The 110,218-nt window shown below is 35.4% G+C and overlaps 1 protein-coding gene across 2 annotated transcripts; it reads right to left on the reverse strand.

The window, feature by feature from the left end:
• Positions 1-8,601: 8,601 nt before the first annotated feature.
• LOC136032652 (pancreatic triacylglycerol lipase-like) lies at positions 8,602-81,738 on the reverse strand. Of its 2 annotated transcripts, none has more exons than XM_065712937.1 (11): positions 81,533-81,738; positions 78,418-78,607; positions 55,119-55,321; positions 48,846-48,965; positions 43,900-44,046; positions 43,049-43,274; positions 38,209-38,447; positions 31,972-32,104; positions 25,270-25,396; positions 18,925-19,128; positions 8,602-8,863 (listed from the first exon to the last, which is right to left on the reverse strand). In XM_065712937.1, exons 1-11 carry the CDS (start codon positions 81,602-81,604, stop codon positions 8,755-8,757), a joined length of 1,770 nt encoding a protein of 589 aa, XP_065569009.1. In that variant the 5' UTR covers positions 81,605-81,738; the 3' UTR covers positions 8,602-8,754. The 2 variants fall into 2 exon arrangements, with proteins under 2 accessions (XP_065569009.1, XP_065569008.1); XM_065712936.1 differs by having other exon boundaries at positions 38,209-38,468.
• Between the last annotated feature and the right edge of the window lie 28,480 nt (positions 81,739-110,218).

Consider the following 110,218-nt stretch of genomic DNA (forward strand, 5'->3'; position numbering starts at 1 on the left):
GCACCAAAACAGAAAAATAATTGCTTGATTTGGTTTAATAGATATGCCTTCTTGGATTCGGTCTTCCAGTGATGATTTATGTAAAAAGACTGTCTACTTTATTCACGTTTACGACCCTCTGCAGCCTTTTTTTTCATATTGATACTGTTTAATTAGTCCATGTTGTCTTTAGTCAGTTTGAATTTTTTTTTCTTGCTGTTTATCATTTTTGTTTTTGTTTATTTATAATACTCCGTACTTGGTGTTTCATTCATTCATTCATTTTGCAGTTTGACCAGCTGTATGTAATCCGTATGGGCTTGCTGCAGGCCCGTGATTTTATAATATATGTTTGTGGGGAGTTTACCCACCATCTGAATTGACTACACAGCATGCGGCTTGCTTGAGTGAAAACCAGCCAAAGAATATAAATGCCATACATTTCCATAGCTTGTCTGAAATTTAACTTGAAAACTTGAGGTAGTTTCCATGTCACCAAAATGTGAATGAAGACTTCATTTTCATACTCTTCTTTTCTTTCAGTACGCTAAGAGCCAGCGACCTTCAGCTAGCTGCCAAAAGTGGGAATTTTTGCTGCTCCTTTTTATTGAACTTTGATTTCTCTTATTAAAAAAGTCTGCAACTGACTCACTTGGCTCTTTACTTGGTTTTTACTTATTGAATCAGAGAATGAACTGCTTTATTACCTTTTATCTGTTTTAAAACCAATCCAAAGTTTATTTTTCTATTTTCAATTTTTTCCACCATTCCGACATGTTCCAGAATAACCCTTTTTTTCAAACTTGCCAGATTCGACTGAATACTAATCGCCAGAAATTCAACTCTATGTGCACTGTATTAATCCTGTCATGTGATCTGTCTGATCCAATCAGAAGTGTTTTGACTGCACTTAATTGTTTTGATAGTCTTCTTCTTTCAAGCCGTTGTGTTGAAAATTGGTTGAGATTATTTCTTGGACTTCGTTGGGTGTCTACCAGCCAAACAAGAGAAAAAAAAATATTTTCAATATTTTTTTTTTATCATTTCCACATGATTCAGAATAACTGTGTATTTTTTCAAACGTGCCAGATTTGACTGAACACTAATCACCAGAAGTACAACTCTACGTGCACTGTGTTAATCCTGTCATGTGATCTGTCTGATCCAATCAGGATTTTTTTGACTGCACTTAATTGTTTTGAAAATCTTTCGCTTTCAAGCCGAAGTGTTGAAAATTGGTTCAGATTATTTTTTGGACTTCATTGGGTGTGTACCAGCCAAACAATGGAAAACAATACTTTCAATATTTTTTCCATCATTCCCACATATTTCAGAATAACCAGATTTGATTGAATACTAATCACCAAAAGTTCAGCTCTACGTGCACTTTGTTAATCCTGTCATGTGGTATGTCTGATCCAATCAAGAGTTTTTTGACTGCACTTAATTGTTTTGATAGTCTTTTCCTTTCAAACTGTTGTGTTGAAAATTGGTTAAGATTATTTTCCTGGACTTAATTTTGTGTGTACCAGCCGAACAAGGGAAACGGTTAAAAACGATAAAACGGAAATTCTGGTTCTTGATTAAGATTTCCAAGAAAGGAATGGCATTTTATAGGCGAGGGAAGGGGCTAAGAAGCCTTCAGAATGGCTTTAAAAAAGGTAGCATTGGCTACCTTTACTACCTTTAGTAGTACTTGAAGTAATACTTAAGCACAATTTTGGCAAGTACTTGATATTTGATACTTAAGTAAGAATTTGGAAAGTACTTATTACTTGATATTTAAGTAAAAAAACAATGAGTACTTAATACTTGACACTTAAGTAAAAATTTGGAGTACTTGTTGCAGCACTGCCTAGGGCTTATTTGGAAAATTTGTTGACAAACTCGATGGCTGGAAAGTGAATCCGGATGATTCCTTGTTCATCAGCAAGGGAGAGTTTTGTTCAAAGAGGATTTTACTGATAAAAATCGTCCTCGGACCCATCATAGCAAAACACACTGACTGAATGGGTTTTAATTGCAACGATAGCTTGTTTGGGTCTACAAATAAGACAAATTATCTGCTGTCTAAAATTTGTGTCACAAACTTGAATTTTCAGGTGAAGAAACAATAAACAGAAAAAAAAACATTAAATGAAACAGGTTAATTTTTATTTAAAAACGGGTAAAACTAGTTACAAACAATTAATTTAATTTAATTAATAAAATAGATTTTAAGTTTAAACGCAGGTTTTGGTTATAAGATAGCTAAAAAGTTGAAAGTTTTTATTTTTTCCAAAATACAATTCATTTCCTTTTCAGTAATTCTAAAGTGGTTATAGTTTGGATCTCTCAGCATTAAAATTACGTTTGCCTCATTTTAAAGGCCGTATAAAAGGCATGTAAAAACAATAGTTTGCCAATAGCAATAAAAAAGGAAATAGGACACATTCCCAGTTTTATGCAAACAATTGAATGCAAACAAATGCTAAATACCCTAAATTTACATAAAAAAATCATTAGCTTGAAAAAAATGAATAGTCATAGATGTAGAAGTATGTCAAAACAACCTGAGTTTCATTAGAAAATGTAACAAACTGTCGAAGCACCATTGGCAGAATTGAGATAAAACTGAAGCTGCAAGACTTCGATTTTCAGACAAAACTGAAGCTGCAAGACTTCGATTTTCAGACAGCTGAAGCTGCAAGACTTCGATTTTCAGACAAAACTGAAGCTGCAAGACTTCGATTTTCAGACAAAACTGAAGCTGCAAGACTTCGATTTTCAGACAAACTGAAGCTGCAAGACTTCGATTTTCAGACAAAACTGAAGCTGCAAGACTTCGATTTTTAGACAAACTGAAGCTGCAAGACTTCGATTTTCAGACAAACTGAAGCTGCAAGATTTCGATTTTCAGACAAAACTGAAGCTGCAAGACTTCGATTTTCAGACAAACTGAAGCTGCAAGACTTCGATTTTCAGACAAAACTGAAGCTGCAAGACTTCGATTTTCAGACAAACTGAAGCTACCAGACTTCGATTTCCGTAATAGAAGAAAAAAAAATGCAGCAACATTACTAACCCAAGGAAAAAACAACCAAAGTTCGAGTAGATTGTTTTGTTTTGTTTTTTTCTGATTCTCAGTTAGTTAACAGCCTGAAACTTTCTTTAATAGATTAAGTTTCTGTCGCTTTTACAGCTTGAATCTTTGAACTGATCAGGCACATACAAACTTTATTCCCAATTCCGGGCCTGATACTTACTGATCCCCCCCCCACACAGACCCACAATCAACCAAGCACCATTCTACCCATTATAAAACGTGTGTGATAAAGATTAAACAATTCGTATGATTTTGTCCCTCTGGCCCTAGGGAATAGGGTATAATATATTAAATTCCTCAAGATGTACATAAGGACTTTTATTATTTAACTTTCCATTATTTAACTCACAACGAGCAAAAATTACATGAGTAGGGCTGACAATCTCATGTCTTTTCAAGACCAGAATGTAATTTGCACTTTACAGAAAAAAAATGACCGTGGATCATGAGTCTACATATACTGATACTTATTCATTAAAGTTATAGAAAAAATGCTTTAGTAAAGTCAAGAAAGTGAAATCCTTTAAAATGTATTTTGTTTTCAGTAAAGTGCAGATTAAATTCTGGTCTTGAGAAGGGTTGTCAGCCTTACTCGTGTAATTTTACTTGTTTTGAGTTAGACTCGGTCATTTATTGTAATTTCCGTTCGTTTTAGGATGCTTTTATTTATTGTTGTTTTATTGTTCGTTTTAGGATGCTTTTGTCATGTTGGGGGTGGACTGCAAAAACATGAACATTAGATTTACTGCGTGATTTTTAACAAGATAATATCAGGAAAATGTCTCAGGAATAATTAGGTGTGGTAGAAGGAGCCAAAAAGGCTAGTCGTAGTATGGCACAGTGATCTGAATTGAGACGGTGCATCACGGAGGGCTGGCTTGTGAAAATATGAACCATGGGATTTAAATCATATTTTTAACGATAAAATATCTAGACAATGTCTTAAGAATGACGAGGGGGGTGTTAAAGGGCGCTATGTGGACAGTAATAGTGTTGCATGGTTTTGAGAATTAACCTGGTATATCACTGAGTGTTTTATTGCAACAACATGAACAATTGGATCTAATGCATGATTTTTAACGAGAAAATACTTAGAAGATGCCTTAGGGAGGTGTCAGAGGCTGCCAAATGGTCAACCATAGTGTGACACGATGGTGGGAATTGAGATGGTGTATCACGGAGGGTCGGCTTGTGAAAACATGAACCATCGGGCTTAATGCATGATGTATTATGAAAATTTCTGGTATAAATGTCTTGGGAATGATGATATGTATCACGGGGGTACCATAGGGCAGCTATATATTGCCATGGGGGCGTGAATTGCATGGACTTACACTTTGCAGAGCTTACTGTTGTGCTGGGAAATGTTAAATGAAATTTCTCGACTGAGGGGGAGTGAAGTGTAACACTCAGTAATAAAACGAGGTATTTCCCTTAGGACCTCTCGGAAATGCCTCTCAATATTACTCTCAATATTGCTCTAATAGCAAGTCTCCCCCTTTAGAATTGCATACTAGGATTGGCTAGCCACATATTGTCACGGTGGCCTCAATTGCCAGGAGTCATCACAAGAAACGCCATTAGGGATTTTTCATTAAGTTTAAACGATTAATTTAAGTATAATCGAATATTTTTGCAAGAAAATGTCTGAAAAATGCCGATAATGTGTGATAATGTGTGCTAGATGGTGTCGTAAGGCATTTGTAGTTTGCCACAGTGGCGTGAATTATCATGGGAACATCCTGTTTGGGGACGGATTGCTAAAACATTAAACATTGAATTTAATACTTGATTTTTGACCAGGAAGTATCACGAAAATGTCTGAAGAATCATGAGAGGGTTGTCAGAGGGTGCCAGATGGTCAATCATAGTGGAACATGGTGGCAGGAATTGAGATGGTGTATCATGGAGGGTCGGTTTACGAAAGAATGAACTATTGGGCTCAATGCATGATTTTATCATGAAAATTTTGGTAAAAATGCTTTCAGAGTGATAATATGTATCACAGGTGCCATAGTGGCGTGGATCGCTTGGGCTACCACTATCTAGAGTTTAAAGTTAAGCTGGAGGTGTTAAATCAGTATTTTGACTGTTTGGAAGTGAAGTTTAACACTCAGTCAAAGAAATGAGGTATTTGCATAAGGACCTCTCAAAAATCTGTATAACAGGGATGCCGTGGGGCAGTCATATATTGCCATGGTGGCGTGAATTGCTTGGACTAGCACTTTCTAGAGCTTAAAGTTGAGCTGGAAGAGTTAAATGAATTTTCTCGACTGAGTGGGAGTGAAGTCTAACGCTCAGTCAAAAGACCTCTCGGAAACACCTCTTAATATTGCTTAAAATTATCTCTAATAACAAACCTCCCCCCTAGAATTCCTTGCCAGGATGAGCTAGCCACATATTGTCATGGTGGCGTGAGTATGCATAATCTTGGTTCAAAGAAACGCGGCATTTTCATTCAAAGCTTTCAGAAATAGCTCTTAACAGGACTTAAAGTTACCTCTAATAACTTCTCCCCTTCCTCTGGAATTGGTCGCAAGGACCCACCCCCATGTATTTCTTTCTCTTAACCCTTGTTTTTCCTAATTTTTAATTTTATATCAAATTTTTTCACATTTGTTTTTTTCGTTTGTTGAGTTTTAAGTACTTTTTCTATGTATTAATAATACTTTGTAATTTGTTTTTATTTATAACATTTGTATATACAAAAAGTCCTCTCCCCTTAGTATTGCTAGCTAGGGGGTGGGCCTGCTACATATGATCATAGTGGCGTGAATATGCATAGTCCTGGTTATAAGGAGCGCGGTACTTTTTATTCAGTACCACATAACCTCCCCCCCTCTGGAATTGCTTACTCGGACTCCCCGTCTTTTTTCTCCGTTTAATTCACGTTTGTTTCTGCTTATAGTTTATCGTATGTCAGGTTTTTTCCACGCTTTTTTTCGTTTGTTGAGTTTTAACTACTTTTGCTGTGTTTTAATAATGCTTTATAAATTGTTTTATTTTCTAAATTTGTATGTACAAAAGTTTGTATCCTTTAGATTTATTGATCCTGGATTAAACTTCAGTGTGTTTCACTGGTGCACTTTAAGCCTCTTGTAGCCTATGCACATATAGGTATGGCCATTCAAGAATACCCTTAGTATAAGTGTAAAATTCTGTGTAGTAAAGAGGAATAGTAAATACTTTTGATCATGTATGAAAGTGTGGCATATTCTAACCATAATGGTACTCTCGATTTTATTTCATTTTCGATAGCAATATTATTTGATAATACCCTCAATGCCATTACTGAACAAGAAGGTGCACATCAAAGAGTAATTTCTTGTAAACGATTTTCCTCCTGCATGTCAGTTATTGCAGCCATATGGGAACATGTAATCAACAGCTTACTCATACTAGTAACCAAAATGAGGGAATTCTCCGCGTGTGGAATAGATTATGTCGTAGAATCTATCTCCCAAATCAAACATTAGAATGATTTTCATAGTCCAGTTGTCTAGGGCGCAGTCCCATTTCACGGAAATGGCTCTTTTGAATCCTAATGTGGGCGTAAAATCTTTAGAATGTAAAGGCTCCCATGAGAAAAATGCATTGAAAGAAAATGCAATTAATTAAAGTATTCTGTAACATCCCTTGTGTATTACATCATTACGTAGCACCCAAATTTGGCCTCCTCAGTTACAAGCAGGGACTTCCCCACGGACACTCTGAAGTCTAGCATGTCATGGGTGAATGGTTCATCCTTAAAGCAAGTAAACATTCCCCTATTACGTAACAACTAATTAAATCTTGAAACACCTCGAAGAAAAAATTTCTTAAAAAACGTCCTGGGATGTGTTGTAACGCCTTGAAATTTTCTTGAAGAAAGATGTCCTAGAAAACGTCTTGAAATGTCTTGAAACGTCTTATACCGTCTTGAAGTGAAATTTCTTAAAAATTTCTTGTGATTTGAAAAATCTTTAAAAAATGTCTTGAAGAAAAACGAAATTTAAAAAAGAGAAAGCAACGCCTTAAAAGAATAAGATATCCTGAAGAAAAACGTCATGAATGGGGAAAAACGCATTGAAAGAAAAGAAATCCTGAAGAAAAAATCTCTTAAAGTATTATGTAACCCCGATATGTATACCGTCATTACGTAACATCCCACGTGTGCCCTGTCATTACGTTGGCCCACGTGTGCACTGTAATTACGTAGCACCCATCTGTACCCCCGGTCATGACGTAACACCCTCGTGTAAGATTACGTCACATCCCCTGTATGCACCGTCACTACATAACACCCGTGTATGCAACGCCATTACGTAACACCCACGTGTGTGCCCTCCGCAATTGCATGCGGGGATTTACCGCATAGGCCTCTCAACATTTTTCTAATGATTGCCCTTGAGCCTTGTTGATGGTGATTGCTAATCGAATATTCCCTGTGTCCCTGTCGTCATTTATATATCCCACCTGTGCCCTTCTGGTGTCCCCGTTCTAGTCGTATCCCGCTCGTCGGTCTGTAATTTCTCTTTGAGTGTCTCGGTCGTCATTTATATTCCCTGTGTCCCGGTCGTCATTTGTGTCCCCGTCTGTAATTTCTCTTTGAGTGTCCCGGTCGTCATTTATATTCCTTGTTTCCTGGTGTCTCGGTCGTCATTTGTTTCCCGGTGTCCCAGTCTTCTGTAACGTCATAAAGTCTTCAATGACTCTGGTGGTGCGGCCAGTTTAACCTTTCCTGAGGTGCAACACATTCCCATTGTTTCACCATTAAATTTCAAGGCCTTGCAATAGGGACAAATTTTAGACATAGTCCCGATTTGAACACATCTACTCAAGTGATAATCATCGACTGGGCTGTACCTGAATGCCAGGCAAAAATTTTCAGGTAGCTCTTGTGATTCCTCCGCACGCTTTCTTTTGGTGATTTCTCTTTGAGACGCAAGCCTGTTTTCACGCTGTTGTTGTGATTACTCGGCACGCTTTCTTTTCATACTTTCTTTGTTAGCTGCAAGCCCGTTTTCACGCTGTTGTTGTGATTCCTCGGCACGCTTTCTTTTCTTACTTTCTGTATTAGCCGCAAGCCTTTTGGCATGAACTCTTTGAGCAGCTTCCTTGGCTGTTTCTTCTGCCATTGTAGGTTCTTCTCTCTTTTGGGCGCGAAGCCTGTTTTCACGCTGTTGTTGTGATTCTTCAGCACGCTTTCTTTTCATACTTTCTTTATTAGCCTTAAGGCTGTTTTCACGCTGTTGTTGTGATTCCTCGGCACTCTTTCTTTTCTTACTTTCTCTATTAGCCGCAAGCCTTTTGACATGAACTCTTTGAGCAGGTTCCTTGGCTGTTTCTTCTGCCATTGTAGGTTCTTCTGTCATTTTAAGATGACAAACATGACGTCAGTCGACAAACAACTTCATGACGACATAATGCTCAATCCTTATAATGACGTCAGTCGACAAACATGACGTCAGTCGACACACAGACACGACGTCAGTCAACAAACAAACAACTTATTTATATATATATATATAGATGATAGATACAGAGCGGGTTATAAATTTCCTTTAAGTTAGATGGCAGCTTTAATGAAAGTCCAGATACAAAAAATAAGACCATTTAAAAAAAATCACAACACAAAAAAAATAAAAAAGACTAGATAGTAAATTCACTGGGTTTTCTGAATTACCACGCATGGTAGGCAAAAGTCATCTTTATCTAGCAGGGCACCCAGTTACGTAGAATGCACCAGTAGACTTATCTCCAATGTTTAAGTAAGGTCTATCCACTGGACAAGATTGAAAAGTATTTTCCAGTCTCTCACTAAAAAGAAAAATCATATATGGGTTTACATACTTCTACGGGCATTTAAATATGTGTCACTAATAGTCGTCTGAGTGCCCTGAGTCGTCTGAGTCGTCTGAGGCATGTCGGTACGGGTAAGGCACAGACAGGGCCGTTGATACTCAATAATTTACACTCGAAACAAATTTTTTTCCTGCCCTGTCTCTTCCTACTGTTTTGTACCGATATGGCACAAATGCAGATGAATAATCTAGGTACAAACCCCCCTTCTCAAATGTATTCACAGCAGATCCCTTTCAGTTTTCATTTTGATGGAAAAATGGAATCATAACACTTATAAAATACAGACTATAAGGAAGTAAGTAAGCTTTATTGCGCTAAGAGCGATAGGGCCATGACAATACAAAGCAAAAAATAAAATTTACTTTTAAATAATTGATGCAACACAATATAATTTAAACATTACATAACACAAACCAAAAAAAAAAACATTCATCCCTCATTATATTCACCAGCCACATCTCATCAAGCCTATACTTTCAATATACTTCAATTCTCAACTCAATCAATTCTTCAAACTCTTACATTACTCGACCAAAACTCTAATCCATACTTCCACGCGTCGGGCAAAAGTAAGGAACATTTTGTCCTTGCCTTATCCCTAAATACCCCCTTGTTCCAAGTGGTAAACTATTCTCCCTTTATTCAATTTAATACTTCAATTCATCCTTTTTTAGATCTATTTGAAACAAAACCTCTTCACCCATGCCTCCTTCACTGACGCGTAGAGGCACAGGGATTTAGAAAGTATTCTTTCATACTGTCAAACCCGTACCTCTTGATCTCATAAAATATTACCTATCATCTTTGCAACTTCTTTATCTACACCTAATCCATTATTCAACATTTCCACCGCTCCACCATCTTGTAAAATCCTTCTTACCTGGTATGGCCATGCACTTGGAGATTTATCTCTAAGAGCTTCTAAATGAGCAGATTTAAGTAGCCGTATTCGTGGCATCTTTACTATGCGCCTGCAGTACTTAAGCATATCCACCAGTCTACATCTCTTTAACGAAATAATCCCTAAAGTTCTTCTCTAACTACTAAATTATTCATATTTCCATATACACCTAATTATCTCTTATAATATCCCAGTTGCATTTTTTTGTAATCCCCTGACTTGCGACAGATAAAGGATCACGGCTACCACCTTTTCCTAAAAGCTTTTTCTATATTCTAAAATTTTTTATATCCCTTATCTGGCTGCTTAAAATTAAATTCGAAAACCTCCTACTCATTTTCTCATTCCATCTTGTGAACCAACTAAATAATTTACTGTAGGCCTTAAACGCTACCCTTAAATATTTCCATTCATCCTTAGCTTAGAACTCTTTACCTCCAGAAGTAGGTGTATATTTCTTACTAAATCAACAACCTTTTCTAAATATTACAACTACTGTTTTCAAATATTCAATTCAAGTTTCTTGCTAAATAAAAGTTTTTGTCATAAATTCAACAGCTTCTGTAACTTCTGACCTAAACTAAACTTAAAACTAAACTAAACTACTTAACTAAACTAAACTTAAACAAAACGCTTACCATCCAACTAAAACTTTATCATCTGGAAGGAAGAGCTTGCATAACCTTGACACATCCAATGTCAACATTATAGCTCCCTTCTCATCCATACATTTTCTAGGCTGTTTATATAAATACTAAATAACTTAGACGATACGGTACATCCCTGATTTGCTCCTGTCTTATATTGTGCTATCGTAGACAAATTCCTAAGAACCCTAACCACTAATCTGAATGCCCTATAAATTTCTACCTAAATAGGTACAAAAACTATTGGAAGACCTGCTTTAAATAGACTCTCCGTAAGTAGCACTATACCTTAATTTTCGAACGCACCTTTCAAGTTCACAAATGCTGCCCACAAATGAGATTTCCTGGTTTCCTATTGATTTACTGTTCCGTTGTGCGTGTAACTGAACCACCGTATAACCAAACTCTGAGCAACTGAGCCTCTTTGACTGAATCACCGTGCAACTGAACTACCGTGCAACTGAACCTTCGTGTAACTGAACAACAGTGCAGCTGAGCCCCATTTAACTGAACCCTCGTGCATCTGAATCGCCGTGCAACTCAACCCCATTGAACTGAACCCCCTGTGTGGCTAAACCCCCTTGTAAAAGAGTCCCGTGTAACTGAACACCCAGTGTAACTAAACCCCCGTATAACTGAGACCCCGTGCAACTATTCCCCGTGTAACTGAACCACCATGCAATTGAACCCCACACAACAGAACCACCATGTAGCTGAAGCCTCTTACAACTTAACCCTCGTATAACTGAACCCTCGTGCAATTGAACCACCGAACTCAGTTTTTCAGTATTCTAAAAATATGTGGCAATATCATTGGGTAAAACGCAAGTTTGAATATTTACATGTTCAACCTTGTTCCAATTTTTTGTTTTTGACAGTCATGATATAAACAACTGTCAAGATCATTAATAAAAAAGGTCTGTTTTATTTTCACAAAAAAAAGATGTCACAAACCATTGAAGCAGATTTATTTCTCTTTTTTTCAGATGAATCAGACCTTTCTGAATGATGAGCAATAAACTTATGCGCTGAAAATATTTGAACTTTTTGAATCTATAGATGGATTTGGGGAGATTACAACTAAAAAGGAGATGGAAAGGGGACTAGCTGCACTTCAGCCTTTTTTCGACATACCCTCAACATGCCCTGAAAGTTTAAAATTCATACCCTCAGGTTTATACCCTCAGCTGTTCTTGATACATTGCAGATACGTCTTCTTGAAAAACTGGATACACATAATTCCTTTTGATTTAGTCGAAGACGCTTCTCAACATTTCCCGAACAATATGACGACCAATACCATCTGCCATTGTAGATATTGCTGGTATTTCCTTTTTGCAGCACATAAAGGCGAAATGTTTTTTGATTGTGTTTGGCTTTTTTCTTGACATTTCGTGAAAGTTTAACCTTAGTATTCCATGTTTTTTTTATTCCTAGGTTCAAACTTGCCATTTTTTGTTGAAAAAAAATTATATGTTAACAATAGGCAACTTGCTTAACTTACAGCCCTTGCACCAGGGGCTGAGGGCTGTGAAACCTCGAGGCTTAGCTATTTAACCTTTGAACTGGTTTAAATAAAATGGCTATCTCAAAATTTAGACCGGGATACATTTGGCGAAAAACAAAGGTAGGCTGGAAGCCCTCTGATCATTTTTGACCATTAAAAAGTGCACTGGAACTTTTTATTTCGAATCGAAAGAGCCCCCTCCAAAGTTCACACAAAAATATTTCCCCTAAAAACCTTATGCCGTAACAATGAGTACTAGCTCAACTTGCAGCCCATTCCCTGGGAGCTGCTGGTGGTGTTTTCAAACAGTTCGTGGTAACGAACTGTAGTAAGGAGCGACCCGGCTCAATAGTAAACAAAACTCTAAAAATCAGAATTTTGATGCTAAAAGATACATCAAAAGAATCAAATTTTCATGCTGATTTTAAAAACATAAGTTTCATCAAATTCAATCTTTGTCATCAAAAGCTACGAGCCTGAGAAAATTTAACTTATTTTAGAAAATAGGGGAAACACTCCCTAAACGTCATAGACTCTTAACGAAAATCCCACCATCGCAATCAGCGTATAAGAGAACCCTATAGCAAAAATTTAAAGCTCCTATCTACAAAAATGTGGAAATTCATATTTTTTGCCAGAAGACAGATCACGGGTGCGTGTTTATTGGTTTTTTTTTGTTTTTTTTTCCAGGGGTCATCGTATCGACCAAGTGGTCCTAGAATGTCGCAAGAGGGCTCATTCTAATGGAAATGAAAAGTTCTAGTGCCCTTTTTAAGTGACCAAAAAATTGGAGGGCACCTAGGCCCCCTTCCACGCTCTTTTTTCCTATAGTCAACGGATCAAAATTTTGAGATAGCCATTTTGTTCCGCATAGTCGAAAACTATAGTAACTATGTCTGTGGGGATGACTTACTCCCCCACAGTCCCTGGGGGAGGGGCTGCAAGTTACAAACTTTGACCAGTGTTTACATACAGTAATGGTTATTGGGAAGTGTACAGACGTTTCCAGGAGGATTCTTTTGGTTTGGGGAGTTTGGTTGAGGGGATGGGGCTATGTGGAAGTATCTTTCCTTGGAGGAATATGTCATGGGGGAAGAGAAACTCAATGAAAAGGGCGATGATTTTCTAGCATTACTATAAAAAAACAATGAAAAAATAAACATGAAAAAGTTTTTTCAACTGAAAGTAAGGAGTAGCATTAAAACTTACAACGAACAGAGATTATTAAGCAAATGAGGGGTTCTAAAAATACTTTAGCATAAAGAGCGAGGTATTTAGGAGGAGATAAATACATCACTCTTTATGCTAAAGTATTTTTAGTTATTTCAACTACTTATTCTACGGCCTTTCTGATTCAGGGGTCATTCTTAAAGAACTGGGACAAAACTTATTAACGATGCATGTGGGAAAACTACTTATTCCCCGGCCTTTCTGATTCAGGGGTCATTCTTAAAGAATTGGGACAAAACTTTAGATTTAGTATAAAGAGCGAGGTATTAACGAGCGTAAAGAGCGGGGGATTGCGGAGGGGAAAACCCATTTCATATACGGAGTAATTTCTGTTCGTTTTAAGTTCTAATGTCGCTCCTTACTTTCAGTTAAAAACTAGTTTTTTTTAATTAATTAATCCCAGAGGCCTGGTTATTTGACCTTCGACTATGTTGAACAAAATGATTTTCTTTTAATTTAGGATCGGATGCAAGTGGGAAAACTACTTATTCTACGGCCTTTCTGATTCAGGGGTCATTCTTAAAGAATTGGGACAAAACTTAAGATTTAGTATAAAGAGCGAGGTATTAACGAGGGGACAAACCCCATCATATACATAATAATAATATAAGAATATAAAAGTTTTTTACATAAGTTAATTCTTAAGTTACGTATATTTTTTATTAATAAAAACGTTCGTTAAAAATTAAAAGTTCTAGTTGCATTTTTAAGTAACCGAAAAATTGGAGGGCAACTACGCCTCCTTCCCCACTCCTTATTTCTCAAAATCGTCTGATCAAAATTAAGAGAAAGCCATTTAGCCAAAAAGAGAATTAGTATGCAAATTTCATTTTCATAATTTATGTGTGGAGAGCCAAAATCAAACATGCATTAAATAAAAAACGTTCAGAAATTAAATAAAAAAAACTAGTTTTTTTTAACTGCAAGTAAGGAGCGACATTAACACTTAAAACGAACAGAAATTACACCGTATATGAAATGGGTTTTCCCCTCCGCAATCCCTTGCTCTTTACGCTAAATTTTGACTCTTTGCCACAATTCTAATTTTTAAAACGATTAAAAACTTTAGCGTAAAGAGCGAGGGATTGCGGAGGGGAAACCCATTTCATATACGGAGTAATTTCTGTTCGTTTTAAATTTTAATGTCGCTCCTTACTTTCAGTTAAAAACTATTTTTTTTATTAATTAATCCCAGAGACCTGGTTATTTAGCCTTAGACTATGTTGAACAAAATGATTTTCTTTTAATTTAGGATCGGATGCATGTGGGAAAAAATGGCAGTTAAAAAGAGAAGGCTGATTGTCCTTTACTTTTACCTTTAATTTTTTTTACCTTTTACTTACTTTTGATTCTTCAAAATTGAACATTCGATTTCCAATCGAATGAGCCTCCTCCAAAGTTTGTATGACCATCCCTTTTGTAAGAGCCTTATGGTTCTTACAGAAGTTTAACAATGGTTTGAAAGTTTTGATGTCAATTTTAAGAGCCAAAGAAGGTTGGAGGGCAACTAGCCCCCCCCCATCATTTCCCCAAATGCATGCAATAAAAATATTTAAGATGACCATTTTGTTCAGCATTGTTGAAAGGTCCAGTAATTATGTCTTTAGAAATGCCCAGCTCTCCAAGCCCTTTGGGTAATAGCCATAAGTTAGGCAATGGTCCACTATTTACACATGTTATTGAGCATGTTTGACCTGTACTTTTGAAAAAGACGAAGGGTAAGACGACGGTGAGTTTTTTAGAGAATGTTGAGAGGACTGTTGAACTAAATTGAAACACGAATGTCTGATGCCAGAGCAACTAGAAATTCAAACGCTGTTCATAAAATCAGTCTGAAATCGCGAGACCTTTTTGTTACCTAAATTTTCAAAGATTTCATGTTCAAAAATTTTCAACACAGGTTTTATTGCTCATCGTCCAAGAAAGGTCTGATTCATCTAAGAAAAAAAAAAATCAAACCAAAAGTTTCCAAGCACAAAGCGAACATAGCTTTTGTCTGGGATCTCCACCAAAGTAGGAACGATAACCAACTAGGAACGGAAAAAACAATACAAAATGAAAATAACAAAACAACCAAAGGAACCAAAAAAAAACTATTACAGTGTGTGGACAGTGGAAGTCGGCGTTTACCCCCCCCCCCCACGGAAAACACCCCTGAGGAAAATACCCCCAACATAAGTATACCCCGCCCCCTGTTAAAAATACCCCCCCCCCGAAAAATAACTGTTGCAGTTGGTTGGTCTCCAATCACTTTCGACTTACAAAAAAAGACTAGAACTGCCTGGGGATTTCTACCTCAATCCTCCTCTCGCGATAAATGGAGTTCTGTTGCCTGGTGGTTCTGTTCCACGGTGGTTCAGTTACTTGGGTTCTGTTGCTTGGGGTTCAGTCACATGGTAGCTCACTTGCAATATAACCTACAGTTCCATATCCTTCCTTTAAACCTCCTTAAAATTTACTAAGCACCTCTTTCCAACACAACCATTCATTCAACCTAGTATTTACTACCTTACAAAATAATTTTGCTAAACTATTACTTATGTGGATACCTCTGTATTTACCATGGTCACCCTTATCTCCTTTCTTATATAATGGAACCACCACCGACCTAGTCCTCTTCTGCGACCAATTTCATAGGCCGTAAGTAAAAAAATGTGAAGAATAATGATGCGATTTGAAGCAAATATGCTCTTCCCTGTTTCCACATTAATGGTGGTATACCATCAGGACCACGTGCCAATTTTCCTTTCATCTTGTTCAATAAAGTCCATACTTTCTTTGGATTCACTGAGTGTATTAAGCCATAAGCCGCTTCTTGCAAGAGCAGACTAATTTTACTGCTAAGTTGGTCTGAATATTGTTCTAGCTGTCTACTCCGCCTCTCCTTCTTTTCTAAATATTGTGGCCGCGGAGCTGCTGGAGGGCAAAACACCTCTTAATACGGCCGTATTACTCCCTTATTTCCCTGCGAAAATAATTTCTTATCCTTAAATGTAAACTGCTTTAGCATTTCTAAATTGTTTTCATCTCTTTTTCCATTTTCTTCGTCTTCACCAACTTGTATATTCTTTACGAGGTCTACGGTATACTAACCATCGATCTCCATTAGGGAACGATTGTTGTTGAATATTCCATGCTACAATTACTTTCCTTCTTTCAGTATTAGATCCATGATATTAAAAAATTCATAGTTCTTTTTCTGTCTTTTACCATTTCTATTTTTACCATTTTATTGTACCATTTTTTATTTTACCATTTGCTGGCTTACCATTTCTAAATTATTCTCTTATCTTTTTCCACTTTCTTCGTCTTCACCAACTTGTCTATTCTTTACGAGGTCTATGGTATACTAACCACCGATCTCCATCAGGGAACGATTGTTGTTGAACATTCTATGATGCAACAATTACTTTCCTTCTTTTAGTGTTAGATTCCTGATATTAAAACGATTCTTAGTTCTTTTTCTGTCTTTTTATCCATGCTCTTTAGGGTAACCTTCTTCAGTACTGCGCATATATAATATATACGTTTATCAATTTTACCCTTCTGTCTATTTCATTACATTTCTCCAACTCCTCTTATATCCTTTTTACACTAATAAATGTTAGATATCTCTTTTCTTCTACATCCCGTACTATTAACCAAGACAAAATCCCTAAGCTTTCATCTTCATTATTTATTGTAACTCCTTTTTTACTATTTCTAAATTTCCTATATACTATTATTTTTAACTTGAGTTAAATGAAATACCTTGAAATTCTAACGTAAATATTTTGAAAAAACAAAATGGCACTGGTTAGTTTAGAGGCTCAGAACCATAGATTTTTTTTCTCAGTTGTTCAATTCAGAGGAGAGCTGTCTACCCAGTGCCAAAGAAAGGCCCTTTTTTGCTGTAATACTGCATTATCTTTTTTTAAGGTTTTGGTTCTACAGCCTGGTCTTAAAGCTTGATCAAATGCATAAATTAGCATCTTCATAATCATTAAATGTATCTATTTTTTATATTTAGAGCTTTAATTCTAGACCATAAGACGATTTTATTATAGCTTCAAGTGCATGCCACGTGGCTGTAATTATTGAAGCAGTTATGTATTCCCTATCTACACCAGACAAAACCCAAACAAGTGTGGTTATTGAATCTTTAGTAACTGTAGATTATCCCTTATGACCCACCCTACTCATTGAAATATCCTTACCTTCTTTAATCATTGCTTTAGGCCTAGACCCCCTAGTAAAGAGGAAGTGTCTGATCCCAAGCTATATCCAATCGTTTAACGACATGGAAGAACGGGCAAAGTTTTGTTCCTGCTTCTTTGCAGGAACAAAATTTACGCATATCGTTTATTGTTTAATAAAGTCAAGTCAAGAAAAAAAAACTTTGAATTTCCGTTCAAGTCAGCCCTCTCTCGATGTTCTAGAATAATTGGCTCGAACGATCACCCATGTGGGAAAAAAGAAATAAACACGCATTCGTGACCTTTCTTCTGGCAAAAAAAAATACTAAGCTCCATATTCTTGCAGATATCAGCTTGAAACTTCTGCAATACGGTGCCTGATACAATACGGTGATACAATACGGTGCCTGATACAATAAGGTCCCTGATACGCTGAATTTGATGCTGGGATTCTCGTTAAGATTTTTTGACTTTTAAGCTGTGTTTCCTCCCTTTTTCGAACATCTGGCAAGTTTTCTCAGACTCGTCGCCTTTGATGGGGAATAGTAAGCTGAACGAATCTTTTATATTTAGAATTAGCATAATAAGCCAATTTTGTTGAATAATCTATTGAAATCAAAATTCCATTTTTAGAGTTTTTGTTACTAATGAGCCCAGTCACTCTTTACTTACAGTTAGTTATTATGAACTATTTAATTATAATTCTGAAGTACTAGCATAGTTACTTCAGATATTTTTTTTCTAACTTGCTTCATTTTTCATATCGAATTGACCTTATGCATTTTTACTTAGTACCATTTTTTACTCTTTCTATATTTGAGCTTTATGACTGGGGAAAAGACAAACTAAGGCATGTCGCCGGTTCAGTAAGAGTTTTTTGTAATAAAATGGATTGGAATATCGATTAGATGCGTGAATAAATTAAATAAAAAAAACTGATTTTTTTAAAAATGAAAGTAGGGAGCAACATTAAAACATAAAACGAACAGAAATTATTCCGTGTATGAAAGGGGCTTTTCCTCCTCAACGCCTAGCTCTTTACGCTAAAGTTTGACTCTTTCTCTTAACTCCACTTTTTAAAACAGTAAGAAACTTTAGCGTAAAGAGCGGGGCGTTGAGGAGGAAAAGCCCCTTTTATATAAGGAATAATGTTTTTTTATTATATTTTTTTTATCTTAATGCTTATAGTTTTTTTTGCAGATATTTACCAATGAGAATAATAATTAATTGAGCTCATCACCTATTTTTTTTTTTTTTTTTTTTTTTTTGCAGGATGAAATGTTTGATCCTAAAAGTTTTTTCTTGCCAGAGAAAATGTTTCAGGATAAAAAGCGAGCTTTAAAAATAATTTTTTTAGGGGGAAATTTAACTTTTAGGTTATTTTTTTTCCTTTTGCAGAACCATACGTTTGATGGCCGATTAATGGCCTCAAAAGTTTTTTTGAAGTTCACCTGTTTGGATAATAGTAGATTTAAAAAAATAACTTTTTCGGTATAGCCATGGGCTTCAGGCTGATAATAAACCGCCGAAAAGATTCTTTTAACCCAGAAACTTACCTTTCAGGATAATAATCAAGCTCGGAAACAGTGACACTTTCTATAAATAGCTCTTTGTTGCAAAAAAGCGTACAAATGGTTCCAGGCTTAAAAAAATCGGCGTCATAATTCCAGTAAACCTCAACTCTTTGAATTTTACCAACATCAATCGTGGAAGTTAACAAAAACGTCCGAGTATCAGTATGATAAAATTTTTCACTTCCACTGAAAAAAAGAAAATAATATATCAGAATGAAATTAAGAAACTTTTTTAAAACCAATAGGACACAGCCGATTTTATGCCAAAAAATCATATATTATTTAAACTACTGTTTCAGTAAAGATTTTCACTCAAAACCCTTAAGATGTCATTTCTCAACCCTTTCAGCATCATAACTTCCTCCCCAAAAGAGGTCAAAAGTGGAGTCAAATGTACCTCAACCCTCTTATGCTAAATGAGAATCTAAATTTAAAAAGGAGCTTTACTAGAGTAAGAGATAAGCTAGCCCGTTCTGTAACGTTTTCGACGGGTTTTATCCGTTTTATTGACCCCCATTGACGTCATTTTCATTGACGTCCCAACCGTGCTAAAATCTCATAACTCCCTTTCTTTTTAGTTTACTATTAAGAGCCTTTGGAATTTTTTAAACCACGTTGTCATCACTTTTACCCATGCTGCTTTAAATTAACTACCATATATGAAGTAATACGTGTGTTACACGTAATACATGCAGGGCCGGATCCAGGAATTTTTCCGGGGTGTGTTTTACACCAGGTCTTTTATTCGGGGGCGGAAGATATACACAAAAACTCATAAAATTTGTTTATATCCATTTTTGTTACGTTTTTACGAGTAAGACAAACATTTCGGTGAGGGGGGTTTCAATCCCCCTAGCTCCCTTACAGCCTTGAATACCTGCATCATCGTACATATGGAGATGCAGTTTTTAAAAAAATCTATTTTATTTTTAATGGTATGTTTTGGTAGGCAAAACAAGTATACAGATATAGCAATTAACTTTCAAATAGGCCCCTAAAAATTTATCTTGGGTATTTCAGCGCCCCCTATCGGTTACAGAAAAGAATGGAAAGAATTAGAAAGGGAGACAAGTCACTGCCTCCCATGTGATATAGTTGTTTTCATTCTTGGTTAAGAAAGGGGATTAGAATATCCCTATTTAGAGGTTTCCGCTGTATAATTTCAATGATGCATATTTCATTCGGATCCGCAACTATTTTTGTAGGGTCTTAGGAATTTTTTTTGAAAGTCTCATAAACCTATTTTTTATACCAACCAATTTCAATAAGTCCAGGCCTAATCAAAAGAATTATTGTCATTTCTGAATCAGGTTCGAACGGTGACCGTTCTTAACTTGACAATTGTTTTCAAAACGCGCTTTAATTACTTTTTTTTTACTCCTTATTTCGATTACTGTGGGTTATGATTCGTTTTTCACTAGGTTGCCCCTGAAAAGGCAACCACAAGGCCGTATCCAGGAGGGATGTTTGGGGGTTTGAGTCCTCAACGCGAAATGTTTGTCTGACTCGCAAAAACGTAACAAAAAGGAATATAAACAAATTTTTGATGCATTTTAAAAGAATTTTTGTACCCCCCCCCGCCAAAAAAATGGATATAACCCTGGTCAACCGTAATATAATTAATAAATAAAGCGTTTTGTCTTTTCTGACCATCTGCAATTTTTACGGGGGTCAAGATGTCATGACTGTTCGCTAGAGAAAAGATAGTATGTAAAGAATGCTGCTTACAACAAGACAATCGTTCTGATGATCTTGACGGATTTTCAATATTATGAATACCTTTAATCTTTATCCTTTTCACCCACAATTGAATAGCCAGTGTCTAATTCCATTATTATCAAACAGTTCGTGGTAACGAACTGTAGTAAGGAGCGACCCGGCTCTGTAGTAACCAAAACTCTAAAAAATGGAATTTTGATACCAATACCTACATCAAAAGAATCACATTTTAATGCTGATTTTAAATATATAAGTTTAATCAAGTTTAGTCTTACCCATCAAAAGTTACGAGCCTGAGAAAATTTGCGTTATTTTAGAAAATAGGGGGAAACGCCCCCTAGAAGTCTTAGAATCTTAACGAAAATCACACCATCAGATTCCGCGTATCAGAGAACCCTACTGTAGAAGTTTCAAGCTTCTATCTACAAAAATGTGGAATTTTGTATTTTTTGCCAGAAGGCAGATCACGGATGCGTGTTTATTTGTTTTTTTGTTTTTTTTTTTTGTTTTTTTTTTCTTTTTCCCAGGGGTGATCGTATCGACCCAGTTGTCCTAGAATGTTGCAAGAGGGCTCATTCTAACGGAAATGAAAAGTTCTAGTGCCCTTTTTAAGTGACCAAAAAAATTGGAGGGCACCTAGGCCCCCTCCCACGCTAATTATTTTACCGAAGTCAACGGATCGAAATTCTGAGATAGCCATTTTATTCAGCGTAGTCGAAAAACCTTATAACTATGTCTTTGGGGACGACTTACTCCCCCACAGTCCCCATGGGAGGGGCAACAAGTTACACCAATGCTTACATATAGTAATGGTTATTGGGAAGTGTACAGGCGTTTTCAGGAGGATTTTTTTGGTTGGGGGAGGGGTTGAGAAGAGGGGGATATGCTGGGGGAACTTTCCATCGATAATTTGTCATGGGGGAAGAAAATCTCCATGAAGGGAGCGCAGGATTTAATAGCATTATTTAAAAACACAATGAAAAAATAAATATGAAAAAGTTCTTTGAGCTGGAAGTAAGGAACAGCATTAAAACTTAAAACAAACAGAAACTATTACCCATTTGAGGGGCTCATCTCCTCCTAATACCTCGCTCTTTACGTTAAAGTATTTTTAGTAATTTCAACTATTTATTCTACGGCTTTTGTGATTCTGGGGTCATTCTTAATGAATTGGGACAAAATTTAAGCTTTAGTGTAAAGAGCGAGGATCTGACAAGGGGGCGAACCCCCTCATATATGTAATAAAAATATGAGAATACAAAAGTTCTTTACGTAAGGTAATTTATAAGTTACGTAAATCTTTTACTAATAAAAATATTCGTAAAAAATTAAAAGTTCTAGTTGCCTTTTTAATTGACCAAAAAATCGGAGGGCAACTAGGCTTCCTCCCCCGCTCTTTTTTTCTCAAAATCATTCGATCAAAATTATGAGAAAGCTATTTAGCCAAAAAAAAAAAATAAAATTCAAATTTCGTTTTAATTATTCCTCTGCGGAGAGCCAAAATCAAAACATGCATTGATTCAAAAACGTTCAGAAATTAAATAGAAAAAAACAAGTTTTTTTAACTGAAAGTAAGGAGCGACATTAAAACTTAAAACGAACAGAAATTACTTCGTATATGAAAGAGGCTGCTTCCTCATCAACGCCCCGCTCTTTACGCTAAAGTTTTTTACTGTTTTAAAAAGAAGAATTGAGAGACAGAGTCAAACTTTAGCGTAAAGAGCGGGGCGTTGATGAGGAAGCAGCCTCTTTCATATACGAAGTAATTTCTGTTCGTGTTTTAATGTCGCTCCTTACTTTCAGTTAAAAAAACTTGTTTTTTTTTATTTAATTTTTATATGGAATTATTTATGTTCTAATAAACTTTCTCGCAATATTTTGTGATGACTAATCTGAAGTTAGAGCTCCTTGAAAAAAAAGTATAAACCAACTTCTGACCAAATTTGTTCGAAAAAATATACAAATTTTGCATTTAGGCATGTAGAAGTTCCTCAAACTTCTGGTATTGGGTCTTGAACCGAATGGGTTTACTTTGAGAACAGACTGTGTAGTGTGAATCAATTAAGCGCCACTTTTTATGTGTGTTCTGCTTCTTCTTTCAGTTTTTCTCTACAGTGATCTTTTAGAAACATCGCGTAAATTTTTTTTGCAAATATCATGGCTAATAAGCTAAAGGTGATATCTGACGTTTTCAGACATCTTGGTTAATTGCCAATAAAACTACTTGCTAAGCTGTCCTCAAAGGGGGGCACCAGAATAGCGTTGATAAGAAGGATAAAAGTTTGTTTAAAAATATATTGCCCTGCTGTTCCTCCCATTGCCACTGCTGGAATTTACCTTTTCATGATTTTGGCGAAGAAATTTTGTATATTGAGTTCAATTTTATCAGATGCAGCCCAAAACAAACTTGTTGCAAGTTTCGCCACGACACGCATGATGCGTCCAAATAGGACAAAAGTAATCTTAATGCCTATAGAGATATTTTCACTATGCCAGTATAAAAAGCTAAAAGATCTACTAGAAATAGTTGCGTTGACACTCATTTGAACATTTTATAAAAAAAAACTTCAGTCTGTAATAAAAAAATAATAATAATAAAGGGGGAACAAGTTCCAGCTGCGCAGATTCAAAGAAATGTAAAGGTTGGAAATAATTTCGTTTGTTTTTTAAATGAAGATAGAAATAAAAGAACTTTTCAAAGATACTATTGCAGTTTTGTCTATTCTTTTGATTGTTTCTAAAAAACCGAAAAAAGATTTGCCTTATTATTGGCTAGTCAGGCAGACACAAAGGAAAAATTTAGGCAAGTGGCCCCCACCAAGTTTAGTTTGTGTAATTTCCTCTCCAGTATCTACTGTTTTCTGTATAATTAGCCTTTTTTTGAAGTTATCCACAGGGACATTTCCAAGGGGAGATCCTATATTAATAAATTTTTGCCAAATTTCCTGGGTGCCAAGAAAAGCTTTTTTTATTATTCCCCCCGTCCCTGACAAAAATTCGCTGTTTGTGCGTAGTTGTGTTTCATTGAAGATTTAAATTTTGTTTCATTTGTATTAAAAAAAGCATAAAGTTGGGTTAGTATATATTAGAAAATATTAAAGGCCTCCAATTCAGCGGTAAGGGTACAGTTGTTCTATAGATTTTGAAAAATACTCTTTTAGGTAAAAAAGAACTTTTTTAGTATTTTCACCAGATTTTTCTAAATAATAGTGTTCCCTTTCCCGTTAAATTTGAAAAAATACCGTTGTTGAAAGCTTATGCATGACGTGACTGATATTTGCGTTCTTCCAGAAAAAAACGTTAAACCAAAGGATGAATAATGAACATACAAGGCGAATGATCTCCACAATTTCAAAATTAAGTTTTACTCACACAAATCTACAAGATTTTCAGACAGTCCTTCTATGTTTAATTGATTTTATTAGATATTAATCCAACAAAAGCATGCGGGCTTAGATTCTCATATAGGGACTTGAAACTGCGAAGGTATCAACTTTAATTGTATTTTAATGTGATCGAATACTTTGATTATTGGAAATTTAATGAGTTCTTTAATATTTTAATTTAATAAGCATCAATTGCCAAAGAGTTTTAAGTGTGATTTTCAATCAGAAAGATACCCCCTTATCCCTCCAGATGCCAACATATGCGTATGAATTTCCAATTTATCTTATGGTAAATTCGACTCCAAAAAGTAGATAGGTCTATGCTGGAAGTGAGCTGTGAAAGTGAGAGTGGTTAAAAGATGAAGCTAAAAGATATATAAAATAGCAACAAAATAAAAACTATTAGAAGATCTAATGAGGGTTTTAAGTAGCTCCTCTCTGCACCCATGGTTTGGATCTACTACCCCTCTCCAGTTCCTTGGATACAACCAATTCAAACAAAAATCTGAGGTTGAAAATATTTTGAACAAATATAATACTTCTAAAATAAAAGCCTCAATTGCAGTAACATAACATTGCCAGGCAGAATGTTCTAGTGTATTCCAAAGTCTAATCCTCCCCCTGTTTATCTTTAATATTAAATTTTGGATTGATCTCTACTGAGGGATCAATATTTTCCACTAACAAGGGGGGGGTAAATTATATGCTTTGGTTTTTCTTTATTATAAAGAGACAAAACTCTTCGAAGCATTTAGATTCAATTTCAAAATTCCTTAACTGTCTTCGCCTTTTCTGAACCTTACCAATGGGTGAAGATCTTTTGTCTATCCTTGGGGTTTCCCAGGGAGAACTGCACAACATTCTCAAAATAAAGAAATGCAGAAAGGAAGGTTAGGAGGGCAAATAAGTCGAAATTTTCCATGTTTTCATGCCGTTAGCCAATTCTTGACGACTATGAACAATTTAAGCCAATTCAAAATTGGGCTAATTTGTCCCCAAAAAAGCTTGCCTTTGGTGCCAACACTGCTTATCTTTTGAAAAGGCATCCCTAGCTTTGGTGTTCTTTATTCAATTTTTTCTCTGGCACTGTTTACCTCCTTCTCTTTATCTGTCTTCTTTTCCTTATTTCTCTCTCTCTCTCTCTCTCTCTCTCTCTCTCTCTCTCTATGTAGCATTAGGAAAAAATCCACCCCTTTAGAACCAAAGATAATTAAATATTTACCCAGGGGTAAGGTTAATGTCTCTGATTTGGTTGTATGTTCCAAATATTGATATTTTGAGCTTTCCATATACCCATTCTTCTGCGTCGTCGGTTTTTGTTAATTTCATGCTGATATGGTAATGACGCTCTGCAAGGAAATTATCTTAAGAATATTAACTACAAAAGTTGGAGTATCTGCGGATAACCGTATCCTGGTGAAAAAAAAGTTGTGAAGATGTTGTGAAAAGTTGTGAAATTACCTTAAGAATATTAACTACGAAAGTTGGAGTATCTGCGGATAACCGTATCCTGGTGAAAAAAAAGTTGAAAAAAATAGTAAAAAAATTGTTTATGAGCTAAATAAGTTTTCAACTGTCAAAGCCCAATGAATCTTGTTCATTGTGGGTTGTCTTCGACTGGTTTACCTCCCATGAATATTTAAGTGAAAGCAAGTGTTCCTCTTGTCAGTGTTTTGGGATCTGCACTCTTCCTTATTGACATAAATGACATGGAAGACAATTTTGCAACTCCTCTGCATCAGTTCGCTGACGATGCCACGATATATTCAGCCATCCCAAAGCACGAAGACCCAACACAAGCCTCCCTTTCCCTTCAGATAGATCTTTAGAAAATCGAAAAGGGAACTGATACATGGATGATCAACTTTAATGCATCGGAAACAAAGGAACTTCTTATTACACAATCAAAGGTGCCACGTGAATACCTCAAATTTATTTTTTTCGAAAATTAAACTGTAAAGAGAGTCGACGAGCTCCGTCTACGGGGGACCCATCTCCACCCACCTTTCTCTACCCATCTCTCTTGGAATAACCACCTTGATTGGGTGAGAAGCTCCTGCACAAGTAAGGTCATAGCTACTCTTCACTGCAAAAACTTCTTCCATCTAGCTTGATTATCCCACTTTACAAGTCCTGTGTAAGAATCAAAGCTGAATGTGGATGCGCGCTATATGCTGGTGCCCCAAAAACGCTGTTAGTACCACTTCAAAAGATCCAGAGGGGAAAAAGGGCGGGTTGCGCCTCTAATCACACGAGCATTCCATTCTTTTATTTTATTTCTTTTGATGAATTAAATGTCTCTATAGTCTATAAGTTTTGTTCGTATGGTCCCTCCTTTTATATTCAGCTATCACGTATTCAATGCAACCACCCGGGGTAAAAAAAATGATAGACTTAGAAAAGCTCCGATTATTTTAAAGAAAAAAAAGCATTCCATTCTTTTATTTCTAGTTAATCTCTTTTGATGAATTAAACGTCCTTACAGTTTATAATTTTCGTTCGGATCATCGCAACCGGGATAAAAAAAAATGATAGAATAAAAAATCTCCGATTATTCAAAAAAATGCGAGCATCATATTTTAGAAAATCCAAACCATTATGTTCCATTTGACGAAATAATTCTAATTAGCAATGACAGGAATCAAATAAACTGTCTGCGAGGCAATCGAAATAAAAGGAAACATAAATAATAATACATCCCTAAATAGAGACTTGGGTGAATACACACTCAACCCTAAGTGCACTAAATTAATTATAGAAAATAATCTACTTCAAAATAAAATAAAACAGGAACCAATAAAAATAAGCCCAGTCCCAAAAGAACTACAAGATCAGCTGCAGAGAAGGCAAACATCACAATAAGAAATTATTCCAACTTTTAATAAATACAGTTAGTGAAATGAATGAACCTTTTTAGCTTGTAAAATGTTAGCTTTTATCACACTGTCTTGGCTGAACTTTTCGTTAAGAAGTAAGAATGCCAAGGCAATTTAAAAAAAAACGGATTTTTAACCAAGAACTTTTATTCTAAGAGTTTTTTGTGTTATATTTTTTATTATTTTCTTTGCTGAAGACGGCCCTTAGATATAGGGCCAATATGTATATATATATATATATATATATATATATATATATATATATATATATTTATATATAATTTTTTATTAACCGAGCAATAATTATGTATGAATTTATTTTTTCTAAGAAATGACTCCTATTTTTCGTTGAAAAATTTCTGGCCTAAAAAAAATTTAGTTAGGTCACAAGCTTGAGTGAAATCGATAAGAGCCTTAATTTCGAAAAAAAAATTTATGAGGATTTGTCATATTTATGAGCACTTTTACGAGTAGAAATGGGTCGTTTTTGAATCATGAGTGGTTGTTACTGCTTTATTTACTTCTTGTAATTTGATTGGATCTTGAAATTTTGCCTCACCTTCTTTCTTGTCATTATGAAATACACATTGCCGAAAGGTGATTTTTTTTCAAAACTATGGTAAACATTGATGACCTCATCGATAAAAAAATTCCAAACCCAATCATCATCGGTATAATTTTGAAATGTGTCATTTCTTTCTTCTTCATTTTGTATTTTCAATACTTTCAACAATTTTTCATTACCTTTTGCTTTAGCTGCTCTGATTGGTGTAGTTTTATTTGATGGTCCAGGTTATTCATTTTAAGCCGCTGTAAATTTAAGTTGTTTGGGTTGTTCATTTCGTCTTATCACGTTTAATTGTTCAGGTGGCTGGACAAAAATTTCTTCTTGTTTCAACGAATTATTATTTATAACAATTAAACATTTTAGTTTCCTGGGTCTTCCTCAAGGCATTTTCTTAGAGTTATAAAACTGCTTGGAAATCTTTTCAGTAAAGCTCTTCCTCAAGTACTCGGTTCTTGGCGTGTCCTCTTTTAGATAATTGGGCCGAGCTGTGTGCTTTTGCGTCTGCATTGTCGGTTGGACAAAGGGGAATTATTGCAAGAGAAATCGTTTGAGGGAGGTGAATATTTTTTACCCTGGGTGGTGGCGTTGAATAAGTAATTGCTGAATATAAAAATAGGGACCATCCGAAAGAAACTTATAAGCTATAGAGACGTTTAATTCGTCAAAAGAGATTAACTAAAAGTAAAAGAATGGAATACTCCTGTTTTTTTAAGAAATTTGAAATTTTAATTGTATCCTTTTTTTATACTGGGTGGTTGCGTTGAATGAGTGATTGCTGTACATAAGAAGAGGGAGCATCCAAAATAAACTTATAATCTATAGAGGCATTTAATTCATCAAAAGAGATTAACTAAAGGTAGAAGAATGGAATGTTTTTTTTTAATAATTGGAATTTTTTATTTCTATCATTTTGTTGTTTTTTTATACCCTGGGTTTTTGCGTTGAACAAATGATTGCTGAATATCAAAAGAGGGCGCATCTGAACAAAACTTATAAACTATAGAGACATTTAATTTGTCAGATATGATTAACTAAAAATAAAGAATGGAATGCTCGTGTGTTTTTTAATGATTGGAATTTTTAATTCTATCATTTTTCTTCACCCTGGGTGTTTAATTTGAATAAGCGATTACTGAATATAGAAAGAGGGACCATATGAGCGAAACTTATAAACTATAGAGACATTTAATTCATCAAGGGAGATTAACTAAAAATACAACAATGGAATGCTCTTGTTTTTTTTATATAATTAGAATTTTTAATTCTATCATTTTGTTGTTGTTTTTTCTTTACCCTGGGTGTTTGCGTCGAACAAATGATTGCTGAATATAAAAAAAGGGACCATACGAACGAAACTTATAAACTAAAGATACATTTAATTTGTCAAAAATGATTGACTATAAATAAAGAATGAAAAGCTCGTGTGTTTTTTGATGATTGAAATTTTTAATTCTATGTTTTTGTTGTTGTTTTTTTTACCCTGGGTGGTTGCTTTGAATAAGTGATTGCTGAATTTAAAAAGAGGAACCATCTGAACGGAACTTTTAAACTATAAAGGCATTTAATTCACCAAAAGATATTAAATAAAAATAAAAGGATGCAATTCTTGTGTTTTTTTTTACAATAGGATTTTTTTAATTTTATCATTTTGTTTTTTTCGCCCTGGGTGGTTGTGTTGAATAAGTGATTGATGAATATAAAAAAGTAACATCCAAACGAAACTTATGAACTATAGAGACATTTAATTCATCAAAAAAGATTAACTAAAAAATAAAACAATGGAATACTTGTTTTTTTAAATAGTTGAAAAATTTCAATTATAATTTTTTTTTACTCTGTGTGTTTGCGTTGAATGAGGGATTGCTAAATGTAAAACGAGATAAAATCCAAACAAACCTTATAAACTATACAGACATTTAATTCATCAAAAGAACTAACTAAAAATAAAATAATGGAACGCTCGTGCTTTTTTTAAATAGTTGGAATTATTTAATTCTATCATTTTATTTTGTTTTTTCTACTCATTTCCTTTTTCGTTTTCTCTACCCTGGGTTAACAAAAATATTTTTTTTTATTTTTTTTTACCATCCATTGGACCATCCAAACAAAACTTGTAACCTATAGAGACATTTAGTTCATCAAAAGAGATTAACTAAAAATAAAAGAATAGAATGCTCCTGTTTTTTCAAATAATATGAATTTTTAATTGTATCATTTTGTTTTTTGTTTTTTTTTTACACTGGGTGGTTGCGTTGAATATGTGATTGCTGAATATAAGAAGAGAATATATTTGAACGAAACATATGAACTATAGAGACATTTAATTCATCAAAAGAGATTAACTAAAAATAAAAGAATGGAATGCTCCTGTTTTCTTTAAACGGTTTAAATTTTTAATTGTATCATTTTGTTTTTGTTTTTTTTTTACACTGGGTGGTTGCGTTGAATAAGTGATTGCTGTTCATAAAAAGAAGAAGAACCCTAGTGAAACTTATAATATATAAAGACATTTAATTCATCGAAAGAGATTAACTAAAAATAAAATAGTGGAATACTAGTGTTTTTCTAAATAACTGGAATTTTTTACTTCTATCATTTTTTTTTTTACCCTGGGTGGCTACGTTGAATAAGTGATTGCTGAATATAAAAAGAGGGACCAAATGAGCGAAACTTATAAACTATAAAGATAATTAATGAAAAGAGATTAATTAAAAATAAAATAATGGAATGCTCGTGTTTTTCTAAATAATTGTAATTTTTTATTTCTATCGTTATGTTTTGTTTTTTTTATCATTTTTTTTTTTTTACCCTGGGTGGCTACGTTGAATAAGTGATGGCTGAATATAAGAGGAGAGACCATCTGAGCGAAACGTATAAACTATAGAGACATTTAATAAAAAGAAATTAAATTAAAAATTAAAGAATGGAATGCTCGCGATTTTCTAAATAATTGGAACTTTTTACTTCTATCATATTTTTTTTCTATTTTTTTACCCTGGGTGGCTACGTTGAATAAGTGATTACTGAATACAAAAAGAGATATCTGAGCGAAACTTGTAAACTATAAAGATGATTAATGAAAAGAGATTAATTAAAAATAAAATAATGGAATGCTCGTGTTTTTCTAAATAATTGTAACTTTTTATTTCTATCATTATGTTTTGTTTTTTTTTTCATTTTTTTTACCCTGGGTGGCTACGTTGAATAAGTGATGGCTGAATATAAGAGGAGAGACCATCTGAGCGAAACTTATAAACTATAGAGCCATTTAATAAAAAGAAGTTAATTAAAAATTAAAGAATGGAATGCTCGTGATTTTCTAAATAATTGGAACTTTTTACTTCTATCATATTTTTTTTCTATTTTTTTACCCTGGGTGGCTACGTTGAATAAGTGATTACTGAATACAAAAAGAGATATCTGGGCGAAACTTATAAACTATAAAGATGATTAATGAAAAGAGATTAATTAAAAATAAAATAATGGAATGCTCGTGTTTTTCTAAATAATTGTAAATTTTTATTTCTATCATTATGTTTTGTTTTTTTTATCATTTTTTTTTACCCTGGGTGGCTACGTTGAATAAGTGATGGCTGAATATAAGAGGAGAGACCATCTGAGCGAAACTTATAAACGATAGAGACATTTAATAAAAAGAAATTAATTAAAAATTAAAGAATGGAATGCTCGTGATTTTCTAAATAATTGGAATTTTTTACTTCTATCATATTTTTTTTCTATTTTTTTACCCTGGGTGGCTACGTTGAATAAGTGATTACTGAATACAAAAAGAGATATCTGAGCGAAACTTATAAACTATAGAGACATTTAATTAAAAGCGATTGATTAAAAACAAAAGAATGGAATGCTCGTGTTTTTCTAAATAATTGGAATTTTTTACTTATATCATTTTATTTTTTTTTTTACCCCGGGTGGCTACGTTGAATAATTGATTGCTGAATATAAAAAGAGGGGCGATTTGAACGAAACTTATTGAGACATTTAATTCATCAAAAGAGACTAACTACAAATAACAGAATGGAATGCTCGTATTTTTTAAATAATTGGAATTTTTAATTCTATCATTTTTGTTTGTTTTTTCTTACACTGGGTGGTTGTGTTGTATAAGTGATTGCTGAATGTAAAAAGAGGGACCATCCGAGCGAAAGTTATAAGTTATAGAGACAATTAATTCATCAAAAGAGATTAATCAAAGACAAAAGGAACCAAAATTTTACGATTATCAATAATTTTGGAAACAGCAAGCAGCTATTTTTGCCCTGCCTGTGGCCATATTACTATGTGGTTGCCCTTTTATCACCAAGCCTTTTCGGAATGTACACAACATAATTAGTTACTTTAAATTGTCTGTACAGGGATCATATCTCAAATACACATTTGCAGAGGTTAATAGTAATAATTAGAGGATAAGTTACTACCTCTTTTTGTGCTATTCTACTATTTATTTCAAGATACTTACTGCAAAATGGTTTATCTCTGTCAGTAGTAAAGTAAAACTGAACATTTTTCCTGTTTTTGATTGGATAGTCCACAGCATCCATGCCTAACTTGGCACAATTTAAATCATCTGGTCCACACGATGAGCAAAGTCCCTACAAGAAAATATCGATTTTTGATAAATTAGTATTGGTGATTGAAAATGCGCTATTTAACATATTTTGAAGAGCTTAGACTTATATTTAAGTACCTTGAAATAAGTACTTTATAAAGAAAAGGGGGAAAAGGCTAACTTCAACAGATAACACACGCAAACAGCTATTATAAAAAGACGAATAAAAAAAAATATCAATGGCATACAAAAAAGAAAAGAACAAAAGAAGCTCCCATCTGGTAAAAATCGTTTTGTGCTAAATCACCATATCATTCACATCGAAATTGTTTAAAAATAACCATTGTATTTTTCCAGATGTGATTTTTTTTACATTCTTATATAGTGTTAGTGTTTTTTCTCAACTTTTTACGTTATTTTCTAATAATTGCTAATTCTATAATCTAATCTCTTGTTTTTTTTTTTTTTTTTTTCCGTTGATAAGGATTCCAGAATTAAAAGCCAATATACGTTGAATATTATTAGCATATGTATGCTTCTTTTTTTTCAACACCATCCATCTTTATTAAAACTTTTACCTTATATTATATTATGTTCAATTTTAATTATAAAAGGAAAGCTAGAATGTCTTAAAAGCATTTATTAAACCTATAATTCCGTAGCTATAATTCACATAATATTTTTAGACATGCGCATATTTTGCATAATTTACCTAGATATGGAACGCATATTTATAAAACTTCAAATAAATATTTAAACTTAAATAAAATATTTATGAAACTTCATAAAAGTTTTTATAAAGCACTTCAGATATTTTGGTCTTAATATTTCTGATTTTTGTGTCAGTTAAAATGGAATTCAATAGTTGTGTTCTATCATCGCAACCCTTCAAGTTTGAATAGTCCCGCCAAATGAACCAAGATGAAAAATCAGTTTCACTATCAGTTTAGTTTAGTGGATCTCAATCCTTTTTATTTTTTACTAATCGCTTTTTTTTAATCTTTTTCATCCTGAACTCCTGCATACTTGTTTTTTCATGTACTTTAAAGTGTAGGGGAGAATAAAACAATAAGAATGCTGTCATTAATAATAATAAGAATAAGAGCTTAACATACACAAGCCTACTTAATCACCTCATTTTTGTAAGCTAGACTGTGCGTACTTTTGCAGATAGGACTTTGACCTAAAATGATTTTTTAACCCAAAAAATTTGTTTGTTAACTGTCTCTGCAAAAATATCAGCCTTTTACCCACAATATTACAGATTAATTGTATAAATTATCTATGTTTCTAATTTTTTAAATAACGATGCCAGACACTATATTTTCAGTGGTTCAGATCGGTGGTCCAAATCAGACACACATTTAGGCCAGCCTCTGGTCCCACCCTGCTTTCTGAGGTTTTACCCCGTTTTTCATCATTTTCTCACCATTTTCTAATTCTTGATTCACAAGGCACAAAGATAGTCTGAAAGGTTTCAGCGACATTCTCCAATGTTATGTCGTTAAAGAGCCTATAGACGGTGTTAAAAAAAAAACTCACCAGGTTATATACTTCAGATCTAGTAAGATTGGAGCCCGCTGTGAAGGCTGAGTTTGAACAACAGCAGGCTGGCTGAAAGTCACTTCAAGTCTTTTCCAAAAGACGGCTATGTAAAGTCCGGCTAAATGTGAATGAGGCATGATTCCTAACGTCCATCTACTACTCCGCATTTTCTGTGTCATTCCTAATTTTACTGCATACATTGAAAGGTCATTTTCTTCAATGAAAAGGCCTATATCCACAGCCAAATGTGTGACTTCGCCTTATAATGATCCTTGAAAACAAAATTCTGCTGTGCAGTGAAATAAGGGATAATGGCATAAAATTGATGGGAAGCTAATGACTCAATAATGTCCCATTCCGTTTTCCATGGTTTGGTAGACCAACTGTTTTCGATGGCAGTATTAAATACATCAACGGAGAGGGTGGTGACAGATGTTTCAAGAAGATTGTTCCAATGGACAAACACCGTATTGGAAGTATTTGTTGCGGACTCTGATTAAAGCTCTCTTTTGGGATAACTTCTAATTATGTCCTATTGTCTTAAAGGTTTCATCGGATTGAAACGGCTTTTGAAATAAGAGGAAAGTGAATTAAGTGAAGAAAGCATTAAAATTTGAAATAAGGTGGTGTGAAGTGGAGTCTATGGTAAAATCGCCGAAGATTTAGAAGATTCAGCCAGACGTCATAATAATAAATATTGTACTGGCATGCTAATAATCTGAGAAGGCATAGTAAATCTGGACGAACGGACGAAGTTAACGATACGAACGGGGCCACAACTAGTGAAAGGGAAAGAGTTAAAGAGAAATGGACAGAAAATTTTTGAGATCGTGCTAAGCTCAAATAGAGTTACAAGAAAAGAAATAGAAAAGAATGAAAAAATTTATGACACTATAGATACGAAGGAACATTTACTTTATGAGGAAAAATTAGTGAAATTACTAAAAGGATTAAAAATAATAAGGTCCCAGGTGATGACAGTTTTTTAAGTATGTTTTTAAATATGGTGGCTGTGGGGCTATAGATAAGGTACTGAAAATGTGATATGATTTTTGAAACTGGGGAAGTATCCAGTGATTTTTGGAAAGCTCTAATGAGACCCTTCCACAAGAAAGGTGAAAGAGTGAGTGTGGTGATTATAGAGATCTTAGACTGGTTTTTATAGGAAGCGAATTACTTGGTATTATGATAATTTTTAGAATTAGAAATAAATAAATAAATATATTCGCAAATTTGATGGTAGGCCGTTAAGCCTGTACAAAACAAAAATCTTAATTTGCATTTCTTCTAAATTTGCACAAGGAGAAAATGTCACTTGAATAATATTCATCAACTTCCTTCTTAAATGTCAGTAGGTTTTATGAGCAGATTACTCTTTCTGGTAAGTTGTTCCAATGCTGAACCACTCGGTTGCCGAAAGTCCATCGGCCCATGTCCTTGTAAAAGCGTTCCGTACTCACTTTGTACTGATGTCCTCGGAGATGATTTATATTGAACTGCACGATTCTCTGGGCTGGTACGTTATCATAGGCTCCATTGCAGAGCTTATTCATTTCAATAAGATCACCACGATGGAATATATAGGCGAGGGTTGGGATTTCAAGCTTTCTAAGCCGCTCTTCGTAGGGAAGGAAGCGTAACCTGGGAGAGAATTTAGTTATCCTCCTCTGAACATTTTCGAGAGCATCTATGTCCTTGTTGTAGTATGGTCTTGTAGAACAATGTCCATACTCAAGAATCGGGCGGACCAGGGACTTATAGAGGGTAGCAAGCATTTTGTCGTCCTCGCACGAGAAGTTTCTTCTGATCATACCAGCAACTTTGGAAGCCTTCTTGACGACAGCTTCATAGTGGCTACTGAAGTTCAGTTCAGAATCCACTAAGATGCCTATGTCTCTTTCTTCTTTACTAAGAGTGAGTGCAGCAGAACCAAGAGAGTATGAGGACGAAAAGTTTTGTGGACCCAGAGTGAGGATATGACTTTTCTGGGTATTGATTTCCATGATCCACTTCTTCATCCAGTCATCGATTCGTTGGAGATCCACCTGCAGGTGGTGAATGTCTTCACATGACGAGATGACACGATAGAGCTTTGTGTCGTCCGCGTAGAGAAGGATGTCACATTCGATGCCCTCAACTAGGTCATTGATGTAGAGATTAAACAGAAGAGGGCCGAGGATTGACCCCTGGGGTACTCCGCTAAGAGCTTTCTCTTTGGTATTGCTGAGACAACCTTCTATGCACACAACTTGCTTTCTGCCAGTTAAGAAGTCCGTAATCCATTGAAGAAGCCTGGATGAGGACCCGGATGAGGAGAAACCGTATTTCCTGAGCTTCTGGACGAGACGCTTATGGGGAACTTTGTCAAAGGCTTTCTTGAGATCCAAGTATATGAGATCAATCTGGAACCCCTTGTCGATGTTTTTCTTCCAATCATCTATGGCACAAAGCAGTTGGGCTTCTGCAGATCGTTCTTTAAGAAAACCAAACTGCTTTTCGGTAAGTATTTTTCTCGCTTTAAGTGTTCTATGGTGTGGTCTGCAATAAGAGACTCAAGTACTTTACACGTGATACAAGTGAGGCTTATCGGTCTGTAGTTTGATGGGTCTTCTCGTTTCCCACCTTTGGATATTGGGACGACAATAGCTTTTTTTCCAAATAGCGGGTCGCTCACCGAGTTCAAGAGACTTTCTGTAAATGTAGACTAGTGGCTCTGTTATTACCGTTGCAAGTTCTTTGAGCGGTTTTGGATGTAGATTGTCTGGGCCTGTGGACTTGTTCTCTGACTTGTGCTTGTGTTAAGTTCTCTGAGTTTCTTTAGAACATCGCTATGGTTGATCTCTATCGGTCTTATTGAGTCGCTTAGACCCTGAATTGGTTCCTCGCGGCTAGTGGTCTTCGTTCTCAGGTTCCTGAGTAAAAACAGAAGAGAACTGGCTGTTGAGAGTATTTGCCTTGTCCGTAGGGTCGTGTACTGCTGCAGATACAGTTTTAAGAGGATAACAGTGTGGTCATAGGAAGGGTAGAGGATGTGCTTACCATATTGTTGCTATATAGATTAATAATAAATTAAATATAAATTAATAATAAACTAATAATTGAGAAGTGCCTGAGCCATCTAACACCGTTAGTCCTCAGTTTTATGGATTACGTGTAACCGTTTGATTCAGCTATTAGAAGAGCTTTAGCAAAGTTTTTTTTCCTTGTATGGCACATATTAAATGGCACATAATTAAATACATTAAAGTAATTAGTGCTTAGCAGGAAAAATGTTGCTATTGTTAAGCAGGAAATGAGGTTAGTAGCAGTTTTCAAATTAAATCAGGAGTTGAGCAGGATTGAGTTCCATCACCATTTATGTGGATCATTGTGATGGATTTCTTCCTAAGGAATACAGCAAATGCAATGGGAGAAATCAAATGGGGAAGTAGAACTCTCTCTAAATTAGATTATGCTGATGATTTAAATTTCCTGGATGAAAGTGTTAGCAATATGAATAAACCTTTAGAGGTTTTACGAGTTCAGGATGCACAAATACGTTTGAAAACCAATGTCAAGAAGTCTAAATTACTAAGACTAAGAATACATGATAGCAAAGATTAGATATTGGGTAACGAGAAGATCGATCAAGTGGATATCTTCACTTACTTAGGAAGTATTGTTATTAAAGATGATGGTTGCAGAGAAGATGTTAAAAGTAGAATAGCCAAGACCCAGGGCATTTTTTCATAGTAGAAAAAGTTCGGAAGAATAGGAAGATGACTCAGCGACCAATATTAGAATAATGGAAGCTACAGTGATAACATTAGTCAATTAAGACTCTGAAGGGTTGGCGCTCTGAAAAAAAATATGGGAGGATTTGGTAGATGTTTTCCAGAGAAATTTCCAACGGATTGTTTTGGGTACCCAAGTGACTGACCGTATCTCTAACAGTAAGCTGTACGAAAAATTTGATTCAATCCTGCTTTCTAAGGCTATAATGAGAGAAAGGATAAGATGGTTAGGACACGTTCCGTGGATAAAGGAGGACAAGTTTCCAAGGATTGTCCTTGTCAGCCAACTGTCTAGGACCAAACGATAAGCAGCTCGTCCCCAAATAGGTTGGGAGGATATCGTAAGCAACGATTTAAAAGAAATTGCAGCTTTTGGGAAATTGTAAAGAGGAAGGCTTTGAATGTATCAGGATAGAAGAGGAGTGTGTGTAGCTCTGTTAGCCTAAAGCGGCTTAATGTTGCAGCGAGTTGTCAGCAGTAGTAGATTTAGTCCTTTTGTGTTGCAGATGTAATTATGTCAACTATCCAATTTTGTTTAAGCTTATTAGTTTTTTAGTGAAGTCACCAAACACTGCACTGTTAGTGACCCAAGACGTTTGCAGTTCCTGCCCTCCCATAGCTCTTATATGTCGCCCATTTTCTTTTGCAGTGACGAGAATGGCCATGTCTTTCTTTGCCCTTTTTAGGGAAAGTTTATCAAATAACCGCAGTGTTGGTAAATAATAATGACGGTGTTTTTACATAAGTCTTTGGTCAAACCTTCAATGTACCACCATTTCCAAATTTCATCATAAAATGGCAAATTAAAACGAGGCTCAATTAAAATTACCTTTAAGTAGCTATCGTAGTCAGGACACTCATAGCCAACAAATGAGCAGCCGGTGAGTATGCTATTGTTGAAGAACTCAATTGACCTATCATGGTTGCACGCAACAAAATCCCTACCAGCATCATATAGCCCCTCTTCAATTAATGTCAATGGTATATCTACCAGGCTGCAACCAGGTTGTTGTCGCCCACTGTTTGGGTAGAAATCGACGTGCCCAACGGGTTGCACCATTCCGTATCCTGAAAGTACGTTTAAGCGATCTGACAAATTTTTGATTTCTAAAGCTTATGATTTAGATCAATAATACACATATAAAAGATTCCTTGACATTCTCTTATATGGCATTAAGAAGGAAATAATTACAAATATAATAAAAATTAAACTAGAAAAAAATTAACTTGGAATTGAATCGAAAATGGTTTGAATATTAGTAATAAAAAAACAATTTAAAAAAAAAAAAAACAATGTTTGAAAACCATTCGGCATCCTGAAAGTGCGTTTAAGTGATCTGACAAATATTTTACTTATACAGCTTATTATCCTGGTGAACTATATAGGCCTATAATTAAGAAAAATTATTAATTAATTCAATTATGTACCGTTAGTGAAATTACTATAAAAATTAAAGAAAAAATTGAATAAAATTAAAAAAATTTGACTTAACAATTGTCTACAAATTTGTCAAATGTTGGTTAAAAGGTCAAATGCAATTCTATCAAATACCATCTTGTATCTTGAAAGGTATGTTTGAGTGATCTGATGACCTATGTTTCTAAAGCTCTGGGTTAATAACAAAACTAAAGCCATTTATCTGAACATTTTTTTTTAGCTCTGCTATGACATATTACTGAGTTGTACTAAGTTTGCTGATATTCAGCAATAGAATATAAACGCTAAGCTTCAATGAAGAAAGTACCCACCCCCTCCAATTCCCACGCACAATCATTGGTTTTTCTTATCACTTTGGGTAACTACTGAAATAATTTAACAGGAAAAGTAAAATAACTATTCCGGTCTGTTTTACTGTCTTGAAGCTAACTAGAGATTCCAAGTCTTTCACCAGGGGTCGATCATTTTGAACCTTTGACAAGATCTATTTCTTCTATTTGAATGTTTTACCAAATTGGAGCAAAGGTACTATTTTTAATATTCAGCAAATTATTTAATTTTCTTAAAACACTCCCTCCCCCTAAAATATTTTTTGTACCTCAAGGGGTGCAAAAAACTTAATCAATAATACTGTATCCCTTCCTAAAGCCACAATCATATGCCGCTACTATTTCATTCTTATTCAACTAAGTTACTAATTTATTATTCATTATCCTAGCAAACAATTTGCCTATAAAATTCCCAAAATGAATGTATCTGTAATTTTCATGTTTATTTCCGTCCACTTTAACAAATATAATTTTCTATTGATGTGTTCGACATTCCTTAGTCATGCTCGACTCATTAGTCGAGCTTACTCGACATTCTTTCTTCCTCATAGCCAATACAAAACCACTGACATGAGGTACAGTGTCAGTTTCAGGGCACAGCCCCACCTCCAAATCATCGCTGTTATGCCACCCAAGCCTATGGTAGACTGTCGTTTCATTTTATTTAGGCCACCCCGTACTTCTTCACCCGTTACGGGTTCTTTCAGCTTCTAATAATTTTACAGAAGGGTGATGCCCACTTGGGTCCTACTTAGATCCATCCATGCCCCTGAAAATGATAACTCCTCCCTGTTCTTGCCTTATTTCTCTGACTAAGTTTCCTGTTGTAGAATTTAGGCTGATTTGTCCTTCACGGGGAATTTTTCACTTTTCTCCGAATATTTTCCTATACTTTTCTGGTATTATTGCCTGAATTTCTACCAGGTTCTTCATAGCTATTCTTGGTTAAATGAAAGGCCTCAGCCAATGTTGCATGAACATCCAGAAATTCTTCACCTAACAAACTACATTTTTCATAGCTAATTTTCGTTTATCATTAACCGACCCTTATCACACATCATAAAGTAAATCAAACATTCTGGTTACTACAGTCTCTACGCTATCAGACTTGTATAGTTCTACACACTGATCCGTCTCCTTTTGTACACTTTCCCTCGAAATCGCCACTTCCACTACAATCCTTTGATCATCAGTCCTCTTTATTCCTTACATCATCAAATGGGTCTCTCTATTTTACATAAAAAGCTAACATTTAGTGTCATTTAGAGAGCAACAGAAAAGTATAATTGAAACTTGACGTTCAGTGCTTATTCATTGGTTTTGATGGATGAACCAGAAAGCAAACTAAAGTCTTGTAAAAAGGGGCAGGTTGAAATGGCAGTAGATATAATATTGAAATTAGCATTTTCGAAGGACATCTTAGGAAAAAATGTATGTTATTGGTAATTTAACACTGCAGCATATATTTACCCATTTTTTTCCTATGGTGCTGAAACATTTGTAATATAATTTTTCCCTTAGGTCATAAAATAATTTAATAATAGTTTTTTTCAAAATTGTTCTTTCCTGAATTAATTAAATTAGTATTCATCTTTTACAAAGGATAAGCATTGTCTACTGCCTTGTGTCCTTTACCCTGTCCTATGTCCTACCTTTTGTCCTTTGTTCTAAATGTTTTTGGAATTTAATGATAGCGGTCAATATGATTGTTTTTCTAGAAGAAAGTTATCAAGGTTTTAGTACTCTTCCCCTCTCCAAAAAGTTGAGTGAACAACAAAAAATATGCACATCCCGAGATTTAACAACAGTTACACAGGAAGCTTCACACATGGTATCCACTTCACTTAGAGAGGACTAATAAAAAAAGCAAATATAGAAAAAAAAACCCTAAGCAAAGGGTTTTTAGTTGGGATTTCTTCTTTAACGTTAATACTGATGGTTTTCTGAATAGGAAAAAAGAGGTGTAAAATATATTTGGTAAATTGAATCGGAAAACCATCTGGTCAATCACATCCACAAGACTGAATATTGAAATGAAGACATAATTCGAGAAAACTCAGAAACGTCGGTATACGCTGAAACTTTAACCCGCTATTAGCAAACAGTCCTTTCAACCTAAACCACATGAAAACAGTGCATTGACAGAATATGGATGCCAATGGCCCTTTGAGCCCACAGTTTTTATTTCCAATAAAACAAATAATTCAATCACTTGGCTCTAGAGAACTCCCAGAAGGCTGGAAAGTAGCCAAAATAACCTCGGTAATCAAAAAAGGTGACTGCACCAAGCCTGAGAATTATCGACCTATTAGCCTAACTGGTTAAGATGCTTGAACACATAGTCAATGATTTAATTTTCAAACATTTGGCCACAAATAAGAATATGTCACCTAAGCAGCATGGATTCAAGTCTGTAAAACCAATCGAAACAGACTTATTGGAATCGTATAAAATACGATTCCAAAGGACATTAATTGACCTACTGCTGCTAGAACTTGCCAAGGCTACTGACAAGGTGCCCCACAGTTGACTGCGCTCCAAATTGTCTGCTGCCGGTATCAATTCATCCCTGACAGACTGGCTAATGAACTTCCTCACTAATCACCAAGCAGAAAATATGTTTATTTTAGACAGGTGGCCAGCCAATCTACTTTGATGAGACTATAGTAATGATTGGGGTGCCACAGGAAACTATACTAGGCCCAAACCTTCTCGTGATGTATATCAACAACATTTCCAATCATATTAATAACAATATGCATTTTTTTTTGGCATTGGTATTGCTAACCTACAAAAATCCAACATATTCTAGACAGGCTATAGGATTAGACTCATAACTGGCTTCTCCAATTCAACACAAGCAAATTCTGTATTTTGTACCTTGGACCTAATAACCCAATGGTTACTTACTCAATTTTAAATTCAGTCACTAAAACAAGGGACAATCTAGTGAAAAAGAAGGGGAAGGTAACAACGGTGTCATCATTGAACAAGATTGAGGTTCCATAGCCATGTCCAGCATGTTGCTTCCCGAACAAATTCCATCCTTGGCCTATTAAAAAGGACCATCTGTAGCGGAGAGGCAAAAATATTTAAAAAACTTTTTAAGGTTCTTGTTAGACCCCATCTTGGTCTTGGTATGTGCTTGACTGGTCCCTCTTACCGGCAAAATGTAAGACTCATCTAAAATGTTCAGAGGCGAGCAACGAAATGCGGGAAAAGCCTAAAATAAGCCTCATGTGAGGACCACCTCAAGCAAACCAAGCTATCTACCCCTGTCTACAGACGCATGCGTAGTGATATGATGCTGACTTATAAACTCCAAAAGGAAAACTCCACCATTTCCATGGGTAGCAACAGTAACAACCATTATCTCATAAGAGGACACTCAAAGAGAATACCAAGATTAAGCTCCAAATCAAGAATCTGTCAAATGTACTTTTAAAGAAGAGTAGTAAGCCACTGGAATGAATTGAAGGACTCTACTATCAGCGCTCCTCCCATCCAGTATTTCAAACACCAACTTGACACGGAGTGGTAGAATAGGCAGTGGATGTTCGACTGGGTGTCATCGACTTAAGAGCACTACAGGTCCAGAGTATCTTAAAACTCTCAAACGGATTAAGGTGATTAAGGTAAAGTGAAAAAAAAAATTCCCAGGAACAGCTCATTCAATTAAAAAAATTACCGAAAGGCCCTGTTTAAAAAAACGCAGAGGTAGCATGATATTTGACGAGCCAACCTACACTACTGACGAATATTGAGCATTAGCAAAAGAAATGACCAATAATAAGAACAAAAACACTAATACCCAGTACTAAAGCATCAATAACAGTCACATAAGAAGCTACAGAGATGGACAACGTGAAAGCTAAGACTTGAATGCAAAGGTTAACACTTACCAAGTAAGAGTATAGACTTAGCATCGGTGTGTATTGCATCAACAAACTGAGCATCAGTTTCATCAAGACGCACGAAAGCTGGCATATATTGGAAATACGGCTCAGCGGGATCAAGCCCAGTTATTCTTCCAAGACCAGGGATCTGCTCACCCGCGTAGCCGGCAGTATGAGAGCCTAGACTATGACCAATGAGATGGAAGTCTTCTGCCCTTGCACCGAATTGTTCCTATAGAAACATATAAACCAGATTAAAGTACCAAAAACAACAAAAATAAAATCTCATGGATTTAATTGTTTAAGTAGAAACTTACGCAACCATCTATATTTAAAAAAAAAATGGATGTAATAGGAAATCAACTTTTAATGAATTTTCCTCGTTTCTCAGTTATGCAGTTTGACCCAAACATACGACAATAAACAGGTTAAGAAGGTGAAACCTTATTTAGTTCCCTTTAAAAATCAACAGATTGTTAATTTTTACTGTTTACAAAACAGAAGCGCTATCAGGTTTAACTTATAATTTTGGCTGATTTATTTTAGCGTTTCAACGTGGCAACGCTGACACTAATGTGATGCTCCCCTGTAAAATTTATAATTAACTAACAACCAAATGAAAAGTCTTAAAAATCTTGGTTTGTAGTTATGAATAGGCTTAAGATTGGTCCAAGGGGCAGAAATTATTTTTATGTTGATGTCCTTGGTACTTTGTCTTGCAAGTCGTACTATCGTACAAATGTTACTTTACCATCCTCTCTCCACTTACTTTGGAAAAACTCGTTAGTTCATATTGAGGCTTAACCTAGATTTAAAACTAAAACTAAAATTTAAGCTTTAACCCAAAGGATACTTACGATCATTGTTCGTATCATAAAAGCAATTTCCAAGCCAACAAGTCGTGTGTTAGCCGTTGCTTGAGTGTAAAGGGGCAAAGATCCTCCTCCCCAGTCAACGATTATAGCATTATAATCACCATGTCCAAGAAGAGCAATTGCCATCTCCTAGAATTAAATAAGTATTCATGGAATTTAAAAATGGTAAAATAATAAGTAAAAATAATAATATAAGTAAATAATATAAAAAATGGTAAAATAAGCAAAATAAGTAAATATGTAAAAAATACGAAGTAAAAATTGAATTTCAAATAAGTATTTGAAAACAAAATATTGAGTTCCAGAGAAGGGCCAGTGGAAAATTACAATATTCAAGTGGGTAAAACTCTCATAAAAATTTCTAGAAAGTAACTTCTTCATCCGTTAATTACGAAAATTATTTAAGTGTCCTAATTTTTGTATGCAAAACGACTGCGGAGTCCCCTCCGCAATCCCTTGCTCTTTACGCTAAAGTATTTAATTGTTTTAAAAAGCAGAATTGTGGCAAAGAGTCAAACTTTAGCGTAAAGAGCGAGGGATTGCGGAGGGGACAACCCATTTCATATACGGAGTAATTTCTGTTCGTTTTAAGTTTTAATGTCGCTCCTTACTTTCAGTTAAAAAAACTAGTTTTTTTGTAATTTCTGAACGTTTTTGAATTAATGCATGTTTGATTTTGGCTCTCCACACATAAATTATTAAAACGAAATTTGCATATTAATTCCTTTTTTGGCTAGTGGCTTTCTCTTAGTTTTGATCAGACGATTTTGAGAAATAAGGGATGGGGAAAGCCTAGTTGCCCTGCAATTTTTCGGTTACATAAAAAGGCAACTATAAATTTTAATTTTTAACGAATGTTTTTATTAGTAAAAAATATACGTAATTTAAGAATTAGCTTACGTAACAAACTTTTATATTCTTAAATTTGTATTATGTATATGAGGGGGTTTGTACCCTCGTTAATACCTCGCTCTTTACACTAAATCGTAAATTTTGTCCCAATTCTTTAAGAATGACCCCTGAATCCGAAAGGCCGTAGAATAAATAGTTGAAATTACTAAAAATACTATAGCATAAAGAGCGAGGTATTTATCTCCTCCTATATACCTCGCTCTTTATGCTAAAGTATTTTTAAAACCCCTCATATGCGTAATAATCTCTGTTCGTTTTAATTTTCAATGCTACTCCTTACTTTCAATTGAAAAAATTTTTCCATGTTTATTTTTCATTGTTTTTTATGGCACTTGGCATTAACCAAGTGACACATAGCAATCGCCAATTCTGTCGGTCTGTCTGTCTGTCGGTCCCGGTTTTGCTGCTTTAGGCACTTCCAGGTAAGCTAGGACGATGAAATTTGGCAAGCGTATCAGGGACTGGACCAGATTAAATTAGAAATAGTCGTTTTCCCGATTTGACCATCTGGGGTGGAGTGGGGGGCCGGTTAATTCGCAAAAAATAGAAAAAATGAAGTATTTTTAACTTATGAGCGGGTGATTGGATCTTAATGAAATTTGATATTTGGAATGATATTGTGTCTCAGAGCTTTTATTTTAAATCGCGACCGGATCTGATGACATTGGGGGGAGTTGGAGGGGGGAAACCTAAAGTCCCGGTTTTGCTACTTTAGGCACTTCCAGGTAAGCTAGGACGATGAAATTTGGCAAGCGTATCAAGGACCGGATCAGATTAAATTAGAAATAGTCGTTTTCCCGATTTGACCATCTGGGGGGAGGGAGTGGGGGCCGGTTAATTCGGAAAAATAGAAAAAATGAAGTATTTTTTACTTATGAGCGGGTGATTGGATTTTAATGAAATTTGATGTTTGGAATGATATTGTGTCTCAGAGCTCTTATTTTAAATCCCGACCGGATCTGATGACATTGGGGGAGTTGGAGGGGGGGAACCTAAAATCTTGGAAAACACTTAGAGTGGAGGGATCGGGATGAAACTTGATGGGAAAAATAAGCGCAAGTCCCAGATACATGATTAACATAATCGGAACTGATTCGCTCTCTTTGGGGTAGTTGGGGGGGGGGAGTAATTCTTAAAAATTAGAAAAAATGAGGTATTTTCAACTTACGAACGGGTGATCGGATCTCACTGAAATTTCATGTTTAGAAGAATATCGTGTCTTAGAGCTCTTATTTTAAATCCCGACCGGATCTGGTGACAGGGGGCGGGGAGTTGGGAGGGGGAAACCTAAATCTTGGAAAACACTTAGAGTGGAGGGATCGGGATGAAACATGGTGGGAAAAATAAACACAAGTCCTAGATAGATGATTGACATAAACGGAACGGATCCGCTCTCTTTGGGGTAGTTGGGGGTGGGGTATTTCTGAAAAATTAAAAAAATGAGGTATTTTTAACTTACGAACGGGTGATCGGATCTCAATGAAATTTGATATTTATAAGGATATTGTGGCTCAGAGCTCTTATTTTAAACCCGATCGGATCTGGTGACATTGGAGGGGAGTTGGGAGGAGAAAACCTAAAACTTGGAAAACACTTAGAGTGGAGGGATCGTGATGAAACTTAGTGGGAAAAAACACGAGTCCTAGATACAAGATTCACATAACCAGAACGGATCCGCTCTCTTTGGGGTAGTTGGGGGGGGGGGGTTAATTCTGAAAAATTAGAAAAAAGAGGTATTTTTAACTTACGAACGGGTGATTGGATCTCCATGAAATTTGATATTTAGAAGGATATCGTGTCTCAAAGCTCTTATTTTAAATCGTGACCGGATCTGGTGACATTGGAGGAAGTTAGGGGTGGGGAAACCTAAAATGATGGAAAACGCTTAGATTGGAGGGATTGGGATGAAACTTGGTTGGAAAAATAAGCAGAAGTCTTGCATACGTGATTTAAATAATTGGAACGGATCCGTTCAATTGGGGGGGGGGGAATTCTGAAAAATAAGAAAAAATGACGTATTTTTAACTTACGAAGGAGTGATCGGATCTTCATGGAACTTCATATTTAGAAGGACCTCGTAACTAGAAACTTGTCTAAGATACGTAACTGACATAACTGGACCGGATCTGCTCTCTTTGGTGGAATTGGGGGAGGGGGTAATTTTGAAAATTGAGGTATTTGTAACTTACGAAAGGGTGACCAGATCTTAATGAAATTTGATATTTAAAAGGATCTTGTGCTTTAAAGTTCTAATTTCGAATTCGGACCAGATCCTGTGACATTCGGGGGAGTTGGAGGGGAAAACCGGAATTCTTGGAAAACATGAAAATTGGGGTATTATTATCTTACGAATAGATGATCGGATCGTAATGAAATTTGATTTTTAGAAGGAATTCATGTCTCAGAGCTCTTATTTCAAATCCCGACCAGATCTTTCGACATTGGGGGGAGTTGGAGGGGGAAATCTTGGAAAAACACTTGGAGTTAAGGAATCGGGATGAAGCTTGGTGGATAGAATAAACAAATGTCCTTGATACGTGATTGACAGAATCGTATTGGATTCGATCTCTTTGGGGGAGTTGGGGGGAGGGGTTCAGTGATTTGGCGAGTTCGGTGCTTCTGGACGTGCTAGGACGATGAAAATTGGTAGGCGTGTCAGGGAGCTGCACAATTTGACTTGATAAAGTCGTTTTCCCAGATTCGACCATCTGGGGGGCAAAAGGGAGAGGAATAATTAGAAAAAATTAGGTATTTATAACTTACGAGTGGGTGATCGGATCTTAATGAATTTTGATATTTAGAAGGACTTAGTGACTCAGAGCTCTTATTTTAAATCTTGACCGGCATTAAGCCTCTTATTTTCCTTTTTAAATCAATCTATTGATTCATAGAATTTTGTTAGAGCTCATACCATATGATCTCTTGGCTCTTAGCTCTTCTCGCCTCGTCACAAGTGCCATATGAGCTCTTAGCTCTTGTTTTTATAGAAATTTTAGAAAATCCTGCGCCCTTTTCATTGAATTTCTGTTCCCCCATGACATATTTCTCCAAAGAAAGATTCTCCCACATAGCTCCCTCCCCTCAAACCCACCTCTAAAAAATCCCCTGAAAACGCTGTACACTTCCCAATAACCATTATTATATGTAAACACTAGCCGAAGTTTGTAACTTGCAGCCTCTCCCCCAGGGACTGTGGGGGGAGTAAGTCATTCCCAAAGACATAGTTATTATGGTTTTTGGCTATGCGGAACAAAATGGCTATCTCGAAATTTTGATCCGTTGACTTTGGAGAAAAATGAGCGTGGGAGGGGGCCTAGGTGCCCTCCAATTTTTTTGGTCGCTTAAAAACGGCACTAGAACTTTTCATTTCCATTAGAATGAGCCCTCTTGCGATATTCTAGGACCACTTGGTCGATACGATGACCCCTGGAAAAAAAAGCAACAAAAAAACAAACAAACAAATAAACACGCACCCGTGATTTGTCTTCTGGCAAAAAATACGAAATTCCACATTTTTGTAGATAGGAGCTTGAAACCTCTACAATAGGGTTCTCTGATACGCTGAATCTGATGGTATGATTTTCGTTAAGATTCTATTACTTTTAGAGGTTGTTTGCCCCTATTTTTTAAAATAAGGCAAATTTTCTCAGGCTCGTAACTTTTGATGGGTAAGACTAAACTTAATTAAACTTATATATTTAAAATCAGCATTAAAATGCAATTCTTTTGATGTAGCTATTGATATCAAAACCCCATTTTTTAGAGTTTTGGTTGCTATTGAGCCGGGTCACTCCTTACTGTTCGTTACCACGAACTGTTTGAAAATGAATGATTTTCACTATTAAAAAATGTTCATTTAAAGGGATCGAAATAAGTTACAGGGAGAGAAAAAAATAGACAGCCAAACAGACAGACATAAAAGTAGATGATCAAATAGACAGAAAAATAAAGACTCAAAGAATACAGAAATAGAGAGAGAAATGAGATATACATATACATATCAAAAGAAGTCTTACTCGCATCCAGCCTACATTACCATCGTCGACAAAGCCATGAATTATAAATTTGGTTGGACGACTAGCCTCGAAATATGAATTTCCGATTGTTACTGGATCAGTAGCATAAATATATTGAGGCTAAAATAATGACAGTGATGAAAACGAATAAGCAAATCAAATTTTTGAAATTTATGTAAAGTTCTTTTGTTTACAAGACACTTATAGACCTTTGAAAACTCTTATAAAAAGGACAAATTAAATTAGAAAAAAGCAGCCTGATACAATATCGATCCTTTAAAAGGCCCATTTGGGTCATATAAGGCTGGATATTATGTGCATAAATCTTTCTGGCTCACAGTGTGCTCAAGTTTATCTTAATCAATTCCTTAGAAATTACCACAGCTGTGAGGATACTCGTGCCTCATTGAGATATACTTCTGCATCTTTTAATATCTATGCACAGTATGTGCTTGGTTTGGAGTTATTGGGGCAAATCTTTGGAAAGTGAATTTACCCTATGACCTCAAGGTAATAATTTGAGATTCTTTAATAAGTTTTGGACATTATATTTTGTTAACACTTAACTAGGCTATTTCGATATTAATTTAAAATACATTTTTCAAAAGACAAGTTATTCAAGGAAAATTAAAGAGCTCCATTAGGTCAAGAATGAGCAAAAATAAAGTCAAGCAATCTTGCGAGTGTAAAACTACCACAAATCACTTTCAATAAATAAATGAAACTCAAAACAAGTAGAAATTACAATAAATAGCAGAGCAAAACTCAAATAAGCAAAAATTAACACGAGTTGGGCTGATAACCCCTTCTCAAGACCAGAACACAATTTGCGCTTTATTGAAAAAAAAAACGACAAAACAAATGACCGTGGATTGTCAGTTCAAATGACATATACTGACATTTCTTCGTTAAGGTTTTGATAATTTTTCATTTATGAAAGTAAGAAGGGTGAAAACATTTCAAGCTTATTTTGTTTTCAGGTCCCTCCGAAGGCTATACGACCGCCCTCTTTATATATTCCTTATATGCCCCAAGGGTATAACTTAAAATCCTTGCCTTGAGGGCTCTGGGGGGGGGTCCCATCCTCAAATACACAGTTTCCAGACCTTTCAATTACGTTGAACAAAATGGCTATCTGCAAATTTGGATATGGGTTCGGGTAAATGGTGGGTGTAGGAGGGAGGTTAGTTGCCCTCCATTCATTTTTGACTATTAAAAAGGGCACTAGTCCTTTCAATTTCAAATAGAATGAGCTCTTTTTGAAGTTTCTGAGACAACAAATGGCCATCTCAAAATTTCCATAAGATGCATTTCTGGAAAATATGAGGTGTGAGTTTGGGAGGGGGTATCTACCCCCCAATCACTCTGATTCTTAAAAAGGGCAATAGATCTTTTGATTATGAATCCAATGAGCCCCTTTGAAGTTTATACGATCACCCGTTCTATATATATCTTATATGCCCCTAGGGTATAGCCTGCAACCCTTGCCATCAGGGTTGTAGGGAGGTTGTCATCCTTAAGGACATAATTTCTGGCCTTTTCAACTGCGTACCAAAAAATGGCTATCTCAAAATTTTGATTAGATGTTTTGGAAAAAAGGTTGGGCTTGGGAGGAGGGTTAGATGCCCTCCAATCACTTTCAGCTGTTAAAGAGAACACTAGCCCTTTCAATTTTTAATCAACTGAGCTCTTTTTGAAGTTTCTCCGACAACAAATGGTCATCTCAAAATTTCCATCAGATACATTTCGGGAAAATCGGAGGTGTGTGGGGGGGTATCCACCCTCCGATCACTCTAAATCTTAAAAAGTGCACTAGAAAATCTGATTTCCAATCCAATGAGCCCATTCCAAAGTTTCTACGACTACCCTTTCTATACAAACTTTATATGCCCTCGGGGCATAACTTACAACCATTGCCATGAGGGCTGTGGGGGTGGGGTATCGTCCTAAAAGACAAAACTTCCAGATCTTTCAGCTATGTTGAACAAACGACTTTCTCAAAACTTTGATTGAATGTGTTTGGGGAAATTATGGGTATGGGAGAAGGATTAGTTGCCCTTTAATCACTTTCGACTATTGAAAAGGGCACTAGCCCTTTCAACTGGCAATCGGATGAGTCCATTTCGAAGTTTCTATGACAACTCCTTCAATACTAAGTGCCCTGGTCTAAACAAAAACAAAAAAAGAGGAAATACATTGTACCCAAATCGCCATTTACTTAGGCAGCGCTATTGCGCTGCCTATGATTATCATTTTATACCGGTGATTGTGATCACTTTCCAATAGTACAGGCCATGGGGAGAAATGTTTGGCTCAAAATAATCGAAGCTTTGTTATTTTTGATTTGCCGAAAGTTGAAGAGATATAAAAGGGATATATTTAAGAAATTTTCTTAATTTTAGTGGGTCATCAGACAATTGAAAGACGAAGGGCGATAAATAGGGTACAATACATAATCTCGATTCATTCCAATAAAATAATTTTGAATTGTTTGTAATATGGGTGCTGCAGTACGATGCCGCTCTGGGTGCCGCTCTTATTGTAGATTAAATAAAAAAACAAGTTTTTTTTAGCTGAAAGTAAGGAGCGACATTAAAACTTAAAACGAACAGAAATTACTTCGTATATGAAAGGGGCTGCTTCCTCATCAGTCCCTCGCTCTTTACGCTAAAGTTTGACTCTTTCTCTTAACTCTGCTTTTTAAAACAGTAAAAAACTTTAGCGTAAAGAGTGGGGTTTTGATGAGGAAGCAGCCCCTTTCATATACGAAGTAATTTCTGTTCGTTTTAAGTTTTAATGTCGCTCCTTACTTTCAGCTAAAAAACGTGTTTTTTTTATTTAATTTTTGGATGTTTTGAATTAATGCATATTTTGATCTTGGCTCTCCGCATATAAATAATTAAAACGAAATTTGCATATTAATTAATTGCAATTAATCGGAAGATTTTGAGAAAAAAGAAGCGAAGGAGGAGGTCTAGTTGCCCTCCAAGTTTTTGATTACTTAAAAAAGCAACTAGAACTTTTAATTTTTTACAAACGTTTTCATTGGTAAAAAATATACCTAACTTACGAATTAACTTACGTAACCAACTTCTATATTCGTAGGTTTTTATTGCGTATATGAGGAGGTTCAACCCTCGTCGATACGACGCTCTTTACACTAAAGCTTAGATTGTGTCCCAATTCCTTAAGAATAACCTCTGAATCCCAAAGGCCGTAGAATAAATAGTTGAAATTACTAAAAATACTTTAGCCGAAAGAGTGAGGTATAACGAGGAGGTAAACCCCTCATATGCGTAATAATTTTTGTTTGTTTTAAGTTTTAATGCTGCTCCTTACTTTCAGTAACAAAAAACCTTTCATATTTATTTTTTTCATTGTTTTTTTCAAATAAAGCTAGAAAATCCTGCGCCCCCTTCATTGAAATTCCCTTTTACCATGAGAAGTCTCTCCATGGAAATATCCTCCCATGTAACCCCATCCCCCCTCAACTCTTCCCCTAAACAAAAAAAAATCCCCTGAAAACGTCTGCACACTTCCCAGTAACTATTACTATATGTAAACACAGGTCAAAGTTTTCAACTTGCAGCCCCTCCCACGGTGACTGCGGGGGAGTAAGTCGTCCCTAAAGACATAGTTATTAGGTTTTTTGACTATGGTGAATAAAATGGCTATCTCAGAATTTTAATCTGGTGACTTTGGGAAAAAATGAGCGTGGGAGGGGGCCTAGGTGCCCTCCAATTTTTTTGGTCGCTTAAAAAGGGCACTAGAATTTTTAATTTTCGTTAGAATGAGCCCTCTCGCAAGATTCTAGGACCACTCAGTCGATGCGATCACCCCTGGGGAAACAAACAAAAAAACAAAAAAACAAATAAACACGCATTCGTGATCTGTCTTCTGGCAAAAAATGCGAAATTCCACATTTTTGTAGACAGGAGCTTGAAACTTCTACAATATGAGTCTCTGATACGCTGAATCTAATGGTGTGATTTCGTTAAGATTGCATGACATTTAGGGGGTGTTTCCTCCTATTTTCTAAACTGAGGCAAATTTTCTCAGGCTCGTAACTTTTGATGGGTATAACTGATCTTGATGAAACTTGTATATTTAAAATCAGCATTAAAATGCGATTCTTTTGGTGTAACTATTGGTATCAAAATTCCATTTTTAGAGTTTCGGTTACTATTGAGCCGGGTCGCTCCTTACTACAGTTCGTTACCACGAACTGTTTGATACGATGGTTTATTTCAGAAAGTTAGACTTTTGTTTTGAAAAGAGAATATAGTACTTCTTGAAGAATTGTTCTGCAAAGGCAAAACTTTAAGATAAAAAATGGAGTTTTTGGGGAGATGGTAGCCTTCCTCATATTTACGATAGTTCTGTGTGTGGTATTAAAATTATCACGAATTAAATTTAAAACAAAATAATAAAAGTAAAAAGAAAGTTTGAAACTTAAATGAAAAGAAATTATTTACGTATACAAGGGATGTTGCCCCCTCCTTTACGCAAACGTTTGACTTCCTTTACTCTAAAGTTTGACTTATTACCCCTAAGGCTTCCACAACTAATGCTCAGACACAAAGAAAATTCGAATGGAATAAAACTATTTTTCCAAGTACCTCATTGTGGGAGAGCTAATTAATGCGCATTGACTTTAACCGATAAAAATTTCAGTTAAAACACCTTAGAAGCTAATCAGATATATTAATTACAATTAGTCCTTAACTTTGTTACACTCAAAAACACTGTCAGCAAAGCACTATAAGACTTTAGTGTTGACTGCGGAGGGTTGAGGAAGTAGACAACCCCCTCATATACGGAGTATTCTTGTTGATTCTAAGTTCTTATGTCGCTCTTTACTTTCAGTTGAAAAAAACTTTGTTTGTTCAACTCTTTGAAAAAATTGATTTCTCTTTTAGCTATATATTTAATCAATTAAACTTCTAAAGGTGCTCATATCAAGGGATTGACGTTAATGCAAAAAATGTAAAAATTTTGCATTTTTGTCCCCAGGAAAGGCAGTTATGACTTCCGTCTTTATTATTCTCTTTTTTGGTGATGATCCTATCAAATAAGCTTAGATCATCGACAGAGGGCTCATTCAAACGAAAATTTGAAGTGTTAATTCTGAGTAACAAAACAGATTGCGCCACAGGAAAGTAGTTTTTCCTGCTAATTTGTGGTATCAAACAATAATTTTTGACCAAAAACAGGCTCCTTGGGGCATTCCATTCATTTGAAGGGTTATGCTACAGCTAAAAACTTGAATAATAATTATCCAATAAAAGAGAATAATCCGAATTAGAAGCTCATTTCGCTATTTAACCAGTAGCCAAACATTTACACAGTCTGCTCACGTTTTAAATGCTCTTCTTATCCATCAAAACTGATTATTTTTTTCTGTCTTTTTTTTAGGATGATCGGCGGATAAACTCACATCATTATCAATAAAATATTTGGAGGCTAGCCAAATAAAGATTAAAGCTGTTGCATAAGATACTCTTTCTTTAATGTGACAATAAGACTATTAAAGTGTCAGGTGCAACTAGAATGTAACACCAGGAACAACTGTTATAATGACATAAAAAAAACGACCTGCCAAACGTTATCTGCACATTGTTAATGCCAACTATGAAATAAACCTTGATGCTCATGAATGGGAATCCATGTTTTAACTATCGGACTTGAACTTGCAAAAGAAGAAATGATTTTGACAATATCTTATCCTCATTTTGGTCAGAAATAAATATCAGGTTTCATGTTTTGACCACAGAAGCTGCATGGAAATTTTTCCAGGTTAAGGGGGGGTCAGTAAAAGGTCTGATAATATCAAAAGGAAATACTTTCTGTAATAGTTAGTAATATATTTATTACCATGAGAATTACTTGGTCTTGAACAGATCCCAGGACAAATGGTGGACATGCACACGGTGAGCATGTTTCAAAATGACTATTAATTATTATTACTATTAAATTCATTTTTCATATGGCCTCGTGCCACCTGGTCGCTCCCTGACGACACCTTGATTTAGACCTTCAACGATTATGGTTCTATAAAGTGACTCCAAATGATTGTAAGAGCTTTTAATGATTGTGTATTTCATGTTAAAAATCCATGGCATACCAGACACGGGGCTTACGGACGGACATTTGTTATTTTACGGGGGGCCTCAAGAATCTTCTGCAATTAGCTAAGTGCCTTTAATCTCATTTCATGTACTATTTTATTTAGACTAAATTTTGGATGAAAAAAAGCGAAAAGAGATTACTTACTCTGTCAATACTTTCTCTGGTTCTGAGTATAAATCGAGTATTAATTTTTTCCCTTGGGAGTGGCAGTAAGTTGAATGGTCTGTGAACCGGGTCATACCATTCATCAGTTATTCCTATACATCCAAGGTCATCGTAACATACTTGATCACCTCTTGATGCAAAGTTTTTCAGGACGTTAGGTATAGATGATGGTGGTAAATAGGCTTAAAAAAGAGACAATATACTATATACAATATATACAATATTATACAATATATATGCAATATTAATAATATTGATATAATACAATATTAATTATAAATAAATATTATATTTATTATAAATTATGTAAATATTAATTATTATTAGTTATCAATTATAAATATTAACATTATAAATTATTAATTATTAATTATAAATACAATACAATATTAATATAAATACAATATTATACAATATACTATACTTATTTGTTTTTTAAGAAAATAGAAAGAAAAAGGCAAGCTAATTTTCACTTTGACAATGTGCAACACACATAAATAACTCTGAACACCAATTTCCAGCCACTAAGAAAAAAAATAAATCGAACCGGTAACAAAAAAAACTATGACCCCTTCTTCTTCTGTTAATCTGAATAGCACCATCCACAAAGAGCTTGACCTAACTTTTCATCTTTCTCCAGAAAATCCTCTGACCCTCCATCCCTTAGTCATTGCTTAAAGTACGTACATAACATAAAGCGAAGATATCAAACAATTCGTGGTAACTACTACTACTACTACTAATAACTCACTGCAGCACCAAGCCGCCTGAGGCCAACACAGCTACGCACGCTCCTCCTCCAACCTAATCTATTTAAAGCCTCCCTCTTTACACCCTCCCAGGAAGTTCCCATTTCCTTTAAATCCTTTATATGACATCCTCCCAACCCAGACAAGGACGACCTGCTTTCCGTGTAGCCCCAGACGGTTGGCCAAAAAGGACAATCTTCGGTAATCTGTCATCCTTCATCCGTAGAACGTGGCCTAGCCATCTCAACCTTTCTTTCATTATAGCCCCAGAAAGCGGGATTGAACCACACTTTTCGTACAACCTACTGTTTGAAATACGGTCAGTCAGCCGGGTACCCAGAACAATCCGTAGGCAATTTCTCTGGAAAACATCTAGTAAATTTTCATCTGCTTTTCGGAGTGTCCATGCTTCAGAGCCATATTTGACCACTGTCATCACTGTAGCTTCCAATATTCTAATCTTGGTTTGTAGGCTTATCTTTCTATTCTTCCAAACTTTTTTTAACTGTGAAAAAACACCCTGAGCTTTAGCTATTCTACTTTTAACATCTTCACTGCTCCCACCATCTTTACTAATAATACTACCAAGGTAACTGAAGCTCCCAACCTGATCAATCTTTTCGTTACCTAAGGTCACCTGTTCATCTTCACTTATTCCTAACCTTAGTGACTTAGTCTTCTTAACATTAATTTTCAAGCCTATTTTAGCACCCTGAACTCGTAAAACCTCTAAAAATTCATTCATTTTGCTCACACTTTCATCTAATATGCTTAAATCATCAGCATAATCTAAGTCCAGGAGCGTTCTTCCTCCCCATTTGATTCCATGGTCTCCAATTTCCTTTCCTGTGCTCCTTAAGACGAAGTCCATCAAAATGATCCATATAAAGGGGGATAGAACACAACCCTGCTTAACTCCTGATTTAATACAAAACCAGTTGCTAACCTCATTTCCTACCTTAACCGCAGCAGTATTATTCTCGTACATAGCGCAAATCACTTTAATGTATTTTTCTGGTATACCATATAACGATAAGACCTTTGTTAACGCTGTTCTATCAACAGAATCGAAAGCTTGCTCATAATCGATAAAACTAAGGACCAAAGGTGTTTGACAACGAAGGGACTTCTCAATTATTAACCTAAGAGTGAAAACATGGTCGACACATCCTCTACCTTTTCTAAAACCGCATTGTTCTTCCCTTAAAACTTTGTCTACAGCATGTCTCAGTCTAAAAAGTATCATATTACTCAGTAATTTGCTACCTACAGAGACCAGACTAATGCCTCGATAATTCCGACATTCACTCTTGTCACCTTTCTTATACAGTGGTTTAATTAAGGTTTTCCTAAAATCATTGGGTACTTCCCCTTTTTCAAAAATCATGTTCATAATCTTCAGTAGCTTATTCCTAACCTCAGAGCCACCATATTTAAGGTGTACTAAAGAGCGACCCGGCCCAATAGTAACTGAAACTCTAAAAAACTGAATTTTGCTACTAATAGTTACATCAAAAGAATCGTATTTTTTGTTAATTTTAAGTATACAAGTCTCATTAAGTTTATATTATTACCCATCAATAGTTACGAGCCTAAGAAAATTTGCCTTACTTAGAAAACAGGGGGAAATACCCCCTAAAAGTCATAGGATCTTGAGAAAAATCATACCATCAAATTCAATGTATCAGAGAACTCTACTGTAGATGTTCCATGCTCCTATCTACAAAAATGTGGAATTTTGTACTTTAGGCCAGAAGACAGATCACGGATGCGTGTTTATTTTATTTTTTTTTCGTTTGTTTTTCCAGGGGTGATCGTATCAACCCAGTGGTCCTAGAATGTCGCAAGAGGGCTCGTTCAAACGAAAATTAAAATTCCTAATAAAGAGATCTAATAATTAGAATAAAGAAGAGGTTATATGGGAGGATTTTTTGTGGAGGAATTTATCATGAGGGACTAGAATTTCCATGAAGGGGTGTAGGATTTTCTAGCATCGTTTAAAAAAAACGATGAGAAAATAAATAAAAAAAAAAGTTTTTTCAACTTAAAGTAAGGAGCAGCATTAAAACTTAAAGGAACAGAGATTGTTACTTATTATATACGTAATAAATATACACGCTCATATACGTAATAAAAAAAAATACAAATATAGAAGTTCGTTTCGTAAGTTATTTCGTAAGTTACGTATATTTACTGCCAATAAAAACATTCGTAAAAAAATTTAAAGTTCTAGTTGCCTTTTTAAGTAACCAAAACTGTAGGGCTTTTTTTTCTCACTACATTTCTCAACTTCTACTCGATTGGTCCGCCATTAGAAACCCGGGTTTCTAACAATGGTCATCTACTGGCATCTCAGGTTTCTTTTCAATATTTGTGTTTTGCGTGTTAAACTTCTTTTCTCAACTTCTACTCGATTGCTCAGCTAGTAGAGACGCGGGTTTCTAATAACGGCTATGTACGGGAATCTCGGGTTTCTTTTTAATATTAAATAAAACAACAAGTTTTTTTTTTAACTGAAAGTAAGGAGCGACACTAAAACTTAAAACGAACAGAAATTACTCCGTGTATGAAAGGGGCTGTTCCCTTCTCAATACCCCGCTCTTTACGCTAAAGTTTGGCTCTCTCAATTTTACTTTATTAAACACTGAAAAATTTCAGCGTAAAGAGCGTTGCGTTGAGGAGGGAACAACCCCTTTCGTATGCGGAGTAATTTCTGTTCATTTTAAGTTTTAATGTCGCTCCTTACTTTCAGTCAAAAAAACTTGTTTTTTTTTAATTTAGTTTCTGAACGTTTTTGAATTAATGCATGTCTTGGTTTTGGCTCTCCGCACATGAATACTTAAAACGAAATTTGCTTTTTTTTATAAATGGCTTTTTCTTAGCTTTGATCGTCAGACGATTTTAAGAAAAAAGGAGTGGGGGGGAGGCCTAGTTGCTCTTCAATCTTTTGGTTACTTAAAAAGCCAACTAGATCTTTTAATTTTTTACGAATGTTTTTATTAATAAAAGATATACGTAACTTCCAAATTAACTTTCGTAACGAACTTCTATATTCCTATATTTTTACTACGTAGATGAGGGGGTTGGCCCCCTCGTTAATACCTTGCTAATTACACTAAAGCTTAAATTTTGTCCGAATTCTTTAAGAATGACCCCTGAATCACAAAGGCCGTAGAAGAAATAGTTGAAATTACTAAAAATACTTTAGCGTAAAGAACAGGTATTTAGTAGGAGATGAACCTCTCATATGCGTAATAATTTTCGTTCGTTTCGTTTTAATGCTGCTCCTCGCTTTCAGTTAAAAAAAAAACTTTTTTATATTTATCTTTTCATTGTCTTTTGTTTTAAATAATATTAGAAAATCCTGCGCCCCCTTCATGGAAATTTTCTCCTCTCGTGACAAATACCCCCATGGAAAAATCCTTCCACTTAGCCCCCTCCCCTCAATCCCCTTCCTAACCGGGAAAAAAATTCCTCTGAAAATTTTTGTACACTTCCCAATAACCATTACTGCATGTAAACACTGGTCAAGGTTTGTAAATTGCAGCCCCTCCCCTGGGGACTGTTGTGGAGTATGTTGTCCCCAAAGACAGAGTTATTAGGTTTTTCGACTATGCTGAGCAAAATGGCTATCTCAGAATTTTGACCCTTTGACTTTGGGAACAAATGAGCGCGGAGGGGGTCTAGGTGCCCTCCAATTTTTTTGGTCACCTGAAAAGGGCACTAGAACTTTTAGTTTCCGTTAGAATGAGCCCTCTTGCAACATTCTAGGACCACTGGGTCGATACGATCACCCCGGGGGAAAAGAAAAAAAAACAAAAACAAATAAACACGCACCCGTGATTGGTCTTCTGGCAAAAAAATACGGAATTCCACATTTTTGTATATAGGAGCTTGAAAATTCTGCAGTAGGGTTATCTGATACGCTGAATGCGTATCATTCTATGACTTTTAGGGGGTTTTCCCCCTATTTTTCAAAATAAAATCAACTTTTCATATGTAAGACTAATTTTGATGAAACTTATATATTTAAAACCAGCATAAAAATTCGATTCTTTTGATGTATCTATTAGTATCAAAGTCCCACTTTTCAAACTTTTGTTTACTATTGAGCCGGGTCACTCCTTACTGCATTGAAACTGTTTTGTTAGGTGAATCAAACAGTTCTTGATAACGAATCAAACAGTTTGTGGTAACGAGCTGTAGTAAGGAGCGACCCGGCTCAATAGTAACCAAAACTCTAAAAAACGGAATTTCGATACCAATAGTTACATCAAAAGAATCGCATTTTAATGCTGATTTCAACTATAAAAGTTCATTAAGTTTAGTTTTACCCATCAAAAGTTACGAGCCTGAGAAAATTTGCCTTTCAAAACCCTTTTCATATACGAAGTAATTTCTGTTCGTTTTAAGTTTTAATGTCGCTCCTTACTTTCAGTTAAAAAAAACTTGTTTTTTTTTATTCAATCAACAAACAAAAATGTCTCCTGAATTTATTTTTAAAGCTGTTATCAATATAGAAAAAACTTCCATGACATAAAAGTAAAATTTATCTCAATCTATTCTTTATTTATTTAATGAGAATATATTACAAAGTCATCGTAAGCTTATCTTGTTTTATTCAAAAAACGAATAATTTTTACGTAAACTTTAAGATATATAATTGCATTTAATAAATGTTTGTTTGTTTTTTAATTTATCTTATTATCGACGAGGTTTGATAGTTCTGAGTAACAAAATGCAATACAAATAGTTTCGTGGAAGATTTTTTTTCTTTACATTAAACATTAATACTCTCATTTTGTTTTTAACTATTATACAATTTATGGGTATTTTCTGACTCACCTTTTATGGTAGTTGTTATTTTACTATTTATGGATATTAATATATTGATAGAAATTATTCTACCTATTTATACTAGCTTACTTATTATTTTACTTTGTTTATTCACTGATGTTATCTCACTATTTGTAGAAATTCGGTCGTTTTGCATCTAACAATGGTAATTTCAATTTTCAATTTTTTTATATCTCTTACTACTTTGAAGCTTTTACTATTTTATCCTTTTTATTTTACCAAAACACTACTTTTTACATTTGGCACTAACAATATTATAATCAAATAGTTCGTGGTAACGAACTGTAGTAAGCAGCGACCCGGCTCAATAGTAAACGAAACTCTAAGAAACGGATGATGCTAAAAGATACATCAAAATAATTGAATTTTTATGCTGATTTCAAATATATAAGTATCGTCAAATTTAGTCTTACCCATCAAAAGTTACGAGCCTGAGAAAATTTGCCTTATTTTGGAAAATAGGGAGAAACACCCTCTAAAAGTCATAGACGAAACGAAAATCATACCATCGCATTCGGCGTATCAGAGAGCCCTACCGTAAAAGTTTCAAGCTCCTATCTACAAAAACGTAGAACTTAGTATTTTTTGCCAGAAGACCGATCACGGGTGCGTGTTTGTTGTTTTTTTTGTTTTTCTTCCCCAGGGGTCATCGTATCGACCAAGTGGTCCTAGAATGTCGCAATAGGGCTCATTCTAACGGAAATGAAAAGTTCTAGTGCCCTTTTTAAGTGACTGAAAAATTGGAGGGCACCTAGGTCCCCTCCCATGCTCATTTTTCCCAAAGTCAACGGATCAAAATTTTAACTAGCCTAAGACCCCTTTTTTTCTCTACCTCTTATACATTCGAGTAAGTGTCGAAACAATGACATGCGGTCTCAGCCTAAGTACTGGCATTTGAGGCAGAGCTGATATTCTTGTCTTAGAGTCTCCCCTTAGAATTTGAAATTTAAAGACCACCTTACCCCCTATATTTCCCTGAATCGCAGCTACTGGGCTTGTATCCCTCGAATTAAATATTTAGCTTTTACTAATGGTTTATCGCTTATATTGGGACTCTATTTAGATTATCTTTCTTTGATTTTGCATATCTAGTGGGTTTTCCATGCCTAAACATGTCCACGTGCTTATTAGACACAACCATTTACCCTGTGAAACTTCAAAGCTGGCCGGTATAGGGTTAAAATATTATTGATGAAAAATTCAGACATAATTGAAACGGTATTTATGTGGCCTCTTAGTCTCGAACGTTAAGATGATTAAGAGATGAACCAATATTACAGAAGTTAGCCCAGCACTTATAGCCTTCTCCATTCATTTAGAAGGCTATATATATGTATCTGGGATAAAGCATTTAGTATGGGTGCTGAGGGTCTAAATCTTCCCCACTTATTGTGGAAGTGATCGCTCATTCATGAAACCAGTATTTTCATTTTTGATAAGCAAATACACTAAAAAGGCAATTTTTCTCAAAATTTTGCTATACAAAAGTTAAATTTTAATACAATTAGTGGTGTGGGGCGGGAGGGTGAAGCACTCTGCTAATATTTAGTATAACCCTGAAGTCAGTATTAAAAAATAAGTAAAAGTTAAATTAAAAAGAAGAAATTGGTCCACATAAAAAAGTTACATTAACTTTGATTTGAGTAAAAATTATTCTGTAAATATTAGGGCCATCACTCCCTCACACTGCCCTTTATTAATTTTATCGAAAATATTTTAGAGGGTGATATGCTATACCAGCTGGTAATTCCAAGTGTGGTATTTACTTTTAAAACGTGTGATCTGGAAATTTCATTGCTTAACGTAACTGCAAATAAATAAATTCTTTCATTTTTAAACCGTTGTGAAAAAAAATATCAAATTTTGTAATACTGCTTCTGTATTGGAGCGTTTGTTCTTGAAGCTTAGAAAAATAAAACATAAAATAAAACACATAATAAAACTCCTCGTATACAGGGTAATTCCTGTTCGTTTTCAGGGTTAATTTAGCTCCTTACTTCAATTGGAAAAACTTGCTTTCTTTATTTAAAGTCGATCTTGAGTTTTAATAACGAATTTCTGCCCTGCGATATATCACCAAAATTAGGCCCAATACACATCATTTTGTTGCGAGATCGGCATTTCGGGTTTCTTTTTAATATTTCTTTTTTACTTGTTTTACTTTTTTTCTCAACTCCTACTTGATTGCTTTATTATTAGAAACCCACGATTCTAATAACGGGCATCTCAGGTTTTTTTTTCAATATTTCCTTTTTGGTTCATATACTTTTTTTCTCAACTTCTACTCGATTGGTCCGCTATTAGAAAATCTGGATTTCTAACAACGGGCATCTCGAGTTTCTTTTCAATATTTCTGTTTTTCTTGTTATACTTTTTTTTCTCAACTTCTACTCGATTTCTCCATTATTAGAAACATGAGTTCCTAATAAAGGGCATCTACGGGAGTCTTCGGTTTCTTTTCAATATTTCTTTTTTGCTTGTTATTTCAACTTCTACTCGATTGCTCCTTAGCGGTGGCTTCAAAAATTATTTTCCAAATTTGCAACTTTAAACTGCTGTTAGGACAAAATCATATGTTCTTGCAAATACAGCTGGGCCAAGGGGACATGTTCCAATGTCTAATTATGTAAAAGCAGCTCAGTATGTCTCCAATATGTTCCTTATCAAAATAGTTTGTTATTCATTTAAAGGTAACTTTAACCAACATTAATAATATAGTTTAGTTATATTAAAATAAATTTGTTTCCTTTTCAATTATTATGTATTTCTTATTCAATTGTTGTAAATATATTTCTTTTCAATTATTTTTTCTATTTTTTTTTAACTACGCTCAATAGCTCAATACAAACTTTATCGGGGATAGAAATTTTTCTATGCCCTGTTCAAAATTATGCCGGAACTATTCGTGCATAATTTTTTTTGGAAATGTTTTGTTAGAGGCTCATCAACTGACAAACATATCTCTTGAATTTATTTTTAAAGCCGTTATCATATTGATAGAAACAATTTTATTGACATAAAAGTAAAATTAATCTCAATCTGCTCTTTATTTATTTAATGAAAACAGATTATAAATACAACGCAAGCTTATCTTTTCTCATTTAAAAAAGAATAAATTGTAAATAACTTTTAAGGTATTTACTTACATTTAATAAATGTTTGTTTGTTTTTTTTCATCTTTTTATCAATGAGATTTGACAGTTCTGAGTGACAAAATGCAACACAAGCTCTTTCGTGGAACATTTTTTTTTTTATTCAACACTAATAATTTTTGTGTTTGTTTCTAATTATTATACCACTTATGGGTATTTGTTGACTTACTTTTTATGGTAGTTGTTATTTTAGTATTCATGTATAATGTTATATTAATGGACTTCATTTTACCTATTTATTTATTTATTCTGTTTTAATTTAATTTTATTTTATTTATTCTCTTATGTTATTTCACCATTTATTGAAATTCGGTCAGTTTGTATCTAACAATGGTAATTTTTTTTAATATTTCTTACCATTGTACTGTTTTTACCATTTCATTTCTTAATTTTTATTTTACCAAAGCACTATTTTTTACATTTGACACTGATAATGTTACAATAGCGATATAAGACAGTCGCCCTCACAGATCGTCCTAGCCGAGTCGGTTGGTGCGCTGGATTTGGGATTCTTTGTCTGAAAGGACGCGGGTTCGAATCCCAGTGTACCCAATTGTTCAGTTTGGGATGGGAGTCAGTGGCGTGACTCTGTAAGCTTAGCCAGAGTCGACCCAGCTTAAAATGGGTACCTGGAGAAATCTGGGGAAGGTAAACAGGAAGGGTGTGCGAAAGCACAGGATGGTTGGCCCCCAACCCCCCATTGCACTTCCTGGCTGAAGGGCCAAGAAACGGAGATCAGCACTGCCGGTAGGGACTGTAAAGTCTAATGCCGTATCCTTTACCTTTATCCTTTTTTTTTACCTCACAGATGAAAGGCAATATTCGTTCTATTTAACTTCCTGAATAAACACATCAATTTTTAAGCTCTGATGTATAGTCTCTAAATTTGTTTGAAAAAAGGATCTTTTTTGTTTTCTCTATTTAGAGTGTGTTCAGACCCGATTACTATAGTTTAGCTAACTACAGTCAACTCAACTGTGTTTGTGACTGCAGTTCTGAAAAAGTGGGAACATCATAAATTTGCTTCTTACTCATTACCGAAGAGTATGGATAATCTATAAGATTAAAAATTGGCTCTAGTATGCACAAAAAACAACAAAAACACTATCTAGCTCTAAGCATTTTTGTTTTTTTTTCTACGTATAATAATAAGGTAAAGTTAGTCGTAGTGGCTTAGTTTGCAAGATTAGTGTGATAACAAGTAGTTGATCCAAGTATCTGAAAAAAATCATAAGCACGAAGCTTGAAAAAATGCCAAGAAACACAAAACATTGCATGGCGTTGGTGTTTTTTTTACGGACACTAGCAGCATTTTCAACTCTTATAAGTGTCCCCTACTCTTTGGTCAGTAGTACAACTGTCAGGTTGTCAGGCAAAATTACTAGAGGTATTTACATAGAAGCCTTTTTAACTAGCCTAAGACCCCCTTTGTCAAACGCTAAATCCATAAGCGAAATTTTCAACACCCTTCAGTGACTATAGGCTTACTTTACGCAGTGAAAGGAGTTGAGAAAGCCCAACTAGTACTAGTGGGCAGCTAGTAGGACAAGTGGGCAAAATGATAAGAGCAGTTTTGACTACCGAGGGTAAAACGCTTGAAGTTGACCGCAGTTTAATTATGATCAACTAAAGTTTTCATAAGTAGAATAAAATTTGGTACTAGTGTCGGGATTACACGACTTATAAATAATAATATAGTTCGAGGAATCCAACTGTTGCTCGTGGGTAGAGCGTTTAAAGTAGTTGCAAATGTAGAGGTTAAAGCCCTTGAAGTTGATTATAGCATAGTCAAGTAATGTTCAAGGTCCAAACATGCTCTTACTAAATAAACATTAGATTGTAATCCATCCTTAACAAATCGAACGTCACTTCGTAAAAATAAGTTAAAATAGTTGAATTTAAAGAAAAAGAGGTACAACCCATGTAAAATTTCAAGCATTTTTGCAGGGGTGAAATTTTTTGCAGGGTGAAAAATTTCAGCTGTGGTATTAAATATATTTAATTCAGCCCTGAACAGTTCCTATTTACATTAGACTGACCAAAACTCTCTACTCTTCCGCACGTATTTACCGTGCCATTACAGGATGTGCGCCTCTTCTGGGGTAATCAAAAAGCAACTTGGAAATTTTTCTGCTGACATAATCACTAAGAACCAGTCCTGAACTGATCTTTTGGGTCTTACCTCGTTGTTTTAGACTAGGAGTATTATAATCATCTACCTAACTCAAAATTCTACAGAGAAATATGGTGATTTCTGTATTGCTAGACTTTTTCCTTCTCCCTTTTGTGATAACTCAAATCTGTGAGGTACGACGCACGGTACCCCATGTCGTGTAGGGGTACCTTCACTTCTTTGTTGACTAGCCAAGTTCATAACTACTAAGCTGCTATTCAGATGAAGCTAAAACTTAGTTGTGATCATGCCTAGGGTCTAGGGATGTCTTCTCACACTCTCTCTTGATTTGGCCCATGTAAAAGCGAAGACTCCTATTGGGCATTTTACTTGTTGGCAAAGATGTCTACCTCTTCACCTTTCCTCAAATATACTTGAGACGAGTCACAGACTGTTTACCCAACCCAATGACAAGGGTTTAGTGCACTAGTTTCTGACACTGTCCTAGTATTATTTTTTTGGGTGGAGGATGATTTTAAATATTTCTTAAGAATTAGTAAGAATTCTTAACCATTGTCTTTAACATCACACCTTCGTCGCTGCTTCCCAAGGGATGAAGCTCGAGGGATGGTCAGGCTTCAATGTTTCAGATCAAAGGCTGGTTGGTAGTCCTTTGGATATCCTTATTGGAGTAGACCACACCAGAATTCTGCTCTTCCGTTTCAAACCATCTCAATTTGAAACCGCAAGTTAATGTATTTAGCGGCAAGGTTTGGTAATTCCTCTTTGTGAGGCACGAAAATCAGTAATTCCTTTTGGGGGACCAACCAGAATTCTGCTCTTCCGTTTTCAAACCATCTCAATTTGAAACCACAAGTTAATGTATTTGGTAATTCGTCTTTGGAAGGTACGAAAACCAGTAATTCCTTTTGGGGGACCACACCAGAATTCTGCTCTTCCGTTTTAAACCATCTCAATTTGAAACCACAAGTTAATGTATTTAGCGGCAAGGTTTGGTAATTCCTCTTTGGGAGGCACGAAAACCCTTTCCTACTGGGGGACCACACCAGAATTCTGCTCTTCCGTTTCAAACCATCTTAATTTGAAACCACAAGTTAATGTATTTAGCGGCAAGGTTTGGTAATTCCTCTTTGGGAGGCACGAAAACCAGTAATTCCTTTTGGGGGACCACACCAGAATTCTGCTCTTCCGTTTCAAACCATCTCAATTTGAAACCACAAGTTAATGTATTTAGCGGCAAGGTTTGGTAATTCCTCTTTGGGAGGCACGAAAACCAGTAATTCCTTTTGGGGGACCACACCAGAATTCTGCTCTTCCGTTTCAAACCATCTCAATTTGAAACCACAAGTTAATGTATTTAGCGGCAAGGTTTGGTAATTCCTCTTTGGGAGGCACGAAAACCCTTTCCTACTGGGGGACCACACCAGAATTCTGCTCTTCCGTTTCAAACCATCTTAATTTGAAACCACAAGTTAATATATTTAGCGGCAAGGTTTGGTAATTCCTCTTTGGGAGGCACGAAAACCAGTAATTCCTTTTGGGGGACCACACCAGAATTCTGCTCTTCCGTTTCAAACCATCTCAATTTGAAACCACAAGTTAATGTATTTAGCGGCAAGGTTTGGTAATTCCTCTTTGGGAGGCACGAAAACCCTTTCCTACTGGGGGACCACACCAGAATTCTGCTCTTCCGTTTCAAACCATCTTAATTTGAAACCACAAGTTAATGTATTTAGCGGCAAGGTTTGGTAATTCCTCTTTGGGAGGCACGAAAACCAGTAATTCCTTTTGGGGGACCACACCAGAATTCTGCTCTTCCGTTTCAAACCATCTCAATTTGAAACCACAAGTTAATGTATTTGGTAATTCGTCTTTGGCAGGTACGAAAACCAGTAATTCCTTTTGGGGGACCACACCAGAATTCTGCTCTTCCGTTTTAAACCATCTCAATTTGAAACCACAAGTTAATGTATTTAGCGGCAAGGTTTGGTAATTCCTCTTTGGGAGGCACGAAAACCAGTAATTCCTTTTGGGGGACCACACCAGAATTCTGCTCTTCCGTTTCAAACCATCTTAATTTGAAACCACAAGTTAATGTATTTAGCGGCAAGGTTTGGTAATTCCTCTTTGGGAGGCACGAAAACCAGTAATTCCTTTTGGGGGACCACACCAGAATTCTGCTCTTCCGTTTCAAACCATCTCAATTTGAAACCACAAGTTAATGTATTTGGTAATTCGTCTTTGGCAGGTACGAAAACCAGTAATTCCTTTTGGGGGACCACACCAGAATTCTGCTCTTCCGTTTTAAACCATCTCAATTTGAAACCACAAGTTAATGTATTTAGCGGCAAGGTTTGGTAATTCCTCTTTGGGAGGCACGAAAACCCTTTCCTACTGGGGGACCAAACCAGAATTCTGCTCTTCCGTTTCAAACCATCTCAATTTGAAACCACAAGTTAATGTATTTAGCGGCAAGGTTCGGTAATTCCTCTTTGGGAGGCAGGAAAACCAGTAATTCCTTTTGGGGGACCACACCAGAATTCTGCTCTTCCGCTTCAAACCATCTTAATTTGAAACCACAAGTTAATGTATTTAGCGGCAAGGTTTGGTAATTCCTCTTTGGGAGGCACGAAAACCAGTAATTCCTTTTGGGGGACCACACCAGAATTCTGCTCTTCCGTTTCAAACCATCTCAATTTGAAACCACAAGTTAATGTATTTAGCGGCAAGGTTTGGTAATTCCTCTTTGGGAGGCACGAAAACCAGTAATTCCTTTTGGGGGACCACACCAGAATTCTGCTCTTCCGTTTCAAACCATCTCAATTTGAAACCACAAGTTAATGTATTTAGCGGCAAGGTTAGGTAATTCCTCTTTGGGAGGCACGAAAACCCTTTCCTACTGGGGGACCACACCAGAATTCTGCTCTTCCGTTTCAAACCATCTTAATTTGAAACCACAAGTTAATGTATTTAGCTGCAAGGTTTGGTGATTCCTCTTTGGGAGGCACGAAAACCAGTAATTCCTTTTGGGGGACCACACCAGAATTCTGCTCTTCCGTTTCAAACCATCTTAATTTGAAACCACAAGTTAATGTATTTAGCGGCAAGGTTTGGTAATTCCTCTTTGGGAGGCACGAAAACCAGTAATTCCTTTTGGGGGACCACACCAGAATTCTGCTCTTCCGTTTCAAACCATCTTAATTTGAAACCACAAGTTAATGTATTTAGCGGCAAGGTTTGGTAATTCCTCTTTGGGAGGCACGAAAACCCTTTCCTACTGGGGGACCACACCAGAATTCTGCTCTTCCGTTTCAAACCATCTTAATTTGAAACCACAAGTTAATGTATTTAGCTGCAAGGTTTGGTGATTCCTCTTTGGGAGGCACGAAAACCAGTAATTCCTTTTGGGGGACCACACCAGAATTCTGCTCTTCCGTTTCAAACCATCTCAATTTGAAACCACAAGTTAATGTATTTAGCGGCAAGGTTTGGTAATTCCTCTTTGGGAGGCACGAAAACCAGTAATTCCTTTTGGGGGACCACACCAGAATTCTGCTCTTCCGTTTCAAACCATCTCAATTTGAAACCACAAGTTAATGTATTTAGCGGCAAGGTTTGGTAATTCCTCTTTGGGAGGCACGAAAACCCTTTCCTACTGGGGGACCACACCAGAATTCTGCTCTTCCGTTTCAAACCATCTTAATTTGAAACCACAAGTTAATGTATTTAGCGGCAAGGTTTGGTAATTCCTCTTTGGGAGGCACGAAAACCAGTAATTCCTTTTGGGGGACCACACCAGAATTCTGCTCTTCCGTTTCAAACCATCTCAATTTGAAACCACAAGTTAATGTATTTGGTAATTCGTCTTTGGCAGGTACGAAAACCAGTAATTCCTTTTGGGGGACCACACCAGAATTCTGCTCTTCCGTTTTAAACCATCTCAATTTGAAACCACAAGTTAATGTATTTAGCGGCAAGGTTTGGTAATTCCTCTTTGGGAGGCACGAAAACCAGTAATTCCTTTTGGGGGACCACACCAGAATTCTGCTCTTCCGTTTCAAACCATCTTAATTTGAAACCACAAGTTAATGTATTTAGCGGCAAGGTTTGGTAATTCCTCTTTGGGAGGCACGAAAACCAGTAATTCCTTTTGGGGGACCACACCAGAATTCTGCTCTTCCGTTTCAAACCATCTCAATTTGAAACCACAAGTTAATGTATTTGGTAATTCGTCTTTGGCAGGTACGAAAACCAGTAATTCCTTTTGGGGGACCACACCAGAATTCTGCTCTTCCGTTTTAAACCATCTCAATTTGAAACCACAAGTTAATGTATTTAGCGGCAAGGTTTGGTAATTCCTCTTTGGGAGGCACGAAAACCCTTTCCTACTGGGGGACCAAACCAGAATTCTGCTCTTCCGTTTCAAACCATCTCAATTTGAAACCACAAGTTAATGTATTTAGCGGCAAGGTTCGGTAATTCCTCTTTGGAAGGCAGGAAAACCAGTAATTCCTTTTGGGGGACCACACCAGAATTCTGCTCTTCCGCTTCAAACCATCTTAATTTGAAACCACAAGTTAATGTATTTAGCGGCAAGGTTTGGTAATTCCTCTTTGGGAGGCACGAAAACCAGTAATTCCTTTTGGGGGACCACACCAGAATTCTGCTCTTCCGTTTCAAACTATCAAACAGTTCGTGGTAACGAACTGTAGTAAGGAGCGATCCGGCTCAATAGTAACCAAAACTTTAAAAAATTGAATTTTGATATCAATAGCAACATCAAAAGAATCGCATTTTAATGCTGATTTTAAATATATAAGTTTCATCAAGTTTAGTCTTAGCCATCAAAAGTTACGAGCCTGAAAAAATTTGCCTTATTTAGGAAAATAGGGGGAAACACCCCCTAAAAGTCGTAGGATCTTGACGAAAATGAAACCATCAGATTCAGCGTATCAGAGAACCCTACTGTAGAAGTTTCAAGCTCCTTTCTACAAAAATGTGGAATTTTGCATTTTTTGCCCGAAGACAAATCACGGGTGCGTGTTTATTTGTTTGTTTTTTTTTTTTTTTTCCCCAGGGGTCATCGTATCGACCAAGTGGTCCTAGAATGTCGCAAGAGGGCTCATTCTAACGGAAATGAAAAGTTCTAGTGCCCTTTTTAAGTGACCAAAAAAATTGGAGGGCATCTAGGCCCCCTCCCACGCTCATTTTTTTCCCAAAGTCAACGGATCAAAATTTTGAGATAGCCATTTTGTTTAACATAGTCGAAAATCATAATAACTATGTTTTTGGGGATGACTTACTCCCCCACAGTCCTTGGGGGAGGGGTTGCAAGTTACAAACTTCAACCAGTCTTTACATATAATAATGGTTATTGGAAAGTGTACAGACGTTTTCAGGGGGATTTTTTTGGTTTTGAGGGTAGGGTTGAGGGAGGGGGCTATGTGGGAGGATCTTTCCTTGGAGAAATATGCCATGGGGGAAAAAATTCAATGAAAAGGGCGCAGGACGAATCTGGTCACGTTAGAAAAAAACGTCAAATTAAGAGCTTAATATACAATGCTGGGTGTTCGGAGCCTCTCTATTATGGAGTATAATTTGAAAATAACACAACTATACGAGCGATAAAACATATATACCACAACCATAACTACTGCTAAGAGATAACACAACTATAAAGCGAAAACAGGTGAAAACTAACGGGAAAATAAACGAACTAAGAGGTGGAAGGGGCCCAGAGAAAAACTATAATCCTTTTTCAATTTTGAGCCTAACTTCCGCAAAGGAGTAATAATGTCAGAAGCCCCGAAATACCGAATTATTTTCTTTTCAAACAGTTCGTGGTAAGGAACTGTAGTAAGGGGCGACCCGGCTCAATAGTAAACGAAACTCTAAAAAACGGAATTTTGATGCTAAAAGATACATCAAAAGATTCGAATTTTTACGCTGATTCTAAATATTAAGTTTCAATTAATTTAGTCTTTGTCATCAAAAGTTACGAGCCTGAGAAAATTTGCCCTATTTTGGAAAAAAGGGGGAAACATCCATTAAAAGTCATAGAATCTTAACGAAAATCACACTATCGCATTCGGTATATCAGAGAACTCTATAGCAAAAATTTCAAGCTCCTATCTAAAAAATGTGGAATTTTGTATTTTTTGCCAGAAGACAAATCAAGGGTGCGTGTTTATTTATTTGTTTTTTTTTTGTTTTTTTCCCAGGGGTCATCTTATCGACCAAGTGGTCCTAGGATGTCGCGAGAGGGCTCATTCTAACGGAAATGAAAAGTTCTAGTGCCCTTTTTAAGTGACCAAAAAATTGGAGGGCAAATAGGCCCCCTCCCATGCTCATTTTTTTCCAAAAGTCAACAGATTAAAATTTTAAGATAGCCATTTTGTTCAGCATAGTCGAAAACCATAATAACTATGTCTTTGGGAATGACTTACTCCCCCACAATCCCTGAGGGAGGCGCTGCAAGTTACAAACTTTGACCAGTGTTTACATATAGTAATGGTTATTGGGAAGTGTACAGACGTTTTCATGGGGATTTTTTGGTTTGGGGGGTGGGGTTGATGGGAGAGGGCTTTGTGGGAGGATCTTTCCTTTGAGGAATATGTCACGGGGGAAGAAAAATTCAATGAAAAGGGCGCAGGATTTTCTAGCATTACTATAAAAAAAACAATGAAAAAATAAACATGAAAACGTTTTTTCAAATGAAAGTAAGGAATAGCATTGAAATTTAAAACGAACAGAGATTATTACGCATATGAGGGGTTCTAAAAATACTTTAGCATAAAGAGCGAGGTATTTAGGAGGAGATAGATACCTCGCTCTTGATGCTAAAATATTTTTAGTGATTTCAACTATTTATTCTACGGCCTTTTTGATTCAGGGTCATTCTTAAAGAATTGGGACAAAACTTACGATTTAGTGTAAAGAGCGAGGTATTAACGAGGGTACAAACCCCCTCGTACACATAATAAAAATATAAGAATATAAAAGTTTGTTACGTAAGTTAATTCTTAAGTTACGTATATTTTTTACTAATAAAAACGTTCGTTGAATATTAAAAGTTCTAGTAGCCTTTTTAAGTAACCGAAAAATTGGAGGGCAGCAAGGCCTCCTTCCCCACCCCTTATTTCTCAAAATCGTCAGATCAAAACTAAGAGAAAGCCATTTAGCCAAAAAAAAATTAATATACTAATTTCATTTCAATAATTTATGTGCGGAGAGCCAAAATCAAAAATGCATTAATTCAAAAACGTTCAGAAATTAAATAAAAAAAACTAGTTTTTTTAACTGAAAGTAAGGAGCGACATTAAAACTTAAAACGAACAGAAATTACTCCGTATATGAAATGGGTTGTCCCCTCCGCAGTCCCACGCTCTTTACGCTAAAGTTTTTCATTGTTTTAAAAAGTAGAATTGTGGCAAAGAGTCAAACTTTAGCGTAAAGAGCGAGGGACTGCGGAGGGGACAACCCATTTCATATACGGAGTAATTTCTGTTCGTTTTAAGTTTTAATGTCGCTCCTTACTTTCAGTTAAAAAAACTAGTTTTTTTTATTTAATCTCAATTTGAAACCACAAGTTAATGTATTTAGCTGCAAGGTTTGGTGATTCCTCTTTGGGAGGCACGAAAAAAAGCCCGATCTTTTACTGAATATTTTAGAAAAATATATGAATAAAAAGTGCACTATTCATTCTATTTTCGTTTTAGGCAACTATTTTATAGCTGAACAGTCTCGAATAAAACAATTTTTGTTCGCGCGAAGTATTGCACGAATTTGGCAAACACATCTACAGAGCAAAACCTTTATATTTGGCTCTTCAAAAATTTTTGGTTGGAAGCAGATAACAATGAAAGCGAATACTATGTCATGAAGCAGACACATTTTATAATTTATCGTGAAGAATGTCACTTTTCACCTTTTAAGTGGCTGACACTAATGTCACTTTATCCCAAAGTGTAGACTAAGTTTAGGGAATAGAATTTTTCATTATACTGGAGAAGAAATCTTAATACTTCATATAAATCAGGAAATAGCTACAATAGGGTTCAACAACAGGTGTTTGTATTAATAAAAATTATTTTTCACGATAACACTGGACATTAGTGAGCAGCTACTTTTTCTGAGTTAATGATTACCTTTGAAAAACCAGCTTTTTCTATTTTTGAGTTCAAATTCATAGCTATGGCCCTCTCAAGATTATTTTAATGGTCAGTGTTGACGTTTTTCCAGTTCATTCAATAGCTTCACAAGTAATTATTGCTAAACAGGAGAACTAAAAACCCTTGGCTCAGCATTTTGATATGGTTTAAAAAGTAAACATCATCATTACCATCTCTTAGGCTGAGTATGCATACCCAAATTCATTAGTGGAAGAATTCAGATTTTCTTGGAGATCAGCCATGCCTTAGCGCGCTTATTATCCTTCAATCTTTATCTCATCCTATCCAAACATGCAGTGGCAGTGTTAGGCATGTGCAACCTGTGCAGCTGTACAGGGCCCCACATCTCAGAGTAGGCATAACCTAAAACTAGAGGGCTGCGAGAATGCTCCGCCATCTTTGTGCAGGATAGAAATGCTGCAGAGAATGGCCCCCAATGCAGCATTGTGAGAAATTTCATGGATACTATCAGAATGAGCTGTGAACCAAGATTCAAAGCTTTAAGAATCCATGAAATTATTTTTGTATTTTTATTTAAAAAATAATGACCCTGTGAACTATAGCCTATCTGATGAAGAGCTTTTGGAACATCGTAAAAATCTTTAGTGGTTCAATCCCACTTTCTGGGGCTATAATGAAAGAAAGGTTGAGATGGCTAGGCCACGTTCTACGGATGAAGGATGACAGATTATCGAAGATTGTCCTTTTTGGCCAACCGTCTGGGGCTACACGGAAAGCAGGTGGTCCTTGTCTGGGTTGGGAGGATGTCATAAATGAAGATTTAAAGGAAATGGGAACTTCTTGGGAGGCTTTAAAGAGGGAGGCTTTAAATAGATTAGGTTGGAGGAGGAGCGTGCGTAGCTGTGTTGGCCTCAGGCGGCTTGATGCTGCAGTGAGTTATTAGTAGTAGTAGTAGTAGTAAAAATCTTTAAGGAGACAGATATGAAATTGTATGCAGGATTGAAAGTATTTTCATGCGTTATCGAAGAAGCCAAAAATAAGTATAAAGAAAATAATTGTGTTATAAGAATCTGAAGTACTTTACGGAGAACAATCTCAGTGAAGTTTATCCAAATATCAGTATTGCACTGATAATGATTGTTACGATTCCTGTAACTGTTGTGGCTGCTGAGAGAAGTTGTCCTGAATTAAAATGGGTCAAGACCTACGTAAGGAGCGCTTTGAGTAAAGATTGACTGTTGGAACTTGCATTTAATTAAATCCGTTTTATTTAATTTATATCTGATATAACATGCAATGCAATATAATTAAAAAGTGTATAAGTTCTTTAAGTGAATATTACGGTAGGATTAATTGTTAATGGCTGTTTTCTAATTCGCTAGATTATATGAACAGCCTATGTGCGTAACTTTTACTATATCTTAAAGTTATACTACTTATAAATGTAAATTTATACTTTGTTGAGTTTCTAAACATATTATACAGTTTATCTTTAATAAATCCTCAAGTCTTATTCCTACATGGTTAAATGTTGTCTTAACAAGGAAGCCAAAATGTAAAAAACGAGCCAACTCATTTTAAACTATTTTACAGAAGAATATAAAAGACTTCCCTTATGTCTTGAAGGGAACCACATAGGGAGTGTTTAAGTCATTTTTGTTTTCTGTTTCACAAGAGGAGAAGGTAATTTGTTTTTAAATGTGCAAAAAAAGTGTAGAGTAATTCTTTTTAATTTCAATAAAAAAAAATTAAACTGGATTTGTCTCTTGCCAATTCACTACATTTTATGGCATTTCAATAAGTATCCGGTAATATGAACATCATGGCTGAATCGCTATGCCTGTTGGTGAAATATAAAAAATTTGAATATGAAAGAAAGAAGACAACTCTCACACTTGCATCAGACACTAAGTCATACCTTTGATTTACCGGTTTGTAGTAACAGCCACAGGAGCCCTTCAAAATGATATTGCACAAGGCCCCAAAAGATCTAGTATCGTCATTGCAGGCATGCTGTATCTGTTAAGGTGTTAAGGACCTAAGGCCCTTTATGTTTTATGACGTCAATTTTAAGAATTTATAAATATGGTTATTAATTTGAACTTTGCCTTAATCATTAGATCGTAGCAAATTGTAGTTGACACGAATGTACACCAAATTACATACACGCCAAACGTATAGTGAATAAAGACAAGTATCAAAAACCCCAGGGAGTTTCAATTTTCCCTAGAAAATCACATACCCATTTTCAAGAAAAAAAGGTCCATCGAAAGACCTATAAAATTTATACATGAGAATTAGTGTCCCTAGAAACACTCTGGAGCCAGGTACACTCCTGGCTCCTCCAGGTACTGGAGGAGCGATAGTCAAAATAGAAGGCTTCAAACTACATAGCTGTTACTCATATGATTTTGGCGCAAGCGTTGTTCGCCTTTTAGACGTTTAAATAAAAAAAAAAAACAAGTTTTTTTTAGCTGCAAGTAAGGAGCGACATTAAAACTTAAAACGAATAGAAATTACTCCGTATATGAAAGGGTTTGTCCTCTCCGCAACGCCTCACTCTTTACGCTAAAGTTTGACTCTGTCACAACTCTATTTTTAAAACAATAAAAAAAACTTTAGCGTAAAGAAAGAGGCGTTGCGGAGGGGACAACCCCTTTCATATACGGAGTAATTTCTGTTCGTTTTAAGTTCTAATGTCGCTCCTTACTTGCAGTTAAAAAACTTGTTTTTTATTTAATTTCTGAACGTTTTTGAATTAATACATGTGTTGATTTTGGCTAACCGCACATGAATAATTAAAACGAAATTTGCATATTAATTTTTTTGCTAAATAGCTTTATCATAGTTTTGATCGAATGATTTTGATAAGAAAAAGGGGTGGGGAGGAAGCCTAGTTGCCCTCCAATTGTTGGGTACTTAAAAAAGCAACTAGATTTTTATTTTTTGTGCGAACGTTTTTGTTAGTAACAAACATACGTACATTATGAATAAACTTATGTAACGAAAATCTATATTTTTGTATTTTTATTACGTATATGAGGGGGTTTGCCCCCTCTTCAATACCTCGCTCTTCACACTAAAGCTTGAATTTTATGCCAAATCTTTAAGAATGCTTCCTGAATCACAAAGGCCGTAGAATAAATAGTTGAAATTACTAAAAATACTTTAGCGTAAAGAGCAAGGTATTGTGGAGAAGACGAACCCCCTTAAAAACATAATATTTTATGTTCGTTTTAAATTTTAATGCCGCTAAAGGAGACAAAACAAGTTGCCTCCCTGTCTCCTTTGTATAAGATTTATGTATATCCTTTCTTGTTTAATAAAGTCACGTCAAAGTCAAAGCTCATTACTTCCAGTAGAAAAAATGCTCCAACGTAACTCCCTCCCCCAACCCACTCCACCTCCAACGCTAAAAAGTCCTCTGAAAACGTCTGTACACTTCATTATAACCATTACTATATGTAATGGTTATAATTATCCCCCGGGAACTGTGGGGGATTAATTCGTCCCCAAAGACATAGTTATTAGGTTTTCAGCTAAACTGAACAGAATGCCTATCTCAGAGTTTTGATCCGGTGACTTTGGGGAAAAAATGTGCGTGGGAGGGGGCCTAGGGGCCCTCCATTTTTTGGTCACTTAAAAAGGGCGCTAGAACTTTTAATTTCCGTTAGAATGAGTCTTCTCGCAGCATTCTAGGACCACTTGGTCGGTACGATCACCCCAGGGAAAAAAAACAAAAAAATAACAAATAAACACGCATCCGTGATCTGGCTTCTGGCAAAACATACAAAATTCCACATTTTTGGAGATATGAGCTTGAAAATTTCATAATAGGGTTCTCTGATATGCTGAATCTGATGGTGTGATTTTCGTTAAGATTATATGACTTTTAGGGTCCCCCTATTTTCTAAAATAAAGCAAAGTTTCTCAGGCTCGTAACTTTTGATGGGTATAACTAAACTTGATGACACTTATATATTCAAAATCAGAATTAAAATGTGATTCTTTGGTATAACTATTGGCATCGAAATTCCATTTCTTTAGAGTTTCGGTTACTATTGAACCGGGTCGCTCCTTACTACAGTTCGTTACCACGAACTGTTTGAAAAGTCTCGTTGTATTATTACCATACTTGGCACACTATATGCTCCCTCTACGGAAACTTTAGACTATGATTCCAGCCGGGTTCGAGGCATTGAGTTTTAAAAATAAAACCAAAAAGGGAAATAATTTCCTTATAAATTTAAATACCTTTTGAAATATTTTTAATGGCAAGGATATGTTTGTTTATTGCAACATTTGCACTTGCTACAGCCTGATTAGCTATGACTGTCGTATTCAATGCTTGTATTTGAGGAGACCCAATTGACATCTGCCTGCTTATACCAACCAGAGCCTGCAGGATAGCAGCAAAAATGGTTACACGGCGAGCACGTGGCACCTAAAAATAATAAGTGTTTATCTTTAATTAGAGTTCATTTTAAACATCATCTGAATAATATACTTTGACAGAGGGAGAGAGAGAGAGGACGAAAGATCAACAGAAAGATAGAAAAATAAAGTGAATTTGAAGGATATTTGATCCCGGAAGGACAACAAGTTCGCTGTCCAGGATAATAGAGTATTCAATGTCCTTGGACGAGTCTAAAATAGTAACAATTGGTTTCACGGATCTAAAGGTGATTGTTATAGTTATAGAAAAGATATGTTATAGAAAGTTTATAGTTAAATTTTATTTAACTTAAAGTAATTTAACTTAAAGTAAATTTAACTTTATTTAACTTAAATTTTATTTAACTTAAATTTTATTTAACTTTATAGTTTTAAAGTTTATTTTAATTTAGATATGTTATAGAAAGTAGGTCCTCAGTCACAGTCTTGATAATCATCCTGAATTAGGAACAGTGGAAAAAAGAAACTTTAACAATTCATCAAAAATGGACGATGCCTCTGGAAAAGATGATCCCTTATGATTTTATAAGAGGAGTCTGAAAAGCCCCCTCCATGTCGTAATCTTTATGCTCTAAGGGTGCATTGTTTAGAAGAATATTGCTCTGGTGGAATGCTCCCCACCCCCACCTTTTCCACCTCTGTTAAAATAAACATATGATATGATGTTTTTTCTGCTTCTATGCTCAATTAAGAAATTCTAGCGGTCCAAGGTTCTCGTTAATTTACTAAGTTTTCTGAATAGGACATATGCGAATATGCTGGAGAGCAACGAACTTTTTTTATTTAGTTGAACACTTGGGTCAAGGACGCACCCAGAATTTTTGTTCGTGGGGAGGCAGGGTACAAAAAACTTAAGAACGTAGTAGAAATTTTTGTACATGCATTTTGACACATTTCTACTAATGCAAAAAAAATTTGGAGGGGGTGCCAAACCTCGTACCCCCCTCCTGGATATGGCCTTGGCTTGATGTATTTTTACAAAAATTATTCAACTTGTATGACTCTTGAATTGAGAAAATTATTTTCAGATTGAAAATATGGCTGCTACATACAATAAATCATTCACAAATACGTTAGAGATTTTCGGACCAAATTTGACTTGTGCATCTAAGATCTTGTTTAAAGTGAAGTACAAGTTATTTCAACATACATCTTATATTTAAAAAATGTGAGTAGGAGCTCAAGGCTTTGGGGGGCATCTAAACAGGGCGTCACGACACATTCCTGAAAAAAGGGATGGATTGAGGATTTTGCCACAAAATTTCAATATATTACAGAAATTTCTTTAGAAGTTTTCAAATACCATAGAGATTTATCCTCCAAATTTTAAATAATGAAAAGAAACATAAACTACTTCGACGAAAAATTTATATTCCGGATTGCGAGTCTATGACTATTGCCTTACACCGGGGGGAGGGGGTGCATTGGGGGGGGGTTGGAATTCGTTTAAAAATCTGGTATTTTTCTGCCTAATTTTTCACACTTTAGCGGTGATGATCCAAACATAGAATCATCTGTATATGGTCTCAATCAAAGTTAAAACTTTAAGAGCACCAGTCAACAATATAATTAATGCCGATGACAGTTCACCCGTCTGAAAGGGTAAATAATTCTAATGACTCCAGTAGGCCGAGTGTCCCGTATTAGAGTGTGGGAGGGGCGTCACCCAGTGTTTTCAGCCAGTGGGTCAAACGATTCGAGTCGGTACAATATTAACAAAGAGTACCATAACTTTAACGAATAATTTTTTTATTGTGTATATGACCTGATCGAAAAGCGTAAAATCAATGAAAAATTTTATTCTCAGATGGTAAAAAATTGAAGTAATTTTAATTGCAATTTCACTCAACTCTGTCATTAAAAATGAACAGTCTGTAGAATCCATTACCATCCCCTAAATGTGTTGAATAGTGACGCCTCTGTCAGTAAGGAGATTCAGGAGATTAGATGCAAAACTGTCTCTTTGACCCAGTCTCCAGCTTTAAATACAGATCCGGCCTCAAGTAGCTCTTACGCGGAAACGTATCCAGAGCACCCTCCTCCCCTTCAAACATACTGTGGCCCATCTACGATTTAACCTCCTTATAAAGCAGCTTTTATGTGAAGATTTAACCAATTTACCCCGGTCCTTCCCCCAAAGAAAGAAGGTCTCATATGCTTGCTTGCTCATGGGTTCATGAACTGGTTTCATGCGGAACCCTTTCCCTTTAACTTGGTTAGATAGACTACTCTATGTTTTAAAACATAGGCAACACGGGCTCGAATCAAAAATTATATTCTTAAACCCGAATCTGTTTTAATAGTTCGAGACCATCGATCTAATGACTGTAACTCGAGACTTTGTGACTGATTACCATCAAACACGCGCTCAAGAATGAGGAGGGCTTTCTCCCAAAAGTTTTTATTTTGATGTAGAAAAAGTTGTACTTCAGTTTCTTGAATGATTTGTGTTTTCTGGGACGTTAAGTTTTTTGTATTTACGGCTTCTTTTCCCCGCTCTTATGCAAGTGTGGTCTTTATTTTATTTTATATGTTTCCACTGCCGAAAAAAGCCTTTCCATGCATAGATTATTTATAATATTTTTTATAAGTTGTTTCTGAATAGATAAAGTTTCCTTTTATCTTTTTCCAAAATATATTCCCCCTCTCCAGAGTTAAACTCCTGGCATTCATCTACCTACGGTAACACTACTCTTCTCTTCCTAGCCCAAACCTACCAGTCAGCATACCATTTCCTACAAATTACTAGGTGCGCCATCATTCGTCACTCCTGTTTTCCCACCTCACGCTACCCAATATATATACAACAGTTTAGAGTGGGCTTCCAACTAGGCACATACCATCTTATAATTACAACCTACAATTTATTTAGAATTAATTAATTTTATGTAATTAGTTTGAAGAAAAATCTTACCATCGTTTCTCCTTCCTCTCGGGTCTTCAGGTCACGACTGAAATATCTCCGGTAAGTTTTAGTGATTATCATTTTTTTTTTTTTTTATCAATTATTGACACTAACAAAATCTTTTAATTCCATTTTGTCGTACGATGACATGGTTACGCTTCAGAATCAAATCCCGCATGATTAGAAGTTTTCACTACGCTATGAAAAACACAAATGACGCCTCAAAAGAATTGGCATGCATGTGTTTCCTCTTGCCACCATTAATTACCCAAGTCAATAAATTATTTTAAAAGGCTGTACGCCTCCAAGGAAGATGATAGTACCAGAAATAGCTTACTTAAATTCTGGGTTTCCTACGTAGAGTTACGTGTTTTATAATACACGTTACGTAATTTGCATGTGTCACTACATTTATGGTTGGAATGCCAAAAAAATTTATTGCTTTTTGACAAAGTGCTGTCAATATCGGAGAAAAGATAAATAAATACCATCAACAGCGAATGGAAACATTGTCTTGTTTGCAGACATATTTCGAAAATACAGCATTCGGCACTAAATTGCTTTGTCTCGAATGTAAGCACTTACATGGGATTTCGTTTCTTGGGGCAGGGGCCAACTTAAAAAATTGCAATTGTAGGACAAGCTATTGAAAAAGCTGCAAGCGAATATAGGAGAAATATTGAAAATGTAGAGATTGTGGAATGCACGATACCCATCACGATGTCGTAGCCTAAATACCTCCCTTTTCCAAAAGCGATTGTTCTTAACTACCAAATCCCTTGGGAGTAAATTTTTTTCATCTTAGACTCTCCAATTTAATGCATTTAGCATTCCTGACATCACAATTGGCGAGCCCCTTCCCCCTCTAATCAGTATATTGGCCCATTTGAAGGAACAGAGCCATCAAGCTTCCTATACAGTCCACAAGTCGACAAAAGTCAGAGACTGACTTATCTTTGGGTTTGTTACCAGCCTTGAAAGACAAAGGGCCCCAAATCACTCCCTCCCCAAATCAACATTTTCTATTTACAGTACAGTTTTGTATTTTGATAGAATTTACCAACTTAGGACCTTTTTCATTGCCGCCCCTTCTCCTTGTTAGAGCAAAATCTCGCATATTTGTCTGAACAGAGAGTTAAGATATCGCAAGTGATGAGGCTATTGCGTACTTCCCTCAAGATTGAATTAGTATAGTGCTGACTGCTACCGAACCAAAATAAACACAATTTCTTCCATGATTGACTATTGCAAGTGACAGAGGGGCTGGCAACCCCATTCAACAGCCCCAAATGTTGAAAGGAACCGGCACTGCTAAGGCTCGGTTGTCCTATAATATGATTGGTCGTCCCATCCTTTGAAAAGCAGTTTCGTCTGTTTAGATTTTTAGTTTGTTGTCTCAGCTAATTACGAAAATTACGGGTAATTATCTACATGGATCAAGCCAAGTGGTGAAGAATGCACCGGATAAAATTTCCGATGAGTAATTTTATAAATAAATTAAATACCTTAAACATCTAGGAGAAGAAGCTAATAGATGTATTCCAGGACCCTAGTGCACGATTTAGACTGAATATAATGACTGACTGACATAATAAGACTTGAGTGTTTTGCCTTGAAGAACAATAATATGTTCATAATAAATTTGAAAATAAACATTGTTCAAATATTAAGACCAAGGACATCAATTACTTCCTTATGCAATTTGTGATTTTGCCTTAGAATTAACGTATTGGGATGTAACGCCTGCAACAAACAGAAAACCTTGATTAATTTACAAAAGTATCAAATTTGAGATTTAATTATAAGGTGCAAAAGGTATCGTGAGTGGAACTGAAGGATGGAGACTACCCTTAAATGTATTTTGACTAATATCTAAGCTAAATGAGCAAGTTTTATTGCAATTTTATTAATTTTGTCATAATTTTACTTGTTCAATTCTAATTTTTTCAAATGTCGACTATGATTGGTAAATGACCATGCAGCTTGCAAACTCTCCCAAAACCAATTTTAAAAATAATACCACTAAGTATAATAATAATTGTTATTACAACGCATTGCGACAAACAAAATGAAAATAAAACCCATAATTAGTTTTGCTAGTCCATAATAAACCTGGGAGAAAATGAAAGTTACAGCTTTTGCAAAAACTAGGCAAGTAAGTTAGGCTCTTTATAGATAGATACATAATACTTTATTGACAAACGACCATCGCAAGCTAAAAAAAAAGCCGAATTCATGTTTCAAGTAAAAAAAAAATGTTAAAATCCAAACAGCAATCATAAGTATAACGTAAGTAAAAAATCACTAATGAAGCGATTGATGACTAAAAAATACTTTGGTCATAAAACAAAGACAAAAAGTGTAACTTCAACTAGAAAAAAAAACTAGGGCTCAGACTGCTAGAGCACCCCAAGGAACAAGAACAAACAAACAATAGTAATATAAGAAGTGAAAATAATTATTGGGCTAAATACACACAAAAAAAGAGAGAAAAGGGAATTCCATAGGGTTCAGGAGAGATAGCGAGAATTGTTAAAGCATTCTGTGATAAAATTAAATTCATCAATACCCACGACTGGCAAAAAGTCCAACAATTTGTGACTGCTCTCGTTGGGTACTAGTATATGACTCCCAACAAGAGCAGTAAAAGATTTTAAGTTTTTTGCCGGAACTTTCGTTGTGCTTTTCGGTATTTACTTTGGCCTTAAGAAATAACCATTTTTGATCGATTTTTCCTTAGGATTTTTATTATAGCAGGCCAATATGGTTTAAGTTATTGTCTTCCAAACAACTTCCTCCTCTCCCTCTTAACTTTCAAACCTAGGACATCAAGAATCGATGCCACCAGATTTGTTTCCAGTTGAGATAACAAACATTCAGTTTTAGTTTGATACCCTTAGCTGTTTTTATCATATTCCCTGCGTGCCTTTTTGACAACCTGCAGGCACACGGTGTCTTTCGGTTTAACTCAGTATTCTCCTCAATATACCTTGAAAGTTTCGATTTGACTCTCTTAGCTGTTATTGAGATAAAACAGATGCACCCATAGTGTCTTTAGATCTATTCGAACATGCCTCTCAACGTTCCCTGAAAGAACTGAATTAAGAAACATTATGTTCACCCAGGTTGTCAAAAGGTGTAACTGCAAGTTCTCAGATACTCCTAAAGGTGTTGTGTTGAAACGTTAAGGCATATTGATGAGGGATGTTTTATTAGATCAAAGACATTATCTGCATCCAAGATGCCGTAAGGTTGTATCTACAATATCTCATGAAAAGCTAACGGTATTGAGTTAAAACTTTCAGAGCATGTTTAGGGGTTGTTGAGCAAAATAAAAAGGCACTATTTGCAGCTTGGCTTGAATAGGGCGTATCTGCAATATCTATGGAACAGCTAAGGGTATTGAGTTGAAACTTCCAGGAAATGTTGAGGGGGATATTGAATAAATCGAAAGGCATTACTTGCATTCATGTTATCAAAACCGCACAGCTACAAAATTTCAGGAGCAGCTAGGGGCATTAAGTTAAAACTTTCAGAAAAATCTGAAAAGATGTGGAACTAAATCAAAACTTATTAAGTGCATCCTGGTTATCAAAATGGTGCACATACAATTTCCTAGGAACCACTAAGGCCATTACCATGGAACTTTCTGGGATTGCTGAAGGGGGTGTACAGCTAAATTAAACGACGCTATGTGCATCCAGGCTACCAGAAGAGCATGTTTGTAATATCTCAGGATTGTCTCTGTGAATTGAGTTGAAATTTATAGGGAATGTGGAGAAGAACGTTGAACTTAGTCAAAAGATACTACGTGCATCTAGGTTGCTAAAAAGGCGTATATGCGATTTCCCAGGAACGGTTAAGGGTACCAAGATGAAACTTCCAGGGATTGTTCAAAGGATATTCAAATAAAACAAAGGCACTATCTGTATCTAGGTTTTTAATTGGACACATCACCAATAAATGAGAAATGACTAAAGGTATTAAAGTTGAAATTTTTGCGGCATATCTTGCGGGATTTTGTCAAAGGGTATATCTATAACTTCTCTGGACCCACTAAGGCCACAAAGTACAAATTTCTAGATAATGGTGAAGGATATTGAAGTTAATCAAATTAGTGAATCGATTTTGTTTAAACTTCCTCCACAACATGTCTTGAAAGTTTCAAGTTAGTACCCTCAGCCATTCCTCAGATACTAAACGTACTACCTTTTGACAACATGGGTGCACATAGAGTCTTTTTATTTAGTATTTTTCCCTCTTCAACATCCCATGAAAGTTTCGACTTGATACCTTTAGCTGCTATTAAGATAATCCAGATGCGCCCATAGTATATTCTGATTTATTCCAAAATCCCTCTCGACATTCCCTGGCAGTCTGGACGTAATACCCATAGCAGTTCTTGAAATAACACAAATACACTCTTTTGACAGTATGGCTACACAAATTACCGTTTGATCTATTTCAATATTCCAACTTATTTTCAACTTAATCTTCTTAGCCATTCCTTAGATATTGCAGATACCTTCTATTGACATTTTGGATACAGATGTTGTTATTTGATCTAGTTCTCCTTGCCCCCCCCCCAATATTCCCTAAACGTTTTAACTTGATACCCTTAGCCACTCCTAAGATATCGCAGATAAGCTTTTTGACAACCTTTGATGCAATTGGTATCAAACGATCTTCAACATCCCCCTCAACTTTCCCTGAAACTTAAAAAATTGACGTCCATGATTGTTTTCTCGAATTGATAGATACACGCTTTGACAACATGAATGTATAAAGTGCCGTTCAATTTAGTTAAAAACCCCCCTCAACATGCCCTGTAAGTTTGAACATCAATACCGTTAGCCATTCCTCAGATAATGGGGATGTGTCTTTTTGAGTCCTCTAACAACCTGGACGCGGATAATGTCTTTTGAATTATTTCAACATCTCCTTCAAAACTCCCTGAAAGTTTCAAATCGATACCCTTAGCCATTCTTAAGATATCGCAAACACACAATTTGACAGTCTGGATTAGCAAAGTGTCTTCTGATTATTTTCGACATTCCCAAGAAGTTTCAACTTAGTACCCATAGACACTCCTGATATGCTGTAAATTCTGACCACTACTTCTCCACTCCCCGATAAATTCTGGGATTTCGCCAAAACAGCTCTAAAAGTTTCAGTACTGCATGATAACACTTCATTGAAACCAAACCTATAAATTCAGTCTTCTTGACATTTTCCCACGAACAGGGTTGCAGGTGCTACACAAACTTCTGAGTTAAGAATATATATATATATATATATATATATATATATATATATATATATATATATATATATATATATATATATATATATATATATATATATATATATAAACAACAAAGAGAGATAAAACTCTACAAAATTACTCCAATATTATCTCCAATACTACGTAACAAACAGGTGTACCTAATCAATACCAAGGTCTTAACGAAACTCTGCCGAGTAAGCTTAAGAAAACTACCAAGATCGGGATTCGAAGGGAAAGGGCCCTGCCTAAAACTAGAACCCCCTCACTACTTAAAGTTAATGTCCCCCATTCCATTCTTTAAGGATATATACTTCTTTGTCTGCCCGCATCTTGAATATGCTTGTCCAGTTTGGCATCCTGGTATTTCCCGTGATGAATCAGAAAAAATTGAATCCATTCAAAAAAGAGCCCCGAAAATAGTTTTTAAGAGATTAAGGTACCATACTCGCTCCTTCTAAAAAAAAACAAGCTGTAAACTTTTGAGCACAGGAGAAGAATGTTGTGTCTCCATTTTACAAAAATTGTAATAATAAACCTTCGCACGGAAAACATTTTCCAAAAAAGACGCTCCCCAACCAGACAACGCCTGCCACAAAAATGTAAATTGGCATTGTTTTGCCAGTTTTTTAGTTGCTGTAATTTTTTATGATTTTTTTGGTATTATGACTCCGAAAGGTGAATGCGGCCCTTCGGGGCTTATGATAGAAATTTTTGAAATAAATATCTTATTTTATCTTACATATCTCATGCACTTGTTGGGTTCAAACCTTGCCTCCCTCCACATACAAACACAATAAAGGATGGTTTATCCTTGATCCTTAGAAAAATATTTTTTAACGGTTATAGGTCAGGCACATACCAATGATTTGTTTGGACAGGTCGTTCAATATTTACAAGGGACTCGTCGTTTAAATATGAGGGTAAAAATAACAAAAATACCTTTTAAATAGGCAAATTGGTTCTTCATAAATATCCCAAAAACACTCAAGTCCCTGATCTGTTTAATAATAATAATGATAATAATAATTTATTAATGCCCTCTTTACATACAAAAGGTGTACACAGAGCAGTATTTGTCTGTCTGGATTTGGTTATAATTAGCTTAGTCTCAGTAAAATAACCTACGATCCAGGTATGTTTTGATTAAACGTTTAATTTACAATAGTGATTAAGTTACGTTCCGTATTTAATATAATGCGTTCTAATAATCGGTTTATTTTTGATTTAAAACGGAATAGTTGTGGACATCAGGTCGTGGACATCAATAGTTGTGGAAATCATCATATTTTGGTATATTTCATTAGGATTAACCTAACTTCAGTTCTTTGGTGCTTTTCGAAATATATTTAACAAGTACCGGCAAGTTAAATGGAAAATATAAGAACATAAGTAAGTATTGAATACTTGGAGGGGGAGGGGGGTAAGGGCCACGGCTCCTCCTACGGATACTTGCCCACATATAGGGGAGAGCGGTCCATACTGAGCAACTTTTTGAAAAATTGACTTTACTTGCAACCAGTTTTGTATTTTGTAGCTTTGCTTACACCAAACGGTAGTATGTAGTGAATAGTTTTTATGAAAATAATTAGGAATTTTAACCGTTGACCTAACTACCGAAAACTTCTCAAGGATCACTATGTGCAAACTGAAGAGGGGTGGTCCATATAGAGCCGGCCTGTGGTCCATACTTGGCCACTGAAAGACACATACAAGTATAATTTGTTTAATCAGTTATAAGGCTGCAAAATTTCAAGTACAACACAAAATATATAAACTGAGAGCCTCTTGCAGTGTTACCAATCTTCAAAAGTGAAGAAAGAGGATGCTCTCGATGCTGTCCCTTTTGCTGGGGCTGGGTTTGAAATCTTCTTCAAAATATCCTCGCGGGGATAGATTATGGAATCTTCCTTTTCAGGCCACTTCCACTTGTTTATTCCTGCCATGTTTAACATGCTTATTCTGGCTGAGTCATGGTTCTTTGCTTGGGCAACACCAGGGAAATATTCCCCTTTGTACACCACTTTCGCATAATCCCCCTCTGCAATAATATCAAACACTCCTTCTGTATATATGTCTGTATATATATATATATATACAGATATATATATATACATATATATAGATATACATATATATATATATATATATATATATATATATATATATATATATATATATATATATATATATATGTATATATATATATATATATATATATATATATATATATATATATACACATATATATATATATATATATATATATATATATATATATATATATATATATATATATATATATATATATATATATATATATATATTTATAAAATCCCCCTCTTAAAGCCTTCTCCATTGCTCTTTTTTTTGAAATTTAACTACACCCCCGCGTTTCTCCAAAATTGTACAAAAGCTTTCCCGCCAGCTCCTTCAACTTCTTGTTTGCTAATTTTTAAATAGTTTGATATTCTCAAAGAACCCAAACCTTGGCATGATATCACGGATGTATCAATAAGTCACTTTCACTAAGGCCATTTGTGAACAAAACATGTTTGAAGTTGCTTATTATAGTGGTATTATGCAAATATTGTGGTAACCTACAAAAAAGTTAAGGAAATTAAGAAAAACACTACATTTGTCTTTTAGAAGCATAGAAGATTTGAAGTAGTACTATGGGGAAATGAATATTCAATCAAAAATGCATCTCTTAATGACATACACAAGTATATGCGGGCAAGTATTCACAGGAGGAGTCGTGGCCCTTACTCCCTCCCTCTCTGAGTATTCAAGATTTATATGTATAGCCTGTTTTGAAGTAGTACTATGGGGAAAAGAATGTTCAATCAAAAAGGCATCTCTTAATGAAATACACAGGTAGGCCTATATGTGGGCAAGTATCCATAGGAGGAGCCGTGGCCCTTACCCCTTCTCCCCTCCAAGTATTCAAGACTTACTTATGTTCTTATATTTTCCATTTAAACTTGCCGGTACTTGTTAGATATCAGGAAAAACATCAAAGAATTGAAGTTAGGTTAATCTTATGAAATATACCAAAATATGATGATTTCCACAACTATTGATGTCCATGGCTTGATGTCCACAACTCTTCCGTTTTAATTCAAAAATCAACAGATTATTAGAACGCATTATATTAAATACGGAACGTAACTTAATCACTATTGTAAATTTTAATTAAACGTTTAATCAAAACATACCTGGATCGTAGGTTATTTCACAGAGACTAAGCTAATTATAACCGAATGCAGACATACAAACCGGTTTTACTCACATTAAACAGATCAGGGACTTGGGTGTTTCTAGGATATTTAACAAGAACCAATTTCCTTATTTAAAAGGTATTTTTGTTATTTTTACCCTCATATTTAAACGACGAGTCCCTTGTAAATATTGAACGCCCTGTCCAAAATAATCATTGGTATGTGCCTGACCTATAGCCGTAAAAGTTTTGCTCTAAGAATCGAGGATAATACCATGCTCTATTGTTTTTGTATGTGGAGGGTGGACAGGGTATGAACCCAACAAGTGCATGAGATATGTAAGATAAAATTATATATTTATTTCAAAAATTTCTACCACGCGCCCCGAAGGGCCGCATTCACATTTCGGAGTCATAATACCAAAAAAAAAATCATAAAAATTATAGCAACTAAAAAACTGGCAAAACAATGCAAAAACCATAGTATCAGAATAACAAAAGCATTCTTTAGTCAAAAATATTGAGCAGCAAAATGTTAAAAAGGTAAACACTAAAAAGACTGAAAAAGATTGAAATAAAACATATCTTAAAAAGGTTTAAAAGAGAACATACAAAAAGGGAAAGGTAACAAAAGAATCAAACGAACATAAACCTTGGGTATCACCTCCACTGAAAAATAAAGTAAAAAGGGAAACTAGTGGTTTGCTTTATCAGTAATGAACGTGACAAAGGTTTTTTTCATATCTGGAGTTAAAGCAACGGATGGGGGACAAGATAGGAATGGATTCAGAAACAGTACGCGGCAGGCCGGTGTCTAGGTTGGGAGCGTCTTTTTGGAAAAATGTTTTCCGTTCGAAGGTTTATTATTACAATTTTTGTAAAATGGGGACACAACGTTCTTCTCCTGTACTCAAAAGTTTACAGCTTTATTGTTTTAGAAGGAGCGAGTATAACCTTAATTTCTAAAAAAGCATATTCAAAATGCGGGCACAAAAAGAATTATTTATCCTTAAAGAATGGAATGGGGAACAATAACTTTAAGTATTGATGGGGCTCTAGTTTTAGGCGGGGCCCTATCCCTTCGAATCCCGATCTCGGTAGTTTTCTTAAGCTTATTCGGCAGAGTTTCGTTAAGACCTTGGTATTGATTAAATAAAAAAAACTAGTTTTTTTAACTGAAAGTAAGGAGCGACATTAAAACTTAAAACGAACAGAAATTACTCCGTATATGAAATGTGTTGTCCACTCCGCAGTCCCACGCTCTTTACGCTAAAGTTTTTAATTGTTTTAAAAAGTAGAATTGTGGCAAAGAGTCAAACTTTAGCGTAAAGAGCGAGGGATTGCGGAAGAGACAACCTATTTCATAAACGGAGTAATTTCTGTTCGTTTTAAGTTTTAATGTCGCTCCTTACTTTCAGTTAAAAAAACTAGTTTTTTTTATTTAATTTCTGAACGTTTTTGAATTAATGCATGTTTGATTTTGGCTCTCCGCACATAAATTATTGAAATGAAATTAGTATATTAATTTTTTTTGGCTAAAACTTCTGTACACTTCCCAATAACCATTACTATATGTAAACACTGGTCAAAGTTTGTAACTTGCAGCCCCTCCCCCAGGAATTGTGGGGGAGTAAGTCATTCCCAAAGACATAGTTATTATAGTTTTCAACTATGCGGAACAAAATGGCTATCTTAAAATTTTAATCTGTTGACTTTTGGTAAAAAATTAGCGTGGGAGGGGGCCTATTTGCCCTCCAATTTTTTTATCACTTAAAAGGGCACTAGAACTTTTCATTTCCGTAAGAATGAGCCCTCTTGCGACACTCTAAGACCACCTGATCGATACGATGACCCCTGGGGAAAAGAAAAAAACAACAACAAACAAACAAATAAACACGCACCCGTGATTTGTCTTCTGGCAAAAAATATGAAATTCCACATTTTTTTAGATAGGAGCTTGAAATTTTTGCTATAGAGTTCTCTGATATGCCGAATGCGATAGTGTGATTTTCGTTAAGATTCTATGACTTTTAGGGGATGTTTCCCCCTTTTTTACAAAATAGGGCAAATTTTCTCAGGCTCGTAACTTTTGATGACAAAGACTAAATTAATTGGAACTTATATATTTAGAATCAGCGTGAAAATTCGATTCTTTTGATGTATCTTTTAGCATCAAAATTCCGTTTTTTAGAGTTCCGTTTACTATTGAGCCGGGTCGCCCCTTACTACAGTTCTTTACCACGAACTGTTTGAAAAGAAAATAATTCGGTATTTCGGGGCTTCTGACAATATTACTCCTTTGCGGAAGTTAGGCTAAAAATTGAAAAAGGATTATATTTTTTCTCTGGGCCCCTTCCACCTCTTAGTTCGTTTATTTTCCCGTTAGTTTTCACCTGTTTTCGCTTTATAGTTGTGTTATCTCTTAGCAGTTCTTTCGTTAGTTGAGTTATGGTTGTGGTATATATGTTTTATCGCTCGTATAGTTGTGTTATTTTCAAATTATACTCCATAATAGAGAGGCTCCGAAAACCCAGCATTGTATATTAAGCTCTGAATTTGACGTTTTTTTCTAACGTGACCAGATTCGTCCTGCGCCCTTTTCATTGAATTTTTCCCCCATGGCATATTTCTCCAGGGAAAGATCCTCCCACATAGCCCCCTCCCTCAACCCTACCCCCAAAACCAAAAAAATCCCCCTGAAAACGTCTGTACACTTCCCAATAACCATTATTATATGTAAAAACTGATTGAAGTTTGTAACTTGCAGCCCCTCCCCCAGGAACTGTGGGGGAGTAAGTCACCCCCAAATACATAGTTATTATGATTTTCGACTATGCTGAACAAAATGGCTATCTCAAAATTTTGATACGTTGACTTTGGGAAAAAAATGAGCGTGGGAGGGGGCCTAGATGCCCTCCAATTTTTTTGGTCACTTAAAAAGGGCACTAGAACTTTTCATTTCCGTTAGAAGGAGCCCTCTTGCAACATTCTAGGACCACTTGGTCGATACGATGACCCCTGGAAAAAAAAAAAAACAAAAAAAAAAAAAAAACAAATAAACACGCACCCGTGATTTGTCTTCTGGCAACAAATGCAAAATTCCACATTTTTGTAGATAGGAGCTTGAAACTTCTACAGTAGGGTTCTCTGATACGCTGAATCTGATGGTGTCATTTTCGTTAAGATCCTACGACTTTTAGGGGGTGTTTCCCCCTATTTTCCTAAATAAGGCAAATTTTCCCAGGCTCGTAACTTTTGATGGGTAAGACTAAACTTGATGAAACTTATATATTTAAAATCAGCATTAAAATGCGATTCTTTTGATGTAGCTATTGATATCAAAATTCAATTTTTTAGAGTTTTGGTTACTATTGAGCCGGATCGCTCCTTACTACAGTTCGTTACCACGAACTGTTTGATTGCAAATGGTAAAGATGAGCCGGATCGCTCCTTACTACAGTTCGTTACCACGAACTGTTTGATTGCAAATGGTAAAGAATGTGATTAAAGGCTCTTTTCCTATTTCAAAAGTTTTAGTTTTCGAGGGTAATAGCTACGTCTGTTGAAAAAATGAAGATATTAGACTATTTTATGATTGCAAATCGTAAAGAATGTGATTAAAGGCTCTTTTCCTATTAAAGGCTTTTAATTGTTTTAAAAAGTAGAATTGTGCCAAAGAGTCAAACTTTAGCGTAAAGAGCGAGGGACTGCGGAAGGGACAACCGATTTCTTATACGGAGTAATTTCTGTTCGTTTTAAGTTTTAATGTCGCTCCTTACTTTCAGTTAAAAAAACTAGTTTTTTTATTTAATTCCTGAACGTTTTTGAATTAATGCATGTTTGATTTTGGCTCTCCGCACATAAATTATTGAAATGAAATTAGTATATTAATTTTTTTTTGGCTAAAACGTCTGTACACTTCCCAATAACCATTACTATATGTAAACACTGGTCAAACTTTGTAACTTGCAGCCCCTCCCCTTGGAATTGTGGGGGAGTAAGTCATTCCCAAAGACATAGTTATTATGGTTTTCGACTATGCGAAACAAAATGGCTATCTTAAAATTTTAATCTGTTGACTTTTGGAAAAAAATTAGCGTGGGAGGGGGCCTATTTGCCCTCCAATTTTTTTATCACTTAAAAGGGCACTAGAACTTTTCATTTCCGTAAGAATGAGCCCTCTTGCGACACTCTAAGACCACCTGGTCGATACGATGACCCCTGGGGAAAAGAAAAAAACAACAACAAACAAACAAATAAACACGCACCCGTGATTTGTCTTCTGGCAAAAAATATGAAATTCCAAATTTTTTTAGATAGGAGCTTGAAATTTTTGCTATAGAGTTCTCTGATATGCCGAATGCGATAGTGTGATTTTCGTTAAGATTCTATGACTTTTAGGGGATGTTTCCCCCTTTTTTACAAAATAGGGCAAATTTTCTCAGGCTCGTAACTTTTGATGACAAAGACTAAATTAATTGGAACTTATATATTTAGAATCAGCGTGAAAATTCGATTCTTTTGATGTATCTTTTAGCATCAAAATTCCGTTTTTTAGAGTTCCGTTTACTATTGAGCCGGGTCGCCCCTTACTACAGTTCTTTACCACGAACTGTTTGATAAGAAAATAATTCGGTATTTCGGGGCTTCTGACATTATTACTCCTTTGCGGAAGTTAGGCTCAAAATTGAAAAAGGATTATATTTTTTCTCTGGGCCCATTCCACCTCTTAGTTCGTTTATTTTCCCGTTAGTTTTCACCTGTTTTCGCTTTATAGTTGTGTTATCTCTTAGCAGTTCTTTCGTTAGTTGAGTTATGGTTGTGGTATATATGTTTTATCGCTCGTATAGTTGTGTTATTTTCAAATTATACTCCATAATAGAGAGGCTCCGAACACCCAGCATTGTATATTAAGCTCTGAATTTGACGTTTTTTTCTAACGTGACCAGATTCGTCCTGCGCCCTTTTCATTGAATTTTTTCCCCCATGGCATATTTCTCCAAGGAAAGATCCTCCCACATAACCCCCTCCCTCAACCCTACCCCCAAAACCAAAAAAATCCCCCTGAAAACGTCTGTACACTTCCCAATAACCATTATAATATGTAAAAACTGGTTGAAGTTTGTAACTTGCAGCCCCTCCCCCAGGAACTGTGGGGGAGTAAGTCACCCCCAAATACATAGTTATTATGATTTTCGACTATGCTGAACAAAATGACTATCTCAAAATTTTGATCCGTTGACTTTGGGAAAAAAATGAGCGTGGGAGGGGGCCTAGATGCCCTCCAATTTTTTTGGTCACTTAAAAAGGGCACTAGAACTTTTCATTTCCGTTAGAATGAGCCCTCTTACGACATTCTAGGACCACTTGGTCGATACGATGACCCCTGGGAAAAAAAACAAAAACAAACAAATAAACACGCACCCGTGATTTGTCTTCTGGCAAAAAATGCAAAATTCCACATTTTTTTAGATAGGAGCTTGAAACTTCTACAGTAGGGTTCTCTGATACGGTGAATCTGATGGTGTCATTTTCGTTAAGATCCTACGACTTTTAGGGGGTGTTTCCCCCTATTTTCCTAAATAAGGCAAATTTTCCCAGGCTCGTAACTTTTGATGGGTAAGACTAAACTTGATGAAACTTATATATTTAAAATCAGCATTAAAATGCGATTCTTTTGATGTAGCTATTGATATCAAAATTCAATTTTTTAGAGTTTTGGTTACTATTGAGCCGGATCGCTCCTTACTACAGTTCGTTACCACGAACTGTTTGATTATGTACACCTGTTTGTTACGTAATATTGGATGATTTTTCTTCGAGATTTCTTTGGTTGTTTCGTAGTTGTTTACCTATGCAAATGTTTAAGAACCTAATGTACCAGGTAGGAAAAACCCTCAGGGCCTACCAGTCAAGTGGGGAATCCCTGGTTGTAAAAACAATCGATCATAGTCTAATGTTTACTTATCTTGATGACAATTTGCGTGGAATTTTGCACAAGTCATTTGTTTAGATTTCTTTGGTTGTTACGTAATTGTTTACCTATGCAGGTTACTATCCCTTATTCGCTGATGATACAACCTTGGTGTGTGCTGCCCCTACTGAACAACTGCTCATGTCAACGATAAATGCAGCAATGAGCAAAATATGTACATAGGTGCTTAAAATAAAGCACCTTGACCTGAATATAGATGAGTCAAATTGTGTTATTTTCTCTCGATCTCCAAATTTTTACCTTTGGTTTATGAGCATGATTTCGGAGTGGGTAACAAGGTTCACCAAATACTTCAGAAAAAAATGTTGATGAAATCCTATCATTTACAGATCATGTGAAGTCAGTTTAAACATATTTTCCCCCAAATGTTCTACGATTGTTATACTTTTTCCTGATTCACCCCTATATTTTGTATCGCTCGTCGATTTGGCTTAGTACTTTCCCTTCAATAGTTCGTCCAATCCGTGTGATCCAGAATAATGCTATCCGAGTTTTTTGTGGAGTTGGGAACCAGGAGTCTATGAGGTCTTTGTATAGAGAATTAAATATAATGCCTGCTGCTGGATTACGTGATTCTTATATATAAGTATTACAGTGATAGCCTTCCTGGTTGTTTTACAGGAATTTTTGTGAGAGGTCTGATGTTCACCACCACGTTACTCAGATACGAGGAAATACTAAGGTTTCTCGATTAGTTTCAAGTAGGTCTTCTTTTTCACTTAGTTACAGAGCTTCAAAACTTTGGAATAAACTGAGTATAGATATCAAGGAAATAGGTTGCTTTGGCCAATTTAAGTCTGATTTACGTGTGGAGTTGCTCGGTAGGTATACTTTTGAAACAGGTTAAATAAAATAAAATTTCCATACGTTATTCATTCGTAATATTTGTGTAATTTTTTGTTTTCTATTTTTTGTTGTCTTGGGGTCACGCACGGTAGTGTATTGTTTATGTTTTTTATGGTTGTTGGTTTCGGTATTTGGTCTCATTCTCCATATTCTCTCAATCTCCATATTTTCTCTTTTATTTTCCTTGAATTTAGCACAACCTCACAAGCTTAGCTTATGTTGTGCTATTGATTAGGCAATGTTTATTTCTAATAAAATTGGTCTACTACTGCTGCTACTACTACTATGCAAATGTTAAAAAGACCCGAGGGTGTAGGTAAACCCTCAGGACCTGCCAGTCAAGGGGAAAACCCCTGGATATAAAAAAAATTGATCATTGTCCAATGTTTACTTATGTAGGTGACATAGGTTTTTTGGTTTATACAAGTCTTTTGTTTATACTATCAAATTTATTTTCATTACTGCTAACAGACAAAGGTGTCTGTTGTATGGTCCTTTATTGATTTTTATGAGCAGCAAAGGGGTCCCGTTAAGGGGTTCCGTAACTCCCGTGCCATTTGAGCTATGCTCTCTGCCAGGAGTAGGTAACACTTATGTTACAATTATTGTAAATAATAAAATAACCTGAACCTGATCTAGAAACTTATTGATTTTCAACATCATTATGCAAGAGTTCTTTATTCTTATAGCAAGTAATGGACCGGGTAATTTTATTTGTCACTGGGGCTATGAATTCCACATCCAAACACGCAATTTAATCAGTCTAGCTTACAAGATGTCTCGTCAAAAAAAATTTCAAAAAGGATTTGATCCGAGCATTTTACAGATAAGATTTGAAGCACGTTAATAGATGTTCCCCCTCCAAAAAAGGGGTGAGTATAGTTAAATTGAAACTGATATAACTCTCTGTATAAAATGAACAACTAAAATCCCTTTCACTCCCATGTTATTGCATTCTTTTCTAGGTGATATAATTTGATTTCTCACGAAATATATGTTTTTATTCTAGATTTGTCCCTTTTTAATATAGGTTTAGTTTCCGTGAGCGGCTAGCTTCGTGCATAGGATTAGATAATTGGACAAATGAGCTCTTTTAACATCTGCTTTTTCCGGTAATTGACAATTTTTGAAGGTTTAACAAAATTAAATCTTTCTGTAAAATGATGTAAAAAAACGTGTTATATTTACATTAAATCTCTGGTTTTGAGGGGAGTGGAGGAGGCTATGACTACTATTTTCATATGAAAAGTGTGACTAGCTCTAATTTAAGTAGTCAATATTTATTTTGACGTGGGAGGGAGGGGACCTACTGTAAGCTATTAGGAAAACTAAAACAGCTATTTGAATTAAATTTAATTAGAAATATGCTGAATCTACACTCAATTATTCAAAAACTAAAAAACTCTATCACATGAAGTTGTATGATTGGGGAGATGGGTGACTACGTACTGGGTCATTAAAGTCGAATTTAATGGGGGATTATGTTAAATTAAGTTCAGGTTCTATCGAAAACTAAAAAAGAATTATTACAGGATGTTTGACAATAAGCTTCTAAGCTTAAATACTAGACAATGATATAGAACAGAGGAGAAAGTAAGCAGTCTCAAGCGGTATTAGGGCTTTGGGGTGAGCTATTTGGAAAACTAAAACATTTTTTTCTATTTCAGGAAAATCCTGAGCAAGAAGGGGTTCCTCCCCCAAAGAAAGCGAGGGTGTGCGATGATGTGGCCCATCGCAAGAATGTAACCATCTCTGCCCTACAAGGCGACAATGCGGGCACTTCTGCGCTACCCCAGACCCATGGCAACGATTTTGGGTTTTCCATATCCATGCAAAGCCACTGTGAGCAGATGGTAAGCCCTCTCGTAAGTGTAAATTATTTGAGAATCATAGATAGTGATATTTTACGAAAACCTCGACGGTTTATTATATGTTTTTGCAGTAAAAACTTATTGTTTTACGTAAAGGCTACGAGCCTCAGATAAATTTCTCCAGATAATATCGAGGGTTCCGGACCCACGTAATTTACACACCATTAAACACAGCCCCTAGTTCGATGCTACTGCTGGGGTCCTGGTCTTCAAAAATAAAAACAAGATTTCACCCCTATTCAAATAATATATTCCTGTTCGAGCTAAAACCGTACCTATTCAAAGGGGATATAACAAGGACGTAGGGGGTACTTTTCGTTAGTTCTGGTAGAGGAGGGGTCCTGGTCTTACAAAACATGGGGCTTTTCATTATTGTTAAACAGCATGTTCCTGTTCAAGCTAAAACTGTACCTATTTAAAAATAAAAATAGAGTGTTAATCATAGTTTTAAATTCACTTAGTGATATTTTTGCAGAGTAATCCTGATTTTTAATGTTATAATAAGAGAAAGTGTCCGAAATTTCACCTTTCATAGTTTTTTACAAAAGAAAAAAGAAGCCTAACCAAATATTATGTGTAACATCTCTTGAACAGCATTTTAGTGACAAAAAAATTGACGTTTTACACATGGTGGATTGCAGAAATAGTAAAATATCGAAAGAGTCCTTGTTTGCTGCCTGTTGGGGGTGGATTGAAGTACTGTACATCCTAATATAGGTTATTCACCACGATGAAAATAAAAAACCTCCCATTTGGGTCGACCAATTGTTGATCGATTTCCCTATGGAAGAACCTATGCAAATTGAACAAGGCTGACCAATTGTTGAAGGATTTTTTGCAAGATTTCCCTGCCGAAGAACCAAACAAACCCCCCCCCCTCGATTAGGTGAATTATTTTAGACTCATAATGAAATTTTAATGGAATGGGAAACCTTGTTCAATACTGGGGGAAGGGGTCTCCCCTGGGCCTCAAAAATAGAACCTTATGTCTTGCTTTCAACTTAATAATAGGGTTTAACAAAAGTTATTCTTTTTCAAGTGAAAATAAAGAGCGACATAAAATGACTAAAAGAACTTTTAAGAGAAAGCTGAAGCATTAAGGTCTGGGTTGGAGGAAATGGGGCAACTACCCTCATTTATGGAATAATTTCTAGGTCCTTGAACTTTCAGGTTCAAGGACTCAGAAATGGGTACCAACGTCACCTAGCCCCCAAATATCTATACAAGTGTTTGAATATTTTATTTGGGAACTGTTATGTACCTTGTCCGGTACCTCTGGGAGGGGCTTTACCCCTCGAAAACTTATAGACTAATAACAAATTCTTTTTCAGTCTAATATATTCTTCTTCATGACGAAATAATAAGTTTTTAAAAGGAAGCCCACCTAACTGTAATATCAACAGCTCAAGGGCCCTACAATGATTGCACGGATACTCCTAGCCTATCGGAATTTCGCAACAGTCTCTGTGCTAGTATGGGCCCCGAAAAAAGTGAGTGAAAGGGGTAAACTTATTTTGTGAACCCTTTTAGTGTAACTCCCCCCACTTTGACTTAGACTCTTTTGTGAGGAAAAATTTGGCCTCAACTTGAAATTCTTAAATGGTGTGTTTAACCAAGTGTCAAACAGCCAAGTCGAGAGGCTCCTAGATTAAGAGAATGACCAGTCCCCTCAGTGACCGAGAGAAGGATTAGCAGGACAAAGTAGAAGCGGTTCACCCCCTGTATTACCAGAATTTAATAATTAACTGCCTTGTGCAATGTTTATGTTCTTAGAGCTGAGTTAGGATACCCATTCAATGCTATCAAAGCTGGTAGCATCTAATCAGATCCAATTTACATAGTACACTCCTAGGTGGGCAAGATTTGAGCCCTTCTTGAAAAACAAATTCGGGTGAAGGGGTGGACGGGGGGAGGGGGCATTCAAGCATCTGTCGCGCAAAATTAAAAGAGAAATCAGGTGAAGTGCATCTGGATATATGCAAACGGAAATACAGACACTTAATCTGGACTGGCGTAATTTTGAGGGAGTTTTTCAGAATGGGTAGGGAGCATTTTCAATAAGGTACACCGCTAGAATGAAATGGGAAGTGGGTCAGTAGTTTATTTATCGAGAGTTTAGATGCTAATGTATCTAAACTCTCTTTTTAACTTTTTAAACTCTCTGTATCTAAAAATTATTTTTATAAAAAGAATTTTATAAAATATAATGCAAATTTAAATGGGTGTAGAGGTGTACCATGCTTATGTTTCCATACAGGCCACCAAGGGAGCATAAATTTTTTAACGGACCAATGAACTTTAAAAGATTTGTGATACAGTATTACAGTGTGACACATAATTTGAAGAGAGGGAGCTAATAGATAAAAAGGGTGTAATACATTCAGTGAGGGATTCGTCCATTGAATCGGTAAAACACTGGGTTTGGCTTCTCGACGATCTTGCTACAGAGCCCGATTCAGTTGTAAACTTTTTCCCAATTTCAAATATTAGTCAGGTTTTAATAGAAGGGAAATGCTATATTTCACGTAATAATTCTCCAATGTGTCTATCAGGTCTCCATACTGAATTAGAATCTAACAACCACTTCAAACACTGTTAGTGTCATGGGTGCCAATCTGTTGACCCGGTTTCAGGTGACAAAACCATCTTGCAGTTCAAGAATTTGCAGAGTGACAAAGTACTGTCGGACATAAAAGCTAAACTCACGGAGGTGTATGATTCATTGAGCTCGAATCAAGTTAAAGAACATGAAACCATTACAATCTCTTATTCCCATGCACAAAGAGATGATAGTAATACAATTTGAGACATTATGTGGGGGGATGATTGCGTGGGCGTGGCCACGGTTGCACTTATTAAAACTTCCAATAAGTCAATTACACGTCTGCGCAATGTTAATTACCCAGTGAGTCTATTACCAGAGGACGAGTTGGCTATTAAAAATAAGAAAATTTTGGAAATTTTAAAGAAACTTAAGTCGTAATTTTAATACGATGTATATAAGCTCCAACGGCCGAGTTTCAGTGTAGTATGGAGACACTGATTCACTCTCGTTAAAATTTAAACGAGACAATCTGTTGGACGGTTTGGAAAATGGTGAGTACATTAGCCCTCAAAAGGATTATACCAGCCATAACGTACTTCTCTCTAGAGAAAATTCAATAGTAGGCAGGAGGTGGGTCCATTTTTCTCAGACCATCTCCATCTCAGCAGTGTGTTTTTGTAGTTTTTTTTTATATATATTTTTATGTGTTTGTTCCGTGTTTGTGCAAGGCGGAACTATTGTCGTTTTAAAGAGTGTTTGATATTATGCTATTATTTTTATAATGCTTATATTGCTAATAATAATAATAATAATAATAATAATAATAATAATAATAATAACAAATTTTGGCAGTGAAAAACATACATTATTTTGTCAAAAATGACCAAGAACACATGCTTTAATTGAAAATTTGGCATCAAAGAAGAAGAAAAACAGCATAATATTGTAAAATTTATTAATCCAACTAAATTGTGGAAAATCAGTGCTCATAGATTATACAACATTTAAAAAATGGATTAATAATGAAACAGTGAGTTTGAGACCAATGTTTTAAGCTTTTTTATACAAAAAAACTATTTGGGAATATTTTTGTCATTTTCAAGAGCTCAAAAACTTGCAATTGAAGCACTTATTATATTTGTAAAGAACATAAAAAAGGCATCAAGGGGTATGTTCACTTTATTTGTAAATCAAAAATATGAACAACAAAAAATTTACCAATTATTAGTATAGCTGCATGATTTTCCCCTGGGTATGTAGGCTAAATGGATGGTCACTTATACCTGATCCTGTCCCTACTGTTTTTACTTGGTTGAAAAAAAATCCAAAAAAAGTTCCCATTGAAAAGGAAAGAGACCAAAAGTGAGATTGAATTTGTCATAGCTTGGAGGTGTGCCCCTTCAGTCTGTTTAAAGAAAACAGATTCATAATTGAAGCTTTGTTCATTTCAATCTTAGGGATGATCTACATTTGTGACACTTCATTAAATGGTTGTAAAGGGATACTTTTATTTATTTGTCTTGTTTGTTTTCTACATAGTTTTTTTAATCTTTAAATAGATATACATTTCTTACAAATTCATTAGTCATACCACATTTCCATTTGCAAGTTTTGACCTACTTCGTAACCCTGGTCTCAAAATTGCACATAAATTTATTGAAGCTAAGAAACATAGAACTCCTATCTGTTTAAAAGAAAATGGATGGACATAAGTAGGTTTTAATACACTAAAGTCCTAGGGCCATGGCAATTAGAACAAAACAATGAAGATTAACTTTAAAATGCTTGAGATTACATAAATATAACATTCACAAAGAAAAACCATTCACAAAATTTTACTTTTGAGCTCAGTTGCCAACCTGAGCAATTGCCCTAAATTTTTAAACCTTGCAAAACAGCCACCTCTTATGACCTACACTCTTGTCTGTACATCAACAATTCATTGAAAAGGAAGGACCACCTTACTGGCATTTCTTCCTTTGTCCTTATATTTAATAGGTTTAAAAGAAAGCTTCTATGGCTAAGTCAGAAGCCAAGTAAAGGACCAGGTGGTCCTTTAACCAGGAAGTGCAATAGGAAGCTAGGGGCCAGTCATCCTATGCTTTTGCATGTCCTTCCTGCTTACTGACCCCAGATTTCTCTAGGTAACCTGTTAAGTTTGGGCCAATTCTGGCTGAACTTACAGAGTCACATCACTGACCTTTGTCCCAAATCAAATAAACTGCTAATGCCAGGAATTAAACCTGTGCCATTTGGATAAAGGATTCTCAACCTAGAGTGCCAGCCACTTAGGAAGGAGCACACCTGTCACCAGAGAACAAAAATTATTTGGAAAAAGAAAATATTGAAAAAAAAAACAACTCAAGTCATAGTTGCTCCTTTTTTTCACTGCTGTCCCACAAACAATATGTATTTTATTAAGACAGGTATCAACAAAACTCCATCAGGGATTGTATTTACTTAAGATACAATCAACAATATGAATGCTTAGTTTTGTGATACTCTAGTCAAATAATAAAAAAGAGAAATTATATGTTCTATTTGTTTTCCACCAGCCCATTTGAGAAAAATCATTTGTGACAACAATACACCCATGGTTAGCTCAGAATCTCTCTAAAATGCTTTAAACAGAAGGAATTTTAAAAACAATTATACTGATCAGCAAGAAGAATATTAACATAACTCTCTAAACTTGGCACTTTTTAAGACAATTTTTAGCAAAGCAAATGCAAAACTTTAATGGTGTCCTATGTCATCTAAAACAAAAACATTAAAATGTGTCAGATGTATTTTGATATAAGAGACTTTTAGTCGAATCTATGAAATGAAGGGCCAGGTATTCCTTTACATTTTATACAACATGTAAAAAGAAAAATAGTTCAAATTTTTTCATAAAAGAAGAAGCTTGATGTAAAAAAAATAAATGTATTTTTAACAGAAAGCAACTGACATCAATGAAATCAAATAAAACAAAAATTCATGGAGAATAAATAATATAAGCCATATATTTAAACTATAATGAGGTGGCATAAAAGATTATTTCTAAAATTAGAAAAAAACAGTGTTATGGCTTAAAGTTCTGCTCAATCAATAGGAACTGTCTTTTCAGAACTAAGGCCAGAGAAAAAGAAACTGATAACCAAAAAATCAGGCACCCAAAAATTTCGACCCTCTAGAGGGAAAAGTATTAGAAGTAGGTACTTCAAAATAGCATCCTGGGACATACTTTAGCCTGTAGACACATCCCTGAAAGTTTCATTTTCCTAGCCTAACCTCTTTCAAAGATAGCCAAAAGTAGCCAAGGTAAAATTTTACCCCTACTTTACCTTAAAAATTCAGTTTAAAAGCAAGCTTAACAAATATAGACTATATAAAAGGCTATAGGTATTGGCCTAATCATTCTAATTTTTTTCAACTAAAAATTATAGGATGGTTTAGAAACTAGGCCTGTTTGATATAGTAATATTTGACTAACTCACCAATGTGATAGCTGCCTTCCTAAGAACCAACCTTTTTAATAACCAAAAAACTTTTCTTCTGACTCCTTATGAAGCTTAGCCTATGCAAGACGGGCCTAGAACACCAAAAACCCTTTAGATCCTAAGGAATATGCATAAGATTACAGGTCACTGATAAGCTAAGATTATTTCCACTATTTACTGTTTCCTTGTCATTTCTCTAGACTTACGATTTCACATGTTTATCCATTTAAAAAAAATATATATAACATTGGCGTCACTTGTCCTCAATCGGGGTTCGAAAGTGCAAGCCCACGGATAAGTAATCCTGAGCGTTCGAGAGGTTCCGAGTAACCTCTGACGTCAGAGTTGCGTTCGAATCGACTCGAAAAAGTCAACTTAAAAGTTGACTTTTTTCTCTGCTGCCGTTTTATTTAGTAAAAAGTTGACCTAGAAAGTCAACACAGAATTGCGAATCGAACGCTTCAATGGCAAAAAATTTAGAAATATGAAATTGTTTTTGTCTAAACACAAGGAAATTGTTAATAGGCCTAGTGGAAATAATCTTAGCTTTTCAGTGACCTGTAAGTAATCTTATGCATATTCCTTAGGATTTAAAGGGTTTTTGGTGTTCTAGGCCTATCTTGCATAGGCCAAGCTTAATAAGAAATGAAAAGAAAAATTTTATGTTGTTAAAAACGTTGATTCTCAGGAAGGCAGCTATCACATTGGTGAGTTATTCTAATATTACCAAATCTAACAAGCTTAGTTTCTAAACCAACCTATAATTTTTAGTTGAAAAAAATAAAAATTATAGGTTGGTTTGTAACTTTATATTATAGGTTAGTTAAAAACTAAAAATTATTGGCTTCTTTTCCCAGTAAAATTGGTGCAAACAGTATTACTGGCTTTCAAATAAAGTGGATATACCACTCCATGCCCTTTTTTATCCTCTTTATAAATATAATAATTGCTTCTACCACAAATTCAGATTTAAGCACTTTTTGACCTCTTAAAAATGACCTATATGTGGGGTCATTACAAATCTGTAATAGCTTAGAAACAAATTTGGGCTATATATTTGTACATCAGGGGGTGGGGGGTAAAGCATAGCATATATTAAATACGTAAACTAACCATTGGTGTATTTTTTTTTTTATGTTTGTGCTGTTGCACTGGTGATTTCTCTTCTCATTAAAATTCAATGTGCACAAACACATAAAAAGAAATATGGCAAAGATTAGTTTACTTATTTAATATATGCTATGCTTTACCCCCACCCCCCCCTGATGTGCAAATATATAGCCCAAATTTGTTTCTAATCTATTACAGATTTTTTATACCCCATATTTAGGTCATTTTTAAGAGGCCAAAAAATGTTTAAATCTGAATTTGCAGTAAAAGCGATTATTATATATGTAAACAGCATTAAAACAGGCATCAAGTGGTATATTCACTTTATATGAAAGCCAGTAATACTGTTTGCACCAATTTTACCCTTTTCCCTAGTTATATAGTCTGTATTCATTGAGATTGCTGTTTAAACTAGATTTTTAACATAAAGTAGGGGCAAAATTTTACTTTGGCTACTTTTGACTATCTTTGAAAGAGGTTAGGTTAGGAAAATGAAACTTTCAGGGATGTGTCTGCAGGCTGAAGTATGTCCCAGGAAAGTATTTTGAAGTACCTACCTCCATTTCTTTTCCCTCTAAATGGTCCTGAAATTTTGGGTTATCAGTTTCTTTTTCTCTGGCTTTAGTTCTGAAAAGACAATTCCTGTTGATTTGCCATACTGTTGTTGCCATAACACTGGGTTTTCTAAATTTAGAAATAATCTTTTATGCCACCTCACTATAGGTTAAATATTTGGCAGATATTATTTATTCTCCATGAATTTTTTTTTTATTGGATTTCATATGATGTCAGTTGCTTTCTGTTAAACATACATTTATTTTTAAAAATCAAGCTTCTTTTGAGAAAAAATTTGAATGATTTTTCTCTGAAAAATATCACTGAAATATAAAGTGATATAAAATATGAGAAATATATGAGTGATATAAATATCACTGAAATTTTCTCTGAAATATCACTGAAAGGGGATAGGTTAGGAAAATGAAACTTTAAGGGATGGGTCTACAGGCTAAAGTATGTCCTGGGAAGGTATTTCAAAGTACATATCTCTTGCTCTAGAGGGCCCTGACCCTTGATGACCTTCAAAAATAGGCTATCTGTGTTATAAAAGTGAAACCTTACTAAATAGATCTTCTGCTGAAATGAAGTACAACAAAGTTGTTCTCAGCTTAACAACTTTGCTCAATCCCAATTTATAAGGTTTTAAAGATATGAAAAAACATTTCCTAAATTTTGAAAAAAAAAAAAAAATGTTGATATGGCTCAGAATTCTACTCAAATGAAAGGAATTGAATTTTCAGAACTAAAGGCAGAGAAAAAGCAAATGGTACCTGAAAATTAAGGTAAAATGTTGTTTTGTCAAAATTTCAATAGGTATAGACCTGTCATGGAGTCAAATTTTAGGGCTCTCTAGAGGGAGAAGAAGTGGAGGTGGGTACTTTAAAATACCTTCCCAGGATATACTTTAGCCTATAGACCCATCCCTGAAAGTTTCATTTTCCTAACCTAACTTCTTTCTGAGATAGCAAGAAGTAACTCAACTAGAATTTTACCTTTTATCTGTCTGGTAAAAAACATCCTTCAAATTTTAGATATGCTCTAATTATATAGGGGCAAAAAAATTGCTTTTTAAAATTGCCATTATGAGGTAAGATATTAGCTAAAATGCCTGTATAAAGCAAACTAGCCTACCTAGGGAGTCAAAACACTTGAACTTGCTTGCTGCTTCTTCAACAGTGGCAAAAGGTCTGACAATGAGTAAAGTATAGAATTTAAGTCAGAAACGCCTTTTATGCTTTTTCTATTCTCACCAAAATAAAACACAAATCCCATGTTGACTTGCACAAAAACCTCAAGATAAGTTGTAGTAATTGGTCCTTTAGCCTGATGTAGCTGCTATTTGCTGCTATGAGTGCATAGTATATAATGGGAGCTTAAAATTGTCTTGGCAAGCTGCATGGTTGAGTATACAACCCTCTAGGCTATACTCTCTTTCTTTATGTGCATATTATTGTTTAAAAATGATCAAGCTTCACATTAATCTCCTTTCATGACCTATAGTTGAAATTTGCTAGGGAAATATTTATTCCACTAAAAACTCACCACCTATTTTTGAACTTCAATTATACAGCCCTGTTTTTTTTTTACCCCCCTTAAGCCTGTATCCAGTTTCTGATAGCCATTTAAATTTCATTTTGTCTGTTGCTCATTTCTTGTCAATATTACTGAGGGGCCACAGATAAGCACTAGAGTCCTCATTGATAAATAATATGTGCTTGTATATATATAGCTTGTTGCTACTTATTTTTCTCTGGGAATACAATGTTTGATGTGGCATAAACCAAAGAAAGGACCTGTAGGCCTACAGAAAAATATGTTAAGAAAACCGATTTTTATAATTGCACAATAATTATAGCTTACATAATTTTACATGCAGTCCTGCTCTACTTTACCCCCAACCCTCCTAATATAGAAATATATAGCTGAAGTTACATGTTACCTGTTGATTCTGCCAATCTATCGCTCAACCTTTAACTCCCTGTTAATTGAAGCAATTGCAACAAAGCAAGAATGGCGGAAAAGGCAACAGGTGACAGAATACATTGGAACTACATAATTTTGGCTATATATTTACACCTTAGGCAGGTTGGAGGTAAATTATAGTATAAAGATGCATGTTTTTCCCTTTGGTATGTAGGCTAAGTAGAAGATCACTTGTACCTGATGCTGTCCCTGTTGTTTTTAGTTGGATTGGAAACATCCAAAGAAAGTTTCCTTTGAAAAGGAAAGGTGAGATTGCCCAAAAGTGAGATTGAATTTGTCAAAGCTTGGAGGTTTGCCCCTTCAGTCTGTTTAAAGGAAAATGGATTCATAATTGAAGCTTTGTTCATTTCAATCTTAAGGGTGACCAATATTTGTGACAATTCATTAAATGGTTGTAAAGGGATACTTTTGTTTATTCATTAGTCTTCTTTGTTTTCTAACAGTTTTTTTTTTAATCTTTAAATTGATATCCATTTCTTACAAATTTTTATTGATACCAGAGGTCCATTTGCAAGTTTTCACCTACTTTGTAATCCCTGGTCTCACAATTATATTTAAATTTACTGAAGCTAGGACACACAGAACTCCTATCTATTTAAAGAAAATCAATGGATATAAGTAGGTTTTATTGTATTTAAGCCCTAGGGCCATGGCAATTAAAAACAAAATAAAGGAGATTAACTTTAAAATACTTGACATTAAATAAGCATAATAGCCACAAAGAAAAACAAATAACAAAATTATACTTCTGTGTTCAGTTGCCAACCTGAGCAACTGTCATAAATTTTTAAATCTTACAGAACATTCACCCCCATTACATTCACAAGCTATCTCTCATGACCCACAAATTTGTCCATACATCCACATTTCAGGGAAATGGAAGGACCATCACACTGGTATTCTTCATTTCTACTTATATTTAATGGGTTTGAAAGAAAGTTTCTATGGCTAAGTCAGTAGGCCAGTAAAGGACCTGGTGGTCCTTTAGCCAGGTAGTGCAATAGGAAGCTAAGGACCAGCCAGCCTATTCTCTTGCATGCCCTTCCTCCTTACTGTCCCTAGATTTCCATCTGTACTCATTTAAAGTTGGGCCAATTCTAGCTGAAGTTAGTCATATCACCAACCCCTATCCAAAACCAAATAAACTGGCAATGCCAGGAATTAAACCTATACACCTTGGACAAAGCATTCCAACCCAAAGCGCCTACCACTTAGCAAGGAACACAAATTTGACCAGAGAACAATAATTATTTGAAAAAAAAATTGCTATAGTTGTCCCACTACTGTCCTATAAATGCTATAGGCCCATTTTATTTAGACAAATCAATTTAAGACAGGTATCAACAAAACTCCATCAGGTATTGTATTTGCTTAAAATACAATCAAGCTATGTGAATGCTCAGCTTTGTGATATTCTAGTCTTGAAATAATAAAAAAAAGAGAAAATTTATATTTTCTATTTATTTTTCACCAACTCATTTGTGACAGCCAAATGCCCATGGTTGGCTTAGAACCTCTCTAAATGCTCTGAAACAGCAGGAACTAAAAAAAAAATTATACTAATCAGCATTAAACTGTCCCTTAAATTTGAACACGTGTATTTAATTTGAAAATGATGCTACTGCTAGTCAGGTTACTGTGCTGTTCCCACTGGCTCTACTGCAGTTAAAAATGGGCAGTTACCACGCAGTAACTGCAGTTACTGAAAAACCATCAGCTGGAACACACTCATAAGCAATTATATCTGTATATTATATCAATTATATATCTTATATTATATTATTATATTATATATATATAC

The sequence above is a fragment of the Artemia franciscana genome, chromosome 11 (genome assembly GCF_032884065.1).
Source record: "Artemia franciscana chromosome 11, ASM3288406v1, whole genome shotgun sequence".
Lineage (NCBI taxonomy): Eukaryota > Metazoa > Arthropoda > Branchiopoda > Anostraca > Artemiidae > Artemia > Artemia franciscana.

What these genes read in the sequence shown, in the direction of transcription:
- LOC136032652 (XM_065712936.1), bottom strand. Translation starts at nt 81,604, where the DNA reads ATGATAATCACTAAAACTTACCGGAGATATTTCAGTCGTGACCTGAAG. An exon ending in GAGAGGAAGGAGAAACGATG is followed by an intron (nt 78,608 to 81,532) that starts GTAAGATTTTTC and finishes TATTATTTTTAG; the next exon opens with GTGCCACGTGCTCGCCGTGT. An exon ending in GTAATGTAGGCTGGATGCGA is followed by an intron (nt 44,047 to 48,845) that starts GTAAGACTTCTT and finishes ATTTAATTCTAG; the next exon opens with GAGATGGCAATTGCTCTTCT.